This window comes from Dermochelys coriacea, chromosome 2 (genome assembly GCF_009764565.3).
Source record: "Dermochelys coriacea isolate rDerCor1 chromosome 2, rDerCor1.pri.v4, whole genome shotgun sequence".
NCBI classification, from domain to species: Eukaryota; Metazoa; Chordata; order Testudines; family Dermochelyidae; genus Dermochelys; species Dermochelys coriacea.
This window is the reverse complement of record NC_050069.1, coordinates 198,816,463-198,960,641: the sequence shown is the minus strand read 5'-3', so window position 1 is coordinate 198,960,641 and position 144,179 is coordinate 198,816,463. Positions and strand designations below refer to the sequence as shown.

The 144,179-nt window shown below is 42.3% G+C and overlaps 1 protein-coding gene and 1 long non-coding RNA gene across 8 annotated transcripts; both read left to right on the top strand.

Moving 5' to 3' along the window:
• The first annotated feature begins 43,140 nt into the window (after window positions 1–43,140).
• Window positions 43,141–70,321, top strand: LOC122458533. Its single transcript, XR_006278574.1, has 5 exons — window positions 43,141–43,291; window positions 44,095–44,101; window positions 60,619–60,625; window positions 67,742–67,747; window positions 70,309–70,321. It is a non-coding gene; the product is annotated as an uncharacterized LOC122458533 (long non-coding RNA).
• Window positions 70,322–74,419: 4,098 nt separating this feature from the next.
• On the top strand, window positions 74,420–136,331 carry LRRC3B (leucine rich repeat containing 3B). Of its 7 annotated transcripts, none has more exons than XM_043509012.1 (4): window positions 74,460–74,548; window positions 75,505–75,854; window positions 123,411–124,346; window positions 136,128–136,331. In XM_043509012.1, exons 3-4 carry the CDS (start codon window positions 123,573–123,575, stop codon window positions 136,137–136,139), a joined length of 786 nt encoding a protein of 261 aa, XP_043364947.1. In that variant the 5' UTR covers window positions 74,460–74,548; window positions 75,505–75,854; window positions 123,411–123,572; the 3' UTR covers window positions 136,140–136,331. The 7 variants fall into 7 exon arrangements, with proteins under 7 accessions (XP_038247057.1, XP_043364947.1, XP_043364948.1 ...); XM_043509013.1 differs by lacking the exon at window positions 74,460–74,548 and adding an exon at window positions 74,698–75,371; XM_038391117.2 differs by lacking the exon at window positions 74,460–74,548 and adding an exon at window positions 96,402–96,440 and having other exon boundaries at window positions 75,393–75,854.
• The last annotated feature ends 7,848 nt before the right edge of the window (window positions 136,332–144,179 follow it).

Genomic DNA, 144,179 nt, shown 5'->3' with positions numbered 1-144,179 from the left:
ACTGCTGTTTGAGGTCTCCTCTGCAGCACTGTCAGACTGGTTCTTCATCTAGGTCTTGGGGGCCAGCTCCAGTTCCTTCCCTGCCTGGAGCTGGATGGGCTGAAGAGATGTTGGCTGTCTGGGGGAATCTCCTCCTCATTGGGATCTGTGGTCGATTAGATGCTTTCCGGTGGTGTGGGCCAACTATCCTGCATATACGGGAATTCTGTGATAGCTTCCCTGCCAAAATCTAGGCCATTGCCTCATAGTAAGTGTATGTGTTGGGAGCATTACCAGAAGTTCTGTTTTTTGTCTCGTGTTCTTGCAATTCTGCCAGAACTCCTTGTCTTTGGCAAGGCACTGGGCCATCTTCTGGGAGTATCCCTTCTCCCGTGTTTGCTATGCTAGCTCCTTGTAAATCTTCACATTTCAGTGATGCCTGTTGAAATGGGACCGAACATGCTCTTCTCTCCAGAGAATATGGAAGTCCAGGACCTCCTGATGGGACTTCATGGAAGCCTGGGGCATTGCATCTATAATGGACTTGGGATGCGAACTTGCCAGGACCTGGAATCGCAAAGGCGAACACTTGAGTGTGTTGGGATTTAAACAGGGAGGAGACATCTGGTCAAGCAGCAAAGGGTGCAGAGGACCCAGATAGGCTCATCCAAAAGGGAAGCAATGCAGTGTGGGATATCAGTGGGAGGACTGCCTGCGAATTATAGTTACAGTAATTTGAAATAGGCTTGCATCCACACGAACCTTATAACTCTGTTCTAGAATGAATTCTACAGGTATGTCATTTCCAAAGGGGATTAATTAAAGTGTGATAAAATGCCAGATTTAAAACAAAACAAAACCCATCACTTTTGTGTGTGGACATAAGGCATTTTAAGCTGAAAAAACTAAAGTTATACTAAAAAACTTTCTTGTGTAGACAAGACCTAAGGACATATATAATTAGGACCAGGTCCTACTATATGCAAAAATCCCATTAAAGTAAACAGGAGTTCTCTTTGGGCTTGGGGCTTTTTAAAAAAGGATTTGTGCTGGTGGTGTAGTGGGGATGCGTGCTTATATAAAGTTTGTATTAATTGTAAATGTATCAGACAGGTAGTGGGATCATGAAAGAAGCATGAGGGTAGGTTATGTATTAAACAGTACAATTTTAAAATAAAACTAAGAGCTTGCTCCCATTCCTTTAGAGGTCAGTGGCAAAATTCCCATCAATTTTAATTGGAGCAAAATTGGATCTTAAGGAACAAGTGAAGTTTTAAATATCTTTTCTCTCTCTCTCTCTCTCTCTGTTGCTCTTAACTTTCTCTGGGCTAAAATTTCCATGCTTGTTCTCAAAGGAGAATTTTATTTTGTAAAGTTTGAGTAAATTTGGTTCAGCCATTTTTAAGTTATGTGAGGGTGGAGAGAGAAACACACTCCCCATATGTTCCAATATGCAAATTTGTACTTGTATAATTCAAAAATTGCTCAAGTGAGAAGTTTTAATTTTGGTTTGTTTGATGGTGTTCACTGAATCTTGAACAAGCCAAGTTTGAAGACAACTGGATCAATATTTTTAAAGGTATGAAACACTGAAGACACAATTTTTCTGCAGGCACAATAGTAGAACTCAAAAGGGATTTGGAAGGTAAGGCGGGTTGTTTTGGTGGTTTGGGTTTTTTGTTTTTTTTTTCAGTTTAAGGACACATTATAGATAACTCTGTCAAGGAGGCCTCAATTTAGGAGCCTTAAATTAAAGGCTGCTCTGTTAAGGCAGCTTTCATTAAGGACAACTGGTGCATTTGTTGGCTCCAAAAGCTAATAGGTCCATTTAGGTATTATGACAAAATGGGATTGTTTTTGAGGAATATTATATGTAGAACTAATTACTTTAATGGGAGCTTCAGAATGATAGGCGCTTACTTAGGTGCCTAAAATATGAATTTAGAAGTTTAAAATTAACAGCCAGAATTTTAAAAAATAGATGCTAAAGTTAAACTATCCCAAAGGTACATTTTCAATACCTGTTTGTGGCACTTCAACCACTTTTAACCCACTCTTTATTGTATTGCTATATATTAAAAGAAAAAACACCTACCTCATCTGGAAAAGCTCGGAGATGCTTGCAAACTCCAGATATCTTTCCTTTTCTTTGAAATATTAAACAGTTCATTATTTCAATGTTATAATAAAAGTAGTTTAAAGTAGCTGAAGGTCTCCAAACTACTGTTGAAAGGGCAGCTTGGCACTGTGGGGGAGAGACAGTTTAAAATTAGGGGCCAAGATTGAAAAAAAAAAAGCTAAAGTAAGCTTCATAAATCCATATCTAGGTACCTAAATAAGTGGTGTGATTTTCCAAGTGCCAAGAATTGCAGCAATTCCCAATGAAATTAATAACTTTAGCTACAGTGGTCCTCAAAAATAATCCCATTCTGTTACAATGGTCAAATTAATTAGTTTACCACATCTTTGCTGGTTCATTTTTTTGTCATTTGTATCCTTTTTCATGATGCCACCCAAGAAAACCAGAGCATTTAACAACTCTCCTCTGCATATGATGGGAATAGTGGGAAAACTCTCTACATTGTTTTATTCATTTCCTGGGCAGGAGTTGGGATTTAAAATACATCTAGTGGAGAGAATGTAGAATAAAGCTTCTCCAGATTCAAAACTACTGCACTTTCCCTGTGTACAGACTGCTTATCATACACTATTGTGAAATGTACCTTCTTTGAAACATTTTAAATTGCACTAAATTACGGGGCATACCTAGAAGCATGCCAATGCTGAATGAATGCAATCATACTTTATCAACAATACAATTTTGAAACCATATAATATTTTACACCTATCTATTTATCATATTCTGAATTAACCATGTCTCAGAAGATGAACAGTTAACATTACCTTGGAGCATTCTTCTACCTACAAGACTTATGTAGATCCTACTGAAATATTGTTGGTACTGTCCTATGTTGGATGACATTTTCTTTCTATACACATAATGCCATCCTATTCACAAATGCTGTCTTGAATTTATCATTCACGTTTTTACCAACATATTCTTTTTGGATTTCACAAGTGACAATATGACTGAGGTTTCTCTGGAATGAGAATGTGGTGTCTTACATAGGCTAGTTTATTGTCTTATGCAGCTGGTACTTTCTTTAAAAACACATTTTAAAGGACTGTCAAGATGTTAAAAAGAAACAAGCAGGAGCATCTGCCTTTTGCTACCACATCTGTCATCACTCAGTCTTTGATGATTTATACTCAGCCCCTTGGCTCCGGACTAGCCCCTTAATGAAAAATAGCCTACTGTTTGTTACATTAGGCTAAAAGTCATTGGTGAATTAAACTGAAAGCTGACCCATAGTGATGGCCAAACTAACTGCTGGTGGCTGTGATTTCCTTCCCATTGTTAAAACTTTCTTGCTAGGTTTCTTGCTCCTTTTAAATAGGGTCTGAAAGGACAGTGCTGATTAGACACCGATGTCCCCATTTTAACTGGTCCTTTGTAACCAGCTCCCATGTTAGGTATTAGAATCTTATAGTTTTATGCTTCCAGATGCAAAATATCCACTTTGGTAATTTAATTACAAACTGTGCACAAGTGAATATGTTGTTTGATGTCCTGCTGCATTAAGCTTTCTCTAAGCCTGGAAAATGGAAGTTCTTACGCTTTTTCCCTGCTGTTATGTCTTGCAGCCCTGAATTAAGCTGGCCCAAGTTCAAACTGCTGTTTATTAAATCATAACCACAATAATGATTCTCTTTAATAAGCGCAATGCAAATTAAAATAAGAATAGAGTTTCTTTGATGCAGCATTAAGCTGCAGCTATAGCAGGATTGATACAATACAATGAATAACACAGCAGTAAATTACCCCTCTGATGTTCAGCTGTCCAAATAGTCTGTATTTTGTATAAACAAAGCTGAAATAGAGCTGTAGTACTGTTAAAGTCTGTTGCTACAGAGTCCCCCCCTAAACCAGAGCTTGCTCTGCTGGTCACTGTACAAACAGATAAGAGACAGTTCCTGCCCTGAAGCGCTTACAGTCTAAGCAGAGAAAGGAAATACACTTATTCCCATTTTTGATGGGGAACTGAGGCACAGAGAGAGACACAGATGTGCACAAAGTCACACTGAGTCTGTGGCAGAGCGAAGAATTGAAGTCAGATCTCCAAAATCCTAGCACACTGTCTGATCCACAAGGCCGTCCCCTATTTTAAATGTAATTCTTCCAATCAGCAAACTATGCTATAACAATATTGGCCTGAGCACCAGCATCTTGGTAAGAGAATGTGCTTTAGAAAACTGTCTTATGAAAACCTGATGCACAAACAGAAGTTCCCAGTGAGCTGACCATGATGGACAGAGTAACCAACTCTTCTTTTAATTACAATAAAATGTAATGGGCCCCGTTCAGTGAGATTAATGTAATAAAATACAATCCTCCCCTGCTAAACTGGACAATCTAGGGATGTCACATTTGTCTGGGATAATACAATGTCTGACCTAGTACAATGGGCCCTCAAATACTATTTTGTTTTCAACACAGGTTGTTTAGCACATTTCTCTGTTTCTTTTCATTCAAATTTTCATAAACAAAAATTATAACAATACAACTGTTGTTCTCCCTCCATTGCAATGTGGTTGTTTCCTTTGTCATAAAGGCAAAGCACCGCTATGAAACATTTGCACGGCTATGCTGTTTGTCAGAAACATACAGCACAGGAAGTTTCAGATTTAACCCTTTAAAATGGATGTGCATGTTGTCACTATGGTATAGTTTGTTTCATTCAGGATGAGGAAGTTAAAATTGACCATGTGAGGATTCCTTCCTTCCTGCTCTTTGCAGTTGTTTGGTGGGAGGTAGGGAGGGGGGAAAAGGTGTCTGTAAGTGGATGGTCCCAGAAGACTGGCTGTTTTGATTTGTGGGAGTTGCTGTTCAGAATTTGGCTGCAGCTACTTGTGCTCTCCTCTTTGCAGGATGCTGATTCTCTCAGGGGAAAAGCATAGGGAACCTGCCCATTAGCAGTGTTGTCGTACAGCTGTAGAGCTGGATTAGATTACAGTGAAAACTAAATGGAGATAGATGTAACTAACAAAATGGAGGATTGGCCCTTTTCCCTAGTTGTTTCCTTACAAGGATCAGCAAGGCTTGGCATGGAAGAAAAGATTTGCAGGTTTGTCTGGGGTCCCTATTCTTTTGGTTAAACTAAACTTTGAGCTGTTGGTGAGGCATGGTATTAATACGAATTAGTACTGGGAAGCAAAAAACCATGATGTCACTAGTTAATTGCACCCATTCTTATTAGGAAATTGAAGCTAATATTTGGATTTGTCAATGTAAAACATAACAGTGAATCTGTCACTTCCCTGGTTAGTATCCCTTACTTCCTCCTGGCCAGAGATGACTAAGAGAGAATACTGCATTTGGAGGTTTTTCTATATAAAAATAAAAAAGGGTAAACACTGGAAAAGCAGAGAGGCTGGACTGTTGAATCCCAATGGAGGAGGAGCCAGAGACCCATAAAACTAGTCTTCACCTTCAAGGTAAATCAGTTCAGTTTAGCACTTTGTTGGGATTGGCACAGCTACACACTATCTTAATTTAGTTAATGAGCAAAATTTTCAAAATGCCTAAATGATTTAGGAGCCCACATCCCCTTTTCAAAGTGACTTATGTCTCAGATTTAGTCTGCAATGGGTCAGATTTTTAAAGGCATTTAGGTGCCTAAAGATGCAGATAGGCATCTGCAATGGGATTTTTACAAATGCTTAGGCACCTATGTGCTTTTGAAAATCCCAGGTAGGTTCATATCTGCATCTTTAGGACCTAAATACCTTTGAAAACCTAAGTGCCTAAGTCATTTTTGAAAATGGAGTAGAGCTGGGCAAAATTTTTCAGTTGAAACTTTTTTTGGCAAAAAAAATGCAGATTTGCTGACATCCAATCATATCACAGATTCATGTTGGTTTTTCAAAATTGTTCATTTAAAGGGGGGGAAAACACCCCAAATCCCCTCACCAAGTGCTATAGCATTTCACTGTAGACATTCACTACTCCAATGGGAAGGCCTGTCATGTTGCTGTAGTTAACCCACCTCTTTGAGAGCTGGTAGCCAGGTCAGTTAAAATTCTTCCGTCAGTCTAGCACTGTCTAGGGGTAGGTCGGCATAGTTACGTTTTTCAGAGGTATGGATTTTTCCTGAGAGATATAGCTATGCCGAGGTAAGTTTTCAGTGTAGATCAGCCCTTAGGCTTTGACATGGTTACCTCATAATAATGTGATTAATTAGACTAGATTACCTGGATAACAACTTGATTTGCATTTTGAGCTCATGCTTGGATATTTGGGGTTTTTCTTCCTCTGGGTGGCAGCTGCAATGGGATGGCAGCTTACTGCAAATCATAATTTTGTCATCAGAGATGGAACTTTAGTCTTGGAATTATTTTCTTTTTAGATATCTCCTCCTTGGAATTGTAGATTTCATATTGTGTTAACAAGGAGTTGAATCAGTTTACAGTATGCTCTACTCCCCACCCACATACATACACACACAAGCTGAGGACTGCAAAATACATTCAGTGTTTATATCAATGACTATAGAAAAATATGGAATATTCTCTCCATTTTTATTCTATGCTTTTTATCAGTTAACATTTTCACTATGGTAGCACCTATAGACCTCCACCCCCTGCAACCATGGAAGCTTTTTTTTTTTATTTGGTTAGTGAAAGCGCAGATTCTGGTGTAATCATGGGATTCTAGAAGCTGGGACTTTATGAAAAACACCAAATACTCACCAAATCATGAGAACGGGCAACACTGCAACCCTGCTAGGGCCCCATTGTGCTAGGCACTGTACAAAGATAGAGAAAGTGATAATCCTTGCCCCCAAAGAGTCTAGTCCAAAGTGTGCTTCTGTATCTGGTTAAGGTGGTTGATGTGTATACATGTGTGGGTATAAGAGTTTTGGACAAAGTTGGTACTCTGGTAGCATATAGCTCATCCCCTCTACTCTTTGAATACCCCACCTGGGTGGTGGGCACATTAAGTTGTTTGTTGTGTTGTTTTTTGCTAATGTTTTTACATGAAGCATTATTAGAAAACATTATAAAACATGGACACGACTTACTTTCCATGTTTACATAGAGTGCAGTGAACTGCATATTGGGGCATGTGTGTGTGTGGTGGTGGGTTGGTAGTTTGGTGGGGGCGGTTAGAAAAAGATCTGATATATTCCCCCCCCCATAGATCAAGCTGTCGTGAAGCCTAGAAAGCTCACTGAGGTGTGGCAGGTACTGCATATCATGCTAGTTGTATGATTCACATTTCCTAAACCTGCAACTTGTTAAGTGTGCTGGAATCTTGAGCCTAGCTGGTGTACCCAACATGAATTAATGTACTCTCAGTGAACCAGCCTTTGGTGTAATTAGATGCCATAGCTTGTATAAATCACTTCCATTGTACTTTCTATCTGTATAACCCAGTGCCTTCAAATTACATGGAAATTGTTTTATATAAATAAATAAATCTACAATAGAATGAAATATTTTTCATAAAAGCCTCTCAGTTCATTCAGTGGATTTTTTTTTATTAGAATGAACTACCTTTCAAAGGTGTTTGGGGGCCTTTTTGTAGCTAACTAATGTTAATTTGTTTCCCTTCCATAAGATCTGTACGTTGGCCCATATACCTTAATTTACAAATGTTAGATGACATTGAGATTTCTTCATGGTTGCCATGGCAATCACTTTAAACTAAGTTTACTTGTTTAATTATTTTTGTATGCTGGCCAAGAAAGTACCTAAAGAAACATATGATGCATATACCAAGCCATCAGAAAAATCCTAGCACTAGAAGGCAGTGGTGCTGGAATAATTTTTATAGTGGAGGATGCTGAAGGTGGAAACCTTGTATTTGGGTTGTTATTACTACTTGAAGCCAGGGGGTGCAGCAGCATTGCCAGCACCCCTAGTTCCGGCACCTATGCTCGAAGGTTATTTTATCTATCATTAAGTCAAAAAAAAATCCAACTCCCCAAATAAAGTAAATCAAACAAGTCAAGGTACCTGCTATTATATCCTTCCAGCTTACCTTAAATTCATGATACTTTTTCTATCATTTAACAATATCAGATGCACCCTTTTAATGAATGATCCTATTTTAAGATTATCATGATAATGAGCCTACATGAATCATTCGATTATTTCACTCCTTGTCATAATTGCATAGTTGTATGATTTTCTCAATGGAAGTAGGTTTTGTATAAAGTATTCAGGTCCAGATATAGATCATTAATACTTATTAATTATTTGTATTACTGCAGCACCTTATAGCCCTTTTCATGACCTGAGCACTTCCTGTGTCCATATGTTTGGGTCTTCATTCTCTGTTATGTCTGCATAATGTCAAAATGACAAGCCTTCTAAAGAGAGTTACTGTGTTATAAAAATATACGGAAAACTATTATACTGGGCTAAACACCACATCAGTTCCACTGACATACATTCCCTTTACACCTCCTCAAGTGATTTTATGGCTCCAGACCATGGGTTCCTTCCAACCGACCTCTGACAGTACTCAGCATTGGCTGAGCTAATGAACAGCCAAGTTTTCATTGAGCAAGAGCAGGAGGAAAGCAACCCCTGAAGCTGCCCAGACATGTCACTCATGCCTAAAAGTAAAGCATATCAGCCTTCACTTTTGAAAAGATCGCCCCTAACACATAGTGCTAAGTCTCTTGTCTCAGGGATCAGCAGATCCATTCTCAAAACCAGATCAGCCACACCAGGGCAATTTTCTCCCACATTGTATATTGTCATGGATTCCACTGATTCTAGGGGTGGTGGTATCATTTCTCTGGAGCTCCCTTCCTCCCCTACCAGGACTCCTTGATGCACCCACAGCCATGGATTGGCAGTGGGAGGGTGCTGGACTGTGGGGATCTCCAGCAGTTCTGGGTGGGTCCTGTTGCCTATTCCATGGTGGGCCTTGTGGCCAATTCATCTTCTCTCTTCTTTCCCCTAGATCAGGGATGGGCAAAATACGGCTTGCCAGTCTGGCCTGCCAGGCTTTTTGGCTGCCCCCTCGTGATCTCCGGGCTGCTAAAAGTCCCGCCGTGGCCCCATGCCAGTCCCAGAAGCAGCCAGCTGCTGCTGGCATGTCTCTGCATGCCCCTGGTGAGTGGAAAGGCAGCTCCACGCGCTGCCCCTGTCCCATGCACTGTCTTCACAGCTCCCATTGGTTGGAAACAGGCAAATGGGAGCTGTGGGGGCAGTGCTTGCAGGCATGGGCAGTGCACGGAGACCCGCTGCTCCTTTCCCTCCAAGAGGTGCACAGAGACATGCCAGCAGCAGCTGGCCACAGCCGCTTCCGGGAGTGGCATGGAGCCATGGCATGCAGGCAGCCTGCCTGAGCCCTGCTGTGCCACCAGCTGCAAGCCACCTGTGGTAAGCGCCTCCTGGCCAGAACCTGCACCTCACACCCCTCCTGCACCCCAACCCCATACCCCAGGTCAGAACCCCCTCCTGCACCCAAACTCCTTCCCAGACCCTGCACCGCAATCCCCTACCTCAGCCCGAAACCCCCTCCTGCACCCAAACTCCCTCCCAGACCCCACACCTCCTCCATTAATATAGTAGAAATGTGCAGCTTACAACTTACCAAAATTCATGGAGTGGCGCCCCGGTGAAAAATATTGCCCACTCCTGCCCTAGAGAGATCCTCACAAAGATTTCTTCCCTTGAAATCCCTCCTTTTCCCATGAAGTGGATGATTTAGGCCTATTGTTTTGCTGAAAAAGAAGTACCAACATGTAATAGCTGGGAGTTTACTCATAATGTTCTGAAACCTCTCAGACTTTCAGTCTCCCTCCCTGTCCTGATCAAACATGGAAAACAATTCTGCTCCCAAGCTTTTGTCTGAGATTTTTCATCTCCTTATATATTTATGGCAACAAAATGAAGGAGAGGAATGGTACTAAGGGGCAAGAGAGTCTGTGTGGATTGTGAATTATCACTTTCTACAGCCACTGTGTTTCTCAAAAGCTAAGATTAAAATCTGCCAGTCAGAGAGCATATTACAGCTTTCAAGTTGCTTGGTTTGTATGTTAACATTTTGCATATGCATATTTCTGGCCTAGAATCCAAAGTATTCGGGAAAGAAATGATAAAGTGGCATAATCTGAGCACTATCCCCATGGCAACCAATGGAAACTTACTTACATTTGGTGAAACAATACTGCTCTGGAGTCAATGGGCCAATTCCATCTCCGGTGTAACTCCAAGGGCATCAATGGGCTTGTGCCAGATAGAAATCTGATCAGTGGAAATGTCAAATATGTCTCGCTTCCCTTTACGAAAGTTGGTCTGATTCATCCCTGTGCTGATGCTGCTGGGGTCGGGGGGAGTTGTGCTTTGCCTATTCAGAGTCTGTTAGGGGCCAGTTTGGTCTCTAGCCCTGAGGCGGCCCTAATTTGTGCCCTGCTGAACTGGCCCTTATAGGCCACTGCAGCAGCAGTGCTCCCTCTCATGCCTCTGACATGTCCCCTGCCCTGGAATGCCTCCTACAAGGGTCAATATATCAACTGTGGCCAGCGAGGCTGTATCACTGTAATACACTTAATTTGGGAGTACTTCTGAAAAACCGCTCAAAGCTACTGCAGAACATAGCAGGGCTACGTGGGGCTGTTGGTGCCACCAATCATTTACACTGAATGCCCTTTAAGATTTTAATGTCATTATTTAAAGACCTTAATAACCTAAGACCCCTCTCCCCAAGGGACTGCTTGTTCTGTGTTCCCAGCATCAGCTGTCATTCGCTGGATTAGAACTGGTAACCCAGCTTCTGGCTGTGTGTTGAATGCTGAGTTGTCTAATCTAGTGTGGCACAGCAACGGCAGAGTGGATGTATCTTGTTTATTGCACCCTCCTTAAGGGGAAAGGAATAAGGTGCAGTGCCAGAGGAAATGATACAGCCCAATTTCATCTTAAATGCTGCCTGTCTCTCCCCTATGTCACAACCACAGTTGTGGCCAGTGGAGGCACCTGTGCTGAAGACCCATCAGAATAGGAAAGTAGGGGTGACTGGCAGGGCATTCTCTGTTAGGGGTCTGAGGACTTATGGGACTCACTTCATCTCCAGATTAGTAACTGCCCTGGTTTGGTAGCCTTCAGTGTGCTGCAAAGCATGCCTGTTGTCCCTTTGTCCATGTGGAGACAGGGTTACATGAAGCTGGGTTGCAGCACTGTGGACTTTTGGGTATTATGTGGGAGGTTAATGTAATTCCTATTATACTGATGTTGTCTCTGGTTATTTGATTTGACCCAGGGGAAATGATGTGTCTGTTTATTGTAATCTTAAAAGATTGTCAAGGACACTCGGAGCATTGCAAGGGCACCATTGTACTGCACTTAATCAAAATCCAAATAAATAAATAAAATGCAATGGGGTCAATGGAAGCCTAATTACATCAACTGCAGATCTGGCCCATTCCTTACCTTTTGTATAAAATTCACATAGAATTAATATATTTATAATTTATATTTATATATTTATAATTATAATAATAATATAATTATAAGACAACATTCCTGATTCTGAGGACAATAGTGACTGTGGCAGGATCAAATGTAGTGCATACAAGATGACAATTTCCAGGGACTTTGGGTCTGATGAGCCCAATACTTGTTTCTTATAACAAAGTTGGCACTTTGAAACTTGAACACTTTGTTCTTAATGCCTTGCATTATGATGTTATGCGGGAAGGTGTTAATGGATGCCATCAATTGTGTTTCAAGCTATAGCTAGTCACAGACCTGGCTAAAGCTGATGGGTGTACTAAGCACCCTTCTTTCAGGCTAAATGGAAGGAGAAATTAATGTCCTTTTATACAGTGCCAGCTGAAAACAAGAGGAAGCTACTGCCCAAGGCACTAGGCCACATGGTGAAGTCTGAGCAGGGCTAAACCATGTGGTCTGAGGGAGTTACCTGGGACTAGCTGGTAAAACAAGGGCTAAGGGATTGTTTGGCAAGTAGTTTCTGTGTTAGAAAAGAGAGAGCCAGCTGATGGTAAGAAAAGGAGTACTTGTGGCACCTTAGAGACTAACAAATTTATTAGAGCATAAGCTTTCGTGAGCTACAGCTCACTTCAGCTGTAGCTCACGAAAGCTTATGCTCTAATAAATTTGTTAGTCTCTAAGGTGCCACAAGTACTCCTTTTCTTTTTGCGAATACAGACTAACACGGCTGCTACTCTGAAACCTGATGGTAAGAGGAGCAGCCATGGGCATAGCCCTGATAGAGAGAGAGCACCGACTGAGCTTCTTGGGTACAGAACTCACTGGGGAGGCTGATGTGGGGATTTCCGAGCAAGGAAACTGTCTGCTGTTGTTTGTTTCTACTGTGGTCAGGGAAACAGGACTTTGTATGCATTCTTTGTAAATAAACAGTATTGCACCAAAGAATATATCCAAGTTGTATCATCAGTTTCTCCTCCTAATGAAAACAATCCTACATGGCCCTGACTCTTGTCTAACTGCTTGGGCCAAAGGGGCAACAATAACAAAAGCAAAAGTTGGACTCTTTTTTTTATAAAATTAATTCCTTTTTAAATAAACAGGGGCCTTTTCAGGGACGAAGTGAATAGCATGCTCATCAGAGAGCTGGCGATTGTTATTCCAGGGGAAGAGTTCAGCAATACGGTTCAACAAGAGTGATCTAGCTAAGGAGTGTAAATCATCCCCAAAAGTTAACCATTATAATTTTTATAAGAGGTAATTTTCAGATTTTTAACATTTTCTTTAATCCTTAGCACTTACATGGCACTTCATGCTAGGAAAGCACTGTACAAACATTGCCTAAGTAATGGTAATAAGCTATTAATATTTTAGTGACAGTATAGAGACCAAGAGTAAATCGATCCCAAGTGTATGATACCATAACTCCATGGAGTTCATTGTGGTTGTGCTCACATACGTTATGGCTGCATTCAGTAAGGAGAGGTTAAGGCAGGGGTCTCAAACACACTGCCCGCAGGCCACATGGGGGGCTATTTCCTGCGGCCTGCCAGCTCCCCGCATTTACCTAGAGCGGCTCCAGCCCAGTGTGCACCGGGGCCAGGGCAGGCTCCCTGCCTGCCTGCCCTGCCCCCGCGCCACTCCAGGAAGCAGCCGGGACCGGGGGGGGGGAAGGTGGGAGCAAGGGTCTGTGTGTTGCCCTGGCCGCTCCTCCAGGTACCTCCCCTGAAGCTCCCATTGGCCGCGGTTCCCTGTTCCCAGCCAATGGGAGCTGTGGGGGGGGGGTGCCTGAAGGCGCGGCCAGGGCAACACACAGACCCCTGTGCCCCGTCCCCCTCCCCCAGGTTCTGGCCGCTTCCCGGAGCAGCACGGGGACACGGTAGGCAGGCAGGAAGCCTGCCCTGTCCCCGGTGCATGCTGGGCCAGAGCCCAGCCCCCAAACCCCTCCTGCAGCTGAACCCCCTGCCGCACCCCAAACCCCTCCTGCACCCCAACCCCCTGCCCTGAGCCCCCTGCTGTACCCCAAACCCCACATGGGAATGGGGGCAGGGAAGGGGTGGGAAGAGGCGGGGCAGGGCATCATGGAAGGGGTGGAGTGGGGGCAGGGGCGGGGCAGCGGGGGACGGGGTGCCAGTGATGCAGCCCTCAAGCCAATGTACAATCCTCATGTGGCCCTCATGGTCATTTGAGTTTGAGACCCCTGGGTTAAGGGCTAGGTTGTGATATCTGCTACATGCTCATGCAATGAAGTAAGAATCCCCCTTACCCACCCTATTTTGGGTCCAAGCACTTAGGAAAAAGCAGGGCTACTTGCCTGTTTTCCTCCCCAGGGTGAGTGGGTAGGGGATTGATGAAGTCTTAGTTCAACACTCAACCACTTGCTGCCTAGAATAGTTAAGCCAGAGGACACTGGGGGATAATAAATTACTGCAGTATAGGCAAAGAGAAGCAGGGGAGGAATTGGCCTGTCTCTGACTCACAGTGCCTTCTGGAGTTACATCTGGATTAGAGCAGTTTAGGCATCACTGCTTAGCCAAGACTACAACATAAAAATCAGCCCTAAATGATTACCCTAAATGATACCTTTGGTCACAATGTAAATTAGCATAAGAGCATACTAGGGTCAGACCAATGGTCCATCTAACCTTGTATCCTGTCTTCCAAAAGTGGCCAGTGCCAGATGCTTCAAAGGGAGAAACAGTGCAATTTATAGAGTGATCCATCCCACATCGTCCAGCCCCAGCTTTTAGCAGTCAGAGCTTTAGGGACACCCAGATCATGGGGTCACATCCCTGACCATCTTGACTAATAGCCATTGATGGACCTATCCTTCATGAATTTATCCAATTCTTTTTTTAACTCAGTTGTACTTTTGGCCTTCACAGCATCCCCTGGCAACAGGTTCCACAGGTTGACTGTACTTTGCTTGAAGAAGTATTTCCTTATGTTTGTTTTAAACCTGGTGCCTATTTAATTTCATTGGCTGACTGCTGATTCATTTGTTATAAAAAGAGGTAAATGGCACTTTCCTATCACTTTCTCCACACCATTCATGATTTTACAGACCTGTATCATATGTCCCATCCATGGGCAGCCAGTCGCATAGGCTGGGGGAGGCTTTGCCTCCCCAAATACCCAGTCATGACCCCGTCCCCTGCTGTGACGCTTCCTGCATGTGGCTCCAGTCCTCTGGCTCCAGCTCCTAAGTACTCCACTGGGGCTGCCCGCCTTTCCACGCTGGCGGAGCTGAGGAGACTGGGGCCATGCGCCGCCTGCCTTCTCACCCTCCTGTGCTCCAGGGCTGGGGCTTCATGCTGATCGCCCTCCTGACATTTCTTTGGGGTTGGGGGGCTCACCGTGGGTCTGGGGGTGGGGGGGCAGAAGGGGCAGGGACTTGGGTGGAAGGGGCAGGGCTGGGGGCTAGCTTTCCCCAAGCCAGCAGTTCATGCGCTGCCCCTGGCCCCATCAGTCTCTTTTTCCAAGCAGAACAGTCCCTTCTCTCCTCATACGGAAGCTGTTCCATATTCCTAATCATTGTTGTTGCCCTTCTTTGAACCTTTCCCAAATCTAATATATGTTTTTTGAGATGGGGCGACCAGAGCAGTATTCAAGGTATGTGCAGACCATTAATTTACATAGTGGCATTATGAACTTTTCTGTCTTCTTATCTGTTCCTTTCCCAATGGCTCCTAACATTCTGTTAGCTTTTTTGACTACTGCTGCACATTGACCAGATGTTTTCAGAGAGCTATCCACAATGACGCCAAGATCTCTTTCTTGAGTGGTAACAGCTAATTTAGACCCCATCATTTTATATGTGTAGTTGGAATTATGTTTTCCAATGTGCATTTCATTGCATTTATCAACATTGAAGTTCATTTGCTATATTCTTGCCCAGTCACCCAGTTTTGTGAGATTCCTTTGTAGCTCTTTGCAGTCAGTTTTGGACTTAACTATCTTGATTCATTTTGTTTCATCTGCAAACTTTTCTACCTGACTGTTTATCCCTTTTTCCAGATCATTTATGAATATGTTGAACAGCACTGGTCCCAGTACAGATCCTTGAGGGACTCTGCTATTTACCTCTCTCCAGTATGTAAACTGTCCATTTATTCCCACCCTTTGTTTCCTATCTTTTAACCAGTGACTGACCCATGAGAAGACCTTCTCCTTTTTATCCCATGACTGCTTACATTGCTTAAGAGCCTTTGTTGAGGGGCATTGTCAAAGACTTTCTGAAAGTCTAAATATACTGAATCACCCTTGCCCACATGTTTGTTGACCTCCTGAAATAGATTGGTGAGGCATTATTTACCTTTACAAAAGCCATATAGACTGTTCCCCAACACATTATGCCATCTGTGTGTCTGATAATTCTGTTCTTTACTATGGGTTAAACCAGTTTACCTGGGACTAAAGTTATGCTTACTGGCCTGTGATTGCCAGGTTCACATCTGGAGCCCTTTTTTAAAAATGTGCATAAAATTAGCTATCTGCCAGTCATCTGGTAAAGAGACTGATTTAAGTGATAAGTTACATACCACCATTAGTAGTTCTGCAATTTCATATTTGAGTTCCTTCAGAACTTTTGGGTGAATACCATCTGGTCCTCGTGATGTATTACTGTTTAACTTATCAATTTGTTCCAAAACCACCTCTTTTGACATCTCAATCTAGGACAGTTCCTCAGATTTGTCACTTAAAAAGAATGCACATCATCCTCTGCAGTGAAGATCAATGCAAAGAATTAATTTAGCTTCTCTGCAACGGCCTTGACTTCTTTGAGTGCCCCTTTAGCACCTCGATTGTCCAGTGGCCCCACCTATTGTTTGTCTGGCTTCATGCTTCAGATGTCCTTTAACAAAATATTTTTTGCTGTTAGTTTTTGTGTCTTTTGCTAATTGCTCTTCAAATTCTTTTTTGGCCTGCCTAATTATACTTTTACATTTGACTTGCCAGAGTTTATTCTCCTTTTTATTTTCCTCAGTAGCATTTCTAAAGGATGCCTTTTTGACTCTAACCACCGCTTTTATTCTGTTTAGCCATGGTGGAAGTGCTTTGGTCCTCTTGCTGTTTTGTTTTTTTATTTAGAGTTTACATATAGTTTTAAATTCTGTTATGGGCTTTTTTAAAAGTTTCCATGCAGTTTGCAGGCATTTCACTCTTGTGACTGTTCTTTTTAATATCTGTTTAACTAGCTTCCTCATTTTTGTGTAATTCGCCTTTTTAAAGTTAAATGCTTCTGTGGTGGGTTTCTTTGGAAATCCCCCCCCACCCCGAAGGATGTTAAATTTAATTACATTATGGTTGCTATTACCGAGTGGTTCAACTATATTAACCTCTTGGATTAGATCTTGTGTGCCACTTAGGACTAATTCAAGAATTGCCTCTCTTCTTGTGGGTTCCAGGTCTAGCTGCTCCAAGAAGCAGTCATTGATGTTGCCTAGAAATTTTATCTCTGCATCCCATCATGAGACAACATTTCCCAGTCAATATGGGGATAGTTGAAATTCCCCATTATTATTGGGTTTTCTGTATTTGTAGCCTCTCTAATTTCCCTGAGAATTTCACAATCACTGTCACCAACTTGGTTAGGTGGTCAGTAGTATATTTCTATGATATACTCTTATTATTTAAGCATGGAATTTCTATCCCTTGAGATTCTATGTTACTGTGTGATTCATTTAAGAATTGAGCAGTGGAGTTGAGATTAAAACTCAGAACTCCTCATTTACACTCCTAAATTTAATCCATTAGAACACTGTATTCCCAAAGAAAGAAACCAAGTGCATAATATTTGGGGACCTAGTACATATATTAGTAAGCACAGGACAAATAGCTTTCATTTCAGTATTTCTCTACAAAGTATTTAATTTCCTTCCAAAATGATCAAATAGTATGTATATTAACTTATCTTTTCTATTCAGTAACCAGAGGTGTTAACCTCTAAGAATAAAAACAGAGCTTTGCATAACCTATACCAATATTATCTCCTTCATTCAATATGGCTCTGACAACACATCACAATCTGTTCAGCATGACAGTGTTTTCTTACATACCTGATTGTGCTGAATTTTATCAGGCATTCATTCTAGAACTAGCCACTTGGGGAGAGAAAAAAGGCATAGTATAAATACCTCAAGTGGTATGAGAATCAGTCTTTAATAATGGAAGGTAAATACCATTATAGTGGTAACTTTCTTGATCTAATTTACTCAACCATCATATTTAATAAATGGGGTACATAGTAACAGCACAAGTTTGTGACAGAGATCCTGTATTCACAGGGGGTTTTCTGCTCCAGCTTGCCTTGAGCTTTGTGATATACAATCATTTAACAAAGCTGTCCTTAGCTAATGATGCTAAAGCTGGAGGTTTTATCTGCACATGCTGGCTCATTCACAAATCTATACAGAAATACATAGGTAGGAGGACAATCTGATCACAATAGAGTGTTACACCAATCATATTTCGGAAATCAAATAAGAAAATAGACACACAGAAAAGTACTGTGGAAAAATACACTGTAGAAAAATATACCATAGGCTGTTCATTCTATTTCTAAGTTCACAATAAGCTATATTGCACTTCTATAAGGACCATGAATCAGAGTCAAATCTGAATGTTTCCCTTAAGGGTTATATAGGGCAATACAGAGTGTAGGAGGAGGCTCATACTTGCCCTAGCACAGTGCTAGTAGGCACTTTAGATGCTGTTCTAAGATGAATATAGAGTTGCACATGCCGGTAACTAATAAGGGTATAGGGGGAAATAATAATAACCTCATATACATTTTGTATATTTGCCAGGCCATTTTGTTATTGGTACTTTTCCCCAAGAAATGCCCAGGCAAAACGAACATACTGATTTCTAAGCTGCAGCTGGATTTCTTGTGTTCAGATTTTTTTTTCTAGGTACTGTATAGACCAGGGTGATTGATAAAATGATAAACAGCCTGTATCTCTAGGTCCTTGAGTGCCATTCAGCCCAGGTTATTTGTGACCAAAAGTGGCTTCCACGTGTTGGCTCTTTGGCCTGTGTGAAATGAGATAGTGATCTTAGTTCAGCCTCTAGTGGACATATGTCCTCCACACAAAAGGCACCATCACAGCTGGCACCAATCTGAAACTGTGATGAATCGGTTAAGCAGGAAACTGCTATTCCCATCAACCTCCACCCCACCAATCTATGACTCATCAGGGAGGGGGAAGAAACTCTAGGGAAAGACTCTGACCTAGGAAGGAACCTAGCACTTGGGGAAGTCCCAACAGCGTAGAAAGGCAGGAGCAGCTGGGCAGCTGAATGCAGCATGGGACCCGCCAGAGCGCTGTGTGCAGAGCAGGCTGCAGCAGGAGACAGGGAACTGCATGTGGAACAGGAGGTGATTGTCAGTGTTGCAACTGGGTGCAGGTCCATGTGGAACTGGTGGGGAAGCAGCAGAGACTGGGAGCCAATGCATAGGGGTCCCAATGAGACACACCACTAACTGATCCTGGCCTAGAAACCTGCAAGTTTTTATTAGTCTCTAGCAGAGGCTGGAATGGATAGGCACAAGCCCTGAGGAGCCTTTACTCAGTAGTGGTCTGCCCACCCCAAAAGCCCCGATAGGAACTGTTATTGTTTAACATTCAATTGAAATGCTTAACTTACTGTACCTAGGGTATTTGTAACCTTCCCCCTTTTGCCAACCCTAGTAAAATGCCCTTCCTTTACCATATGTCTGCATCGTAATTGGGACCCACCAGGGCTAGTGCCTAAAGGAGCTGGTATCTGAAGTGCCTCTAGAACTTGTCTCTGAGCTGTGATACATCTGGTGAGATACCTTAGAAATTTGGGGTACCTTGGCACTAGTGCCTGTAATAATGACAGGTTTCAGAGTAGCAGCCGTGTTAGTCTGTATTCGCAAAAAGAAAAGAAGTATTTGTGGCACCTTAGAGACTAACAAATTTATTTGAGCATAAGCTTTCGTGAGTTACATCTGATGAAGTGGGTTGTAGCCCACGAAAGCTTATGCTCAAATAAATTTGTTAGTCTCTAAGGTGCCACTTTTCTTTTTTGTAATAATTACATAACTCTGCTGATGGCCTTTACAAGAAGACGCAATTGAATGGACATAGGGACCTAAGCCTGGATATTTAAACTTATTGACGTGCTGAAAGATGCGGAGAGGCACCTACTGGGATTTTCAAAAGTGCCCAGATGCCTAACCCCCATTCATTTCAAATGGGAGTTCAAATGGGGTGGGGGGGCGATCTACATCTTTAGGTGCCTAAATATCTTTAAAAATCTGGTCCCTACACTCTTAACCCAAGGTATGGAGCCTCCACATCGGTGCCTAGAAGTGTCGGTTGGATGGTGTGGAGAAGTGTGCTGCGTCGTTACTGGTACTATACCTATTGCAGAGAGAGGTCTCCATGGTGTCCTGTGCTGTCAGTGTGACACTTTTCATGAGCACTAAATTCACTGAAATATGTGTCCTTTGGCCAAAAAAAAAAAGTAAACAAAATTGAGATTCTCCTTTGATTCTATATTGTGTTTCTCTGTGTATCACTGCAGGCTCTAGCAGTGAAGTGAGACATTTCAATGGAAACAAGTGAATCTACTGGAGGGTAAAATCTTTCTTCCCAAGTACAGAAATATGGAGACCTTTTTCAAAATAGCCCTAAAAGGGGAGACCTGGACACCACTCACCTTTTCAGGAACCACTGTTGCTGCTTACAACGTAGTATGTGTATTCTTTGTTTTTCAATTGAGAGCTCATTATTTGTTGATACATACTGTAGGGGGCAGAAGCTGGAGACTCAACATGCTGCACCTGGCTGTAAGCCACCCCTGTATTGTCTCAGGGCTGAGTCTACTGGATGCTGGGCTAGTCCCCAGTGCAAGACACTGTAATGATCTTGTTGGCTTATTACTGAGTGCTTTGTTGCCTCCCAGTTCAAGTTCCAGCCAGTCAAGAGCTTCATTATCCCCAGAGTACAGGAAAGGGAAGTACAATTTAGCTCACAGGCAACCAGGCAAAGCAGAGAGTCAGAGGCTGCATGTGTCTGGGATCAGCAGGCTGGACAGCAGCTTGGGAGCCAGCTGCAGAGGGGAAGCTGGGCCATGGGCAATCTAGGCCCTTGGAAGCAGGAGAGCTGGGCCAATCACATCTGCGTAGGGGGCTAGCAGTAGAGGCAGCAGGAGGATACAGAAATGCAGGATGCAGGGCAGAGGATGGTATGAAGGGGTTACGAGACTCTGTTAGCTTTATACCTCTGTAGTGGATTTCTCTGGGGGGCTGGGTTAGGAACTGTTGGGTTTGATCTTTTGTTGTAACTGGTACAGTCGCTGGGTGAAATCCTGGCTCCATTGAAGTCAGTGAGCTTTGCTCCTCATTCACTGGGGTGGATATTTCACCCATTGTGTCTAAGGTGTTTGCATGGTTTCGCTTCTGGCAATCATTGCATCGGAATTCTCTGTTACTGAAAATATGTGAGTGTTTATGATCACCCACCACAGGCAAGAGCCTGTGGAGCCAAGGGCTCAGAGTGCCCGCAGCCCTCAGCTCTGAGCGTGTGGTACTCCCTGCACGCTGCCAGATATCAAAAGAAGTCAGTGTACCACAAACCTCACAGCAACACCCTGCAGTCGGCTTGCTTAGAGCAGCCCTGAGGCTAATATATTCTATCTTACAACCAGCAACTGGTAGCTCCCGTTGGCTGCTCCCACAGGCAGGGGTTAGCTTGAGATTGCCATGCCCTGGCCACACACTCCTTCCCCAGGACCTTCCCCAAAGTAGAATGAGCTATGCCACCTGGGAATTTCCCACACCACATGAATCCAGGGTGGTGCAGTACAGCCTTAAGGGGGTCAGAAGCAGCTTTTTGAATGCAATCCTTTCCAGACTAAGATATGGCTTGAAGAGGCACATACATCTAGTCTCCTTCTATATGTCCACATACCCCCACACTGATGGCAATGGGGAGGTGGGTTCTATATATGTGCACGGAGAGCAAGGTGGGTCTTACAGTTTGGATCTCATGCTACTGAAGGGGATGAGGCCATACACTATCTCTGTTTCCCTTTCTAAGAAGATTAGAGTGGCCCATGAATTAGAAATCTATGTGGGGCGAGCAACCACTTGCTTTGCTGATGCTTGGCCAGAGGGAGAACAAGCCCCTTTCAACAAAACAGCTTCTTTGAATCCATGCATTATTTTCAAAAGGATAGTCCTTTTAACTGCAGTATTCAAAACACTCCCTGTTACAACATGTCCTAGTGGATGCATTTGAGCAGTGCAGTTACTTTGTAGTAGTGTTATTCTTTCAGTGTGAGCCTTAGAGGATCTATTCTTTCCTCAATGTGCGTGCATAAGTAGTGGGAGTTATGTATGTGCAGATTGAAGCACATCCTAGCTGCCTCCCGTTAAAGTACTGGCAAAATTCTGGTTGATCTGAGTGGGTAAAGGATGTGGCCTTGATGGAAAATGCACCCACTCCAACAGCCTAGAAGTCTGCAAGGCAAGATGTGCTTGTCACTATTCATACACTAAAATACTGCATATTGTTTTCAAAGTGTTTAATTGCAGTTGGCATTACTCACCCTACTGCTGGAGGCACCTACCTTGCTAGAAAAGGATGTCACTGGTGCTACTTGCAGTGTATAAATCTAAGGGGAGAGATTGTAAACCAGTTTCCATCATGCTATAACAAATGGGTTGATAATTGGAAGACAAACCTTGATTGCTATTGAAATGAGGCCAAATGAAAACTAGATTCCATCCCGGCTAAATGTGAGGACCAGTCTTCATAATGAGTGAGCACCTTCCAAGATGTGCTGAGTGCCCTCACCTGCCCAACAGGAGCTGAGGGCGCTCAACATTTCTTGGAACACAAACAGCCTCTCACAAGTTCAGTCCTTGGAGACTTTGGGGGGATGTAAGGTCAGAAGCCTTGCTATGAAGCCAATCCTGCAAGGTGCTGCGGGCCCTCAACTCTGATTGACATCACCTCACCTTATCAGGCCTCATGTAAGGAAGTTTGCACAGTTCTTGCCTACATGTGCTTGGCTCTAACCCATGCTATTAGCCCCCAACCCCACCTTGTTGTTTTTTTGAGATACATAGTCTAGTAAAAGTTTTGAAATGTCAATTTCCGCAGTGTAGAAATCCCATGTCAAATTTAAAATAAATTTAGACATTACAAAAATATTTCCTTGTTAGTCCTTTGACTCATAACCAGATGCAAAGCCGTGCAATAACTGCACTATGTTAATTGATGATAATTATGCATTTAGAGGACTATTAGCTGTTTTTTTCTAGCTAAGGAGAATAAGAGACAAATATAGTTTCATGATTCCATACAAAAGACACTGTTGGGGAGAGGTGCAATGATTGATGAACCTTTGGAGAAGCATACATAGTTTAGATAAAATAAACAATATGAGCTGCTTCTTGTTATGGGTTGAGTTAACACCCCATTGAGGTAGACAGGTGTGAACTCACCCATTAGTTAACATAACTGTAAGGAGGCCTCCTTCCCCCCACTTAAGACAACAGGTGTGCGTGAACCCGCCCAGGAACTTCTGACTGAGAATTGTTTTGAATGGAGGGGTGTATGTGGAAGGGCGGAAAAGAGATCACACAGAAACTAAGACCATGTCTATACATACAGCGCTGCTTCAGCACAGATGTACCAATACAGCTGTGCCTCTGAAGTGCATCTGGTAAAGATGCTCTATGCTGATGGGAGAGAGCTCTTCCATTGGCATGAAAAAACCACAACCGTGAGCAGCAGAAGCTTTGTCAGCGGGAGAAGCTCTCCTGCCAACATAGCACTGTATACATGAGTGTTTATGTCAGTGTAATTTATGTCGCTTGCTGGGGGGGGATATTCACCCTCCTGAACAACATAAGTTTTGCTGACATAGGCTGTGCCACTTGGGAAGGTAGTCTAAGAGACAAGAACAGAGAGAGGAAGAGTCAAGAAAGCCAAGCAGAAGCCTATAAGCACAGTGTGACCTGTTGCCATAACTGGGCCTACAAACTTACCCCATTTGTGAGCTCAACAGTAAGAAGTGAGTGTATGTTCATGAAGTGTCACAGTACCTTATAACAACGAATGTTGAGGGTACAATGAAAACAGTATGAATTAGTCCAAACAAAAAGGGCTATTGATATAACTCAAGGACTGTGTTAAGATCATGCCTGGTAAACAAGAAAAGTGTGGAACCAGAAATCAGTGAACTAAAATTGGTGTATCAGAAACTAGGCCTAACTTGTGGACAAATAATGAGGGGATGGGCTGGGGATGGGCTATTCCACTCATCATTCCTCTTTGTGCTTAAAGACTTGGAGAGACAAATAGACTGCTTCATCATCATGGCACTCCACCAGCTCCCGGACTTCTTCATGCTAATCTTGAAAGATGTACTGACCAGATTGGGACCCACAGGGGGTACCAGATGACGTTGCCATGTCCACTGGCTTCGGCTACATCCTGAACACCACCTTGTCATGTGAGACTTTGTCTCTTTCAGTACCTAGTGTGTCCTTTTCCTTCCCTACCGTATTTCTTCTCTTTCTTCTCTCTCTCCCCTTTTTATGTCTAATAAAAGTTTGCCAAGATGCATATTTTTGAACATTGCTGTAAGCCTGTGACCACAGAGACATATAAAATAATGCCCTAAACAGTTTGATGTTGTTAAAAGCACAAGGCGGCAAGTGACTTTTTCATTTTGGGAGGCTTTCGTGAGCACCGGAAATTCCCTAGAAGTGGGGGGCCACCAGTGCCCAGACCGTGGTTCCGCCCACCTGCTCCACCCCACCCTCGCTCCACTTCTTCCCACACTTGCTCTTCCTCTTCCCCCCTGGCCCCCGCCCTTGCTCCGTCTCTTCCCTCCCTCATTCCATCTCTTCCCCAGAGGCCCCTCCACCCGCCGCTTGCTCCTCTCTGCTTCTTATATGCGCCGCCCATAGGTAAGAGTTTGCCAGGTCTCAGGGTGGCTGCTAAGACCATGTGCCATGACTGTGTTTTTCCAGCTGAGAGGTTGCACGTGTGAGTCAATCCCAGAGACAGAAGGTCCATTTTCTATCTTTGCTGTTCTCTCCCCTTTTGTGTGTTTGTCTTGTTTTGTCTTCTTTGGAAATGAGATCAGGCTTTAATAATAACAGCTCTAGCTCATCTCACCTAACCTCTGCCCCCCCCACCCCAAAAGGAGAGTTATTAGCATCTTTGATACCATCTAAAATACTGTTTCAAACTAGAGGGTTTCTTTCTAATAACTGCCTCAAGCTAAAGGGAAAGGTGTGAAAATGAAAAACCTACTTAATACTTTACATTTCAAATGCTTTAACTGGTTTTTCCCTTCTTTTCTGTTTTTTAATAAAAAGTTTAAAGGTTTTTTTAATGATGTGTTTAACATGGTACTAACAGCCTCCATATATCAAACCTTGTTTAACACTGTTTAATGTTGGACAGTGCCAGGATCTGAACACTTTTCGTCCATATGTTCCATCTAAATTAACAACAGACCCTGGAATAAGCTAGCGAGAGAGATTTTTTGGGTCTGGTGTTGGCTAAAGAGGCTTGAGGGCTGTAAGCTAAGAAACTGCTCCTTTTGTTCTTGGCTCCTTCTGCATCCAGAGACACAGGACTTCTTACATTCCTTGTAAATAAACAAGATTGCGTCAAAGAAAATACAAGACTGCATCATCAATTTCTACTTCCAGCTGAAACATCTTCAGGGCCCTGAACTTTGACTAGCTGGTTGGCTCAAAAAGGGGACAACAGAGGTAAACAGCAGAGTTAGAAAAGTGCTATGAGTCACAGCCATGCTCGATTAGTGGTTGTAAAAGTGACACATGCTCTGTGCTTTCTTCTCCAGAACACCACAGAGAATACAACTGATATTAACAAGTGTGTCAAGCAAAAATGTTTAACCCAGTTTCTCTGCCTGGCTCAAGAGAATAGGTCTGTCTGTTTATTAAGAACCTACAGAGAACTCAAAGTGACAAATGAAGGAATATTTTGTGGCAGCAGGTTTTTCAGTTGTTCCTGAGAAAATTGCTGTATTTCAAATGGTGAGCGATCAGTAGTTTTCCAACTGAGGCCACTTGTGATGAATATGTGGGGCACTGGGTGAAATATTACAAATGCAAAGCCATCTTCTGACTGGCCAGCTGGTGATTGGGACTGGTGATGTAACACCCATCCACTGACTCCCAAGGGTACAGGGCTGGGACTTTAACCACTGAAAACATAAAAACAAAATCACTTGTTCTGACTTTTGGGTGGGTACCCCCCTGCAAAATGAACTAGGGTCCTTTTCTGTGCTCTACAAAGAAGCACTAACCAGTTAAATATCAATTCAGTACCTTCCAAAGTGGCATTGCAAATGACCCCTCCTTCTAATATATGTTTTATTTTTCTAGGAATTTTTGGGTTTGACATGATGAAATGAAAGTGTCAATTTGAGCTTCTTTGAAAAATGGAGAAACTTTTCCCCGAGCATTTTCAAAAAAAAATTGCCCACCTCACCTGTTAATGTTATTTACCGGCACTCCCTCCTTCTCCACTGTAATGGAATATTAAACTATTACAACGTTTACCCTCTAGGTGGTGTCATGTGTAACATACCTTTCCCAAGCTGCCAATAGCTACAGCCACAATGCATTTAAGGGTATGTCTACGCTGCAGTTAAACACTCACGACTGGCCTGTGTCAGCTGCCTTGGGCTCGCAGGCTCAGGCTTCAAGGCTGTTTAACTGAGCTGTAGACATTCAGGCTTGAGCTGAAGGCCAAACTCTGGGACCCTTCCCACTCACAGGGTCTCAGAGCCTGTGCTCCAGCCTGAGCCAAATGTCTACACTGCAATTTTACAGCCCCATAGCCCGGGCGAGCGGTGGGTGTTTAATTGTGGTGTAGACACACCCAAAGTGCTTTAAAGAGAACATATCCTCATATATGTCTTTGTGGTGGAAGCTCTGTAACCGGTACATATCTGGTACATGACATGGTGTCAGAAGTGAAGGCAGCATAACTAATGCAAGAGGAGAAAAGAAGTGGATGGAGAGTAGCAACACAGCCTTGCAAGCAGAAGAAGAAAAAATTAAGGTTGCAGGTTTGTTCTCATCAACATGCCACTCTACAACACCCCAGAGAATGTCAGCTTTGACAGACCTTCAGAATGGACTAACTAGAAAGCAGCATTTTGCAAAATTTCACATTGCAGCCAAACTCCACAAGGAAACTGGAGATATTCAGGTATGCTCTTTAATTTATGCTATTGGGAAGTAGGCAGAACATATCTATGTCTTTTACCTTTACTGAAGACAGCCACAAAGAGGACTATAAAAAGTTCTGGCTATGTTTGATGCATACTTTATACTTCAGAGAAATGTGGTTTATGAAAGGGCATGTTTTCACCAGATAATTCATTAACCAGGGTGCTCTGCTGAATTTATTTTTATCAGAGCTTTACTTGCATTGGCTGAAAAAAAATGATATTTTGGGGGGGCCTGTAAAACATGGAAATATGGCAGATATATTGATTATTAGTCTGACAGACAACAGTCTTTCATATCAGCTATAACTAAAAACAAATTTAACCCTACCCACAGCTATTCAAATAGAAAAGCAATCTGAACTTGTGAAACAGCAAAACAAACTTGCCGAACCAGAAACTATCTTAGAAGCTGTAAACAGACACAGCATGTGTCCTAAATGTCATTATCATAAACCCCCTGAGGCAAGGAGTGATAACTGCCAGAATAACTAAGAAGATGAAATTCAAAAGAGTGGAAAAATTCATAGCCCCAAAAGTGTATGTCCAGCCAAAGGAATAAGATTTAATGAATACACTAAATATGGACATTTTGCATCTGTTGCAGTACTAGGGCAGCCAGGGAGCAGACTCATGTTACAGACAGTCAAGCGCCATTGTTTCTGGGATCTATCAAATGTGATGAGACAGAGCCTGCCTGGAGAGTGAAACTGACTATTCATGGAAAGACTATTGAATTTAAAGTTGACTCAGGAGCAGATATGAGAGTCATATTAGCAGAGCCGTCCCATCCATAGGACAGACTGGGGCAACTGCTTCAGGACGCGGGGTCCAGGGTGGCCTGGGAGGTTATCGGGAGGCCTGGCACTGGCAGCAACGAGCAACCTGGCCCCAGCCTGCCCCGCTTTGCTCCGCTCTGCTCCACCCCGCCAGCTCCCAGCATTGCTCAGGGGAGGGGGCAGAAGCCGGAAAGAGGTGGGGCCATGATGGGGGATTCGGGAAAGGAGTGGAATGGGGGCAGGGAGTGAGCGGAGCAGGGCAGAAAGAGACGAGGCGAAGCTTGGGGGAAGGGGTGGAGTGGGGCTGGGGCCTCGGCCAAAGAGGGGATTTGTCCTGGGCCCCGCACTGCCCTAGGGATGGTCCAGCATATCAGAAGGGTCTTATAATCACCTTCATCCCCTCCCAGAGCTGAAATTACCTGACACAATCTTGACTAGCCCTGGAGGGATTCTGAACTGCCTGGGCCAGTTCACCATAGAAACAACTTACAAAAACAAAAGCTTTGCATTCAGAGTTTGTGATCAAAGGATCAAAGATCAACAACCTTCTCCACTGCAATGTAGCAGCCTAGTGAGAGGTGGTGATGTTGGACTTTTGAAAGGAGATCCAGTACAAATAACTTTGAGACAATGCTGAACTATATAGTGCAGTGGTTCCCAAAGTGGGGTCTGAGGATGCCATCTTGTTCCCAAAATGGCACCCTGTGAACTATGTGACCTCTCATGCACTTCTTGTGCACCATGCTTGCAAGGTCGTGCTGTGCAGAGGTCGTGACCTTGCATACACTGTGCTTGTGAAGTCACGCTGGCTGGGGCAGTCCCACACTGGTGGGGACATTCCAGTAGTACCAGACTACACTTGGTAAATTGCCAAAGGGGTCCTTGTGGGGAAAAACTTTGGAAACCGCTCATATAGTATACATACATCTCAGAGGATTCCTCTCACATTGCTTCACAAAGTGGAAACTGAGTTAAAGAGAATGGAACAGATTGGCATAATAAAAAAAAAATCTCTGAGCTAACAGCAGGGTGTGCCCCAATGGTAGCAGTTATAAAGAAATATGGAAAATATGAATCTGTGTGGATCTTAAAACTTAATGAAGCAGTTGAAAGAAAAATATATCCTCCCAACAAAGGACGACTTCCTCCCCAAAGTGGAAGGAGCTACAGTATTCTTCAAGCTGGATGCCTCAAGCAGAATCTGGCAAATTTATTTAGCCAAAGAGAGTGCTAGACTGACTACATTTATCAGACCCTTCAGAAGATTTTGCTTTTGAAGTTATCTCTTGGGATTACTAGTGCACCTGAATTTTTTTCCAAAGAACGATGGCAGAACTATTAATGAACACAAATGGAGTTGTAGTTTTCATGGGGAATATTTTGATATATGGATCTTTGATGAAAGAACACAACAAAACCCTCATCAAAGCTCTAAGCCTAGTCAGTTAGTGCAGACTGAAGCTAAACAAGGAAAAATGTGTCAAATCAAGTTTTTTGGGACAGACAATAAACTAAGGTTGAATCCATACTTGCCCTGAGAAAGTAAAAGCTATTTGAGAATTGAATGCACCAACAAATGTATCAGAACTGAGATGTGTACTGGAGACAGTAAATTACCTTGGTTGACCTTTCCATGGTGACAAAACCACTGAATGAACTATTAAATTCCAACACGTTGTGGTTATGGGGGCTAAATCAAGAAATTTCCTTCCAAAAGGTAAAAGAAATTATCTCAGCTGCTCCAGTTCTCTAGTACTATGATGTGAACAAACCCACAATATTCAGTACTAAGGCAAGCAGCTATGGCTAGGCTGTGAATTATTGCAACAACATGGCTCTGAGTGGAAGCCAATTGTGTTTTGCTCTCGCATACTCACAGAAGCAGAAAGATGATATGCACCGATCGAAAAGGAGTGCAAGGCAAGTGTATGGGCATGTGAGAACTTCTACAGAGATTTGTGTGGAATGGATTCTTTTACACTAATAACAAACATAAACAAAAACAAACTGCTTTTCATGATCATCTATGGAAAAGACCTGGATTGAGCACCACTGAGATGCCAAGGTCTATTGATAAGGTTAATGCAATTTAACCCAATTGCCAAATATGTTTCTGGGAAAAATCTGGTAATAGCAAACACTCTGTCACAGAACCCAGTGATGCACTCAACTTGAAGAGGACATAAAGGTGCATGGATACTGTGAAAGACAAAAGACTGAAAAGAAACTACACCAGTTACGACAAGTAATCTTGACAGTAATGCAACTTAAAGGAGTTCTAAATTACATTAGGGCTGGCTGGCCCAAGTATGCAAAGGATACCAATGAGTGACAAGAAACTACTCTGTGGTACGTGGACAATTAAGCAAGACAAATGGATTCATAATTAAAGGCAATTGCATTGTACTTCCAGATGAAATGAGAGGAGAAATCCTAAATCTCATCCATGAAGGACATATCAAAGACTAACTAAATGCTGTGAATGGGCCAACCAGTCAATGTGGTGACCAGGCATCTGCAAGGACATAAAGTATCTGCATGTGAATATTTCAGAATTAACATAACAACAAAATGCAAAAAACCTTTAATAACACATCTACCAGATGGTCCTGGGAAGAGACAACTACAGATTTATGTGAATTCAGGGAACATCATCACTGGTCACAGTGGACTATTTTTCCAGATATACAGAAATAATGCACTTCATGTCACAATGTTATTGAGCAACTGAAGTGCATTTTTGCTCATTTTCCTATTCCAGAACAACTAGTGATGGACAATGGACTACACAGTTCACCACAGTGGAATTTTAGTCATTCAAAAGAAAATATGATTTTGATCACATTACTAGCAGCCTACATTACCAACAAATGAATTCAGAGGTTGAGAGCCATACAGACAGATAAGAAAATCTTACAGGAGGAAAATGCATTCCTTGCTCTTCCAAGCTACTGATCAGCATCAATAATAGCTGTTGGATATAGTCCAGCACAACTCCTGATGGGAAGACATCTCAGAACTACTGTTTTGACCTAGGTTCTTTTCCAGTCTCCAGAGTGGCCAGATATGAAGAGAGTAGCCAAATCAGATAAAAAGGCAAAAAAAGTTTATGAACAATTTTATGACAGTCAGTTACAGAACAACTGGCTCTAAAATCTAGTGACTGTGTTTGAGTCAAACTTGATGGAGAAAAAAGGAGGGAGAACTCCAACTGTCATAAAGAAAAAACTCATTGTCTGGATCAGTTGTGTTCGAGACTAAGGTGATGTCTACACTACGAAATTAGGTTGAATTTGTAGAAGTCAGTTTTGTAGAAAGCATTTTTATACAGTGGATTGTGTGTGTCCCCACACAAATGCTCTAAGTGCATTTAGTCGGTGGAATGCGTCCATAGTACCGAGGCAATCGTCAACTTCCAGAGCGTTGCACTGTGGGTAGCTATCCCACAGTTCCCGCAGTGTCCGCCGCCCATTTGAATTCTCGATAGAAATCCCAATCCCTGATGGGGCAAAACATTGTCGAAGGTGGTTTTGGGTACATATCGTCAGGCCCCCCCTTCCCTCCCTCCCTCTGTGAAAGCAACAGCGGACAATCGTTTCACGCCTTTTTTCCTGGGTTATCCGTACAGATGCCATACCACGGCAAGCATGGAGCCCGTCACCATATGTCTCCTGCATGCTGGCAGTTGTGGTACTGCATTGCTACACAGCAGTAGTTCATTGCCTTTTGGCAGCAGACAGTGCAGTATGACTGGTAGCCATCATCACTGTACTCCAGGGTGCTCTTTTAGCTGACCTCGGTGAGGTCATCAGGGGTGCCTGGGAAAACATGGGAGTGATGTGGCGATTCAGTCTTCCTGGCAGTTGTACTGCACCATCTTCTAATGAGCATCCAGGAGATGAGGATGGCTAGCAGTCGTACTCCACCATCTGCTGCCAGCAAGATGTATAAAGATAGATGAAGTGGATCAATACAAGAAATAGACCAGATTTGTTTGTATTCATTTTCTCCCCCCTCCCTCTCTCCGTGAAATCAATGGCCTGCTAACCCCAGAGTTTTGAGTTCTATCCTTGAGGGGGCCATTCTATTTCTCCTTGATGCAAAGCCACCACCGTTCTTGATTTTAATTCCCTGTAGTCCAACCCTGTAAGCCATGTTGTCAGTTGCCCCTCTCTCCGTCAGAGCAACAGCAGACAATCGTTTCACGCCTTTTTTCAGCGCAGACACCATAGCACTGGAAAAATGGAGCCCACTCAGATCACCGCAGCAATTATGAGCACTATAAACACCACGCACATTATCCAGCAGGATATGCAGAACCATAACCTGCAAGAAAAGCAAAACAAGGCGAAGAGAAGGCGATTGCAGCGCAGTGATGAGAGTGATGAGGACATGGACATAGACTTCTCACAAACTATGGGCTCCTGCAAGGTGTACATCATGGTGTCAATTGGGCAGGTTCATGGCATGGAACGCTGATTCTGGGCCCAGGAAACAAGCACAGAGTGGTGGGACCGCATAATGTTGCAGGTCTGAGACGATTCCCAGTGGCTAGGAAACTTTTGCATGCATATGGGCACTTTCATGGAACTTTGTGACTTGCTTTCCTCTGTCCTGAAGCGCAAAAATACCAAGATGAGAGCAGCCGTCATAGCTGAGAAGCAAGTGGCGATAGCCCTGTGGAAGCTTGCAACGCCAGACAGCTACTGGTCAGTTGGGAATCAATTTGGAGTGGGCAAATCTACTGTGGGGGCTGCTGTGATGCAAGTAGCCAACGCTATCACTGAGGTGCTGATATCAAGGGTAGTGAGTCTGGGAAATGTGCAGGTCACAGTGGATGGCTTTGCTGCAATGGGATTCCCTAACTCTGGGGGGGGGCAATAGATGGAACCCATATCCGTATCTTGGCACTGGAGCACCAAGGCAGCGAGTGCATAAACCAAAAGGGGTACTTTTCAATGGTGCTGCAAGCACAGGTGGATCACAAGGGACGTTTCACCAACATCAACTAGGGATGGCCGGGAAAGGTACATGACGCTCGCATCTTCAGGAACTCTGGTCTGTTTCAACAGCTGCAGCAAAGGACTTACTCTTCAGACCAGAAAATAACTGTGGGGGATGTTGAAATGCCTATAGTTATCCTTGGGGACCCAGCCTTCCCCTTAATGCCATGGCTCATGAAGTCATACACAGGCACCCTGGACAGCAGTCAGGAGCTGTTAAACTATAGGCTGAGTAAGTACAGAATGGTAGTAGAATATGCATTTAGGCATTTAAAAGCATGCTGGCACAGTTTACTGAGTTGTTTAGACCTCAGTGAAACCAATATTCCCATTGTTATTACTGCTTGCTGTGCACTCTATAATATCTGTGAAAGTAAGGGGGAGATGTTTATGGCAGGGTGGGAGGTTGAGGCAAATCGCCTGGCTGCTGATTATGCACAGCTAGACACCAGGGCAGTTAGAAAAGTATAGGAGGGCACGGTGCGCATGAGAGAAGCTTTGAAAACCAGTTTCAGGAATGGCCGGTGTGAAAATTCTGTTTGTTTCTTCTTGATGGAACCCCCCCACCCCCGGTTCACTCTACTTTCCTGTAAGCTAAGCACCCTTTTCTCCCTCCTTCGATCACCACTTGCAGAGGCAATAAAGTCATTGTTGCTTCACATTCACACATTCTTTATTTAATCATCACACAAATAGGGGGATAACTGTCAAGGTAGCCCAGGAGGGGTGGTGGAGGAGAGAAGAACAAGGCCACACAGCACTTATTGAATGCCAACCTTCTGTTGCTTTGACAATCTTCAGGGGTTGAGTGGCTGAGTGGCCAGAAGCCCCCCGCCCCCCACTGTGTTCTTGGGTGTCTGGGTGAGGAGGCTATGGAACTTGGGGAGGAGGGTGGTTGGTTACACAGAGGCTGTAGTGGCAGTCTGTGCTTCTGCTGCCTTTCCTGAAGCTCAACCATACGCTGGAGCATATGAGTTTGATCCTCCAGCAGCCTGAGCATTGATTCCTGCCGTCTTTCAGCAAGCTGACGCCACCTATCATCTTCAACCTGCCATCTCTCCTCGCAATCATATTGTGTTTTCCTGCACTCTGAGATTGTCTGCCTCCACGTATTTTGCTGTGCTCTGTCAGTGTGGGAGGACAGCATGAGATCAGAGAGCATTTCATCATGAGTGCGTTTTTTTCACCTTCTAATCTTCGCTAGCCTCTTGGAAGGAGAAACATATGCAGCTGGTGGAGGGGGAAAAAGGGAGAGTGGTAGTTAAAAAGACACATTTTATAGAACAATGGGTACACTCTTTCACGGTAAACCTTGCTGTTAACATTACATAGCACATGTGCTTTCATTAAAAGATCGCATTTTGCCTCTTATTGAGGGTATGCCGGTTTGGTGTGAGAGATCACTCACGCAGGGCTGGGCAGCAGAATTCAGCTTGCAGGCAGCCATGGTAAGCTACAGTCTTTTGGCTTCTTTAACCTTCATAACATGTGGGAATCGTTTCAAACAGCAGAACCTTCATTTCCCATATGAAGTAGCTGTTGGGTTGGCCATTCAAAATGAGTTGGCAGTTTAACCCCCCCCCCCCCGCCCCAACCACACACCCAATTCTCTGGGATGATGGCTTCACCCCTCCTCCCACTGCGTGGCTAACAGAGGGGAACATTTCTGTTCAGCCGCAGGCAAGCAGCCCAGCGGGAATGGCCACCTCTGAATGTCCGCTTACTAAAAGCACCCTATTTCAGCCAGGCGACCATGAATGTTATCACTCTCCGGAGGGTAACACAGAGAGATAAAGAACGGATGTTGTTTGAATGCCAGCAAACACCAGGACCATACGCTGCAATGCTTTGTTCTGCAATGATTCCCAACTATGTGTTACTGGCCTGGCGTGGTAAAGTGTCCTACCATGGTGGACGGAATAAGGCTGCCCTCCCCAGAAACCTTTTGCAAAGGCTTTGGGAGTACATCCAGGAGAGCTTTATGGCAATGTCCTGGAGGATTTCCGCTCCATCCCCAGACATATTAACAGACCTTTCCAGTAGCTGTACTGGCCGCAAATGCCAGGGTAAATTAATCATCGAACATGCTTGTTTTTAAACCATATATAATATTTACACTCACCAGAGGTCCCTTCTCTGGCTTCAGGGTCCGGGAGCCCACCTTGGGTGGGTTCGGGGGGTACTGGGTCCAGTCCAGGGTGATAAACAGATCCTGGCTGTTGGGGAAACTGGTTTCTCCGCTTCGTTGCTGTGAGCTATCTACAACCTCCTCTTCATCATCATCTTCCTCACCCCCAAAACCTGCTTCCATGTTGTCTCCCACTCCTTGGACGGAGTCAAAGCACAGGGTTGGGGTACTGCCTAGAATGACATGCAGCTCATCATAGAAGCGGCATGTCTGGGGCTCTGATCCGGAGCGGCCGTTTGTCTCTCTGGTTTTTTGATAGGCTTGCCTGAGCTCCTTAATTTTCACATGGCACTGCTACAGGTCCCTGTTATAGCCTCTGTCCTTCATGCCATTGGAGATTTTTTTCAAGTATTTTGGCATTTCATCTTTTCGAACGGAGTTCTGCCAGCACAAATTCATCTCCCCATACAGCGATCAGAATGCGTACCTCCCGTTTGGTCCATGCTGGAGCTCTTCACGATTCTGGGACTGCATGGTCTCCTGTGATGATGAGCTCTGCATGGTGACCTGTGCAGGTGAACTCGCCACGCTGGCCAAACAGGAAATGAGATTCAAAAGTTCGTGGGCCTTTTCCTGTATTCCTGGCCAGTGCATCTGAGTTGAGAGTGCTGTCCAGAGCAGGCACAACTGAGCACTCTGGGATAGCTCCCAGAGGCCAACACCGTCGAATTGCGTCCACAATATCCCAAATTCAACCTGGTGAGGCTGATTTCAGCGCTAATCCCCTCATCGGGGGTGGAGTAAAGAAATCAATTTTAAGAGCTCTTTAAGTCGAAAAAAGGGCTTTGTCATGTGGACGGGTGCAGGGTTAAATTGAGATAACGCTGCTAAATTCGACCTAAACTCATAGTATAGACCAGGCCTAACAATGGAGAGTTCAACAAAAAAAGTAGACTTCTACACTTTGTGCCTCAGAAAGAACAATCAACAGAGCAAGCTCTATAGTTGGCAGATGCAGAACACGACACAAAGATTCCACACCAATCATTGCAACTAATAAACAGCCAGATGTAAAGTTGTTACATGTTTGTGTAATTAAAAAAACAGTAACATTCAGAGACATTTAACAGACTGAACTGTACTGAACTTTAAAGTATGATAGTGTAAACTTTGTATGTGATTGGAATGTAAAATTAAAGAGGGAGATGTAATGGAATGTTAAACTGTATCCTAATGTTTACACAGTAGGTGGTATCCTGTGTAACATACCTTACCTGAGATGGTAATAGCTAGAGTGAGCAGTGCATTAAAGTGTCTTAAAGAGAACACATCTTCATGTATCTCTGTGGGATGGAAGCTCTGTGACCAGTCCACATCTGGGACATGATATCCACTGTCATCAACACCAACTTTTCTTCCTTGGTCTCCTTTTCTATGCCCTTCACCTGCTTCAATGATTCCAACTTCTCTTGACCTCCCTTGTCCCCAATTTCACCTTCTTCCTCGCTCTCACGATCCAGGCATGCTCTAGTCTTTCCCATCCTTAAAAAGCCACCATTCCTAAACTACACCCTCACTCATCCAACTCCCACTCTCACCCCATTCCCCTTTTTCCCTCTATCACCAAACTTGCAGCTTGCAGCCATTGCCTCAAATTCCTCCTCTCCAGTTTTTGTCTTCAATCCCCTCCAACCTGGCTTCTGCCTGCTCCTCTCCACTTGCACTGCTGCTCACCAAGATCTTTGCTTGGACAGCTCTCAAAGTGGAATTGCAGTTTGGATTGATGTGGAGGAAGCAGAAAGAGCTGAACGGTTGTAGGCTGGGAAGGTGGAGAAGGGGACTTAGTGTGTTTAGCTTTTCAAAGACAGCTAAAGTAACTTAATATGATCCCCATAGATCACAACCCCAATCCCTTTGCTTATACTTTGTATCCCCTTCCTGCACTCCTCCTATGTCTTTATCTTTTTTAAATTATATGCTCTGCTACGCAGGGACTGTGCATCTTGTTCGGAAGGTGCCTTATCCTTTGGGCTCCTGCTACTGTACAAATAATGAATAATAACTCATGAGTTTCAGGATCCTGCAAGATTTGCAATATATAAGTCAACAAGACTGGACTGGCTTCCACTGGTGTGCTTCTGAGTCCAGAATGCTTCTGTAGGTAGCATATTGGTTTTGCATGTTAATGTGAAGATCTGTGAATATGCATTGCACAAATACTAGAACAAACTCTGTTGTGAAGCAAGTAAACCTTACAGGCAGTATGGATACTAGAGGTTTACACACTTGGTTGCGTCTGTAGGCCAAGCACATTGTACATCACAGGGACTATTGCATCTCTCTATTCTTCCCCACAAGTTTCCTGTGTGACACCCTCCCATATCCAACTATTTTATGGATTCACTGCAACCCCTTTACTACCTCCTTCATACTAGATGCTCTGTGTCCTCTATTGCAGGGCCCACCATTCTCTTCACCCATGCCAGGTCCCCCTTTCCCACCATATCAGGTGTTCTGTGTGCCCCAACCCTGCATACTAGTGTCTCCCATTCTCTGCACTCATGCCAGGTACTTTCTAAGCACCCCTCCCCGCCATGGCCTCTACTTCCTACCATGACAGGAGCTCTATATACTCCCCATTGCCTCCCCACACACTCATATCACGTGCTCTGTGTGCGCTCCAATTTCCTCCTTCCCCCTATGCCAGTGGTTCTCAAACTTTGTACTGGTGACCCCTTTCACATAGCAAGCCTCTGAGTACGACCCCCCCTTATAAATTAAAAACACATTTTTATATATTTAACACCATTATAAATGCTGGAGGAAATGCGGGGTTTAGGGTGGAGGCTGACAACTCGCGACCCCCCATGTAATAACCTCATGACCCCCTGAGGGGTCCCGACTCCAGTTTGAGAACCCCTGCCCTATGCCCTCCACTTCCCACCATGACAGGGGTTCTGTGCTCCCATACCCCTAATCCAGGGTCCCCCATTCTCCCTCCCCTCCAATGTCAGGGCTCTGTATAGCTCCCCTTCCCTGCATTCCCCTCTTCGTCCACCTTATCTCCTCTTTCTGTCTGGGAGATAGATCATTCAGCCCATCAACCTGTTCAACTCTATTGAGGGGACAGGAACAGATGAGAAGGGAATATTGTTATGCTAGAAGGTGTTAATGGATGTCATCAACCAGTTCTACAAGCAATTGCAGAGGTGCTTGAAGCTGTGACTTTGCTGAACTGATGGCAGAAGGGCCCTGTGTCTCCAAAATTCCCCCTTCAGGTTTTTCAATTTCCTCCCAAATCTGCCCATTGATACCTAGAACCTTTCCTGAAATTTTGGAATTGATTGACTGCAGTTTACAAAAATTATTGTGCTATCAACAGACAGGGAAATGCCATAAAATTGAGCATGGGGTCTCGCAAGCTCAGCCAAAATTCCCACTACTTGACTGCTTTTGTTTTAATGGCATCAATTTTCCCATTACAATTTGCTGTGCCTCCAACCTTCTGCTTTTACCAGGCCATCATTTCTTTACATCCAACTACGTGAGGACACTAAAACTGGACAAATAAACTAGGTCATTTTGTCTCTCACCTTTTAAAGTTGTACCTGGCATTGGGATAAAGTGCTTCCAGTTTTAACTCGTGGGTTCTCTCTGGTACAGTCAATGTGTCACATTCTTGCACTGTCATACCTTAAAATCGGATTTTCATTTAAATAATCTAGTTTGAAGATGAAAGCTTAACAGTTTTATTACAAAGTTTCTTCCAATTTGATTTAAAAAAATCAAATAAACCCAAACAACCCTGTGCTGCATTAGCCAGGAGTACGTATCAGGAAAGTTTCCTGTCATTGAGGTTTGTTAGTGGAAAGACTCCTGAGGGAAGTACTAAAACTCCACTGCTTGCCCTGTAAAAAGATTGCATAACCTACTAGAAAGCACACTCTAAGAAACAATCTGGTAGTAGTAGGGAAGCTGACCTGTTGGTTCTTTTCCACCTCTTATTTCTAGAATTCCATGAATTCTAGCGAAAACTCCTACTGACTACAGGTGGTTACATATTTTCTTATTTCCCCTGATGTGAAGGTTATATGTGCCTCTTCGTATCGTGATTCTCCAGCAGGCTCAGGTGCTTCAATGTTTGGCCTGCCACAAGTGCTATCTTGCTGCCTTTTGCTTGAATTTAGTGCACTTTCTCAGATCACTTGCTGCCTTTTAGTGCACTTTCTCAGCTCATGTCTAGCACGATACCATACTTAAGTCAAACACAAGAGGCAGCAGAGGGAAGTTAGGCCAATTCTGTTCCACCTCCTTCCACATCATAGAATCATGGATATGTAGAATGGGAAGGGACCTTGCTAGTTCATCTAATCCAGTCCCCAGCACTGAGGCAGAATTACCGGTAAGTATTTAACCTCCAATGATGGAGATTCCACAACCTTCCTAGCTAATTTGTTCCAGTGCTGAAATACCCTGACAGTTAGGAAGATTTCCTAATGTCTAACCTTAATCTCCCATGCAGCAATTTAAGCCAATTGCTTCTTGTCCAGTCCTCCATGTTCTCTTTATCCAATTTATCACATTCTGACCGCCTGTTCTTATTCTTCTGTGGAGTTGCCCCCTTCACCTAATCTAGCTGTGGATCAAAATTTTGTTAGGACTTCTTAGGACTTTCAGTCACAGATCAGTGGGTCTGTAGTTAATCTGTCAATGACTGCAGGAGTCTCAAAGGGTCTTCAAGTCCTGGCACCCCGTTGGAAATTTCCCTGTTGCCTCTAAACTTGGTGACATTCCATGGGAACACATATACTCAAGGTATAATTTGGCTGGCTATCATATGTCTAAATAAAAACTGGCCTGTGATCTATTGCTATGTCTGATCCTGCAGTCCTTTCACATGCAAAACTCCCATTTATTTGCTGGAAGAACTGCATGATCAGACCAAAAATTTATTACTATACATGATGCAGACACTTTACACAGAGGTTTTATAAAAGCAAGACAGCAGCAGCAAACTAAGTTGCTGAGCTCATCTTGAGTTATACTGTCACAGAGCTCAATTCAACAGGAACATACAACCATAAATTTTTGAAAACATAAATCACAGCAAAGGAAATAGGAGAGGCACAGAACTGATACACATGCAATTTCAGACCAGGAGAAATCTCTGGTGCCTTTGATTAAAAATAATGTAAGGATTATATTTGTTTTTCTCATTGCACAGGGATACCACATGTCCTGGCTGTTAAAACTATACCCAGGGGACTACTTTATATATTCAGAAATGGTGCACTAATATTTTAACAAAAATATTTACAGTACACAATGAATATTTACATGGGATGTTCCACGCACTCAGGCAATGCCTGTTACACAGTGTACTCCAAAGTGATTTTATTTGAAAGGTAAAATATTTTAAGGCTGGGTTCCTTCTGGACTCCTGTCCAAGCTGATTTCTCTACCATGGAAACAACCCAAAATAAAAAGAAATCTATTCCAACTAGGAAATCAAATCAGCAGCTGGAAAGAGGAAGGGGGAACTGGGGTTTCTTGAAAAGTCTTGCAGGTTTTTAAAGCATTATTATGTTCAAGTGACAATGGTTGCTGGTGAAAAACATGGCTCAAGGCACCAGTTTCATTTCTCTAGATACCAATAGGAGAAAAATGTAATCATGCACATATTTATTCAGCCAGTCATGAAAAAGTATATGCTATAAATATATTTCAAATGCCAAGACAAATCAGATGTATTCTGACAAACAGTCCTGTAAAGGTAGGTAATATGTCCCCAGTTTATTATATGTTATGCAATACTGGACTAGTAACTCACAGAATGTGCTTAGCTATTACTTTTAAATGTGAATACCTAGAACCTGTATGGTAGGTACTGTATTTGCAGGCTGGTACAGGTTTGTTTGTTTGTTTGTTTGTTTTAAGTATATAAATATAAATCCCCCTGTCTCTGTCTTAGGACCAAATCATGTAGTCCTCACTCACATGAAACTATCAAACTCTATCATAACTTTATTCTGAAAGCCCAGGGCCAGATTTACTATTTAAGTGTCTAAAAATACAGATAGGTGTCTAGTGGGATGAGTTAGTTGCCTAACTCCCATTGAAAGTCTTGAAGTCCCACTGAGACTCAACTGGAGCTAGGCATCTAACCTGCTTAGGCACACTTGAAAATCCAACTTGGTGCTATCTGAACCTTTCGGGGCCTAAATACCTCTGTAAATCTGGCCCTAAGTTTCAGGATTTACTATAAAAGTTAATGGGAATTTTGCCTGCATGAGGAATTTAGGATTTCACACTTGAATCGGCCAGGGAGTAAATCAGTGCAGCTCCATTGATTTAAAGTGTAGTTTTTAGGTACCCCCCTCTAAAAATAATAGCTAAGCATATTCTCTGAGCTATGGATCCAGTAAGTGTAAAATACAAAGTACTGTGGATATATTACCTACCTTTACAGGGCTATGGGTAAGAATAAATCTATTTTGTCTTAACTTCAAGTTAATGGACCTATGATTAGGGCCCTACCAAATTCATGGTCTATTTTGATCAATTTCACCGTCATAGGATTTTTAAAATTGTAAATTTCATGTTTCAGTTATTTAAATCTGAAATTTCATAGTGTTGTAATTGTAGGGGTCCTGACTGAAAAAGAAGTTGTGGGGGGGTCACAAGGTTATTCTAGGGGGGTTGTGATTCTACTACCCTTATTTCTGCATTGCTGATGGCGACGGCGCTACTTTCAGAACTGGATGGCCAGAGAGTGGCAGCTGCTGGCCGGGAGCCTAGCTCTGAAGGCAGAGCCGCTGCCAGCAGCAGCACAGAAGTGAGGATGGCATGGAATAGTATGATATTGCCACCCTTACTTCTGTGCTGCTGCCTACAGAGCTGGGCCCTCAGTCAGCAGCCACCCTTCTCCTGCTGCTCAGCTCTGAAGGCAGCAGTGTGGAAGTAAAGGTGACATTGTATGGTATTGCCACCCTTACTTCTGCGCTGCTGCTGGTGGTGGGGTACTGCTTTTAGAGCTGGCCAACAACCACTGCTCTTCAGCTGCCCAGATCTGAAGGCAGCGCAGAAGTAAGGCTGGCAATACTGCAACACCCTAAAATAAGCTTGTGACCCCCCCCTGCAATCTCCTTTTTGGTCAGGACCCCCAGTTTGAGGAATGCTGGTCTCCCCTCATGAAATCTGTATAGTAGAGGGTAAAAGCACACAAAAGACCAGATTTCACTGGAAGACCAGATTTCACGGTCTGTGATGCATTTTTCATGGCCGTGAATTTGGTAGGGCCCTACCAATGATGTTTTAAACCTTTAAGCTGAAGATCTAGCCCCAAAAATTCTTAAACTGGGACTAACTACTTAGGTCTTAAAAGAAAATACTCTCATTTCAATATTTGTTTTCTGGGGCTCACGATTCTAAGTTTAATGTAGAAATCCTTGTAGTAACATCCAGTTCCCAGGAAAGTGCCTTGGAAGGATTTTTTTTCCCTTAGTCAGAAAAGGACTTAGAAGTAAACCCAGCTAAACTGTGGTACAAATGTGGTCTAACTTGTCTTAAAGGGAAAAAGAACAGAGTCACTCATACTCTCCTCTGCCTGCCTGTTTGCAGAAGCATAAAACTCAAACCAAAACTTGATTACCAAGCTAAGTGAAGGAAGGGAGAGGAATGCAGTCACGATTAAAAATAAAAAAGAAACCCCTTGTCTGAAATGCTCTTACACTATATTTTGGGGGGAGGGGTAAAAAAAAGTTTCCCTCTCATTTAATTTTGTGAGTTTTTATTATTAATTTCCATGAAAGCAAGATCAGGCCCAAATGTCTACTGCATCATAAATAGCATAAACGGTACCAGGCAAGTAGCCTGTCTCTGTTTCAAAAAATGTGTGATAATGAAGACATCTTAATGTAACAGTCCTACATGCCATGCCTCCTTTCTATTCAGGACACGTACCCACCTGTTTACTGGATGCCTTTACAAACTGTCAATAAAAATCAGCAGGCCATCAGCAATCAGAAGGGATGGAAAATGTGAGCACTTCTAGTCATGCAAATGATGATAACAATTATACAAAGTGACTTTTAAAAATGTTAAAGAAAAGCCAAGGGGAAAGTGCAGAAGGATGGTGTAAAGGTAACCCACACGTTTTCTGGGTGTGGTGGTCTGTCCTGTTTAGTGGCACTGAGACCACTTAGAGAGAGAGAGAGAGAGAGAGAGATTAATGAGTCTGCTTTACAGCCTTAGCTAACAGCCAGTTAGCTTTTAGCTCATGCAGTAGAGAGACTCATGCACTAAGCTCCAGAAATCCCAGGTTTGATCCTACATGCCCGATGACCAGGGTCTGTCAGTGTTTGATAAGCAGGGTCTGAATGAACTCTCTGCTGACATCTAGTGATGAGCTGTGGAAGAGGACTTCAGGAGCTGATCTTGTTTCCTTGGCACACCCACTACTCCTGAGGGAATTCTGCGCCAAAAAATTAAAAATTATGCACACAATATTTCAAAATTCTGCAAATTTTATTTGTCAATAAATAAATGTAGCTCCAGCATGGCAGTAGGGAGTACAGGCCACAGGCTGCATTGAGGTGGAAGATCACCCTGAAGTCCCACTTACCCCAGTACAGAGGCTCAGTAGTGAGGCTGCACCTGACACTGACACAGTGCAAGGGCTGGGCCTGCTCCAGAAACAACCTGGGGTCCTGCCCCTCTGCGCCAGGTGCACCAAGTGTGGGTGGTCAGGCTCAGCCTAGCAGGATCCAAGTGTGGAGGGGCTTAACGTGGGGGGATCCAGGTGTAGGTGAGAGGTATCTGTGTGGGGCAATCTGGGTGCAGATGGCTCAGTGATCTGGATGCATAGGGGTTCATTGGGGGGTTCTGGGTGCAGAGGCAATGTGACTCTGCAGGGAATCCAGGTGAAGGTGGTCGGGGCTCAGTAGGGGGGATCTGGATGTGGAGAGATGGGGCTCAGTGGAGGGTTGTCTGGGCATGGGGAGCTCAGTGGAGGAAGGTCTCAGTGCTGGGACAGTGGGGCTTGATGGGTTGGGGGTCCAGGTGCAGCTGGTTGGAGATCAGTGGGGTGGGGTCTGGGGGTGGGGCGGCTCATCGGAGGTGTCCAGGTGTAGTGGGGTAGGGCTTGTTAGGGTGAGGGTTCGATCGGCCTGCTTAACAAGGGAGCCCCAGCTGCTGCCAAGAGGATGCCACATGCCAGATTCCCGCTTCCCCCCATGATTCCCCTAACCCCTTTTCTTCTCCATCCCTCTCCCCACATTCCCACATTCCCCTCCACTTGCCCTATTCCATCCCGAACCTTCCCCACTGCCTCTTCCTCCCACCACATCACCCCTCCCATTTCCCCTCCCTATCCGGCCCCACTGTGGGCACTCACTGTTTCACAGAAAACAGGAAGGCTCCCAGTACACAGAAGGGGAACATGACTGGCACTAGGACCCAGGAGGCGGCGTTTAGCTGCAGAGTCAGCAGAGCGGAGACCAGCCTTCTTCAGCTGGGCAGCTCTGTACTTGCAGAAATGAGGGAGGGGCCATGGCACATAACCCCATGTGCCCCCAAACTGCACTCATGGTCGCCCCCTGTGCGGCTTCCCTTTGCTTCCCTCCCATTTTCTGCAGGGAAGCACAGGAATTCTGTGGGGGAAAGAGGGCGGGCACGTTTTCTATAGGCAGGCAGTCACACAGAATCCCCCCAGGAGTAACCTGCCTAGGTGCTCAGCATGATGGGATTGCTTGCCCAAATGATCACTTTTGGCTGGTGTTGGATCCCCAGTCCCATTGTTATTGAGGCAGGAGTAGTAAAGTGTTTTATCTTTGTTGTGTAAATCAAGGGCAGCAGAACTGCATACCCTGACTGAGGGATTCACCCTCAACTAAATGGCACTCGCTAAGCAGGAGACATGGGTTCCAAAGCCCAGAGAGTTGAGAAGGGTGGGGGGGGGGGGGGGGGACAGGTGTTTGTATATGGTGGTGTGGGCCCCAAACACCATTTGACCCTTCTTCTCTCCCCGTGTAATAAAAGAGCTAATTTAGACTCAATTAAGAGTCTTGTTACACACCACGGAGCTGAAATCACTGATACCTAGTTGCCATGCCTTAGACTTGCTTGGGACAGTGTCTCTGATACAAGAGATTGCCCAGTGTGCACCAGCAATGAGGCTCCCCTGGCTCTAACAGCTGAAATTACTGAGAGCTGTGATAAGCGGTGAGACTTGAAGACCACCTGGTGGATCAATGGCTGGCAGGGTGGCTAGCAAAGTGGCCAGTGGAGAGGACCAGAGTGGAGCCTGGCAGAGAGGCGCAGCGATCAGCCAGCAGGACGGCTGGCAGAGAGACATGGTGATGGGCCCCGGCAGGGCAACTGGAGAAGAGGAGCGGAGCACCGATTAGCTGGCAGAGCGGCCGGTGGAGAGAAACAGTGAGCAAGTGCCTGGGCAGCGGAAAGAGTAAGATTCCTTCTTACCCCCCTCCACCCAGGGTGGAAGGTGAACTCTGCAGATGCACCTCTGAACTCTGGGTCTGCCCTAACCAAGGATAACAACTGTGAGTGGGGTGCAGACAAGGGACAGGCACATTAAAGGGACTTTTGGCTGCTGGACTTAAGAACCTGAGGGAAATGGACACTGCCCAACTTACTTGGGGGTGGGTTTTTTGCTCATGGTTTATGTTTAGAAACCCTGTTTGCACTGTCTTCCCAATTTAATGCTGGGTTACTTCCCTCCTTTTATTAAACATTTCTTTGCTACACTCAGACTCTGTGCTTGTGAGAGGGGAAGTATTGCCTCTTAGAGGCACCCAGAGGGTGGTGTGTAATTGTCCCAGGTCACTGGGTGGGGGCTCAAGCTGGTTTTGTGTTGTATTGTTGAAAAGGAACCCCTAGATACTGAACCTGGCCCTTGTTGCAGCCAACTCTGACTGGCAGAAGGGTTACAATGGCATCAGACAAGAATAGGTGATCCTACCTGTGACACAAAGGAATTGGTAGGTCCAACACCACACAAATAATATGTACACCTTAATTTGTTTCTAATCAAACCATGATGAAAAGCCCATCTAACAATTCATTAACCCAGTCAATTAGCAATATTATTCCAGCAAAAAGGATTTTGCTCTTTATGTTTTCAGTGTACATATTCTAAACATCACATAATCATCTGATGGCATTTAATAGGTCCACTTATAGCTGACATTTCTTCTTACAGATGTAAATCTGAATATTTAATTTCAAAAACAAACATCACTGACAATTAGCCAAGAACATCCAAACATCCGTGTCCACAGTCTGGTTCCTTTGATGAATGATTCTTTCAGACGTGGCAGTGAGATACAATTACTCTGGAAAAACAGCATGCTAATCAAAGAAGCCAAGACATTGCTAACCTAATTGCACTGGAAATTCTGAACTTGCAAAGAGACATAGAAATGCTGGTTTCTGTTGAAAGAATTCCTTTTAATATCTAATCTGCCATGACAGGAGACTTTTCTAGTGCTTTTCAGCTCCTGTTCATAGGGCATTCCTCTTACAGCATTTGTACTCCAGCAGGGACCATTGAAGTAGAGCCAGATCATGCCCTCCTATGTAAAAACATTCAGCAGGTTAGGTCAAAAACTCAGCAACTTTCCATTCACAGAGCCAAATTCAGAAGTGATATATAAGCCAGACACACTTGCACTCAGTTAGGTCTAAACTAAAGTGGTATAATTTATGAGATGACGTGCTGGAAGAAAGTGTAAGAATCTGTAAGCTGGAGACTCTTCACACCATGCTGGGCAGTGGATTCTCGCCATTGTGCTGTCAATATATTTAATCTCAACTAGAAAAAAAACTTTCAGAACATAGCTACGATGAAATAAATATAGCTACTACTCAACTATGTGACTAATGGTGTAATAAGGCAGTAATTTTAAGTCCTACTGTTGAAAGAAACCTTCTTTTCTTTGGCATTTTCCATTCAGGCACCCTGAGAAGTCAGATGCAATATCTAAATAAAAGTCTTGCTTTTTTCAGTCAATATTAATTAATATCTCACTTTTTCTCATTTGCTAAAAGATCATGACTTACCACAGGTAGCACAATAGAGACAATCATCCTTTTCCATGGTGACATTAAAAACATTTACTCTGATCATTTTCTGAATTAGGAGAGTTTTTCACAGGAGCATTAATTTAAAGTTCTGTTACCAGAATTCCTCAGGAGAGTTTAGAGGCTTAAAGTAATGATGTTTAGATTAATTGAAGAGAATGGTCTGTGAATTTTCCCAACTGAGTTAAGATCCAGGATTTTTTTTTAAAAAAAAAATGTTTCCAGCAACAGCAAACTTGAAAAATATTCAGACCTAAACCTAGACTATTGCAGAGCAGATTATATTAAGACTGCAATTAAAAATAACATAAAGGCAGCTGTTGGTTTATTTGCCAATTGTGTAGCTCCCCAGCTCATGTAAATCACCACAACTGAAGTTGTTGGAGCTCTGGTGATTTACAGTAGTTTAGGTTCTGACCCAGCATGTTTAGTAGTTAGAGGAGAAAATGTGGACATTAGGACACTTTGGTTCTGTTCCCAGCACTGCCATCAACTGACTGTGTGGCTGTATAGGTCATAGCACTAAAGAATATGCTTCGTGGAGTAAACGTAGCAGCCCTGATCTACTGTACATTTTGTAAGCAATTAGAGGACGGACTGTCTTTTTGTTCTGTGGTGATAAAGCAGCTAAGCCAGTGAGTTCCTGGTCCGGAATGGGGGCTCCTAGGCACTACGGTAATACAAATAATAACAGTTTTGCTGCCCAAAGATTGTGTGAAGCCATTTGGAGACACGGGGACCAAGCCAGCTCCCACTGATGTCAGTTGGATGGGTTACTGCAGGCTGTTTCTATAATCAATATTTCATCTACTTTGAAGTATTTACATGAAGCTGTCTGGAAATGTTTGTCTCAGAACTGCTAAGGAGATCAGTGCTAACTTAATTTCTCGCTCTGATTGGACAGGATGTCCTACGGGGGAAATGGACAAAGACTCATAAAGCCGGATAATCCACTGAGGTGTAGTCATTGTGTCGTATTGCCAGCTTGATCTGGCCCTAAAGCTTGTGTAACTCGCTCAGGGAGGATCACCCTAGTCAGTATAAGGGCAATCCTCTGTTAACATATATGCTAATGCCGCTGGTGTGGAGGGGTTGGTGGAGGGGTTGGCTAGTTAATTGTCCCAGAGGATCATTGTGCTTTATTCTGAAAATGCCATTCCCTGATTCCTTGGGGATAGCCATGTTGGACAGATTGACTGTTAGGCACAAGGTGCTTTTTCTACGTGTAATTAGTGGATAGTGAATGTGACACTGATTTTTTTTAAAAAGAGGCTTCAGAGCTGATCCTGGAAATTACAGGCCAGTAAGCTTAACTTCAGTCCCAGGCAAACTGATTAAAACTATAGTAAAGAACAGAATTATCAGACATGATACATTGGAGAGGAGTCAATATGGCTTTTGTAAAGGTAAATAATGCCTCACCAATCTACTAGAATTCTTTGAGGGGGTCAACAAACGTAGACAAGGGTGATCTAGTATATATAATGTATTTGGACTTTCAGAAAGGCTTTGACAAGGTCCCTCACCAAAGGCTTGTAAGCAAAGTAAGGAGCCAAGGGATAAAAACAAAGATCCTCTCATGGATCATCAACTGGTTAAAAGATAGGAAACAAAGGGTAGGAATAAATGGTCAGTTTTCACAGTGGACAGAGGTAAATAGCAGAGTCCCCCAAGGACCAGTGCTGTTCAACATATTCATAATTTATCTAGAAAAAGGGGTAAACAGTGAGGTGGCAAAGTTTGCAGATGACATAAAATCACTCAAAATAGTTAAGACCAAAGCAGACTGCAAAGAATTACAAAGGGATCTCACAAGATTGGTGACTGGGCAACAAAATGGCAGAAGAAATTCAATGTTGATAAATGTAAAGAAATGCACAGTGAAAACCATAATTTCACGTATACATACAAAATGATGGATTTTAATTTAGCTGTTACCACTTAAGAAAGAAATCTTGGAGTCATTATGGGTAGTTCTCTGAAAACATCTGTTCAATGTGTAGCAGCACTCAAAAAAGCTAACAGAATGTTAGGAGCCATTCGGAAAGAGATAGATAATAAGACACTATTTAAATCCATGGTACATCCACACCTTGAACACTGCATGCAATTCTGGTCACGCAATCTCAAAAAAGATATAATAGATCTGGAAAAAGTACAGAGCAAGGCAACAAAAATGATTAGGGATGTGGAACAGCTTTCATGTGAGGAGAGATCAAAAAGACTGGAACTGTTCAGCTTGGAAAAAGAGACAACTAAGGAGGCGTATGAGAGAGGTCTATAAAATCATGAATGTTGTGAAGAAAGTGAGTAAGTGTTGTTTACCCCTTCATATAACACACAAACCCGTGGTCACCTGATGAAATTAATAGGCAGCAGGTTTAAAGCAAACATAATGAAATACTTCTTCACAAGATGCACAGTCAACCTGTGGAATTCAAAGCCAGGGGATGTTGTGAAGGCTAAAAATATAAGTGGGTTAAAAAAAAGACTTAGATAAGTTCCTGGAGGATAGGTCTATCAATGACTGTTAGCCAAGATGGTCAGGGATGTGACCCCCTACTCTGGGTGTCCCTAAAGCTCTGACTGCTAACACCTCTGGACAACAGGAGCTGGATCACTCCATAAATTGCCCGGTTCTGTTGACTCCCTCTGAAGCATGTGGCACCAGCCACTGTTTAAAGATAGAATGTTGGGCTAGATGGATCATTGGTCTAACCCAGTGTGGGCATTTTTATATTCTTGTTTAAAGTGTCCTTGCCCATGCTGGATCTCGACCCAGAAGTATTTGATAAATTAGCAACTGTTCATTCTATAGATTATCTCAAAGAAGGAATCTACAAGTGACAAATCAACCTTCCTCATCTGATGTTATACCATGGTGATATACAGTCATGGAAAGCACCACACACAGCTTATTGCTCTCTGAAGGGCTACCGGTATGTGTGCCTGTCATAAAAATAAAGGGAAGGGTAAACACCTTTAAAATCCCTCCTGGCCAGAGGAAAAACCCTTTCATCTGTAAAGAGTTAAGAAGCTAGGATAACCATGCTGGCACAATGACCAATGAGGAGCCAAGATACTTTCAAAGCTGGAAGGAGGGAGAAACAAAGGGTCTGTCTGTCTGTGTGATGCTTTTGCCGGGGACAGAACAGGAATGGAGTCTTAGAATTTAGTAAGTAATCTAGCTAGATATGCATTAGATTATGATTTCTTTAAATGGCTGAGAAAATTAAGCTGTGCTGAATAGAATGGATATTCCTGTCTTTGTGTCTTTTTGTAACTTAAGGTTTTGCCTAGAGGGATTCTCTATGTTTTGATTCTAATTACCCTGTAAGGTATTTACCATCCTGATTTTACAGAGGTGATTCTTTTTACCTTTGCTTATATTAAAATTCTTCTTGTAAGAAATTGAATGTTTTTTTCATTGTTCTTAAAATCCAAGGGTTTGGGTCTGTGGTCACCTACGCAAATTGGTGAGGATTTTTATCAAGCCTTCCCCAGGCAGGGGGGTGCAAGGTTTTGGTGAGGATTTTGGGGGGAAAGATGTTTCCAAACAACGCTTTCTCAAAAATAAACCCGGTGAGACGTTTGGTGGTGGTAGCGGAAGTCCAGGGCAAAGGGCAAAATAGTTTGTACCTTGGGAAAGTTTTAACCTAAGCTGGTAAAAGTAAGCTTAGGAGGTTTTCATGCAGGTCCCCACATCTGTATCCTAGAGTTCAGAGTGGGGAAGGAACCTTGACATGGTTGCAGCAGTGGGATTTTAAAGGTGTTTACCCTTCCCTTTATTTTTATGACAGTGCCAGTGTAATTTTTTTTTATGTTGTTACTCCAGTGTGTGTTCACTCAAGTTTCAACCAGCTAAATGAGCCTGGTGAATCATAGAATCATAGAATCATAGAATATCAGGGTTGGAAGGGACCCCAGAAGGTCATCTAGTCCAACCCCCTGCTCAAAGCAGGACCAAGTCCCAGTTAAATCATCCCAGCCAGGGCTTTGTCAAGCCTGACCTTAAAAACCTCTAAGGAAGGAGATTCTACCACCTCCCTAGGTAACGCATTCCAGTGTTTCACCACCCTCTTAGTGAAAAAGTTTTTCCTAATATCCAATCTAAACCTCCCCCATTGCAACTTGAGACCATTACTCCTCGTTCTGTCATCTGCTACCATTGAGAACAGTCTAGAGCCATCCTCTTTGAAACCCCCTTTCAGGTAGTTGAAAGCAGCTATCAAATCCCCCCTCATTCTTCTCTTCTGCAGACTAAACAATCCCAGCTCCCTCAGCCTCTCCTCATAAGTCATGTGCTCTAGACCCCTAATCATTTTCGTTGCCCTTCGTTGTACTCTTTCCAATTTATCCACATCCTTCCTGTAGTGTGGGGCCCAAAACTGGACACAGTACTCCAGATGAGGCCTCACCAGTGTCGAATAGAGGGGAACGATCACGTCCCTCGATCTGCTCGCTATGCCCCTACTTATACATCCCAAAATGCCATTGGCCTTCTTGGCAACAAGGGCACACTGCTGACTCATATCCAGCTTCTCGTCCACTGTCACCCCTAGGTCCTTTTCCGCAGAACTGCTGCCGAGCCATTCGGTCCCTAGTCTGTAGCGGTGCATTGGATTCTTCCATCCTAAGTGCAGGACCCTGCACTTATCCTTATTGAACCTCATTAGATTTCTTTTGGCCCAATCCTCCAATTTGTCTAGGTCCTTCTGTATCCTATCCCTCCCCTCCAGCGTATCTACCACTCCTCCCAGTTTAGTATCATCCGCAAATTTGCTGAGAGTGCAATCCACACCATCCTCCAGATCATTTATGAAGATATTGAACAAAACGGGCCCCAGGACCGACCCCTGGGGCACTCCACTTGACACCGGCTGCCAACTAGACATGGAGCCATTGATCACTACCCGTTGAGCCCGACAATCTAGCCAGCTTTCTACCCACCTTATAGTGCATTCATCCAGCCCATACTTCCTTAACTTGCTGACAAGAATGCTGTGGGAGACCGTGTCAAAAGCTTCGCTAAAGTCAAGAAACAATACATCCACTGCTTTCCCTTCATCCACAGAACCAGTAATCTCATCATAAAAGGCGATTAGATTAGTCAGGCATGACCTTCCCTTGGTGAATCCATGCTGACTGTTCCTGATCACTTTCCTCTCCTCTAAGTGCTTCAGGATTGATTCTTTGAGGACCTGCTCCATGATTTTTCCAGGGACTGAGGTGAGGCTGACTGGCCTGTAGTTCCCAGGATCCTCCTTCTTCCCTTTTTTAAAGATGGGCACTACATTAGCCTTTTTCCAGTCATCCGGGACTTCCCCCGTTCGCCACGAGTTTTCAAAGATAATGGCCAAGGGCTCTGCAATCACAGCCGCCAATTCCTTCAGCACTCTTGGATGCAATTCGTCCGGCCCCATGGACTTGTGCATGTCCAGCTTTTCTAAATAGTCCCTAACCACCTCTATCTCTACAGAGGGCTGGCCATCTCTTCCCCATTTTGTGTTGCCCAGCACAGCAGTCTGGGAGCTGACCTTGTTAGTGAAAACAGAGGCAAAAAAAGCATTGAGTACATTAGCTTTTCCACATCCTCTGTCACTAGCTTGCCTCCCTCATTCAGTAAGGGGCCCACACTTTCCTTGGCTTTCTTCTTGTTGCCAACATACCTGAAGAAACCCTTCTTGTTACTCTTGACATCTCTTGCTAGCTGCAGCTCCAGGTGCGATTTGGCCCTCCTGATATCTTTCCTACATGCCCGAGCAATATTTTTATACTCTTCCCTGGTCATATGTCCAACCTTCCACTTCTTGTAAGCTTCTTTTTTATGTTTAAGATCCGCTAGGATTTCACCATTAAGCCAAGCTGGTCGCCTGCCATATTTACTATTCTTTCGACTCATCGGGATGGTTTGTCCCTGTAACCTCAACAGGGATTCCTTGAAATACAGCCAGCTCTCCTGGACTCCCTTCCCTTTCATGTTAGTCCCCCAGGGGATCCTGGCCATCTGTTCCCTGAGGGAGTCAAAGTCTGCTTTCCTGAAGTCCAGGGTCCGTATCCTGCTGCTTACCTTTCTTCCCTGCGTCAGGATCCTGAACTCAACCAACTCATGGTCACTGCCTCCCAGATTCCCATCCACTTTTGCTTCCCCCACTAATTCTACCCGGTTTGTGAGCAGCAGGTCAAGAAAAGCGCTCCCCCTAGTTGGCTCCCCTAGCACTTGCACCAGGAAATTGTCCCCTACGCTTTCCAAAAACTTCCTGGATTGTCTATGCACCGCTGTATTGCTCTCCCAGCAGATATCAGGAAAATTAAAGTCACCCATGAGAATCAGGGCATGCGATCTAGTAGCTTCCGTGAGTTGCCGGAAGAAAGCCTCATCCACCTCATCCCCCTGGTCCGGTGGTCTATAGCAGACTCCCACCATGACATCACTCTTGTTGCACACACTTCTAAACTTAATCCAGAGACACTCAGGTTTTTCCACAGTTTCGTACCGGAGCTCTGAACAGTCATACTGCTCCCTTACATACAGTGCTACTCCCCCACCTTTTCTGCCCTGCCTGTCCTTCCTGAACAGTTTATAACCATCCATGACTGTACTCCAGTCATGTGAGTTATCCCACCAAGTCTCTGTTATTCCAATCACGTCATAATTCCTTGACATCACCAGGACCTCCAGTTCTCCCTGCTTGTTTCCAAGGCTTTGTGCATTTGTATATAAGCACTTGAGATAACCTGTTGATCGCCCCTCATTCCCAGTATGAGGCAGGAGCCCTCCCCTCACAGACATTCCTGCCTGTGCTTCCTCCCGGTATCCCGCTTTCCCACTTACCTCAGGGTTAGTGAGTTAGCTGCTACTGTCTCGTGTCCTGTAAAGTTAACCAAATGGAGAATACCTGCTAAGAGGGTAACCTATAATATGAACAGTCAATCCTGTGTGGTTACTAAAAGAAAAATCCATACATATGGGGACTGTGTATGTAATGTCATTGTTTCAAACTTTTGTTTTACATGATAAAAAAACATAGTTTGATTGGACAAATAATAAGCACTCTCATTCCAGTTTTTAGGACATCTGTGATTAACAGCAAGCCAGGCTCTCAAGCTACCACTGAAGCTTTTGGTCCAGAGTTTGACATGCACATTCCCCTTCTAACATTATTGTTATTAATAAAGGCAATCAAGCTTTATTACTATTTCATTGCTACCAGCTAAGACCAAACCACTAATCCATTTTATGCTGGAAGGTAACATCGTACACAGATCACACAATGTAATGTTGTATCAGTCATAGCACACCTCATAACACACATAACGAGTCTGTATAAGGAATACAGTAGGTATCACTATGATAAGTGCCTTAGAAATACCAATAGATAGAATATTGTATTTAATTCCGTGGCACTTAGGAGTCTTAGTCATGGATCAGGACCCCCATGTGCTAGGTGCTATACAAACACAGAACAAAAAGAATTACCTAGTCAATCTCTTCCACCTATTGCTGCTCCCCTTAGTATTCAGAGGCAGTAGGCTGTCTCCTATCCCCAATCCCAAAATTTTTAGGCCAAAATTTTCAAAGCTGGCTGCTTAAAATTAGCCTCCTAAAATCATATGATTTTCAGAAGAACTGAGTACCCCCAAATTTCATTAAAGTTAATGCAAGTTGCAGGTGCTCTGAACCTTTGAAAACCAGGCCACTCATGTTTAGATACCTAGATATATTGATTTAGAAGCCTATGATTAGGCATCCAGGCCTGAAACTTTTGGCCTATAAGACTTAGTCCCTAATATTTAACCTCTTCATAAGTGAACTTTATATTTGCAACTTAAAGCATGGCAAACAGAGGAATGGGTTATGCAGTTACAGCAGTAAAATTCCTGTCTTTCCCAAGTAAAATAGCAGTATCGAGACACCACCTCTGCCCTGCTTTCGCCAACAAAAGGAATCTGAAATGCAGGTATATAAATGGAAGTCAGCATTTCTATTCATTTCCAATGGCCTCTGCTTCTGATAAAGTGGAATGCTAGCGTCTTTCATTCCCTAAAGAATTAAACTGAACATATGAATGGCCTTGTGGCTATTAAAATTCATGGAGATGCTCTTGTTCATTTATTTCAATGGCAGTAACTGTCGTCCCTTTTCTCTTTGATTTTCATATAATCAAATCAATTTGACAGAAAGAGAGAGAGTGAAACGTTGGACTTGTAGGCGCACTGTTGGATTGACAGAGTTTACCCCATTAAAACTCATTTAATCAAGATCCTAAATGCTTTGTAACAATGAAACAAATTTCCCAAATGAAACAAATTACAAACACCCCCCCCCACCCCGAGAAAAGTTGAGGAGCCACAGAAATATATATAAAAAGGATTCTTCCCTGATTATTTTGTTTTGTTTTCTACCTGTTTGTTACTTATCTTTTTATTATATATGCTATAACCAGAAAGAGAACAATGCAGAAACAAACTTGGAGTTTGACTGGGCTGCTGGGTTTGGCTGCTGACAATCCCTCAATGTTGAGCTGTAGTATTCTCAGTATAAGTGTGAAGTATGAATGCAAATACCTTGTAATATACATTTCAATGGCCAGGCAATTTTCTGGAAATCAGCTGAGATCTTGATTGAAATAGTTTTAATAGGCAGATTCTGTCAATCCTACAAGCCCAGTTTTTCCCCAGCTCGCTCTCAAGTCGATTTGGTAATAAGAAAATCAACGTGAAAGGATTCAGAGTAGAAGCCGTGTTAGTCTGTATTCGCAAAAAGAAAAGGAGTACTTGTGGAACCTTAGAGACTAACAAATTTATTTGAGCATAAGCTTTCGTGAGCTACAGCTCACTTCATCGGCTGCATTTGGTGGATCCGATGAAGTGAGCTGTAGCTCACGAAAGCTTATGCTCAAATAAATTTGTTAGTCTCTAAGGTGCCACAAGTACTCCTTTTCTTTTATCGTGAAAGGAGTTTTATTTATATAAACTGCAGCTGCTGCAAGATAGCCCCAGGCACAAATATTCCATCTAATTTTATTTCTGTGATTTTGCATCTCTAATTTAATAAGTGACATTTTAACATAGATGCCCACCTTTTTTTTTTCACTAGTCGTTATAATTCACTGGAACTATGACATATTTTTGTTGGTACTTCTGAGAGCCTTAACGACACTGTCAGAAGTCTGAGAAAGGAACATGCAAGACAGAGCCAGTGCATTTTTTCCTTGACATTTTAGCTCCAGCAGCAGCCAAATAGTATTTAAGAAAAAAACAGAAGAACCTACAGCTCTTCCCCACTGATCTATAGTATTCAAATAGATATTGTTTTATATGTAAAAACTCAGTGCAGCAGGGCTCCCCAGGAAGTTGTTATAATGAGAGTGAAGCATGGTGATCCCTGCTCCTGATGTTTGCAATCATTTCTAACCTTCATTCTGTGCAGTCATTCTCTGAGAGGGAGGAGAAAGTCTGAAGGAGAGTTGGCCCTGGGATCCTCTCCTGAGGAGGGGAGTTGGGCAAGAGGCCAGGAGAGACAAAGCAGCCACTGGGACTAAGTGGTGCAGGCAGCAGGATCCATGGCTCAGCCTTGATAAAAGGCAAGAACTAGACTTCCAGGAAGGGAGCCCTGGGAAGTGTTCAGTTAAGGAAAAAAGCAGGGGAAACAGAGTAGCTAAACGGTGTGAAAGGCCAAATTGGCGGGGGTGGGGTATGTTGGTTTGAATTTATACCTTTGATTTGGGTTTGTTAAGGGGAATCTAGGGGAGGGACCTGAGAGAAGGGTGAACCTAGAGAGGTTGTGGGGGAAAAGCCGAGGGAGCCAGTAGCAAGGAGTTAGATGGAACAGACTTTGGCTCCTGGTGATTGGGTCCCTTGTCTGGAACATGATGTAGTGGGAGGGCTTGTTCCCCAATAGCTAATGGAGAAGGTGCCATGAAGCCCCCCTGCTATAAGGGGATAAAGACATTGGAAAGCCCTGGGAGAAGTGTGAGAATGATGGGGCCTGGAATTAGTGCTAAAGACTTTTTGTGGGGACCTTTGTTACCGCAGAAAGGGTGGACTAAATCATGATCTGGTTGGGTCATGGGAAGAAGAAGACAACCGGAGGAACAAAGCAGCTGTCAGCGGGGGATGCCAGATGGGGAGAGAACAGCTATGCCACTCCCAGCCACAAGGAGGCACTCCATCCAATGAGTCCATCACACAAATTTGCAAGATTTTAAAGTCTCAAAACAAATCAAGTTTGAAGACTGTCAGTTCAGTAGTTTGAAGTTATGAGCAGGTGAAGGAAGCAAAAGTATCCTGAATTATGAGTAAGCCTTAACTCTGAATGAAAAAGTTTCAAGTAGCAAAATTCAAAAATTTTTGTATTAAGTTTTAAAACTATGGAATGTACTTTTTTTTCTTAAAAGCCAGCACAGATGTGCAACTCCATTCAGTAAATGGGCTGCAGTATTGTAACAAATACAGATAGAGCTTCTGACACTAGTGAGTAGTGTTAACTACTAATAGTTCTTGACTATTCTAAGAGTTATGATGTCAAGAAAATGGATCTCCTGAATTGTATAGCCCTTGGTTGCTCTTAACAGCCCACTCTTATGATTGGAAGATGATGAATTAGTATTCCAGGCATGATATTAGATTTTCATTTATTCCCAAATTGGTAACATAATAATTAATTAATAACAAATAGACATTGATTTGTTTCTCTTTTCAGACCAGTTAGATAAAGTTAGAACGCAACGGGATACTGTGACACTGAAACTGATGTTGAATAACAAAGGCTAAACTTTGTCCATTAAAGTTTCCAGGTGTTACTGCAAAATGGCAAAATCCTGTTACAGTCCAGCATACTATTAATAATAATGATCACTGTCCAACTATCTGTTTTGCAGTGGAGATCCACATTAGTGGATCTGACTGGGTTACAGGCCTGCTTTGATATGAGTAATTAGAGAAGGGTAAGGCCTCATTTCTTGGGAGACAGGATTAGGGAGGTAAGTGGATCAGTGGGTTGGAAATAGAATATCTGTGCTAACTAAGATAGGTAAATGGGTCAGTAAGTAAGACAGAATGTCTGTACTAGCTACGATAAGGGGGTACACCAAGAAAACCATTTACATTGGACGTGTAAGATGAGGTAAAGAGTAAGTTGTGCATGGCCAGAGGATTGGTACAGGGATTCGTTCAGGGAGAGGTACAGGGATTGGTTCCTACCTGGTAACCAAGCCAGTCTCAAAACATGTCATGCAATGTATAGTAATGCTATGTGTATGCATAAATGTATATAAAGGAAGAGGTTTTCTGTGTAACTTTGGATTTGTGATGTACCCTGTATCCACGCCCTGTGCTGGAGTCTGATCAACTTAGCGTAGCTTTGCTGTATGCCAAATAAAGATACCTGAGAGACAAAATCTTAAGTCAAACTGAGTTCTTGAGAAGTAGAGTAGAAAGAGTTTTCCCAGGGAATCCCAACAAGGGTTCCCACTTTTTTCTCCTGTTCCATATAATCAGTACTCCATCATACTTGCCCCAGATATGGGACAACAAGTTAAGGTTTGTGGTTTCATTTTGGCTGCTGTATACATTGCTTCTGGAGTCTTCCATTATTCCCCTGCCTAAACTTGCACAGAAGACCACATCCTAATTGGAACTAATAGTATATAAAGCCCTTTATTTGTTAGTGCAAAAGAACTGGTGTCACAATAGATCATTGTAAAAGTCACTCAACCAGGGGTTATAGTGGACATGTTTTTTCAAAAATTGCAAGTAGAAAAACAAAACTAAAGATCACACAACTCAACTAGCTAAGCTGTCCATGGAGTCATGTTGTTAACAGCCAAGGTGGGATCCACAAAGATCCCTCTTAGCTACTAACCCTGTAAGCTCCTAAAGTTGCTCACCAACTAAGTTTTTACAGTGAAACTTCCCTGGGCACCAAAGTTTCTATCTCAGAGCTTGAGAAACTAAATTTAAAATTGTCCAATTAAACCATTACTCCTGTACCTGTGATGGAGTGTGCCAAATAGTAGCCTGAAACAACTCTGCTTGGCTGTTAAAGCCTTGAGTTAATTGGTTTATAATAAAAGCAACAATTCAAACTTAACTGTAATGAGCATGGTTGTGCCTATACAACTCTCATAAAAGGATGTGTTATTACATTACAGTTCTCCTGTGGTAATCTGGGCCAAAATGTCAACTGGCTTCCTTAAAAGCACCTGCAATATTTGTGCATGCATCCACTTGTGTGTGCAAAACCCTGCATTTGTGCACACAAGTCTAGTGGAAGTTGCCCTACATCCACTTGCATGTGAAAATGCGGAGTTCTATATACAAAGGGCCACTACAAGGTCTCTGCATTAAGTCCTATCTTGAGGGCTTAAGTGGGATATAATGTAGCAAAGGCCTGTGCTGGCCATCTGCACAGAGGGAATGTCACCCTTACAGAGGACATGCACATCTTTGCAGGCACAACAGTGACACTTGGCTTTGAAAATTTATGTCTCTACATGTCTGACGTACATAATCTTACCCCTTGCCTCATTGATGATTGATATCAACTCCTCACTGGCTTTTCCTGCACTGCTCTCCGTATATAGTTCTATTTGTATTAATGTATTTCTTCCTACCCTAATTTTTTTCTTGCAGATTTTTTTTTCATTACATTCTTTCTAGGATCATGACCTTCTGGAGATTTGTGTGTGTGAGCTCATCACCCTAAAATCCTCAAACTCTCAAATCTCTCCTAGTCATGAATGAGACCTATGTCTTTTCATAGTGCCTTGGTTTTAGTTAGCATGAATTAATTATAACACTTTTACCAAAATGGAAAATTTCAATGCAATTGACTCTGTAATTTCATTTACCTGCTTTTCTTGACCTCTGAAATAGAGATGCCACAGCTTTCAGACAAATAACACTATTTCAGAAAAGTCTCATTAGTATGACAATACCATAGTTTGTTTTTCTTCTAACACTATATTGTCCATATATATGATCTATTGTTACTGTGCTCATGTTGAGCTACTGTAGGCACATATAGTGCATCATCACTGGACCATTATTTTGCCAGATCAAGGCTGCTACCTTGCCCTCTGAGAGCAGTCTGTAAGCAGATAACACTTCTGAAGTAGACAGAGGGATTTACAATGAACCTCATTTTAATTATCATGCATAACTCTAGGGATCTTTTCAAAATGTTCCTTCATTAAGTAATTTTAATACATTGTCTTATCAGATGAAAGATTTAAAGTCAAATAGGTCCAGAGGCAGAAAAATTTTTATTACTATGTTTTAAATATTTGTATAAAACCCCAGTTGTACTACTTCATTTGTATTCATTTTATTAATCAGACCTGGTTTTAATGCATTCCTTTTTTGTTCTCGCTTCTTCCCCCTATCCTCCAAATCTCTCCTTGACTGTTTCTCTGGTACCATTTTAAAATTTAACTTAGCTATCTTAGGCCCAGAGCCTCAAAAGTAGTTAGGCACCTAAGCTCCATTGATTTCAATGGCTCTTTGAGGCTCTGGGCCTCAAATATAGTTAATGTGAGAATCACGATAGTACTGTAGTCCCTTTGGGTGCAGGCTCCAGCTGGGAGTGTGGGCTTTGGGGTAGGGTCAGGGATGAGGAGTTTGGAGTGCAGGTGGGGGCTCAGGGCTGGAGTAGGGAGGGTTGGTGTGGAAGGGGATGTGAAGTGCGGGCTCTGGGAGGGAGTTTGGGTGCAGGAGGAGGTTCTGCCCTAGAATAGGGGGTTAGGGTGCAGGGGAGGGGTGTTCAGGGTGTGGGCTCCAGCCGGGCAGTGCTTACCTCAGGAGGCTCCTGATCAGTGGTGTAGTAGGGCTAAGGCAGGCTCCCTGTCTGCCCTGGCTCCGTGCTGCTCCCAGAAGCAGCTGGCATGTCCAGCCCCTAGGCGGATGCGCAGCTAGGCGGCTCTGAGAGATGCACATTGCCTGTGCCCACAGGCACCGTCCCTGTAGCTTCCATTGGCTGCAGTTCCCTGCCAATGGGAGCTGTGGAGTGGGGACCTAGGACAGCACACGGAGCTTTCCTGATCGCCCCGGCGCAGGCTGCTTCTTGGGAGCTGCATAGAGCCAGGGCAGGCAGGGAGCCTGCCTTAGCCCTGCTTAGCCACCTACTGGACTTTTAACGGGCATTCCAGTCGATAACTGTATGCCTGGGAATTCTCTCTGAAACAAGTCAAGTAAATGTTTGCTGTGATATTATTATAAAACATGTAACTGTCACAGGGTGACTGGCCTCTTTATGGGGAGATGGGCCCAAACCTACCTGTAACTGATCAGCTGCCTCCTTCCTGTAACTGTGCACCTAGGAGTCAGGGGATAGTCTGGAGGGCACTTGGTCCTCCAAGAAGAGCTCAGCTGAGTGGCAGGCAGGATTCTGTAGTAGGCCCTTGGAACAGGGGAAAGAAGCCAGCTATTAGGTGACTCCCAGGCAGATTGCCTAAAGACTGAGGACTGAAAGCCATAAACAGGCTACTGCAGGAGTCCCTAGGTCAGGGTAAGGACCTGGGGGCTGGGGGACTGAGAGAGGTGAGGGAAAGCCTCTAGGAGCTATACCCCACCCAAGCTGGATAGAGGAACTACTTTATTTTGGTATTTTGACTAAGTTTTCTGTTTAACTCATAAATTGTGCCCTGAGGTGTAGCATCAGTCCTTCCTGGGCTAGTGAGTTAGCTTGCAGGATTAGAGTACACAAAGTTCTGTTTCCCTGAACACAGGAGCAACAAACAGAAGGCAGTTTCCTGAAACTCTCTCCTGCAAGCTCTGTGTCCTCACGGCCCTGTCCCTCTCTTTGTCTTAGGGTTCCCTTCACAACTGCTTCTCTAGGCCTTTTTGTGGCTTTCTGCCTCCAACATACAGACTTCAAAATCAACATCCTAGCCACTGTGTTAGTCATCAGCAAAACACCTCAACCCACATGGCTTAGATCTGTTTAACCTGCCATCTGCCTTGGCCCTCCACTGATTTTAGCCATCTCTAGTTCACAAAAAGGCTTTCCATTGTGTCTGAAAAACTGGTTGCCGAATGCATTGATTTTAACTAGGTCTATGATTGTCTTTGATCGAAGATGCACCTGATGACCACCGTTGGTACCTTTCAAGCAGTTGAACAATTTTTCTAATTAAAATTCACATGAATGAATGGGAATCAACAAGAAATCTCAGTCGAATTGTAAAATCTCAATGAATCTTACTGGGAGGAAGAAGATTGATGTAAAAGAAGATGGTAAATTCCTATACAGCAGGTATCACTTAATAGCAGTGCAGATATTAACAAATTCTGGTTAATAGGAGCATTTTGTTGGTAACCAATCCCTCCCATTGATCTTCATATTAATGGGATTTGGAAACCGGCAATGGCATGCCATTTATTAACGTTGTTTTGGAAGAAAGGCCTCTGCTGGCAAGTTTGAGAGGCTGCAGCCAGAAAAGGAAGTACAGGGGCTGCCACACGGATGCTGAAGCTGCATGGCGTCTCTCTCTGCACTTTCTAGGCTGCATCCTGTTGGGGGCTGCACTCGGGGAAGGAAGTTCTGGAACATGCCGAGCCCTGAGCATAGGGAGAGGTACCATGCAGCCCTGCCTGCAGGCAGGTTTGTGGGAGTGCAGACAGAGAAGGTGTACATTACTGCACTTCCTTCCCTGGCTGTAGCCCCACAAACCTGCCCTGCTGCTTATTGGCAATTGCAACATTTTGCTGGCAACCAAAGGGTTGCTAATAAGCAGAATCTACTGTATTTCTCTGGTCCTCAACTTTCTTCTTTTCTTTTAGTTCATGGTCAGTTCTCATGGATCACAGTGAATGTAGCAAAAGCATCAGTATTCCAGCCTCAGAAATCTGGCCTCAATCAGCCCCTCCTATGGAAATACACAGGAGAGGGTCTCCCTCACCAAGAATCCTCTCATTGGGTTTTTCTTAGGTTATTCCATTCAGGCAGCCACACTTGTCCCCATCCACAAAAGGGGCTGCAGTTCTGTTCCCAAATGTCATGGATAACGAGGGTTTACGGGAGATGAGGGCCCACCTCATGAAGACTCTGTCTCTGCACCAATTTTCAGGGGCCCCATGGCTCTACCTGACTCCCTGATAGTGTGGCTTCATTGGAATTGCACTGCTAGAGTTTAATACAACAGGTGTTGCCTCTGGGACACCCCTTTGAGGAGGTTTCCCCAGCATGGAGGGTGCTGCAGAAGAATGAATGCAATTCCAAATTGACACTTTTCTGCAGGGCTTGGGAGGAGTGAGGAAAAACGTATGTTTCCTTCCAGCAACAACCCTGGCTCCCCAAGGGTGAAGAACAAGACTGCCATGGTGATGATTGACAGCCTCTTGTATGTGGAAAGGAGGCAATCTGCATAGATGGGACTCCCAGTAAGGGTCATACTGGTCAGATGATATGTCCCTGTAGCGGGGCAAGCACCCAGGTCTGGTTAGGAAAGGGTTAAAAGCAGCCAGGGGAGGCTGGTTGGGTAAACAGTCCAGTCCCACACCCAATTAGGGTCCAGCTGACCCTGATAAAAGGGCAGGCTCAGGGAGTGAGAGAAGACTCTTGCTCCAGTTGAAAAGCAGAAAGGACCAGTTTGTCTGGGAAGCAAGTAGGGTACCTGAGGCAGAGCAGGGCTGAGGAAAGACAGGCAGAGCTGCGGAGCTCTGGCCTTGTGAGTCCCCAGGCTGAGACCTTGCTCAAGACCAGGGGAGGTACTAGGGCTGCAGGGAGGCAGCTGGGACTGGAAAGGCAGCAGGTCTAAACCCCCTTGCCAATGATGAGTGGCCACTTCAGACTGCAGTTTTCCCCTGAGGGAAGGGGCTAAATGAGGACTGGCAGTGGGCCACTGATGTGAGGTGGGCTTAGGGGATTGGGGTTTCCTGGGAGGGGAGACCCAGAGTGTGGGGGCACTGCTGTGGGGAAGCACCCCACAGGGTAAGGGGCACCAGGGTCTGGGAGGGACGTGGCACCTGAAGTGCTATAAGTAGTGAAGATCAGGAGGAAGCAGGCACCAGTAGAAAGACACCAGCCAGCAGGAGGCGCTCCAAGGCTGGATCTACACTAATTCCCAGATGACCAGCAGGAGGTGCTGCGGCAGTGAGTGCCCGCTGTGCTACAGTCCTATAGTAATTACCAAGCCAGAACAGATATTCATCTAGCCCAGTATCCTGCCTTCTCAGGTGGGAACTAATCCCTGATGATTCGGAGGAAGGTGGAAGTGCCCCATAATTCACCACACTCTGGTGAGGGAAGTTCCTTTCTGAGCCCAGCTAACAGTGATCATCTTGTAATAGTAATAATATAATAGTACTCTTTGTCCATAGGTCTCAAGGTACTTCATGCAGAGGGGTAAGTAGTATCATTTCCCACATTTTATATGGGAGAGGCTGAACATGAGGATTGAGTCTTTGTAATTTTTGCCCTTCTAGCATCTGTTGATACCCTCTCATTACTAAAACGTCAATCCTGCAAAGATTTGTGCATGCGGTTAACTCTATGAATTCTAAGTTGTTCTATTGAAGTCAATGGCAATATTCCCAGGCCCATGTGCTCAAAGATATGTAGGTACCTAACTATGGGCAGTAGGCACCTAAATACCTTTTAGGATCTGGGCCTCAGTGTATGATTTAGAAAACTTTACCTATGAGGTAAGTTTAAAAAACAAACAAACAAAAACCTGGGTATGTTTAGTCTTGAGAAAAGAAAGCTTAGGGGATGGGGACCTGAAACAGTCTTCAAATATGTTAAGGGCTGTTAGAAAGAGGATGGTGATCAAGTGTTCTACATGCTCAGTGAAGGCAGTACACATAACCTGCAACAAGGGAGCTCTAGGTTAGACATTAGGGAAAATCTCTATAAGGATGGTTAAGCACTGGAATAGGCTTCCAATAGATGTTGCGAAATCCTTGTTTTAAGAACAGGTTAGACAAGCATCTCCTAAGGATAGTTTAGGTATACTTGGTCCTGCCTCATCCCGGGACAGTGGATTAGATGACTTTCCCAAGTCCCTTCCAGCCTTTCTATGATTCTATAAAGTTAAGCACACAAGTCTTTTCAGGATCAGGCCCTTAAGTTGTAAACTCTAGCAGGTCAGGGACATCTCTCACTGTGTGTAATGTGCTATGTAAAGGTATAGCAATATAGACCTCTTTAATAAATAAGAACAATTATGTAATGTGGTTGGCTAATAGTTCTCTGAGTAATATTAAACTCTGGGGGAAAAAATGTTATAGCACCAACTCGATTGATGTGGGAAGACAGACAAAAACAGACCATGGGTACCATATGAGTTCTGCCTGCTCAATCGTAGGTTTTTCTAGTTCTCTTGATATTACACACAAAGTAAGAAATCTTCAGTTTCCCCTAAACAATGTCTCAGATGTACAGGTCTAGAATCAATAACTTTTTGTTAACTGGTTTGGGCCATCACTTTTTTAAAGCCTTTTTTTTTTCTCTTTCAGAAACATACTAAATCTATCAATTTCTCATTTATCACCCAGATGCCCTGCACAATAATTCTGGGACACAGTTGGTTGCTTCCTACAGCTCATATCATAAGCAATGGCTCTTTAATCAAATATTTTGTGAGCTGGGTGACAACAGATTGCATGGAAAAGGACTGCAGATGCAAGATGAACCGTATTTGCAAAGTTATTCATATAGTCACTCAAGCTGCAGAAGGCAGTTCAGGTCTACTCGATGTACAATACAGAAAGCATCCTGATTATGGCACTGATTCAGGAACACATTTAAGCATGCTAACTTTAAGTATGACTTTAGTGGGATTTAAACATATGCTTAAGTGCTTTTCTTAAGGTTTCTTTCCTGAATTGGGGTCTATTTCTGGTACTTCCTAGAGATCCATTGAAATGAGGTATAGTATTGTTGATATATAAATAGCAATAACTATGTGTGGTTATTGCCTGAAGAACCAGGTGGAATATAGCATTCCAGGTACCCCCATTTCAGGGTCTGAAATTCTGACTGCCCTAAAAATAATCCTCTTTTAAGACCATGGTGATCCTACACTGATTTACCAGGAAAAGTGACTGGATTTGTCTTTTCTGCCAATCTAGTTCCATGAACTATATCTGGTACACAATTTAACTTCATGAATACTGCAGCTCCTTAGTTACCTTTCAGATGGTATCATTAATGTTATAGCAGGACAGTGCATTCTCTATATCCTCCAAGGAACTTTACAAGGGACTTTTTATTAAAAATACATAGCATTTCCTGGGTCACTCAAAGTGATCATGTAGTTGTTGGCTAAGGTAGACTTTTACAGTTTGCCTTAGAGAGGCCTAAATCCTGCCCCTGTGGTGGTTATTGAAAACCCAGCTGCCATTGTCATTAGGAAAATCCTCCTGCCATAAATATAAAGGGAAGGGTAAACACCTTTAAATCCTTCCTGGCCAGAGGAAAAACCCTTTCACCTGTAAAGGGTTAAGAAGCTAAGATAACCTTGCTGGCACCTGACCAAAATGACCAATGAGGAGACAAGATACTTTCAAAGCTGGAGCAGGGGGAACAAAGGGTCCTCTCTGTCTGTGTGATGCTTTTGCCGGGACCAGAGCAGGAATGCAGGTCAGAACTCCTGTAAAGAGTTAGTAAGCAATCTAGTTAGATTCTGTTTTGTTTAAATGGCTGATAAAATAAGTTGTGCTGAATGGGATGTATATTCCTGTTTTTGTGTCTTTTTGTAACTTAAGGTTTTTGCCTAGAGGGATTCTCTGTTTTGAATCTGATTGTCCTGTAGGGTATTTACCATCCTGATTTTACAGAGGTGGTTCTCTTACTTTTTTCTTTAATTAAAATTCTTCTTTTAAGAACCTGATTGCTTTTTTCTTTGTTCTTAAGATCCAAGGGTTTGGGTCTGTGTTCACCTATGCAAATTGGTGAAGATTTTTATCAAGCCTTCTCCAGGAAAGGGGGTGTAGTGCTGGGGGGGGGGGATATTTTTTGGGGGGGGGAGACGTTTCCAAGTGGGCACTTCCCCTGTTCTTTGTGTAACACTTTGCTGGCAGCTTTTAACCTAAGCTGGTAAGAATAAGCTTAGGGGGTCTTTCATGCAGGTCCCCACATCTGTACCCTAGAGTTCAGAGTGGGGAAGGAACCTTGACACCTCCATATACCTCTGTTTTGTCTTTAGTTTTAAAACAACCTAGATCTACTGAATACCATCATGTGAAAGAATGTATAAATTGAAGGGGGGAAAAAAAAGTTGAGGTAATAAGTGCCTAATAATGGCCTGGGTCATGCTGACTGCTGACAAGGCAGCAAAATGAAGTGGGTTCACTTTTAAAATAAACATAATGTTCTCACCTCAGATTGAGTGAAGGCTGATTTATGCCTGACTTCTACCTGCCTGTTTCTACTCTGAAAGCAAGATACTGATTGAGTTTTGTGGTGTTGAGCTTTATCAAATTGTACATACCCTGCACTTTCTTTTCCAAGAAGAAAACCTTTTTCAGGCTTGCATACTATTTGTGTTTATTTCATATATTTGCTTATTTACGGTGTCTTAATGTGTTGAATGACCAATACAATTCTGCAATGTTTACGCATATCTATTATTCAGAAGTAACGAGTCATGTAGATCAGTGGTTTTCAAACTTTTTTTTTCTGGTGACCCAGTTGAAGAAAATTGTTGATGCCCGTGACCCAATGGAGCTGGGGAAGAGGGGTTTGGGGTGTGGGAGAGGCTCAAGGCTGGGGCAGACAGCTGGGGTGCAGGGGTGAGAGCTGCAGGGTGGGGCCAGGAATGAGGGATTTAGGATGTGGAAGGGGGCTCTGTGTTGGGGTATAGGAGGTGGGCAGGGGGTGCAGGCTCTGGGTGGGGTCAGGATGAAGGGTTTGGGGTGGGGACTCAGGGCTGGGGCAGGAGCTTACCTGGGGCAGCTCCTGGCTAGCAGTGCAGCGGGGGTGCTAAGGCAGCCCAGCAGCAGGTCCGATTCCTAGGCAGAGGTATGTAAGCATGTGGCTCTCACCCACAGGTACTGGCCTCCTGCAGCTCCCATTGTCTGGGAACCGGCCAATGGGAGTGTGGAGCTGGCGCTTGGGGTGGGGGCAGTGTGTGGAACCCTGTGGCCCCCCTGCCTAGGAGCCGGAGCTGCTGCTGGCTACTTTCGGGGTGCAGCACGGTGTCAGAACAGGTAGAGACTAGGCTACCTTAGCTGGGTAGCACTGCCAACGGGAATTTTAACTGCCTGGTTAGCAGTTCTGACCAGAGCCATCGCGATTCAGTGCCTTATGTTCCGCAACCTATTACTGGCTCACGACCTGCAGTTTGAAAACCACTCATGTAGATGACCCACTGTATTTATAGCTGTTTGTATCAGTTCACAAATCAGAACTGTTTTTTCCCTTCTCTAATCCTATAGATAAGCTTTTAGAAATAGCATTCACTAACTGTATGAATACAGGGACAGAGTTTACTTATTACATTGTAATTCTATTGGGGCTGCCATTTACTTGTAGATTGCAGCCACAGCAAAACACACAAGCCTCTATTCAAATGCCTTCCCCAAAAGGGTGTAAGTAATCTCATCGAGAGATGCTGAACTCCTGAGCACGCTCAGCTGTCATTGACTGTAATGAAGACACCCAGAATCTCACAGCAGGCACTTAATAGCGCATAGTATCGGGCCCTGAATCCTTCATGGTTTTAATTTTACTATTTAAAGTTATAAATAATATAGGACCAATCTGCTGGAGGGAACTCCTTTCACCTTGTGTCCCATCACTACAGCTGAGTTCAGTGGGAGACTTTAGAAATGGGAGGTAAGGCAAACAATTCTGGAATATTCTTCCCTTTCAAATAAGCCCAAAGTCATGTGGCCAGACCTTGGTGCTTTTTTGTTTCCTTTATTCCTGTGTAAGAAGTTTCATTATTTGAGTGTCCCTGTGGTTTTGTTTCTCCCTTTTTGGTAGATCTGTAGGTTATTTGGGCTTGTGACTCACTTTGTCTATGACCGCCTGATGGTACTCCCAGTGGCATTTGAAAATTAGGCACCATTATTATTATCCTTTGCACAAGCTTCACATTTTTATGCCTCGTGAAGATGTAGAGCCCTCATCTCATAAGTGGAAGAATCCCTGAAAGGCAGCCCAAAACACTGATTTCAAGTAATTTTAAAGCACATAGCTGAAAAAGGTACTTCACTGATGAAGTGGGCTGTAGCCCACGAAAGCTTATGCTCAGATAAATTTGTTAGACTCTAAGGTGCCACAAGTACTCCTGTTCTTTTCACTGATCTAAGTTTTTCTTAAATCTGAGATGGGTGGCGTCTAAGAAATAGCACTTATTTACAGTATCTTTGTTTTTCCATGAGTTAACTAATTATAGAAAATCTCAGGATTTTCTCATATATAAAACAGAAATACTATTCCATAATGCCATGGACCCTGCACAAAAATGTGCTGATTTTTCTGGTTTTTAGGTGAAATCCTCATTGTACAGATAAGGGGTATTTGGGAAAACAGCAAAATCTTTCAAAATGGTAGAGCTTATCAAATGTGCTCATTAGAGAGCAAAAATTGAAGCAAATGGTACATTGGAAAGAAACATTATTTAGGGCCCCATCCTATAACCCCTTATATGAGTAGCCCAGTCTTTAGTAAGTCAGAGTTGAATCCAGCCATGTCAAAAGCCCAGCACAAGGTGTAAGTGAGACTTAAGTGGTGTAGATGATTTGTGCTGACCTTCTGCAAGGGTGGATATTCAAAATTAGTCTTACTGGGGCAGAGACTCGGTGTTAATTTATCGTAGCTCCATTAGGATTTACACCATCTGAGGACTGGCCCCTGCTAACATCAATAGGATTAATCTGATTCACTTGAGTACAGCTGGTTAGAAAATGGACAATATTACAAGGGAATTTTTATTGCTCCTTTATGGGAAAAACTTCAATTGGATGAACATTTCCTGACTGTCTCCACATGAGAGAAACGGTTTTGAAAGTTAGTGCCCAATGGTTTGGTCCTGAGAAGTGCAGAGCACTTGTAGCTCCCAGGGAAACGAATGCTCAGTTACCACGATTATGGTTGTGAGTTAAGAGCAGCTCTCAGGAGCAGACACCCAAATCATTTTATTTGGGGAAATGGCTACAATGCAGGCACCATAACTACTTGTCATTAAAAGTGTTAGGAGTTTTAGCATTCCAGTATGACAACGTTCTGCGATTCTTGCTCTAATGGCTCTGCATGGAGCAGATGGAGTCTGTTGTTGTTGTAGGCCAGGGCCCTAGGAAATGAAGCAGCACCTGGGGATATTGGGTGGGATCCATTAAAGGACTTAGCAATTACAATGCTGAGTGTCATGGCACTTAGACAATCACAGGTACAACACTGTGATCCACAAAGCCTGGTTAGGCTCCAAATACAGTGAATGGGGAAAGATGGGTGCCTTAGAATAGGATCCACAAAAACCAGCATGCTAGCCATGGAGCCACTAAGCTAGCCAATGAGAGATGCTGATGACAGAGGTGTGTGCTAAGCCCCCCTCTCATGGAGATAGGTGCGCAAGTCCAGGCTGCAGGGAGGCATCTATGTCTGTGTGTGATCCACGAATGGGAACCTGCTATCTGGAGAACTGGCAGGAATTCTGACAGGCATTCTTCCAAGAATGACTTGGGTGCCTGCCTTGCTCTACACAAAATGACTGTATGAGTAAGAGGAGGTGGTGCCACCGTTCACATTATTAGACCCATGGTTAGATCTCTTGCCTGGGATGTGAGACACCAAGGTTCAATTCCACCCTCTCTGTGAGAATGGTAGAAGGAACTTATTAAAAGGCTAAAAGTTATCTTGGCAGCATCAGCTCCTCCTTTGGACAGATTTTGACTGGGGCCTGATCAGGTATGCCTACCAGCTTGGCCCTACAAATGACTTAGGCAGCTGAATGCCTATCTTTTCCCAGTTGGTGGATCAATTTGGGGCTTAGGCAGGAAATAGGAGTCTGGACATTTAGAGTGAGGCAGCACTGCCTGTGCCCCAGGGCCTAAAAACTTAGGCCCCTAGGGAACTGTTACAATGGAATGTTAGGTGCTGAGTGAGTTTAGGCACCTACAGGGTTAGGCGGAAGTCAAGTGGCAATTTAATAAATTGCAGTGGCACCACACCTGGTGATTTAGGCACCTAATGCTGGAGTGTAGGATCAAACCCTTCTGTGCCCATCTTAGCAAAATCGCTGTGGTGCCCCCTCCTGGAACACTATGGCTTTGCACTGCCACCTGTACAGGATTGTGGCATAAGAGCCCCAATCTTGGCCTTAAGCAGAAGAGGTATTACTACTAAGTACTTGAGAACGTGTTCCTAGAGCCAGTTGGAAGATTCAGTTCATTAGTGCATCAGCTAGAATATGAATTTTATACCATTGTTTGAAGTGAAAGGATTAATCCTCTATTAAAAATGAATATAAATTAATGAATAAAGAGTCATTTGGCTTCTCTTAGCACAGGAAGAAGCTGTATTATTTGCTGACTTCTGCACACATAGCTATGAATATTTGGGAGGCTAACAGAAATAGATTGTACTAGATGGCTCCTTAATTGACCCTGTGAAATTTTGGTTAATATTTATAAATTTTGAAGGACCAATCCAGCAGTCCCATATTCACATGAAAAATCCTTAATCCCATGTAGTCCTGTTGATGCTCAAGTATTTACATGAGCAAAATTTACTCATCAGAGTAAGGGTCTGCAGGACTGGACCCTTGAATATTTATAAACATCAATAAAAATTATTTTATGAGGCAAGTTAAAGAACCATCTGGTACCATCTATTTTATACTCTCTAATTTTCATAGTTATGTGCAGAAGTTAGCATGTATTACAGCTTCTTCCTGTGCTGAGAGAAGCCAACTGACCTTCTCCTTATCCATTAAACCTCTATTCTTTTTAATAGAGGATTAATCTTTTCATCTCTGACAATGGCATAAAATTAACATACTAGCTGATGGGCTAATGAACTAAATCTCCCAAAAGGCTCAATTTGAGGATCATGTTCTTAAAATTAAGTATTTTCTTCTGCCTAAAAGAACAGCACATTCCATCTACTCCATATGGAGCCAGAGGGATCATGACCTGGGCCATATTTAACCACTAAAAATCCATGATATTTTTAGTAGCAGCTAGCTCTGGTGCTTACTCTGTAGTAATTTCCCTAAATTACGTGTGTTTTTTTCCCCCTCTAGAGGTGCTGAATGCTCATCAACTTCAACTCAAGTTACAATGCTCAGCTCCTCTCAGGAGCAAGTCCTGGAGTGCAATCCTGAGAAATCTTACTCATGTAGAGCTAGTCAGAACATTTTCACTGAATTGAAATTTCAACAACAGAAGCAGAATTAATTAATTTATTTTTGACCATTTTGACTCCTGTGAAAAGTCCTTACTCGTGCAAATAAAACCCATTCAAGTGAGTGGATTAATTGTATGAGTGAGTGCTAATCTTGTGAGTCAAATTTTGCAGGATCAGGCGTCATCACTTAACTTTTTTTTTCCAAACCATAAAAGTCAATTAGATTGCAGTGGACTGGCAGGATTTCAGTTTTAAAGGGACACTGCCACATTGGTAAGTTATGTTTTTACTATTCAAAGAAACATTATTTCTTTTCAGCCAGCGAAGAACAAGTATTTGTTTCTTTACAATGAAGGGCTTCTGCTTAAAATGTTCAACAGTAAGTAGGCTTAGAAGAATTAGATTTTTACTGGGGGCCTTGTGAAGCTAAATTGCTCAGGCTTTGGCTTCAGCCTTGGGTGGCAGGGCTTGGAACTCCAGGCTTCAGCCCCATGTGGAAGGGTTTTAGCTTTCTGCCTTGGGCCACAGCCATTCTAATGCTGGCCCGGCTTGGTGGACCACCTGAAACCTGCTCAGGCCCTCCCAGTGGACCCCAGACCCTTGGTTGGGTCTATGATATGAATAGACTATGAACTAGTGTATGATATGAATACCAGGGATGTGAGTATGAACAGGCATTCCTGTTGAATACATAAATAATGGGTGTTTTGCACATTTGTCCTGGTGCCCATATCCTGGAGACTGAAAACATAACCACAAGCTAGATTTTGGTGCAATTGTCCCAGTATGCAAGCTCTTGGTTGGTTTGTTCTCAATTTTGATTGTCTTAAAACTAATCCAAAATCAATGAGCCTCAGTCTAAATGACTGAAAGTTGCCACATCTGACAATCATTTAATATTTAGTCACCTAAACTTTTTTTGTGTGCAATCAAATGATCACTTTTGGGCACTACCTGCCTAGAACAAAGCTTGAAGAGGTGACTAGAAGGTTGAAAGTATCCATAGCCCTCTGAATAGGCAAGGAAATCCATTCCCCAAGCATTTTAGTTTTAATGATAGCAAAGCACATCAGGTAGACAAAATCTAACAGTTCTAAATGAGAATGCATATTCTAGTATTTTTATACTGGGCAAGTTTTTAAGGATAAATGAAGGCACAGAGTGCGAAGATGTAAGAATGTATTGCTTATTTCTCATGCAAGCTGAAAAGTTATATCAATGCCCCTCTTATTTATGATTTACTTTTAGTGTACATAAAAGCTGACCCATGGGCAATTTGGACTTAACTAGGACTCTTCATAAGAGTAAAGTTTTGTCCCATAGTTCTTTTTTTTTTTTTTTTGACGGAAGGAATTTACAATCTAAAGCCCTGATCCTGCAAAGCCTTGCTCAGCTTCTCGTGTGAGTAGTCCCTCTGAGTTATCTAACTTGGGTAAAAAAATTTGGCAGTAGCGAGCTCTAAACTGTAAAATAACCAGATGAGAGAAGAGCCAGTTTGTACGGTCTAACACCTGGGATATCTTGTCCTAGTCAGCAGGAACATAGGAATTGGCATAGCAATGGTGTATCTACTCCAGCATCCTGCCTCTCACCAGTGGCTTACATACATTTAATGCTATTATATATTTAGACTAGAGGCAAGGAAATGTAAGTATCCAAACCAATATTTTTTTTCCATCTACTTTATTTAACATTCTGTGAAGAGCACACTTAAAAACACAAACAAAACAAGCATCTTCCTCAGTCTTTTCTAGGCAGATCCAATAAACCAGCCCCAGACAACAAACTTCCCCAGCAGGCTGGGACAAACATGGCAAAGAGGAGATTTATATTGCACAGGCCAGAGTAATAATTTGCAGGGAGAAATAAAGTGCTTGGGGGGGGGGGGGGGTAGCGCACAAGAGCCTAAAATGCCCAGGGCTCTGGCAAGGCAGGCCGTGTGACGGGCCATGGTGCGCTTCAGGAGCTAGGGCCGCCAATCAGCCCAGGCGGGAAGGGGGCTGAATAACGCGGCTCGGATTCACTTGCGCCGCTTTTACACGAGTGCCGTGGGGGGAGTTACTCCGCATTTGCGCGGCTGGGAGAGGATAGCGGGGAACCCCTTCCCCGGGGGGAACACGGGGGAGGTGATTCCCGGCGCTCCTGAGCCGGAGGCTGGCGCGGCCCTGGGGGAGCCGCAGGGGGCGCTCCTGGCACCCCGCTCACCTGCGGAGCCGGGCACAGCAGCCCCCCCCCCCGCCCCCCCGAAAGCCAGGCGGGGACAGGCAGCGCGTGCCGCCCGCAGCCTGTGAGGAAGGCTCCTCGCCGCCGCCGCCGGGCTCTGCAGCAGCGCGCGCTCGCTCGCTCCAAGATGCCAGGCTCGTCGGCCGGCTGAGGGAGGCGCGGGGGCCAGTCCGCGCGCGGCCCTTGCGGCCCGGCTCCCCGCCGCTCCGATGGAGCCGCGGCTGGGCAGGCCGCGGAGGCGTCAGGCGAGGTAAGGCGCCGCCGCCGCCTGTTGCACGGCCCCGCCTGGCCGGCTGCCCGCCGGGCCCCGAGAGTCCCTTTGCCCTGCCCCGGGCACGCGGCGCGCAGCTCTCGGCCGGCGCATTGCAACTCCGGGAACTTTTGCAGGCAGGCTCGGCTCGCTGCGCCTGCTGGCCCCGGGGTGTCGCTTCCCCCCCCCCCCCCCTTCTGCTGCTGGTTTATTTCTTAATTGGATGTAGCCCGGGCCCTGCCCCAACTTCGGGGGAGGCGGAGGCGAACCCGGGGCTGGCGCGATCGGTCCTCCCCAGAAGCAGCCAGGCGAGCCCGGGGAGGCTGCACCCTCTGTGCCTGGGCTGCTCCCGTGTGAGCTGGGGAGGATGCTGGGGGCTGCGTCGGGGGCAACAGCAGGGCTCTGTGACTCTCCAGCGGGGGGGTGGGGCTAAGGGGGGAGGAGGCTGTGGGGGCGCGGAGAGCAACTCCGGGAGTTGGGCTGGAGGGGAGAGGAGCGAAGCCCGGGGCTGTGGGAGTGGGTGGGCGGCAGCCCCCTCCCCCCCAGCTCTAGCAGCGGCGGGGGGAGGGGCACGGGAGCGTGTCCTGCGGGGGGGGGTGTTCAGGGCACATCTCCCCCCCCCCCCCGGACTGAAAGGCTCTGGGGCGCGGAGCAGGTGGAGTCAGACACCCGCTGGCCGACTCCTGCAGCCTGCCGCGCTTCTCCAGCGGGCACCCCGGCCGTCCCTGCCGCAGCCGGGCCGGAGCCCTCCTCAGCGGAGCCTGCTGCTTCCCGGAGCCAGCTGGGGCTGCGGCTGGAAACTCCCCGGAAGGGCCCGAAGGCGGTAGGTGGGCTGAAAGGGTGGGGTGGGGCTGCATAAAGGAGCGGAGGCTGCAGGAACTAGGACTACCCGCCCCCGGCTAGAGCTAGAGCAAAGGGAGCGTCTTCAAGGCGTGTCTTGTTTCATTTTTTGCAAGCTGGTGGCACGCACGGGTTGCAGAGTGTCAAGCTGATCAGCATTCAAGTGGCGATGAGTGAGCAAAGTGAAGTGAGAGAGGCGCGTGCAACGGGCAGTGGAAGCTGAGGATGGTGCATGGGGGGAGAGAGAGAGAGAGAGAGAGAGATGGGAAGAAGCTGTTTGTGTTGCCTTGGGATTTTTCCACTTTGAAACCTTTCCAGGACCAGTTGCTACGAAGCATGAAGCAGGCGGTGATGGTTATGATGATTAGGAAAGGCTGTTTCTAAATGACTGGGCTGCAGCTCCCTCAGAATACAAGCAACAAATGGCAGCGGGCTGTGGCTGGGTTGCAGCTGCTGTAACTCCCAGGTGAGCTGCAAAGGCTCTAGGCTGCAAGTTGCAGCTTTCCATGCATGCGTCTCGCATTCTGCTCCTGATTCACCCCCAGCCCCTAAGGCACTTGAGCTGGGAGCCCTTTTCCTAACCTATGGGGTTAGTCTGGGCTACTAGTGAGTGACCAAGGGATTTGTGGGTGGTGATTCTTTTGCTTTTTGCACTGTACCCCCTTGTACAGGAAAGCCAAGGGAAGAGGCGGGAGTTTTTGCTGATGTGTACCCTGGTCTCTAAGATGCAGTAAAATAGGGCAATGCAATACCCTGAGCAGGACACTGTCATGACCTTAAAGCTTAATGTTTAGATAGAAATTTCATGGCTACTTGTAGTAAGCAGGTAAAGAGAGCGTCAGTATGTGGAAAATTTTGTGTGTACGTTTAAAATTTGGTAGCACCATTCTGTATGTTGTTGCTTTGATGACAGTGTATGAATCTAAAAACTGTCTCTTTAAAATTTGGAACTCAATACTATGCTAAATGCAATAGTATTTTTTTCTTTCCTTTTTTTGGCATCTTTCCATAAAAAATAAAACATTTTTAGAATTATCTCTCAAAAATATCCCTGCAGTTCACACTCCAAGTTATCAGTCAAATGGCCCCTTTTACTAGACAGAAGATATGGCGTGATTACAAAATAAAGAATAGCGGGCACAAATACATCAATTTACCAAATATTTACACAACTGAATTGAAAATGGTCAAATAGTATATGAGGCCGGTATGAAGGAATTAAGCATACAGCAATTTATACATCTGTAAAAATGACAAATAGGTTATTGCTTTTAAAAAAATGTTGTTTTTTAAAGTAATAGCCTTGGAAAAGTGCTCCAGAAGAGAAAACAATATCTTTGAGTATAAAACTTTGGATGGGACAAATCTCATCCTAATACTGAAAAATGATTGGCTGCAATAATTTCTTGGTGTTAAATCATTTAATGATTTATAAATTCAGATTGCAAGATGCCCATTATGCCTTGTTGGGAGTGGTTCCTGAAACCTTTGATATAGAGTACAAGAGTGTTCACATAGTTTACATTTTGATATTTTAAATAATGTCACCAAAGAAACTCATTTTGCATGTTTCTTTATAGTTTGATTTGGAGACAGAGAGGCTGGAATAATGAACTATGGTATAAACTAACTCACAAAAACCTTCACCGTGCTCAAAGTAACTCAGTTTCTTAATTTTCTTTTGTAGGATCTAATTTAGTAGTAATCTTATTCAGAGTATCAGTAATATTGAAGGAATATTGGACCAACTCTGTAACCCTTATTCACATAGGTAGTCCTGCGTTTCAGTCGGATTACTCACATGAGTAAGGGTTACTCACTTGACTAAGGATTGGGCCTGTTGTCAACTAGCTGTGATATGGTGTTAAATAGGGACCTGATTTTGTTGAAACTATTGAGAAATCTCTCATTTGACTTAAGTAGAAGCAAGTAGACTGAGTCCTTACCTTCTCTTATTTGTCCATATATTGCTGACAGAGAATTGAGACCCAGTCCTGCTCCCAATGAGGTCGTCTGCAAAAATTTCATTGACTTTAATGTGAGCAGGATGTGATCCTTAGGGTTCTAATTTCCATTGATTGTTTAGTGGCATTGAGGCTGTTTAGCACCTTGCAGGAGATGTTCAGAACCTTATAAGATTGAGTCTTTGGTGAGCTTTTGTTTACTAGCAGAAATATCCTGTCTGTAGCTTTCTTGACAGTGATATTTACTCTTAAGCTACATTATTTGCCTCAAATGGGAGACTAATGGAAAAACAAGACATTTCATTAGCAAGAAATAAGAATGTATTCATAGGGAGGGCCCTGTACTAAACCACAGAAGTCAATAAGAGGTTTGCCATTGATATTAATGGGAGAAAGATCAAGGCTTGTATATACTTGCTTGGTCATTTAATTTAGAAACCAAAAAGGAAACACAGCATTAGACTTCGAGCTATTCCAACTGTACTGTTCTGTGCTCCCATTGAAGTTATAGTAGATCGCCAGTGACTTCAGGGGCAATCAGGAGCAAGCTCAAATAGCTTGTCAATTCAAGAAACAACCTCAAAACTGTTGAATTGAAATTTAGAGATTAAAGATGACTGTGGTCAGAGTCAACATTGATGTTTGAACCAAGAGAAATGTAATATAAAATGGTCTTACTGGATTTAAGTAATCAAGGCACCAAATTATGTAGTAGGTCCCATTGACTTAAGTGGAATCACTTGTGTAAACAAAGCTTGCAGGATTTAGCTCACTATCGGTAAATTCGGAAAGATTCTAAACCTTCTAATTGAGAATGAAAGGAAGATGCAAAATGTTTGTAAACATTAGTTATTACTAACTGCTCCATGTAGTGAGAGGAACAACAGTTAGTGGTATTTCTTTTTAGAATCGGTTAAAGGTGTATACATGATTCTAAATATGATAATTTATCGGTTTATTATGGGCTGATCTGTAGCCCATTGAAGTCAGCTTCATTGACTTTAATGGACTTTGGATCAGTTCCCGTTTGAGAAAGAAACTTCATTTGTGTTCCACTGTTGATACACATGTATAATTTATATGTTTTGTTTTTCCCAGTATAATCAGTTAGTACATGTAAAGCAAATGTCTTGCAGTGCAATTCATATTTGTCTGTAGCTATAAAACTTGTAAAACAAAATGTCAAAAGGAAGAAAGGAATCTGATTTTTAAAATGATAGTATGATTCTCAAACACCATGATTAAATATTTTGCTTTGAACCAAGAATGAATTAATAGAGTTCAGGGTGTTTGTTGTCACTTACTCTGGCCTCCTTGAACAGTTTTACCAAACAAGCTGATAATTTAAAAAAAATTACTTGTGGAACATACAGCTTTGGTATGACATTTGTGCTCTTGTGTGAATCAAAAGTCAGCATGTCCACAGATACTACATGCAAGAAATTAAAGAATCCCACTAACTAATTTAATAAACGTTTTTTAAAAATGATGGCTAACTTGTAAACACATACATGAATGTTTGTGTGGTAGTATTTAAACATAATACTGTATGTCATAGGTAGAACACTAATGAATTTGGAGGTCTTTTTTCTGGTGATTCTGAATCTCTATTTTGTTGGCTTTAGTCCAGTGTATTTGATAAAGTAAATTATTTCTTCTTCCTTCATTTTTGTGGGCACTTTGTGAAGGTTGTTCTGGACGTGCAGCACATACATGAACTCATCCAAAACAAAACATATGTTCAATCAGATGCAATATCAGTTTTCCTGCAACACTTTTTCAGCTCTTCATTACACAAGTAGTAATTGCCAAACCCAGCACAGGGGAGGCTCTCCTTTATTAACAATGATTAAGGTGCATATTGTTGATTCATGAGGATTTGTGAATGTAATAGTTGTCTGTAAGTATAGTTGGTGGTTGCATTGTAGACTTCTGTACTGTATCGATTGACTTGGACCACAAGCATATTTTATGTGGGGACTTAGGTTGAACTTGAAATGCACAGCATTTGCTGCTAGTTCACATACAAAATTCCAGGCTCTATCAGCTTTTTTCTTTTCTATTCTTGTCTCCCTGATATTTAAATGGTCTTTTGAGTATTTACATCAAGTAGAGATTATAGCTTGGTTTATTTTCACACTTATTTCAAAAGTGGACATGGGAGAATTCTTTCACCATAAGGGTGGGCACAACTTCAAAGTTCTGTATTCTGTTGCCAAGGAAAAGGCCATAGCCAAAGTAAAATGGCTATTCTGTCTCTGGAAGGGAAGGGACACGGCAATAGAAGATGAAGGAAAGGGGAGAGTGAGAGAAATCACAGGGGTTGTCTAGTTTGGGAAAAGAGGTTATGACCTTATTACACTATATCTAATCCTTAGAGAAGAACGATGGTCTAGTGGTTAGGGTACAAGCCAGGAGTTCTGGCTACAGTTTCCTGCCCCACCACAGACTTCTTTTATGACTTTGGGCAAGTTAGTTCATCTTTTAAAAAGAACAGGAGTACTTGTAAAAAGAAAAGGAGGACTTGTGGCACCTTAGAGACTAACAAATTTATTAGAGCATAAGCTTTTGTGGGCTACAGCCTACTTCATCGGATGCATAGAATGGAACATATCGTAAGATATATACATACAGATAAGTTGGAAGTTAGCATACAAACTGAGACGCTATTTAGTTAAGATGAGCTATTATCAGCAGGAGAAAAAAAAACTTTTGTAGTGATAATCAAGATGGCCCATTTAGACAGTTGACAAGAAGGTGTGAGGATATTTAACTTAAGGAAATAGATTCAATATGTGTAATGACTCAGCCACTCCCAGTCCCTATTCAAACCAAAGTTAATGGTATCTAGTTTGCATATTAATTGAAGCTCAGCAGTTTCTCCTTCGAGTCTGTTTTTAAAACTTTTCTGTTGCAAAATTGCCACCCTCAAATCTTTTACCGAGTGGCCAGAGAGGTTGAAGTGTTCTCCTACCGGTTTTTGAATGTTATGATTCCTGATGTCAGATTTGTGTCCATTTATTCTTTTGTGTAGTGACTGTCCGGTTTGGACAATATGCATCATGCTAGCACGTGATGGCATATATCACATTGGTAGATGTGCCGGTGAACGAGCTCCTGATGGCGTGGCTAATGTGATTAGGTCCTATGATGGTGTCACTTGAATAAATATATGGACAGAGTTGGCATCGGGCTTTGTTGCAAGGATAGGTTCCTGGGTTAGTGTTTTTGGTGTGTGGTTGCTGGTGAGTATTTGCTTCAGGTTCGGGGGCTGTCTAAGCGAGGACTGGCCTGTCACCCAAGTTCTGTGAGAATGAGGGATCATTTTTCAGGATAGGTTGTAAATCTTTGATGATGCGCTGGAGCGGTTTTAGTTGGGGGCTGAAGGTGACAGCTAGTGGCTTTCTGTTATTTTCTTTGTTGGGCCTGTCCTGTAGTAGGTGACTTCTGGGTACTCTTCTGGCTCTGTCAATCTGTTTTTTCACTTCAGCAGGTGGGTATTGTAGTTTTAAGAATGCTTGATAGAGATCTTGTAGGTGTTTGTCTCTGTCTGAGGAGTTGGAGCAAATGCGGTTGTATCTTGGAGCTTGGCTGTAGACAGTGGATCGTGTGGTGTGTCCTGGATGGAAGCTGGAGGCATGCAGCTAAGTATAGTGGTCAGTAGGTTTCCAGTGTAGGGTGGTGGTTATGTGACCATCACTTATTAGCACAGTAGTGTCCAGGAAATGGACCGCTTGTGTGGATTGGTCTAGGCTGAGGTTGATGGTGGGATGGAAATTGTTGAAATCATGGTGGAATTCCACAAGGGCTTCTTTTCCATGGGTCCAGATGATGAAGATGTCATCAACATAGCACAAGTAGAGTAGGTGTGTTAGGGGACAAGAGCTAAGGAAGCATTGTTCTAAGTCAGCCATAAAAAGTTAGCATATTGTGGGGCCATGCGGGTACCCATAGCAGTGCCGCTGACTTAATCTGGAGAATGTTACCTTATTTACTCGTATTGCAGTGCTTCCATAGTTCATCTTTGTATGCCTCAGATCTCTGTCTGTAAAATGGAGATAATAGTACTTCCTACCTCACAGTGGTGTTGTGAGGCTAAAATACATTAAAGATTGCAATGTGCTGAGGTGCTACTGTAATTGGGGGCCATATAAGTTCCAGAGATACAGATATAGCATGTCCTTTCCTTAGTATAGGTTTGTGTTAACTGAGGTAAAAACTGTTACCTGGCCGAGGTCCACTTTAGGCTCCTACTTAAGGTTCACTTCAATTACATAAACATGTAGACAGAGCAAGTTGTATTTTAAACAAGAGTTTTTAAAAAGTGTGTTAATTAACATTAAACAAACAAAATACACCATTTATGTTAGTCTAGACAAGGCCCTAGGAGAAATGTAGAGTACACCTCAGCCAGCTAAATTGAAATGAAAGATGTAGCTATAAGGGATAAGGTTATGGCTGAGTCAGGGAGAAGTGGAGCAAGGAGACAGGAGGAAATAGGCAGAAAGGTGATAGAGACAACAGAGGAAAGTGAGAGACAACCATGAAAATGGGATGCTATTGTGGCCTGAAAATAGCTAAGAAAACAAAGTATTAATTAAGGAAGGATAAACAAAGAAACAGAATGAAAGAGCCTCAACAGAAGAGACCAGAGATAAAGTTGAAAGAAAAAAGTAGTAGAAAGAACTGCGTGGAAAAAGATGGGTGGAAGGAGGAAAAAGAAAAGATGCATAGAGGTTTTAATCTGGAGAATGTTATCTTATTTACTCATATTGCAGTACTTCCACAGTAACAGATGGCCCACATTTCAGTCATGTTGTGGAAGGCTGACAGAATGTTCTGCTGTCGGGGGTCGAGTCACATTTCTGCTTATAGTTACTGTTGGTCACATAATTCAGTTAGTGGGATATGTATTTTTAGAAGTGACATGCCCTAGTAGCAGGACATCTTAAAGGTATATTTTTGTGGATATTGTTAAAACTATCTTCATCAGCACTTGCAGTGAACATGCGCAAAAAGAAAAGGAGCACTTGTGGCACCTTAGAGACGAACAAATTTATTTGAGGATAAGCTTTCGTGAGCTACAAATCACTTCATTGGATTCATGCAGTGGAAAACTGCAATACCTCCTATATTTTCCACTGTATGGAACTGATGAAGTGAGCTGTAGCTCACAAAAGCTTATGCTCAAATAAATTTGTTCGTCTCTAAGGTGCCACAAGTACTCCTTTTCTTTTTGCGAATACAGACTAACACGGCTGCTACTCTGAAACCAATGAATATACTGTAAAACAGTTTTCAATACTGGTACGTCAAGGATGCAGTGAAGTTGCATTCAAGTATTTCCATTGTCTTCAGTGGAAATACTTTAATCAAAAAGGATTTGGTCCAACTTGAGTAAATTTGTGAAAGTGACTGAAAGTGGTTTTGTGTGTAAAGATAGTTGAGAGCATTCAGTGCTTCACAGCTGTGCTTGTGGGATTGAGCTATTAATGTGTTTTTTATTGGGGGCTAATGGGACACACGAAAGAGTCTTAATTGTTTAAACTGGAGAGTACATATATGCAGATTGCTTAGGCCTATTGCAGCCTTTCCTCCTCAAAATCATTTTAATTAAGTTTTATGCATAAATTGAAAAGAATTACTTAAAGGCCAAGTATGGCATTTAGCAAAGAGTAAAGATATTTGACGTTCAAATTAATGTATATGGTTGAGCTTGATAGGGGACATTATGTTAAAAAGAAACAGAATCATCATTGCTTTTATGAATTATCCTATACTTGGATTCTTTAGGAAGGGTACAGACTCGTTATCATATATTGGAAAGAGAACTCTAACATAAGATTTTTTTGAATCATTTAGGTTACTTTGAAATTAGAAATCATATATGATGTAAGTATACACATGATCTTAGCCAAAAGGCTGAGAAGCGATTAATAAAAGATAAAATTGAAATGCAGTCTACAGGTCACTTTTTTTTTTGTTTCCCTTTTTTTTTTTTTTTTTTCCTCTGTTGGGACAATGAAAATCAGCACAGTCAGTTTCACTTTTGTTTATAATCGGTTTCAAATTCTTAATGCTGTAATATTTGGGTATCAAATACTCCAGAGAAGTATATTTAAAACATAATTTTAATGGGATTTTTAAAAACAAATTGTGGAAACTTTTCTGTTGGCCTGTTGATTTTAATGGGATTACTCACAGTAGTAAAATTAAGCGTGTGCATAAATGTCTGCAGAATTGGAGCCCTAGAGTCTGCTCTTCACCTTACTTCCTGTGTGAAGTCACTTAACTCTTCTGCACCTTCGTTTCCCCATTTAAAATGGGAATATTGGTAACACCTTTCTTTTAAAAGCATTTCAAGATGTATAGCTGAAGATTGCTGTTGATATTATTATTATTATTATTCATTAATAAACACCTCTTTTTGTGAAAGGAGCTATATATTCTTTCTGAAGTGGAATGCATGCTAGATATTAATTTAAAATGCAAAAATGATAGTCATGTGAAAGAGCTAATACAGCTTTCAGCAGCATACTGATTTCAGTTTGTCTGTTTTTGTTCTTTCCTGTTTGGAGCCTTTTGTTGCTGGCTTGTTATGATAATACAATTTGTGGGATGACAGTGAGACTTCTCAGTCTCAGTGGTTCAGCATTTCATTTCCATGTACCCATTTTCTGGGATACTCCACAGTTTCCCTGTCTTTGCCATCACACTATCAAGAGGTAACACACACTTGATGTAATCAATGATGCTGGGTTTACTTGATTTAAAAAACAAAAACAAAGCCTCAGTCAATATTAGTAAACTTGGGTTGACTACTGCATTTCAGTGGTTAATGAAGTGAATCAAAAGGTGTCTACACTGCAGTGAAAGCCTGGGCTCAGGCTTGAGCCTGAACCCTCCTTCTGTCTACACACACATCTCTCAGGATGAGACCTGGGGTCCTAGGACCCTTCGGGGTGGAGGATCTGCGGCCAACTCAAGCTGGAACCCAGGGTTCCAGCTCTATTGCTTTGCAGTTTAGTCGCAGCACAGCTTGACTTGGGTCCTGGGAATCCTCCAAAAGTATCCCCAAATCCAAAAGGCCAACTTCCTTTGTCCTCTTATCCCAAGAATCTCCAATCAATTCAAATGAAAATGGAGGCAACTCCCCTTTGTGTGCAGCAGCAGCTCAGGGAGTCAGCGTTAACCCTTCCATTCTCTTCTAACCACCTATCTGCAAGTGCACCATTGAAAAGTCTTCTGTGTTTGCAATGGAGACTGACCAGAACAAGCCTTTTGCACAACACGCTGCTTTTTTGTCACAGGAGAACAACCAGATTTGGGTGAATTTCTCATTGTCATTGGTCCATTTGGGCATGTCAAAGATTGCGAAGACCACAGCAAGCCACAATAATGAGGACAGCATTGATGACGCTGGCATCCAAACAGGTCTGTAAACATCTCCAGCAGGATTTCAGTCTTCAAAAACCACATTCAGTAGTCATTCTACACCTGCTGAGAGTGTAATTACCCTATCTTTTACCAGGGCTTCTGAAATCAGGGTATGGTTTCATAAACCAAAACAAAGGGTATATACAGGTCCCCCAGAATAATGGTAGGGGACAGTAACAGATTATGACAATGTTATCTGATGGGAATAGTGTCCCAGTCTGTCCATGAATGTAGACTTCCGATCGGCAGAAAACTCAGGCATCATGAACTTTCACAGTGCAGCCCTCTTTGACATTCATACATTGATCTCTGTGGTCCACAAGGCCTGCATAACAATGGAGTAGCACCCTTTGCAGACTATGTACTCATGCTCCTTGAGGAGAGCAAACTATGGGCAAGTGAGTCCCAGCAATGGCCCCAACACTGTTTGGAAACCCCATTCTCTCAAAGCCAGTAGTTACCTCAGAAATATCTTTTATGCCTACCACCTTAAGGTAAACCACATGCCTGGTTGCCTTAGAAACCTCTGCCATCACTGTACCCACAGTCAGCTTTCCAACACCACGCTGGTTGTCAATGGATCTGTAGCAGTCTGGGCTAGCCAGCTTCCACACAGCTATAGCAATCCACTCCTGGACCAGCAAGAGTGCCTTTTATGAGTCTTTATGCTGAAGGGTCAGGGCAAGTTACTTGCAAAGCTCCAGAAATCTTGTTTTTCACGCAAGAGTGCTGAACGCACTGCTGGTTATCCCAGGTCTGTGTGACAATGTGATCCCACCAGTCTGTGCTTGTGGTCCTGCACCAGAAGTGTCAGTCTATGTAGGGGGCATCAGCAGCTATACATAATGTAGTGAGCTGCATCTGTCAGAGAGAGTCCGCCTTGCCTGGGGGGTGGTGGTGGTACTCTGCCTCCTGCTCCATCTGAAACTCTGTTAGGTGCCTTTGGCAGGTCAGAAAGTGTTGCTGAAATGTCCACCAGTGCCTCACGGAAACTCTACCCGTTTCCTGACAGGAATGAAAGTGCAAGCAAGAGAACTTCTTGAAAAGGGGCTTTCTCCATGTGGCTCAGCAGGATGTGTTGGCAGGCTGTTCAAAATTGCTGTAATGTGCAGGGTGGACTGTAAAGTTTTCCCACAGTGCACGCAGGTCAAAGGGCTAGAGCAGCCACATTTTGGGAGGGAGCTAGGAAGTCTTGAGTATGGTTGATTTGACTTGGGTTTTAGTGCTGCAGTGTGGCATCAGGAGTCCCAGGTTCTAGCCTTGGTTAAAAAATTCTTAATGTAGAGTTAAGAATCAGCGTAGAGGCTTGAGGCCCAGGTTCTCTAGCACCAACAGGCTGACTTGAGAGGTAGTGTGAGAATCAATAGTAATATAGCCATGGTTGCAGTGGTAAGACTTAGGCATGCTGAATACGTACCTACTGGTTTCAGGTGGGTTTGTACTTGGCATCAAGGGAGATTAATTGGGAACTATATTTGTGCAACTTATGAATTCTGATTGATATTGTGAAGCTGTAATATGAAAATCTGCTGTGTCGTGTATGATGGTCTTTGCTTGTGGGAAGTCTTGCCTAATAGTCAGGGCTTAGGCCATTTGACATGGAGTGTGAGGGCCCAGGCTCCCCTACATTGGGCTCCAGCCCACTGCTCTGTGAGGGAGACACAAGGGTCTGACACCCAGGAGCACTTAATGCTGCCCTTCCTGGGCCACTTCCTACCACCCCACTATTGTCCAAAGAACTCAGTCTATCACAGGAGGCTGTCACTACTGGGTGCCTTTTCACAGCTGCGAGTGGCATGGCATCTCTCTCTCTCGGGGCAGCAACTGCCTCCTCTCGTGCTTTGGCCCTTCAGCCAGGTCAGTTCCAAATCTCCCCCCTTCGGGGGTTGTCCATAAACAACACACAGGGAATTAACACAAACTGCACTAGCAGGTGAGGGGGGAAATACCTCCCTCTCCAGGTATAACAGAAGCAGGTCTTTCCTTCTCTCAGGGAGAGACCGTCAGGTGGTTGTTGAGGGAGAGATCCCGCCTTCCTTCAGCCCTTTTCTCAGGAGCTAAAAAGTAGAGGTCCTTTCTCTTCCCTGGTCTGCCCACAAGTGAGCTGTTCTGCTCTCTTTTAACTCCTCCTACACCTTGTGCATTTCTTGCACAGTGTGGTGGGGCAGGGCTGGCTGAGTCCAGAACAGCTTCTTAACCCCTAGTAGCCTAGGGGGGAGTTTGTATACTCCATCTCAGAGTGGCTATATGTTTGTGGACCCAACCATTGCTGACTAAGCCACATATACACCAGAAAGATGCACTGGATTGATGCTTAGGACTCATGACCCTATTTAGGTGCGAACATCTAACAACGGATAAACTGCATCCTCAGTTTTAGCTGAACTTTTCTGAAGGGAGTGGGAAGGCAGGAACAGTGGAAAGTTACGCAAAAGAGCGGAGGAAGCCGAGTGGATTTGAATAGCGAGTCACACTGGGGCAGGAGGAAACCGACTAGAAGAGGAAGTATTATGTAGGGTCAGAGCAAGGTTAGAGAAGCTGGGAAGAGGCTTGCTGAGGGAGAGATACCAGCTACCATGCAACAGCCTGCTGAGGCGAGGACACCTTGCCTGCCCCCCTCCCTGGTAAGGGCAAAAGAGGCAATTTTCCCTGGGCCTTTCCCATTTGAGAGGGCCCCCCAAACCTGTGGAATTTGAGTGAGTGGTACTGTGACCTAGCACACAGGGTCGCAACACCCCTCAAATTTGGCCCGCCTAGGCCATACCCGAGTGGCCATCGCACCCCCTTGCGCTAGGTTGCAATGGCCAGAGTGGAGAGCCAGGTCCAACCCTGTAGGACAGAAGCCGCCGCTGTGGACGACTGGTGGGCAGGCTCAATTTCCAAGCTACCTTTCTCCACCCTGTTGAGACCCATTTGGTCTCCATCAGTGTTCCCTCTAATTTTTTATATCATATGTGGAATTAATTTTATTATGTGCATCAATAGGGAGGTGATGTGTAACATATCACCTTCATATTGGTGCACATAACAAAATTCATGTGGTGGGGATAGGGCCGAGGGGTTCAGGGTGCGGGCTCTAGGCTGGGGCTGGGAATGAGGGGTGGGGGAGGGAGCTCAGCGTTGGGACAGAGGGTTGGATTGCACGAGGGTGAGGGCTTTGGCTCGGGCTGGGGGCTCTGGGGTGGGGCCAGGGATGAGGGGTTTGGGGTGTAGGCTGCCCTGGAGCTGCGGTGGGGAGAGAGGACTCCCCCCAGCCCTCTCGCTGCAGCAGCTCGGGGAGGCGCTTCTCCGCAGCCACGGCAGCTTTGGTGGGGCTGGGCTGGGCCAAGGGAGGTCCATGCTGGGGGAGAGGCATCTCTCCTCATTGCAGCCCTGAGCCCCTGCACAGGGCTTAATAGGCAGCTGCGCATCTTAGAGAGAACTTAGGTCTCCGTGATGGTTTTTTTTTTTTTTTTTTTTTTTTTTAAGGATGGAGGGATTCTGTTTCAGGTTTTGCCAGAGGCCCCCCAGAACCTCTGTGGTTCCCAAAGACTCTCAAGCAAAGAGTGTGATAGAAAGTGAGGAGAATTGCAGTTTCCGATGTTTTTGTATGACCTGTGCTTTACATGATTAAGTATAAGAAAATATAAAGGTATTAGTTTGTGCAAAGAGGGTATGTTTGTGCTGACTGCTTCACAACTGCTACATGCCCCTGACAGAGTTAAACTGTAATGAGATGCTTTACATCTTTGAGGTGGAGTTCTGGGAGAGGGGTGTTTTATGTAACTGAGGTATTTTTGTGGTCAGTGCTGGTCCTGGAGACCTGTGGCAAGTCGGTTGAGGAGCCCCATTTTGGAGAGGGGTAGCTGACTGAGAACCAGTGCCTAGGAAATGTGCCAGAAAGGTCAAGAGAGGAACCAGTACACTGCAGCCAGCTGGCAGTCTAGAGGCTTAACATACTCCAGAGGATGCAAACCACAGACACATGGATTCCCTTCACAGCAGTCCCAGAGGGTGGCTGTGAAGGCGCATGTACTAGGTTACATGATAATAGATGGTTTGAAAGTGGTACTTAGTATAGAATGTATGTCTGTGTGACCCTTTTCATGTCATACATGGCACAGTGTGATATAAAACAATGTTCAACCTTATACAGATAGTATGTGCTTATCTACATGGCAAGTTATTGGACAGCAAGCCAGGGTATGAATCTGTTATGCATCAGCTTGCCATACAGTAACGTCCAATGTGACCAGAGTGGATTTGATTGAAACCAAATTGATTTAAATCACTAGTCAGGAAGACTTGATTTAATCATGGATTTCTACAAAAAAGTGCACTCATGTTGGTTGTTATAACCTTAATACATATTCTTCACAACTCAGAGATAGATGTAGGTTTCATTTTTAGAAGGCACACTATACATTTTTAAAGTGATTTATTTTGAAAACTTTTCAGATTTAGTTTTACAGCTATATCAGAAAATGATTGATTGGTTATTTCATTTACCAAAGGTAATTGAAGCAGATATTTATGAAGTCATTGGAAGGTGAACTATCTCCAATTCAACAGGTTAATCGTTAATATTTGGAGGATTGTCTTGCCATGCTGTATTAGGAGGAGAACATCACCAGACAGATATTTAAATTGTTTACAACATTCCATATTCTGGATTTTTTTCTTCAACAGCAAACATTATATTTTAACAAAACAAGCATATGAATTTTTGAATGTATTTAAACATTCGAGTTTTTTAAAATCAGGTTTGTTTCTGTTAAAATTGTTTTTAACTAAAATAGTTAAATGAATATTTAAAAAAAAAAACCAAAAAACCAAAAATTAAATCGACTGTCAGCAGGTCAACATGAGAAACTTAAAATATTGGCTTCTGCAGCTAACTCCAGTTAGACATAAACCTTCTGGAGCTGTGCATAGTACGCAAAACCTGTAATGGTTCCTACCACTTATTTGGACTTTGATTTTTGCAGTCATGTTGGACAACATGAAAACAATTAATTGTATCAACAAAGGAGGGGGGGCAAGATCCACCCCTCTTTGCATCAAAGTTGTCAATCTCCGGAACTGGTGCATTTGTCAGCAGATCACTCTCTTACAGTGCACCTTCCAAGGATTAGTAGACAGCCTCAATAGACACTTCTCCAGGTCTTGGATCCACAGAGCATCTTTCACTAGTGCGGAATCCCATCTTGAGACCTCTTTGTTCCTAAAGAGTTCAAGAAATTTGCAGCGTACTGCTCCCGAGCAGCTCAAGGCCACAACTCCAGAAGGGATGCATTACTTGTCCTGACCTCTGAACTGGAGACTTAAACATTTGTGCCCATTCCTCTGTTCTGAGGAAGATTGAACAAAACGGAGGGTTGGTGATCGTGATTGTTCCTAGGTGGCCCAGGCAGTTCTGGTTCTTGAGCATTCTCCACATGTCCTCGTGTTTGTGCATCAATATTCAGCTCTTACAGACCTAATGACTCAGATCAGACATTTCAGTCCAGCATTTTCCATTTAACAGTTTGGTATTTGAATAGATGGTTTGAATTTGACATCGAAGAGTCATGCTCAGAGCTACTATAATCCATCATTAGCAATAGTAGGAAAGATTCCTCGAGGAAATGCAAAATGGAAAGTATTTTCTACCTTGTGCCAGCATTGTTGGATAAACCGAGAGGGGTGCCATTGATCCCTACTGTCAGGGCTACCTCCTCTTTCTAAAAACAATCAGCTCCTTGTGTGTGCACTTGGCAGCTATTGGCGCCTTTTCCCCCTATGCTGGACAGGCACTTAATCTTTGCCCATCCTATTGCAGTATGGATTCTGAAGGGACTTGTCAGAACCTTTTTTGTGATACTAAAAGCTTCCCCAATTTGGGACCTAAAGCTAGTGCTTTTGGTATTAATGAAGGCCCCTTTTGAACACTTAATCTCATGTTCTTTTGCCCACACTTGCGTTTCTTGGTGCTATCTTCTCAGCCAGAAGAGTAGGAGAGCTGGAGGCCCTTATTGCTGAGCCACCTGATACTGTCTTCCATAAGGACAAAGTTTCCCTGAGCTTATACCCCAAATTCATCTCCAAAGTAATTTTAGAATTTAATCTGAGCCAGGTCATCCACTTCCCTGTTTTCCATTCAGAGCTGCACACCATCAAAAAAGCACAAGAAACTCTCTGGATGTCCATCAAGCCTACAGAGGACAAAACCTTTCAGGGAATCTCCTAAATTGTCTCCTTAGCAGAACATACAAGAGGGGAAGTGATCTCCTCACAGAGACTTTCCAAATGGATTTTGGGCTGCATCCTGCATTTCTTATGAGTTAATGGTGACACCGTCCCCCCCCCCGAAGATGTGAGGGCCCACTTGACCAGAAACCAGGCTGCATTGATAGCATTGCTTCTAGATGTCCCTCTTTTGGAGATATATAGAGCAGCAGTATTGGGCTCTGTTTCCACTTTTGCAAAATATTATGCCCTGGTCCAAGCTTCTACAGCAGATACAATCTTTGGCAGTCCTGCAGTAGGTGATACAGCAGGATTCCTTGCACCATCCCCCTCAATTAATACAACTTTGTCACCTCAAGTGGAGTACACATAGGGACCATTACTCAAAGAAGAAAGAATTCAAGATGTGTGGTCCTTATCTGTATTCTACTACCCACCCTCCTTCCCCTCTGCTGCAGAGCCTTATCCTCGGGCTGTTTGTGATAGAAAGGCAACTGGGGAAGGGGGCAGTTCACACGGTCTCTTATGCACTCGGTTTGGAGCCCAAGGAGGAGAGGTGCACAGGTGTGGACCAAAAGAAACTGCTAGGAAAAAAATATGGTCTCGGGCTCATGGAGTGCATGCGCACCCCCTCGAGTGAAATACAGATAGGGATCACACATCTTGACAAACTCCAGTTACTGTATAGGTAAATAACCTTTTATTTGTGAAGATTAAATAGTTAACATTTGTAAAGTGCTACATAAATCCTAAAATTCCCCTGAAATGTACTGAACCATTCAGTGGTTGAAGCACATATAGCCCTATGACTTCCATTTATTTGGACAGCTATTCCATAGAAAATTTTGTAGAGCGCTTGCAACAACACTGGGATCCCAACAAAGGAAATCGGACTCCACTTCTCTAGCCGGAGACCAGGTCAGATGTAAAGATCATCTGTATATACACATTTTAGATAAAGTGTGCCATTTAAGTTTTCTTCATCTACCTAAGCAGTTTGGGTGTGCTCAGCAGTATTTGTGCAACTCAATTTGAGGTGTGTCATAAAGAACCATCTCAATGCTCTGCCTCCAAATTCTTAGGCCAGCCATGCGCATAGGGGAATGAGCATTGGTGTACATTAGATCAATGGCAGAAATGAGAGGACGGAGGAGATCCACTAGACATACTCAGAAAAGATAGGGAAGAAACTGAGATGAGTGGGAAAGATTGAAAGGAAGAAGGATTGAAATGCCAAGTAAAAGGAGGAAATAACTGGCCATAAGAAGGATATGATGGATGAAGAGAAATCCTTAAAATCCAAAGGAATTGAGGAGAGAAGGATAAGAAGTTTTAAGGAGGAGATTATATTTTTTAATTGCATCCAACAAGAAACTCGAACAAATCCTTTCTCCTACAATTTAGAAATCCCTCCTTTGAAAGAGCTTATAGGTAAGTGGGTGGGATATCTTTCTTTAAAATGACATAAACTATACCCTGGCAGCTGAAAAACTTTTTACCATGTGATCCTGAAAATTTTAAATCCATATATAGAAAAGGAAATATTAGAATAGAGGTAAATCAAACTTAAGGTCTTAATGACAGGAATATCATCAAATTAATACATTGTCTATTTGAATTTCAGTTGGTCATTAATAATCTTTGTTCCAGGGGATATGTGACATCTTGTTCCAAATGAAGTGGCTGAAGAAGCAGGCAAAATACAAAGCAAAAAAGAGATGATGTCAAACAGGAGAGTATGCAGAGGAAATAATTGACAGTACCCTCTAGACTGTAAAAAATTACCTGCAGCCTGTCCTAGGTTTCAAGCTCTTTTGATAACACTGTGCATTTGTAGGTGGCTCAATCTGTCTTTCATTTTCTCTCTATGTCAAGGGAATAGGTTTACTGAGAGTTGTAAAACTAATCATATCACTTTACATAGCACTGATTTCCAAGAGAACAGGAATATAAATCAACATTGTTGTATTATTGTGTGGTTGGTGGTAGATCAGTCATTAACTCACAAGAAGGTATACAAGAGGGTATTATTGATCTACTGATCGTAATTTTGATATGCTCTACTTTTGCACTTTGAGATTTTTTTTTTGTTACATAATACAGATACTGTGAAAAGAAAATTTACAGCTAATATCCGGGTGCACTGATTTAAATCACCAATTTGAATCACAATATGAATCAGGAAGCAGGTAACTTAAATCAAGGTGATCTATTTTAATACCATTTTCTATTTGTACTTTTTAGTTTATTTTCCTAAAGAAAGGTTGCGTCTCATTGGTTACCAACTCTTAAAACATGTTAATTTGCAACTAAATACAGCCTTTTTACTAAATTTGAAACTTCTTTTTGCTTACCAAGAAGATGCACTGTATGTATGCACATTTATTTAAGTTTAACATACTTATTCCGATTCTTAATTTTTACATTTTTATTATGTTAGAAAATGGTGAATTTCAAATTTCTTATTACTAAATGCCTAATTTTTTTACTCATAATTTGTGTCAAGCTGCATTTGGATGTAAATTGAAATTCAATTAAAATGCACAAAAATAGCACTTTCAAAACGTTTTATTTAACTTATAAACAATCTTAAACGTGCTGGTTACATAAGGAAAAAACCCTAAGTCTATCAAAACATGTTATGCATTTAAAACTAAATGATTTTTTTTAAACAAAGGAAGTACTGTCCATAGTTAATGAATTGAACTGATTGTTTCTGGTCACCGTATCCTTCAAGATTTATGAACTAGTAGAGCTCATCCTTTTAGCCTTGTTTTTATTAATAGATTGGAAGAGGGAAAACAAGCTGTCCTGTTTCTTAACTTTAAATGAACTAGTCATTAAACTGATCTAATTGAATAAACTGAAATGAAGAAATATTCTCTTGGCACCTGAAGAAGCGGCTACTGCTGTCAAAAGCAGTTTAGCACTTTTTGCAAATTCTGACTGTGTGCTTAGTCAGTGACTTCTACCAGTTGTGTGGTTTGACTTTCTTTAAAACTTCAGCAGCAAAAATGTACTGCTAGAATATTTTTAAAAAAATAATTTAAATGAGCTTAATAGATTATACCTAGATGTGGGTTGTCATAATTTCAAATTTTGATTTTAAATAAATTTATGAAAGAAAAATGTATTTAAAGAAAAAAATCCAAATTTTTATTTTTTTTTAAATCATTGATTTTTATCCACCCTGGTTAATATGCTTTGTGATCCTAGATATCTGTACTGTTCTATTCTATTGTAGAATTTGAAATGTCCTTACAAGGCAATTTATACAAGTATGTAAGTGGTCACAAGGGCTGGACAATTAGTAATTGTTGTTAACTGTTGTGAAAACTTATCAAATCAGCATACTAATAATATTACTCTATGATCTGGAAGCAGCTGTATTAAATGAAGCAGACATCAGAAATCTGGAGTCATTAGAGATGAGAATTCTTTGAAAGAAAACAGGTGTAAAGTGAAATTAATATAAGACCAATGAAGTTAGAAGGAGAGTAGGAAATGAAATCAGGGAACGGGGTTGGCTACAATCAAAAAGATGACTGTGGGGAGGATGCTACCGAAAACAGACAAATGATGGCATGCTAGAGAGGATAATGCAAAGATAACGTCAGTCCGACCAAGAGGCCAGGCGTTGTTCACAAGACCGTGACCAGGCTGGGCTTAATGGAGGAGCAAGCCATGGACAGGAATGAATGGTAATCCTGTACTGCTCCCCATGTCTTTAAAGATGCTTTAGTATACAAAGAAGAAAGAAGTTTACTATTGCAGGTGCTTCACTTCTGATATAGTGAACTGTAGGTATTCTGAAATGCCAAGTTAAAGCCTGCCATGTGCTCTGCATTGAAGATGGTTAGTAGTAGTTTGGTAGAATTTAACTGTGTGTGGGGGGGCAGGGATGCTATAGATCTGTGTATGATAAATGTGCCATGATCATAATTTAGCAGAAAACCAGGGCATGGATCTAGTGTTCCATATTTCTCTGGTAATGCTCTCAGAGTATTATAAAAGGGTGTGAACAAGGAGAAATGTGCTATACTGGTGTGAATAATGTGGGAGATATCTGTATTAATATTCTGAAGGGTCTCTGTCTCTGGGGTTTGGTTGTTGTGTTGTTGGCTGACAAGCAACGAAGATCTAAACCAGTCTTCATTAGGTCTCGTCTGCAGGACATCCAGTCTAAAAGGGGATTCTACCCTGAGAAAATTACAGGTGTGGACCTGGCACTTGGAAAGGGTGCCCACGGAGAGAGAGAGTGAGCGGGTTGACGGTACAGCTAATCTTGGAATTGTAACAAACTGGTAAAGTCAAATGAGTTATTTCTTCATCGAAAAAGTAAGAGGTCAGAGGAAAGGTGTGGCATTTGTGGGTAAAGCAAAGGATTTTGGTATGGGTGGTGTGGTTTGTTACATGTTGAAAGGACAGACAAATTTGTTGTGGCAGTGAGGAGTCTGAATGCATTTGGGTAGTGTGAGGTTTGCATATTTAGGGAATGTATTGATGGTGTTCTGTTGATTTATTTAGTAATTGTGCTTGTGGGATTTGCATTTTAAGCAGCTTTACTCCTAAGCAAATTAATAAAGATTCATGCTTTTGGGGAGGAGACATAAATTCTAAATAGGTGGGAAACAGGCATGCACTGTCTTTTCTGAAATTGTCCATTCTACTCCTCCATGCGCCATTGAAATGTTGAGCTGAATTATCTAAATCTACCAACAGTGATCAAAATAAAAATCTGTTGTTGGTCTAAGTTTTGCACAGTTACATTGATAAATCTGGAATAATAAACTGAAATAATGGAATTACTCAATATTTAGACCACTGAAATTGAAAGCAGAAATTGAGCCTTTTTTTGTCAGTGTGGTTAGTCAGAAATATTCTGGTGTCATTAGTTACCATAATAGATTCTGTTATTACTTTCAATCAAAGAACAAAACAGTAATTTTTTTCTTGACTCCAGAATTAGAGAAGATACTTGTGGTGTTTTTCCTTTTTTCAGTTTTTCTCTTTTGTGGAAAGGTTGTACAGATATTAATAGGGATGAAATTTATAGAATTCAATAGAAATTACTTACTAAATTGAATACAGACTGATGCATTCTTTCTATAGAATTTGTAAACCAGCCTATAGCAGGTAATAGAGAATTATATTCCTGCTATAGAATTCTATTGGCTTGTTTAAGAAAGGTTATCCTCTTATTTCGTAGGGTTTTTCAGTAAGTGCCTCTCCCTCCCCCACCCCGGATTCCCTTTAAACTGCTTAATTCTAGGCTAGATAGGTATGTTTATCATTTACCTTCCTAGACTCTTTCTCAGAGGTATAATTTTATTAACTGGGTTTTCATTCATTATTATGCTTACCTTTGTCTGAATTTACAATGTGGCCTATTATTCAATTTACAGACTGATGACTCATTCTTTTGCTTCACTGGATTGTTACAGGTAATTCTGTCTCTACCTTACCGAAGCTTTAATATGTAGCTAATAAGAAATGTTTACAGCATTCAATGTAGTTCTTGTAATCCCACAAAGAGGTTTGTCATGCTTTTTAAAAATTGTATTATTGAAACAAAATAATATATAGAATTTTGGTCTACTTTAATCTCTTCTACTGTACCTATACTTGGACTTCAGTGTATGGGAAGGAGCTTCAGGGGCAGATGTTCCCCTTCGCTTGCTATATGCGGTATCTGTGGAACTGGAGTGGGGAACTCAGAAGAAGATAGACCTAGATGCAGTGCAGTCCAAAGCATGCTACCCCATAACTTGTGCAAGTCCCTCTGAAGGGAAGACCTCTTGGTTCAGTATCCATCCACAGTTTGGGAGGGGTGGAAACGAAGGAGCTGCTTCTCTTTGTGACATTTCCAACAGGAGTTATTGCCCGTTTTCAATACATCTTCTTCCCTCATTAGAAGTAAGGGGTAAACTGACAAGGTGTGAGTGGAGAGCTTACACTGCACGGCGGTTCATGGAGGTGTGCTCCTGGCAGGAAGGATAAGGTTAAGAAACACCAGAGAGGGCTTTGCTCCCTGCATCATTTTCCTGGGATTTAGCTTGTTTCCCTGTGGCTTCTGGGACGCTGCAGAATTTTCAGGCTGCATCTCCTCCTGGCCCTGCACCAGGGCAAAATCCCTCCATTCTCAATTGAGAAGCCATTTGCTGCAACCACTCAGCACATCTGCTGGTGCTTTGGTCACACTCCCTCACAAACCACTGACATCCATTTCTGGAGCTGTGATAGCCCTGTGTACCCTCTCCCTTCAGCATACAGAAGATTACAGGTGGCTTGTATTGCCACAGCCCTCCACTGAGGAAACTTTTTGTCATCTTGAGTCCTGTCTCGTGTATAGAAGCTGGAGAAATCCTGGTCTGAATCTATCTCCATATCTACTGTAGATTTAAAAAGGAATTATATTATAATCCTGTAAACCAAAATAAAAATGCTTTTTCAAATCACATATTTATATGTTATGTTTTCGCTACCAATATGTCTCTCTCTGTGCTACTTATTAGTCAGGCTTTTAGTTAGGTTTTGTAACCATGAAGTTATTGGATTATTGTATAGGTATGAAAAAGTTTTGTTGACCTATGGTGCCTGACATAGAAGCCGTGTGGACTAATTCTGTTTTACAGTTTGTGCATACTGTATATGGGAGTGTAAAGAAAGAAATTGTCAATATTGAATTTCAAAAGGAATCCGTGTAGGAAAAATGTTTAGAATATTTGGAAAGGAAAAAACATGGAAAGTGCACAAATTGAACATGAGGCATAAAGTTCAAGTTTCTGTATGAGTGAATGAGAAGCATCCAAGTGTTCTTTGGAAAACTGAAATAGTATAATCTGAATATACAAAATAGTAGTGTTGTACCATGCTGCAAGTTGCAGAGCTAACTATTACAAAACCTCCAGCATGTTTAATCTTACCACTGAAATTTGATTGTACTAGTTGCATACAATGAATGAATATTCTGATAAAACAGACACAAATGTGTTGTCTGATTCTACTCATTCTCTTGCAGTTGATGTATTTTAAAATATTAGTTACAAACAATGTGAATAAGAAAGCAAAATGCAGTCCTGTTGTCTGAATGAAAGTTTCTCATGGAGTGACCGTTCTGCTTTAGTGCTTTAATATTAAATAAAAATCTTTAGAAAGACAAAGTGGGGGGGAAAATGTCTTCAAAGACAGTAAACTGCTTAACAAATAGAATAGACCTTCTACTTGTCATTCTAAAGGGAAATGATTTTGCACTTCATTACTTTTCTTTACCAAAAACTGAATCTCATTTACTTTATAAAGTCATGCATGAATAAACCAGGTTAAGTAATGTTTTTACTATTGCTAGGTAAACTCTTGAATTTTTTATGCATGGACTTGTAGGCTAAAAATGCCTCCTGTGGAAATGTTTTGGCTGGAATTTAATTGAAGGGTCAAAATAATTCATAATACTTGTTCCATTTTTGTTAATTATATTTCCTTTGCTTGACATGCATTCCCTCTCCATTTTTTATTTTTTACTAGTATAAACATTTTTTTCTGTAATATTGTTAGTAACCAGTTTTTTAAATTGTTTAAGTGAAATAAAGAAATATTTATATGACACGAAAGGTAAGCATATGGGTTAAGTGAAAGACACTAAGAGAAATAGAATAGAGTCAATTAAAGAAACAAATACATTACATCCAGAAAAACAGTCTGTGAACAGACTCAATTCGGTTAGTTTGGTTAAGAAGACTGACTTCAGAAATGAATCATTATAATGTCAATTTCTAAACAGTAGTGATAAGTAGTATTCCACAGTGCTGGAAGGGAACCATGCATGACTTACCACAGCTCCCATTGGCCGGGAATGGCGAACTGCAGCCACTGGGAGCTGCAAGCGGCCATACCTGCAGACGCTCAGGTAAACAAAGCATCTTGTGGCCCGCCTGGGGCTTACCCTGAACAAGCCGCGAACCAAGTTTGGGAACCCTTGGTCTAAACGAATACAGTTTAATACAGGGGTGTGGCAGGGCACTACTAGGAAAGCCCCAATCTGCTCCTGCTACCCCAGCCCCCAATCAGGGGGAATGGATTGTAGCTGGGTAAATAGCCAGTGCTTGCCTGGGAACTGCCCACACCTGTCAGCCTCATTCGCAGGAGCTAAAAGGCTGGGAGAAAGTGGAAGAAGGGGGGCAGAGACCAGGAGGGAAAGGTCAGGCTCAGAGGGAGGAAGGATCCTACTAGTCTATTGCTGGTCAGACCTGCGTGAGGCCAAGCCATGTAAATAGCCTGTAAATAGCGGTAAACTGGTGGTGGGAAACTGAAACAAAATAAAGAGCATGGGTATTGCACCAGCTGGGAGTGTCCCTGAGTCTTTAAGGAGTGGGGCCAAATCCAACAGGGCACGGCGTACACCCTGTTACAAGGGGGAACTGGGTAAAATTAAGTGGTCTGTATTATACAGGTGATCAGTCTAGATAATCTGTTGCCCCCCCCGCCTTAAAATCTAGTAATCTGTGAAGCACTGTTAGCACAAAGTGACATTAAAGCCATCTTGTCTGGCCACTAGTAGATTCTCGCTTCATTGGGAGAGCCTCGGGTGAAATAGAGCAACGGCACTACTGCAGCTTTATCCTTCATCTTGGCCACCTGTGCAGAAAGCAGGGCTAGGGAAAGGGGAACATGGTCTGTGCTCCTGTGATCTTCATCTTGGAGCCATAGGCAGCTGCAGTTTTAGAGCAGCCTTCAGAGCTAGCAGTGAGTGTGCAGTCAGATTGCGCATCTTTCCATTTCTAACCCTGCAAGGCTATCAACTTTAAAGCCATGACATATTTAGATATAGAAAAAACTGCTACTGGCCCAGGACGGAATCTTGCCTACCCTAGCACTCTGAGATAATTTCAGAGGAAAAAGAATCATTTATTTAGCATGCTGATTTTAAAGAAGTAGCAGTTATGTGAAGCTGCTCAGGAGTTTGAATATTAAAGTAAGTCCATGGGAGATGATGTGATCAGAGGTATATGACATTGTACAGATGTGTGATACCTTTTCTTATCAGAAGTGTGTGGAAATGGGGGTGGGGTGACAGAGAGAGGATGGATACTTTCTTTGTTTTCTTAACTGCTTATTCCTTGACGGTGGAAGTAACTTCAGAACAGTTAACTGCGAAACATTCAGCAATACCAATCTGCTCAAGTTCACTTGGCACAGTATCTTCTAAGATTTTCACTTAACACACTCTGTTGTCTTTTTATTTTGGAAGGTCATTAGAACATCTTAAAATTGCTGAGTTGCTTATTGATCTCATAATTATTCTGTGCTCATGGTTACTTTTTTTTAATCCACATTATTTTAAAAAATGGAAATTTGAGGGCTCTGATTATCAGAAACCAAGCCTTTAAGTTAATTTTAGGGATATCATTTTGGAAATGTTTTAATTCTCCAATTTAATTTCTTGCTATTGTTTACTGGCTGATTTTAGTCTGATCTGCCTTTTTGATTCTTTGAGATCCTCATTATACAGCTAACATAGCCCTTGGTGTAGGGCTGTGTTGCTGCCTGCTAAGTGCTGCCCCCTTTTATACTTGTAGAATTGGCAACCACTTCTCTGTTTCATATTTCTTCAGATGAGCAGAAAATCATTCACAGGGACTGCCAAGGGAATTTATTCATTTTACTATTCGGTTTATGGCCTGATCTTCTTCCTTGGTGCTTGTTTAGTTACAGCCTCTGCTCTCCTGGTTTCTTTCCTTCTAGATTCTCTTATTTAACAAATTGTCATTATATACCTTGAGTTTGTTTTTCTGTACTTTAGCCTTCTTTTAATTAACATCATGATATAACTATGATATAGGACCAGATCAGAAGGGGGAAAGTGCAAAGATGGCTTTAAGCCACCTTTTTGGCCCTTCCTCTCCACCCAAATCTGGGGGGGGGGGGGCTGGTCCTGAGGTGCAATTGGTGTAGAGGGTATGTCAACTCTGCATATGGGAGTGAGCCACCCAGCCCGAGGAGAAAGACTTGCGTTAGTGTGCTCAAAATAGCAGTGTGGATGTGCTGTGGCAGAGACTAGCCACCACAGTTCAGACTTACGGGATTAGGTGGGCTTGAGAGTCTGAGCTGCAGTGTCTGTACTGCTAATTTTAGCGCACTAACTGGAGCTTATCTATGGGTGCTGGGAGACTCACTCCCAGCAGCAGTGTAGACATACTCTGTTGTACTAATATAGATGGAATATATGGGCTAAAGATGTTAACATAACCCAATCACTGTCCAACATTAAATAATATTAAACAAAGTCCTGTGGTTGGTATGCAGAAACCTCAGCCTGATAAGCACCATGGCAAACACACCATTAAAAATCCTTTTAACTTTTTATTAAAGACACAGAAAAGAAGAAAAAAGAGTTAAAGCATTTGAAACGTAAAGTATTAAGTAAGTCTTTCATTTTATCAACATTTCTTGTTCCCTTTCCCTTTATCTGTACACAGTGTTTAAAAGGAAAAACACTCTTGTTTAACAGTGTCTTCGATGGTATCAGAAATTATCATAGCTGTCATCCCAAGTGGTGCTTAGAATTCAACTGGAGCTGGTAGGGATGGTGGTGTCACTTAGGTCCTCCCTGTCTCTGGCCCATTCTGGTCAGGACACTTCACAGGATCAGGCTGATGAAGGCCCAGGTTCTCATGAAATGGGTGACAGACGTCTTGATGAAGCTCCATTTGTAGCTTCCTTTTGTTCTTATATATTTTCTCTGTAAAATCTATTTTCTTTTAAGGACCCAAACAAGGAGTGATGGGCGGAGTAGCCCATCCCCTCATTATTTTGATTACCAATTAGGCCTAATATCTGACATACTAATTTTGGCTCATTAGCTTCTGGCGTCACATTTTAACAAGCATAATTTAACAAGCAGTTATTTAAAGGATCAACTTGGCCTTTTTTGTTTAGACTAATTCAGTTATTCTGCCTCCCTTTTGTTCTTTTTCCCATCAATATTGGTAGTTATGGTTTATTGTAGCATCATATGAGTTTTAACATTCCTTTTACAGCTGATTTCACAACTGGGGTAAATTTGTAGGCCCAATTATCACAACAACCCTTATTTGCTTTCAGTTGCACTGACTGATATCAGTCCCCATCATGATGGCCACGGATTGGGTAGATGTTGCAGCTCTTGACCGTGCTTCCTATGCCCCCAAGTCACACTTTCTATAGTGGGGTCTATTACACGGGGCCTATGCCAATTCCCCCACGCTTGGAAATCTTGAGGTAGCAGATTGAACAATCTTTCTGGAAGCTTTGTTATGAAATAGTCAGTTTTATATAGTCACTACTGTGTTCCTTGCTGAATATTCCCGTCAGGTTGGTGGGCTGATGGCTACCTCACTGACTTTATCAGCACAGCTTCCCCAGCCTAATTATAATAATGCTTTTTCTGATTTTCTTCTCCTGTGTCAGTGAAATAACTGATTTGCGCTGTTCATTGCTTTTTTCAAATAGTCCCACTTCATAAATATTCTGCTAACTAGGCTAGCAAGTGCCTAAACATAGACTGTACCTCATTACTCTTCCTAGCTCATTTTACTTGTATATGTTTTATCTTGTTTTCTGCCTTTTCCACTGTGAATGATGTCTGAGGAAGCTTGGGTGTAGTGGCTGCATGATGATCTGGGAAATGACCATTCAAGAGAAGAGGCCAGGCATGCTTGGGTGAAATTTTATCAATAGCATATTTAAATGCATTCTTAAAAGATGGTTACAACTAAGTCCCCTAGTTTAACCATACATGGAACTGTACAAGTCTTTACTGTAGCCTCTTCACTGTCTAATAAGATTCTGCAGCATTTGGAGGGGGCTTGGGTAGGCCTGAACACGGGAGGATGAAGAAGAGAATAAGTGCCTTGAAAAATGAGAGCGCTCTCTAGACAATCTCGTTCTCATCCCTCTTCAGAGGGAAATATACTTACATATGTTATAAATATACTTACATCCGTTTGGGACAATGCCTTTCTCACCACATATTTTAGAAGATGAGTTAGATTCATAGATACTAAGGTCAGAAGGGACCATTCTGATCATCTAGTCTGACCTCCTGCACAGCGCAGGTCACAGAATCTCACCCACCCACTCCTATGAAAAACCTCACCCATGTCTGAGCTATGGAAATCCTTAAATCATGGTTTAAAGACTTCAAGGAGCAGAGAAGCCTCCCTCAAGTCAACCATGCCCCATGCTACAGAGGAAGGCGAAAAACCTCCAGGGCCTCTCCAATCTGCCCTGGAGGAAAATTCCTTCCCGACCCCAAATATGGCAATCAGCTAAACCCTGAGCATATGGGCAAGATTCACCAGCCAGATACTACAGAAAATTCTTTCCTGGGTAACTCAGATCCCATCCATCTAATATCCCATCTCAGGGGATTAGGCCTATTTACCCTGAATATTTAAAGATCAATTACTTACCAAAATCCCATTATCCCATCATACCATCTCCTCCATAAACTTATCGAGTAGAATCTTAAAACCAGATAGATCTTTTGCCCCCACTGCTTCCCTTGGAAGGCTATTCCAAAACTTCACTCCTCTGATGGTTAAAAACCTTCGTCTGATTTCAAGTCTAAACTTCCTGGTGGCCAGTTTATACCCATTTGTTCTTGTGTCCACATTGGTGCTGAGCTGAAATAATTCCTCTCCCTCTCCTGTATTTATCCCTCTGATATATTTATAGAGAGCAATCATATCTCCCCTCAACCTTCTTTTAGTTAGGCTAAACAAGCCAAGCTCCTTAAGTCTCCTTTCATAAGACAAGTTTTCCATTCCTCGGATCATCCTAGTAGCCCTTCTCTGTACCTGCTCCAGTTTGAATTCATCCTTTTTAAACATGGGAGACCAGAACTGCACACAGTATTCTAGGTGAGGTCTCACCAGTGCCTTGTATAACGGTACTAAAACCTCCTTATCCCTACTGGAAATGCCTCTCCTGATGCATCCCAAAACCGCATTAGCTTTTTTCACAGCCATATCACATTGGCAGCTCATAGTCATCCTATGATCAACCAATACTCCAAGGTCCTTCTCCTCTTCCGTTACTTCTAATTGATGCATCCCCAATTTATAACTAAAATTCTTGTTATTAATCCCTAAATATAACCTTACACTTCTCACTATTAAATTTCATCCTATTACTATTACTCCAGTTTACAAGGTCATCCAGATCCTCCTGTATAATATCCCGATCCTTCTCCAAATTGGCAATACCTCCCAGCTTTGTATCATCTGCAAACTTTATTAGCACACTCCCACTTTTTGTGCCAAGGTCAGTAATAAAAAAATTAAATAAGATTGGTCCCAAAACCGATCCCTGAGGAACTCCACTGGTAACCTCCCTCCAACCTGACAGTTCGCCTTTCAGTAGGACCCGTTGCAGTCTCCCCTTTAACCAATTCCTTATCCACCTGTTGATGTTCATATTGATCCCCATCTTCTCCAATTTAACTAATAATTCCCTATGTGGCACGGTATCAAATGCCTTACTGAAATCTAGGTAAATTAGATCCACTGCATTTCCTTTATCTAAAAAATCTGTTACCTTTTCAAAACAGGAGATTAGGTTGGTTTGGCACGATCTACCTTTTGTAAAACCATGTTGTATTTTGTCCCATTTACCATTGACTTCAATGTCCTTAACTAATTTCTCCTTCAACATTTTTTTCAGGACCTTGCATACTACAGATGTCAAACTAACTGGCCTGTAGTTACCTGGATCACTTTTTTTTTTCCTTTCTTAAAAATAGGAACTATATTAGCAATTCTCCAATCATTCGGTACTACTCCTCAGTTTACAGATTCATTTAAAAATTCTTGCTAATGGGCTTTCAATTTCAGGTGCCAATTCCTTTAATATTCTTGGATGAAGATTATCTGGACCCCCCGATTTAATCCCATTAAGCTGTTTCAGTTTCGCTTCTACCTCAGATATGGTAATATCTACCTCTATATCCTCATTCCCATTTGTCATGCTACCATTATCCCTAAGATCCTCTTTATCCTTATTAAAGACTGAGGCAAAACATTTGTTTAGATATTGGGCCATGCCTAGATTATCTTTAACCTCCACTCCATCCTCAATGTTAAGCGGCCCCACTTCTTCTTTCTTAGTTTTCTTCTTATTTATATGGCTATAGAACCTTTTACTATGGGTTTTAATTCCCTTTGCAAGGTCCAACTCTACTCGACTTTTAGCCCGTCTCACTTTATCCCTCCATGTTCTGACCTCAATTAGGTAGCTTTCCTTGCTGATCCCTCCCATCTTCCACTCCCTGTATGCTTTCTGCTTCTTCTTAATCACTTCTCTAAGATGCTTGGTCTACAACTCCTTCCTATGAATTTTTTCCCCTTTCTTGGGATACAGGCTTCAGATAGCTTCTGCAGCTTTGATTTAAAGTAATCCCAGGCCACCTCTACCTTTAGATCCATAAATTCTTCAGTCCAATCCACTTCCCTAACTAATTTCCTTTATTTTTGAAAGTCAGCCCTTTTGAAATCAAAAACCCTAGTTGCAGATTTATTTTTGTTAATCCTTCCATTTAGTTTGAACTGAATTAGCTCATGATCACTTGAGCCAAGATTGTCCCCTACAACCATTTCTTCTATGAGGTCCTCGCTACTCACCAAAATTAAATCTAAAATGGCATCCCCTCTAGTCGGTTCAGTTCAACTTGATGAAGGAATCCATCAGCTATCGCATCTAGGAAAATCTGAGCCCTATTATTATTACTAGCACTGGTCCTCCAGTCTATATCTGGGAAGTTAGTCTCCCATGATCATGCAGTTTCTATTAGTATTTACTTTATTAAAGACATTAAAAAGGGTTCTATCCATATCTAAATTAGATCCCGGAGGTCTATAGCACACCCCAAGCACTATCGTAGGAGAGGCTTTACTACTTATCTTCCCCAATGTAATTTTTGCCCACACGGACTGTCTTATCCATTGCATCGCTTCTTATTTCTTTACATTCTACCTCATCATTGATATACAATGCTACTCCACCACCTTTACCTTTGTTTCTGTCTTTCCTAAAGAGCACATACCCTTCAATACCTGTAGTCCAGTCATGACTACTATTCCACCATGTTTCTGTTATCCCTATAATATCTGGTTTCACTTCCTGCACTAGTAGCTCTAGTTCCTCCATTTTGTTACCTAGACTCCTCGCACTGGTGTACAAACATCTTAATTTTTGCTGTTTGGCCTCGCTCACATTTTGTACCCTATTAGGCACAGTCATTCTACAGCCAGTATAACCTATTAGACTAGTATCCACACCGCCCTCGCTCCTTATATACATTCTCCTACCCACGGCTGTATCCTTTCTTACTTCGTCTTCTTCCCTCTCAATGCTAAAATCTGGTGTGGAGATTTCCTGGACATCTCCCATCCATCTCCCCCTAATTCCTAGTTTAAAGCTCTCTTTATCAGTTGTGCCAGCCTCCATCCTAGAAGTCTATTTCCTTCCCTACTCAGATGAAGTCCATCCCGAGAGAACTGTCCTCTGTCTGTGAATGCCTCCCAGTGGCCATACATCCCAAAGCCCTCCTTATAGCACCACTGCCTAAGCCATCTGTTGACAATCATAATCTTGTCACACCTTTGTTGCCTTTCTCTAGGAACAGGAAGGATCCCGCTAAAGATCACCTGAGCTTCGATTTCCTTAAGCGTCTTCCCCAGCCTAGCATAGTCTCCCTTAATACTTTCCAGCGAGAATCTAGCTGTATCATTTGTTCCCACATGAAGGATAATTTAGGGGATTCTTTCCCGCTCCCTTTAGAATCCTTTTCAACCTCAGGTCTACATCCTACAAATATGTGAAGTTGGCCTTTTGTGTCTAAAATGTTTTATCGATCTTTCTGAAACCTGCTTCAGTGGCTAGCTATCACAGATACTTCCAGCTCAGAACCAGTTTTGAGAGTAGAACTGGTATTTGGGTCCACCTACCTTAGAAAAAAAATTTTAGGAGTTTCATTTTTCTAGGGTAGATGGACCTAAAGAATGCTGCTGAAAAGTGTTTAATTGCTGGGACAGAATCTTTTTCCACATTGTTACAGAAAATGTGATTGAGATTGTGACGTTGCACTCCATATGTTTTATGGAAATATGTTTCATAAGGGTGAATATGATGCAACTGGAATATGCTTCATGCAAAAGGTCTCTTGTAAGGTATCATTACAAAGCTTATCTACTGAGTGTGTTCATCCTATTTGTATGACTGTATCTAAAACTACAAATATGAAATATTACTCTGAGGTACTATTGTAATTATGCAAAGTGTGGGCCACTAATGGTGGCTTAGGATCTTGATGGCTCCCATTAACTAGAACAATTGGTTGTAAATGGCTCTGTTTACTTGTAAGCCTTCCTGTGAGTCAGGCCAGAAAGAATGGAGGCTTGGGGTCTCACAGGACATGTGACCATGTCACCTGGTACTGGAATCCATCTTAAACCTGTGCTTTTCCTTTTAGAAGCAGGGGTGGGGTCCCAGAGACACAAAAGATTCCCGCCTTGTGCCAAAGCTACAAAAGGGGGTGGAACAAAACAAAGGGGGCTGCAGTATGAGAACCCCTAGTTGTCACCTGAGCTGGAACTAACAAGAACTGTACTGGGGAAAGGATTGTGCTCAGACTAAGAAGGAGTCTAGTCTCTGAAAGAAGCTTATTGGAACATCTCTGAGGGTGAGATTTGCCTGTATTCATTTAATAAATGTATTAGGCTTAGACTTGCGTGTTTGTTTTATTTTGCTTGTTAACTTACTTTGTTCTGTCTGTCGTTACTTGAAACCACTTAAATCCTACTTTTTATACTTAATAAAATCACTTGTTTATTAGTAAACCCAGAGTAAGTGTTTAATACCTGGGGGAACAAACAGCTGTACATGTCTATCGGTGTTAGAGGCTGGGCAATTTGAGTTTACCCTGTATAATGACTATACAGAGTAAAACGGATTTATTTGGGGTTTGGATCCCATTAGGAGCTGGGTGTCTGAGTGCTCGAGATAGGTGACTTGCTGAGTGATTTTTTTTCAGTTAAAGCTGGCACCTTTTGAGGGCGGACCAGACCTGGGTCTGTGTTGGAGAAGATTGGCGTGTCTGGCTCAACAAGGCAGGGTTCTGGAGTCCCAATCTGGCAGTGGAAAACTGGCTCAGAGGTAATTCCAGCACATCAGGTGACAGCCTCAAGGGGGTCTCTGTGACCGAACCTGTCACAGAGACCTCATGGAACATAGTCTTGAGTTCTGTAGCGGTACTAAAAATGTTAGTCTCATCTACACAACAGCAATGAAACTGTCCTCCAAAGCAGATGGGTTGGGAACAGAAAACTTGCTTATAATCATTGTTAATAATGGGTCATTTCTCTTCGTCACCTGAAAGAACCCTACTGATGTGACTGAACACTAGTGAAAACCTGTTTTTAGTGTCTGTTTCATGAGTAATTGCTGAGGTGTCTGAAAATTTATCCTGGTAATTAACTAGGTTTTACAAGTATAACTGTTTATTTAGTGATCAAGTTCAATTTGTATTAAAAGTTCACTTTGCATAATATTTCTGTTCTTATGTCAAACTGCATATGAAATCTTGCTTATTTTTATTTATCTGTTGACTGTGTTGCTCGTGGGAGATAAAAGAGAGATGATTAGCCTATTATGGTCCACCTAAACCATAAGAAAGGGATACAGGAGAGAATCAGGAAAAGGTAGATAATGCTGAATAGTTTACAATCAAATAAAGCCCTTTTTGATCTTTGTCAGGACTCAAAGATCCCTAACAGCAACCCTGGGCAGCAGTTTTGGTTGGCTGGTTGGGTTTTGGGGTGTTGGGTTTTTTGTTTTTTTTTTTTTTTTTAATGGTGCTTCTCCTATGAAAACCAATTCTCATTCTGATCTGTGTTTTCTACAAAACACTTCCAAAATTAGAAGCAACATACAAAGCCTGGAAGAAAGAGGTAATTGCTTTTTCCCCCATACTGAGTTTTTCTTGTATTTGCTTCACACAATTATTTGTCAGTTCAGAGTTATAAAATTAATTTCTGACTTCAAGAGGAAAAAGAAGAAAAGTGAAATACATTTTTAACATGAACCCAACCCATCAGTCTAAAAGTGCTCATTCACTTGCCCACACGGTATGATTAAGCTGTTAATCTGTTCAGGAGCAATACATTCAGTGATCTCGCTATCAGAAAGTAATTATAGCTTAAAATGTTCATGCAGGCTCTCCTTAACTATTTTATTACTCCATAATTATTAAGAAATAGTATTCATACCCTTTGATCTATTAACGGTTTCCTATAACACAACATTTTTATGGCTGACTTAGAACGCTTCCTCAGCTCTCATCCCCTAATGCCCCTACTCTACTTGTGCTACATTGATGACGACTTCTTCATCTGGACCCATGGAAAAGAAGCCCTTGAAGAATTCCACCATGATTTCAAAAATTTCCATCCCACCATCAACCTCAGCCCGGACCAGTCCACACAAGAGTTCCACTTCCTGGACACTACGGTGCTAATAAGCAATGGTCACATAAACGCCACCCTATACCGGAAACCTACTGATCACTATTCCTATCTACATGCCTCCAGCTTTCACCCAGATCACACCACACGATCCATTGTTGACAGCCAAGCTCTATGATACAACCGCATTTGCTCCAACCCCTCAGACAGAGACAAACACCTACAAGATCTCTATCATGCATTCCTGCAACTACAATACCCACCTGCTGAAGTGAAGAAACAGATTGCCAGAGCCAGAAGAGTACCCAGAAGTCACCTACTACAGGACAGGCCCAACAAAGAAAACAACAGAACGCCACTAGTCATCACCTTCAGCCCCCAACTAAAACCTCTCCAACGCATCATCAAGGATCTACAACCTATCCTGAAGGACGATCCATCACTCTCACAATCTTGGGAGACTGGCCAGTCCTTGCTTACAGACAGTCCCCCAACCTGAAGCAAATACTCACCAGCAACCACATAATAGAACCACTAACCCAGGAACCTATCCTTGCAACAAAGCCCGATGCTAACTCTGTCCACATATCTATTCGGGGACACCATCATAGGGCTTAATCACATCAGCCTATCAGAGGCTCGTTCACCTGCGCATCTACCAATGTGATATATGCCATCATGTGCCAGCAATGCTCCTCTGTCATGTACATTGGTCAAACTGGACAGTCTCTACGTAAAAGAATAAATGGACACAAATCAGACGTCAAGAATTATAACATTCAAATACCAGTCGGAGAACACTTCAATCTCTCTGGTCACTTGATTACATACCTGAGAGTGGCTGCTATTCAAAAAAAAAAAAACCCCTCAAAAACAGACTCCAAGGAGAGACTGCTGAATTGGAATTAATTTGCAAACTGGATACAATTAATTTAGGCTTGAATAAAGACTGTGAGCGGATGGGTCATTACACAAAGTAAAACTTTTTCCCCATGTTGTTTTTCCACCCCCCCACTGTTCCTCAGATGTTCTTGTCAACTGCTTGAAATGGCCCACCTTGATTATCACCACAAAAGGTTTTCTTCCTTCCCCCCCACCCTCCCTACCTGCTGGTAATAGCACATCTTAAGTGATCACTCTCCTTACAGGTGTGTATGGTAATACCCGTTGTTTCATGTTCTCTGTGTGTGTATATAAATCTCCCCACTGTATTTTCCACTGAATGCATCTGATGAAGTGAGCTGTAGCTCACGAAAGCTATGCTCAAATAAATTTGTTAGTCTATAAGGTGCCACAAGTACTCTTTTTTTTTTTTTCTTTTTGCGAATACAGACTAACACGGCTGCTACTCTGAAATCTGTAAAAATGTTTAGTGAACAGGTATGTGGTGTTAAAAAAGATGTTTATAATGGAAGTCTTGAAGAGCTGAGAATGTCCATTGACACTTCAAGTCCTGTATTAAGAGAATATTATGGCGTGGGTACATTATCTAACGATATACCTAATGAATCTGTTATGTAATTTAAGTTCAGGCTCACACTGATTGATCATGACATTTCCATTATTCATTGAATCAGTGATCTCTCCTACCTCATTTGCTGTTAGCTTTTATTCATATTTTTATAACTGCATAAGGGCTCAGTCCTGCAAGCTGCTGAAAATACTCCACTGTCCTAGACTTTCATTTGGGAGCTTAGAGCACTTAGTATCTTTTAAGCATCTCTTGGCATTTCTCTCAAGATTGCCCTATGTAGTACTATTGATTACCTGCCTCCACAAGCCATGCACTTGTGCCATCAGCTAGGTAGGGTGGAGATTGTCCATGACTGTCTTCTCTCTTCTTCGCTGTTGATGCTCCTCTAGAAGCAGCCCGTGATGCCAGACTCCATTGCCCATTTGCTAAATTTTCAAACTAGTACTTTTGTGCTTTCTCCCATGCTGCCCCTCAACTTTGGGAGATGCTCCCTGCAAACATCTGCAAAATGACCTAATTATTCACCTTCAGATCCTTCCTTAAATCTCTCCTTTGCCTTAATGCCTACCAAGTCTTAACGGTGAGGCTGCTGGTGTGCTGAGATCACTGGCTATTATGTTGATTCCTTGTACTCCCCTGTCCATCTGTATCCATCTATTGCTTCTTGTCTTACATTTAGATTGTAAGCTCCTGAGGGCAGGGACCGTCACTTTGTTCTGTTAGTACAGTGCATGGCACAAGGGGAATCTGGTACATGACAAGGGCTTGTAGACAATATGGTAGCATAAATAAATATGCTGTCTAGTGAACCCACCACCAGGGAAAGCTGCACCAAAAGCTAAGGTTGCCAGTACTCTCCATGCAGACTGAAGACCACATTCTAATTTCTTACGCTGTGTTCTTGCTTCAGAAATCTATCCCGAATGTGTTACCCAGGCACTTTTAAGAATCATATTGTACAGCTCAGATAGTAAACTTTTTTTTTTTCTCCGAAGTGAATGTATTGTTTGTGAAAGAAGCCAGATTGGTACCTATGAAGACTGCTGTCTGCTAGGCACAACTGGTAAAGCACAAATATGCAGTGATGCAAACTTTTCTCTAATATCCTGCCAGTAATTTTCAACTCCATTTTGCAGGCATCATCCCTAACCGTAGAGGAAGTGCAGTCTCCATACCATCTCAGTCTTTTGCCTCTTCTAAGACTGTCAAAACATACTGACAGGTTTTGTGATAAGCACCTCTGTCTGCAAGGAACTGCACTGAAATCATTAACTTATTTCATGTACACTAACCTCTGAACAGTCATTAGTCGGTAATGATGTTTGGACACTACTAGCCTGGACTAGAATTGGACCTGTACTTGGAGGCTCAATATCTCCTCACCAATATTTTTAAACATCTGTGGACGGTTTCTGGCTGTTCCTAAGTAGAGTGGGGAGAAAGTTCATGGAAATGTTCCCTCTCCATGTGCACAGGCTCAGGGGGCAGCTAGAATCCAGATGTTTGTGCCCTTAAACCTAGAGTATAGGAGAGTTACAGGGCAACACAAAGCGCCACCCACACTGGAGGAATTGTGGCTGGACAGGGACATGGCTAGGGCCTTGGTCCTGTGTACCAGCTTGTGATCTGAGTCTGGTGAAGGATGGAGTGTAAGCTACACCCTTTGGTAGTAGAGTCCCTCCACAGACATTCTGCCTGTCTTGGCTCTTCATAAGCACGTCTATGGTCACTACCACTGTTGCAATAAAATTTGTACTGCTCCCACCAATATACCTGAGGGTCTAAAAGCCACAATCTAGTGTTTAAGAAGGATAAATTCCCCTTTCGCTTTGTCCTATTTTCCTTACTTTTTTTTGTAAAGTAAATTTCTCACTTTGTGGGGGAAGGTGAACTGTTTGCTCTTCCCTATTGCATTCAGGTTCTGAGTTTTAGCTATATGTGGTGGTTCTCTCACCAGTATTACTTAAAAGATACTATCATATCTCTATAAATACAATGTATAGTTTGTAAGAATAGTAATGACATAAAAATGAAGCCACAAAATCTGTCTTTTGGATATGGATAATATGGGTATGCGCAGTGATAAGATGCCAAAATCTTAACAACTGGTTCCCTCCTCACCTCACAAGGGGGTCGTGGCCCGCCCCCCGGGACTCCTGCCCCATCCGCTCCCCCCCCCCGATGCCTGCAGAACCGGGCAGAAGGGTCTCATGGGCCACCGTAGTGGGTGCCTACCCCGCCCATAAGAGCCAGAGGGACATGCCGGGGGGGCTAGGTGGGGAGTCCCGGAGGTGCTTACCTGGGGCAGCTCCCACGAAGCATCCGGCAGGTCTCTTTGGCTCCTAGGGGCAGGGCAGCGTAGCTGGGGGGGAGCAGCCACTCCCCCTACTGATCACATCAGAAGTGGCGTCTTAGGCACCAACTCTGTGGGTGCTCCGGGGCTGGAGCCCCCACGGGCGGTGCAGAGCCCCCACTGGCAGCTCCCCGCCCAGCCCCAGCTCATCTCCGCTCTGCTTCTGCCCCCCCCCCGTTTCCCACAAATCAGCTGTTTGCACAGGAAGCCTGGGAGGGCTGAGAAGCAAGCGGCAGCTTTCTGCTTAGGCCCAGGGAGGCAGAGGTGAGCTGGGGAGGGGAGCAGTTCTCCTGCACCCCCCCTCTGGGGTTGCCGGCTGCGGCGCGGGCGGCCCTCTTCGCGCCCCCCCGCCCCAGCTCACCTCTGCCTGCTTCTCAGTCTGTCGTCCCCCCCCCCCCCCGGCTTCCCGCGCGAACAGCTGATTTGCAGGAAGCCGGGGGGGGGGGGGAGGGGGGCGGAGAAGCAGAGCGGGGCGGTGCGTTCAGGGGAGGAGGTGGAGGTGAGGTGAGCTGGGGCCGGGCGAGGAGCTGCCATCAAATTTTCCCCGTCGGTGCTCCAGCCCTGGAGCACCCACGGAGGTGGCGCCTAAGGCACCACTTTTGTCCGGCTGTTAAATTTAGAAGCCCTTTTAGAACCAGTTGTCCCTTGCGGGACAGCCGGTTCCAAAAGGGCTTCTAAATTTTAACAACCGGTTCCAGCGAATCAGTGCGAACCGGCTCCGGCTCACCACTGGGTATGCGGTGTGTTTGCTATAAAATACCCACATCATGAGGCTGGAGCTGTGTTCAATAAAACTTTTTTTTCCATTGAGCTAACTTTAAAAAATTCAATATGGCAATTTTAGAACAATGGGAAATATCCATTTTTGTCAGTGAGGAAAATAGGCCAGATTAATTAATGAGCATATCTTTTCTATCTACAAGTATATGTAATTTTCTGCCTTTTTCTTGGAAACTCATGATGTATCTTGTAAAATTGGAAGAGCATTTCAGTTATCACTTGGAAATCCGGTAAAACAATAAGCTTATTAACTATGCTACCTTCTTAAGCGGTTCTCTCAGCCATTTTTTTTGTTTTATTTTAAATTCTATTCTGCTCTGTAAAAATCGCATTGTGCGATACTTTGTTTTTGTGCAGCATTAATTTACAAGTAAAAGGATAGTTTTCAGAGTAGCAGCCATGTTAGTCTGTAATCACAAAAATAAAAGGAGTACTTGTGGCACCTTAGAGACTAACACATTTATTTGAGCATAAGCTTTCGTGAGCTACAGCTCATTTCGTCGGATGCATTCAGTGGAAAATGCACTGAATGCATCCGATGGAGAGTGGTAGCTCATGAAAGCTTATGCTCATATAAATGTGTTAGTCTCTAAGGTGCCACAAGTACTCCTTTCCTTTTTAAGTAAAAGGATAGTTTCTCTAAATGTCAGCTGCAGACTCAGACTGGACTAAAAAGTCAAGCTGGGTCCTTTAGGTTGTACTGAAGGCTAGTGGGGTGCACAGCTGTAACTGAGCATCTATTTTGAAGACAGTAGAGTTGTCCATGCAAAACTGAAGGTATAATTTAGCCTTCAACATCTCTGTTACTGGTGGTGGTAATGTGTGAAGAGGAAAGAACCTGGCTTGACATTTGGAGCACAAGGCTGTCCTTTCAGGGCTATCAGTTATAGGAGGAAACTTTTTTAAAAAACAAACAAATGAGCCATAATAAACAAGGAACTCCATAGTATTGTGTTTGGTTTTTTTAGCATTGTTTGTTTTTGTCTAAAATTGGCAATAGCAAAGCATCTGGTGGTTTTTCAAGTTTTTTAAAAGTATGTTTAGAATCAAATGCCACTAATTCAGTGATTAAACCAATTCTTTCCAAATCATCGGAGTTAGTCCGTGGGGCATTGTGAATTTCATGAAGATTTTATGGAAACTAAGGTATTGTCAGTTATCATATTTTTTTTCCCCTGGATAAGAGTGGCAGAATACACAGGTTAAACTGGATCATAGCTCAGCTGTAGGCTATCCCTTTCAGTTGATGGATTGGCTCCTTTTCACCACATTTCTTTCTTTCCTGCTCACTTGAGCATATAAGCTTCAGCAATAAGAAATTCCACTCTGATCTTAGTAACAATCTCTACATCAGTAAGAACAAATAAAAGCTGTGGGCCACTTTGAAGTCAGTGGAGCGATACCAGTTTACGCCAGCTTAGGATACAGCTCTTCAGTAGAAATGGGGGGAAGGGTAGGGGAGTATTCTAGTCATTTACGTTACTGAAAAGAAGAAAAAGAACAGAATCAATACGAGGATCATGGGACTTCTCTCCATAAGTATGATCCATACAAGTTATATGTCTATCACAAGTGTAATAACAAGTATCCTTTGCATGTGGCATGTCTTAAGTACAATACATCTTAGACTTAGTGCTTTGTGTTTCGCATTTTCATCTCTAATAACCTTGTGGGTATCTTTCTAGTTTTGGGTGAAAGGGCCCTGAATAAGTTTATAATCTGAACTGTCTCACCTTGGATATGACTATGTTCATGCTTTTCACCTGCGTGCAACATCTGCTGAAAAGTTTGAGATTGAAATGGATGCTGCCATCTTCCATTTCCTTGGAGAGAGCAATGGGGGCAGAATTAGAAGATACACTAGCTTTTCCTGTGACCTCATTCAACTTGTTCCTTTAGGTAGAAAGTGTTTTGGTTTATTGGGGGGGGGGGGGAAAGAGCCCAAATTTTCATAATTACGACTGCTCCAAAGGCCAAACTCTGCACTCACTGAGGTCAGTGGCGGGTAATTTGCATTTCATGGGTAAAACAAAGGCAAAATCTGACCCAGGGGGCTAGGTTTGTCCCAGAGCACCAGCACAGCACCTGGCTCAGTTCCTTGCTGGTAGAAGACCCATCAGGAGATGAGATGAGATGTGAAAGCAGTCAAAACATCCATTGTATCCTGGCAGACAGTGAAATGGGTTAGCCATGAAGGGAATGTGGTTAGGGAATGCACTTGGTTTGGCACCTCGTGTTAGGATATAGATATTCAGGCCTGTCTGTAAAGGCCTATACCCTAAGAATTTAGGTGTATTCTTATCACTTGGCTAGTTATAGAAGTATAAAAAGAATCGAAATCACTGTCTGCCGGTGTCAGGGCCTTCTCTTACTGTGACAGTCTGAGGCCCTGTGCTTAGGCTAAGATCTTTGGCTAAGCAGCAGAGGCAGCCATAAGCTGGGAAGCGACCGGTCACATCCTCGCATTCCAAACTAGTCACATTGAAATAAGCTGCTATTGGGCTGTTAGGAATACAGTCCTGTCCTGATAATGCCTATCACCTCCAGAGAAAGTGAAGTGCCTAGAAGATGTAAAAGGAAACTTAGTTTGACAGCATCCTGTCTGGCAAGAACTCACTTCTCAATAGCTGGGATGTGAAATCCTCATTTCTGTGTTCGTTCTGTCACTGTAGTTCCCATTTCCCCATTGTTTGTCTGCATAATCTGTCTGGTTCTGTGATTGTTCCTGTCTGCTGTATAACTAATTTTGCTGGGTGTAAACTAATTAAGGTGGTGGGATATAATTGGTTAAATAATCATGTTATAATATGTTAGGATTGGTCAGTTACATTTCAGTAAAATGATAGGTTAAGGTATAGTTAAGCAGAACTCAAGTTTTACTATGTAGTCTGCAGTCAGTGAGGAAGTAGGGGGGGGGGGGAAGGGAAGGGAAGAGGGAATGGGGTGGGAATTGGAATCATGTTTTGCTAAGGGCGGGGAATGGGAACAGGGACACAGGTAAAGGTCTGTGGTGTCAGAGCTGGGAGGGGGGACACTAAGGAAGGAAACTGGAATCATGCTTGCTGGAAGTTCACCCCAATAAACATTGAATTGTTTGCACCTTTGGACGTCAGGTATTGTTGCTCTCTGTTCATGCGAGGAGGACCACGGAAGTAAGTGGGTGAAGGAATAAGCCCCCTAACACCTCCCAACTGTGCCTTTTACCTTCAGAGCTTCTCTGGAAATCCAGTAGAAGATAAAGCTGCTTCTCCAGGCCCAACCCATCAGAAGGATGTATTTTACTCCTCTCTTTTAATTAATTTTAATTAACCTGGCCCCAGCAATTTAGGTGCTCATCACCTAGGGAACTAGCAAGTATGAGACAAGACCAAAATGAGTGTTTCAGTGCACTCCTGATTCTAGACTGCCTATAACGTATGCTGTGAGTTTTCATTTGAGATTGTTTTAGTTTATCAGTTGTTAGATTTAACTGTTTACTTTGTAGAGGGATCTCAACAGACATGAGATGATCGTTGGTAATTTTTGAAATCACAGCTGTGTTACCAGCTCACATTGTAGTTTTGGCCTTCACAACATCCCCTGGCAACAAGTTTCACAGGTTGACTGTGCATTGTGTGAGAAGTACTTCCTTTTGTTTGTTTTTAAACCTGCTGCCTATTAATATCATAGAGTGACCTCTAGTTCTTGTGTTATATGCAGAGGTCACTTTCTTATTCACTTTCAGTTTTGCCATACCATTCATGACTATAGATCTCTCTCATATTCCCTCTTGGTTGTCTGTTTTCTAAATTGAACAGTCCCAGTCTTTTTAATCTCTCCTCAAATGAAAGCTGTTTCATTGCCCTTCTGTCTTTTTTCCAATTTTAATGTTTTTTTCTGAGATGGGGAGACCAGAACTGCATGCAGTGTTCAAGGTGGGCGTACAATGGATGTATATGGAGGCATTATTATGATTTCTGTTTTATTATCTATCCCTTTCCTAATGGTTCTTAACATTGTTACCTTTTTTGACTGTCACTGCACATTAAGCAAATGTTTTCAGAGAACTATCCAAAATGACTCCAAGATCTTTCCTGAGAGGTAACGGCTAATTTAGATCCCATCAATTTGTATGTATGGCTGGGATTATTCTTTTCAGTGTGCATTGCTTTGCACTTATCAAGATTGACTTTAATCTGCCATTTTGTTTTCCAGGCACCCAGTTTTGTGAGACCTCTTTGTAACATTTTGCAGTCAGCTTTGGACTGAACTATCTTGAATAATTTTGTATCGTCTGGAAATTTTGCCACTTCACTGTTCACCCCCTTTTCCAGGTCATTTATGAATATGTTGGACAGCACAGGTCCTAGTACAGATCCTTGGGGGACCCTGGTATTGACCTCTTTCCATTGTGAAAACTGATCATTTATTCCTATCCTTTGTTTCCTGTCTTTTAACCAGTTATTGGTCCATGAGAGGACCTTCTCTCTCATCCCAGGAGTGTTTACTTTACTTAAAAGATTTCAATAAGGGACCTAGTCAAAGGCTTTCTGAAAGTCTAAGTACACTTTATTGACTGGATCACACTTGTCCACATACTTGTTGACTACTTCAAAGAACTCTATTAGATTAGCGAGCCATTGTTTCCTTTTACAAAAGCTATGTTATCTGTTCCCCAACTTATCGTGTTCATCTATGTGTCTGATAATTTTCTTCTTTACTATAGTTTCAACCAATTTGCTTGGTACTGAAGTTAGGCTTACTGGTATATAATTGCCCGGATCACTTCTAGAGCCTCTTCTTTTTTTTTTTTTCTTTTTAAAATCTGTGTTATATTAGTTACCCTCCAGTTGTATGCTACAGATGCTGATTTAAGCGATTAGGTTACATACCACCGTTATTAGTTCTGCAATTTCATATTAGTTTATTCAGAACTCTTGGGTAATACCATCATCTGGTCCTGGTGACTTATTACTGTTTAATTTATCATTTTGTTCCAAAGTGTCCTCTATTGACACCTCAATCTAGGACAGTTCCTCAGATTCATCACCTAAAAAGAATGGCTCAGGTGTGGGAATCTCCCTCACTTCCTCTGCAGTGAAGACTGATTAACATAATCCATTTAGCTTTTCTGCAATGGCCTGGTCTTCTTTGAGTGCTCTTTTAGCACCTCAAATGTCTAGTGGCCCCACTGATTATTTGGCAGGCTTCTTGCTTCTGAAGTACTTCAACAATTTTTTGCTGCTAGTTTTTGTGTCCGTAGCTAGTTGCTCTTTAAATTATTTCTTGGCCTGCCTTATACTTATTATACTTGAGTTTATATTCCTGTCTATTTTTCTCACTAGGATTTGAATTCCAGCTGTTAAAGGATGCCTTTTTGCCTCTAATTGCCCCTTTTATTCTTTATGTTAGCCATGGTGGCATTTTTTTGATCCTTGTACTATTTTTCTTTTTTATTTCGGGTATTCATTTTGTTTGAGCCTTTATTATGGTGTTTTTAAATGGACTCCATGCAGTTTGCAGGCATTTCACCCTTATGACAGTTAAATAGAAATTAAAAGGAACAATCTTCCTCATTTTTGTTTAGTTCCCCTTTTAGAAATTAAATGGTGTTAAGGTGGGTTTCTTTTGGCATTTTTCCCCCAACAAGGATGTTAAATTTAATTACTTTATGGTTGCTATTCCTGAGTGGTTCAGCTATGTTCACCTCTTGGACTACATTCAGTGTGCTCCACTTAGGACTAAATCAAGAATTGTGTCTCCCCTTGGGGTTCCACGACTAGTTGCTCCAAGAAGCAGTCATTAATGGTAGATAGAAATTTTATCTATGCATCCCTTCCTGAGGTGACATGTTCCCAGTTAATATGGGGCTAGCTGAAATCCTCCATTATTGTGTTTTCTGCCTTTGTAGCCTCTATAATGTCCCTGAACATTTAACAGTCACTGTCACCATCCTGGTCAGGTGGTCAAAAGTATATTCTTACAGCTATATTCTTATTGTTTAAGCATGGAATTTCTATCCATAGAAATTCCGTGGTACAGTTTTGATTCATTTAAGATTTTTACTTTATTTGACTCTGCTTTCTTTCACGTATAGTGCCACTCCCTCAGGAATGTGACCTATTCTGTCATTCCTATATATTTTGTACCCTGGTATTACTGGTCCCATTGATTATCCTCATACCACCAAGTTTCTATGATGGACCTCTTATGTCAACGTCCTCATTTGATGCCAGGCAGTCTAGTTAACCCATCTTAGTATTTAGATTTATGCTAACAATCAGTTTATGCTTTGTTTTCTCACCAGGATATATTGAATACTCATTTCAATACAGGCTAATAAATGCATTGCCTGAGCCTCAGGCCCTGGTGAGGAGAACAATGATAATACTTGCGTTCCTGTGAGATCAGCAACCAAGATGCCTGCAGGCCACTTGAAACAGCTTGACGGGGGGAGTCTTACTGCTCTAGGGAATTTCTATAGGAAGGATTCCGGTATTACTTATTAGTAAAAAGTTGCAGTGTGTGATCAGTAGGTAGCAATATCATGCTTATCACCTTTGTGATGCTAAGCCTGGTCAGTGACCTAATGTCAGTACCAGCAACCTTGTTTATGGTACATGGTATGCCGCACAGGAAAGAGTGGCGAAACAGACATTTTAATTATTAAGAAATACTTTGCAGCAAGGAGCAAGTTCACGGTGAAAAGGATATATATTGCATGGTGGGGCCTGAGTCTTTCCACTTCTAGGCCATGGTTACAGATGCTTTGTGGTCAGGATTTTCCCTGACTGTGTGTGGGTTAGTGTCCTGCTGCTTATGGGGCTCTCTTTCTTTGGCATCCTCCTGTTTCTGTGAGGGGTGAGATTCTTTGTGAAGAGTGGGGTGTAATCTAAGAATCAGCTCCTGTTTCCTATTTTTGGAGAAGGTTCTTGCACTTTTTAATTTAATCTGAGCCCAGACACTGCTCTGATGGGAATTTTCTGTATAGGTTTTAATTCAACAAATGGTTAGACTGAAAAATGAAGGAACATAAATATGTTATATGGTGGGGAAAAGGGTCTGCCCTGACTTATGGGTGGCAGGGAAGGTCAGGGCAGCCAGTTTTCCCTTAGTAGTGTGCAGGGCCTGTGTCAACTCTTCTTCATGCTCCAAGCTGGGGCTGGGCAAGCAGGCTCTGGTGGGGAAAGAAGGGCTGCAGTTATTCAGTGCAGTAGCAGCTTGTCCACCTTCTCGTATGCTGCTGGAGTAGCTGGCAGGGACCATGCGTTTGTTAACTAACCTAGTGGAGAAGAGTTCCTCTTGCAGCAGCTCCCACCACCACAGGTATGGTGGCAGACCCATGGACCCATGTGGAGCTGCCAAAGTTAGCCAGCTGCCTGTTCGATCTTAGCCTCAGAAAGGGCTCAACATTGTAACCAGCACTAAGCTCTTCTGGGCAGGTTAATAAAACACATTTTTTTGCAGCCCATAAGTGTTTTCTGCCCTCCATGATCACAGCACTGTGCACAGGATTGATCTAAGGCTTTTAGGGAGGTTTAGCAAGATGATTCTTAAGGATACATCCCAAACGCAATGGATTTATTTTACATAGGAAGTGTGTGTGTGCGTGGAAATTTAGGTTCTGCCTAGCCTCACTTTGAAGACTGAGAACCCAGCTGCTGCTTTCTTCAACCTTAGTGTTGTTTTTTATTTTGTTTTTTTTGGGGGGGGGGGTTACATTTTGTTTTCCTTCATTTTACATTTTCAAGCCTAGCATAGCCAGAAAAAGGGGTAGAAACTTTTTTTTTCTTTTAATGAAAACTGAGAACCCTGTATATGGAGCCCAAATGCCAGCTCTGTTAACAAGCAGCTTGTGCAAGCCCCCTCCTAGCTCACCAGTGCAAAAGTGAATGTGTTTAGTTCTTGCAGATATACTCTGCAGGAGGCTGCTGTGGGATTCTTTAGAAGTTCTGACATTCTACTGAAGGAGCCACGGAATACTCGCATGTAATGTACCTGATACACAAAGCAATACCGGGAGGCATGTTTTGTCCTGATGTAACTGCACTGTAACAGCAGCAAAGTGCTTCACCAAAACTCCTGTAGTTGGGTTAAAAATATTCAGTAATGTAGAGAGTTAATGCTGTGGTGAGCTCCCGGAAAGTGTGGTTAGTTTGTGGATTCTACAGGATGCACCACTGCAGGTAGAAATGATTGCAATATAGATATCCTCTGTTCCCCATGGACTCTCACAAATCCCTCCCTATAGGGATTTCAGTTTTCATTGGACTCCACTGTATGTCAAAAATCATGTTTTTCTACATATAATTCAGAAGGCTTGAAAATGTCTGAGCTGCTAAAAGACTAGAAAGTGTGTGAATAAAAACAAATGGGCCTGGAATGGTTAGCAATTCATGGTTTAGCATAATGGGAGGGAAAAAATGAGGTTGTCTGTGAATCCTTATAGGTCAACATATCATAGCCCGCATTTGTGTTTCTGTTAAAGGAATATGCTTCTGCCTGTTTGCATCTTTTTCCCTCTGAAGATGGCTTAAGATATATTAATCATTTTCTTATCTTCCATTGGGATATAGTATACCTCGAGTGAGTTTTTGTTCGTTGCACAGACATGGTACTGTGTGTTTGTATTTCTGTTTTCTGTATGTCACTTATATACAATAAATCTTTTTCGACAGAAAATGGAAGATGAAATTTATTTCTTTTAGAACTCTCCAGAAATATCTAGCAACATTCCATGAACTAGAAGATGCAAAACATTCAGAAGCAAAAAGGAATTGAGGGGGGAAATACACACGGAATATGGATTTGTGCTGTGCCTTCCAGCAATATTTGCCTCAGTTGTTTTTATAATGAGTGCATTCAGTCAGAAAAATGTTTCCTCAATGTAATTCTCTAATTTGGACTTAAAATAGGAAGTATTTCGTTTTGAGGTCATTAACCACAAAATATTGTCACTGTTGCTGGTATTCAACTGTAAATCCTATTAATGTGCCTTCTATTATAACTTAGAAAATGTAATTACATTTTATAGCTGTTGTTTTAGTAAGTCTGTGATAAAAACAAACTACTGTTGTAATAATTGTCTGATATTAAACCCAAACCTCTGCAGTTCAGAACTATTGTGGCCTATCTTTTTAAAGATGTGCTGCAATTTTAGTACTAAACTCAGATTAATGCTAATAGGAGTTAAATGAGTAAATCCCCTGTGCACTGATGGGATAATAGACCATTGTGCAATACCTTTCGGTGAGATTACATTTATTTCCCTTAAAATGAACTAATCTGGATTGTATCGTACGATCTAAGGAACCTTTTTTTCTCTCCTTAGGTGTATTTTTAAGAAGAACACTGACCATGAGGAGGTCCACCTGTTAGTCCATTTTTGCTAATTCTGCTGAAGAAAATGAAGCTACGCTTTGGCTGTACAGAATCCTTTACACCACTGTTGGGTAAATGAGAAATGGTTGTGTGATTATGCTGACATTCCAGCATGCATTTGGTAGACCTGTGGTTAACTCGTTCCCTCTCCATGTGTCTACTCTTACAAAGTTTTGTCCTCATGATACTGTGCTTTCATTCTGCCAGTATGTGCCCAAAAGGCTGCCTTTGTTCTCATTCTGGAGGTTTAAATGTCAGTTGTAGCAATGCAAATCTCAAGGAAATACCCAGAGATCTTCCTCCTGAAACAGTCTTACTTTATTTGGACTCCAATCAGATAACGTCAATCCCAAATGAAATTTTTAAGGACTTGCATCAACTGAGAGTTCTCAATTTATCCAAAAATGGTATTGAATTTATAGATGAACATGCCTTTAAAGGAGTGGCAGAAACCTTGCAGACTTTGGACTTGTCTGACAACCGGATTCAAAGTGTGCACAAAAATGCTTTCAATAACTTAAAGGCCAGAGCCAGAATTGCAAACAATCCTTGGCACTGTGACTGTACTCTGCAGCAGGTCCTGAGGAGCATGGCATCCAACCATGAAACAGCCAACAACGTCATCTGTAAGACTTCTGTGTTAGATGAACATGCTGGGAGACCGTTCCTCAATGCTGCCAATGATGCAGATCTTTGTAACCTTCCTAAAAAGACTACTGATTATGCCATGCTAGTCACCATGTTTGGCTGGTTCACCATGGTGATATCCTATGTTGTTTATTATGTGAGGCAAAATCAAGAGGATGCAAGAAGACACCTTGAGTACTTGAAATCCCTGCCAAGCAGGCAAAAGAAACCAGAAGAAGCTGATGACATTAGCACTGTGGTATAGTATCCTGAATATAACTGACTTTGAGATGGCAGTTAGATTTGGATGGCACTAAAACCAGAGGTTTACTTCTAACATTCATTGTAAACATTTAAGACTTTTTTTTTTTTCAGTTTAACTGAATTATGCCACTGTTGATCTTTCTAACAAAGGTTTTTGTTTGGGTGGTATAGCTTAATTGCTTCTCTGGTGGTATTCTAAAGCAAGTAAACTAATATGTAAACATTAGTTAGACCCATTTAATAACAAAGTTTATTTTTTTAATTTAAAACTGAATAAAAGCTTAACTTTGAACCATGTTAAACAGTAATTTATTGATCAGAAATCTGTCTAGTGACTAAACGTGTTTGGTTTGTCGATATTAATAAGATTAAAAATAGAAGTAATACTGTGGGTCATAACACTCTCATAAAATCTCAGGAACTCCAGTTCACAGCCAGGGGCTGCTCTTGATTTACTCGGAGGAAATCAAATGAAGAGCTGATGAATAGGAGCCCTTTTGTTGTTTGCCTTTCAAAAGGAAAGGGGAATGGAGGTGGGGAGAGCAGGTAGGCAGTAAATTCCCGTGGGCTTAAGAAACGGAAGATATGATGGAGCTCTGAATAGCACTTCAACTGAGTTAAGGAGCAGCAGCCGTGAGGAAGCCTGAACTTCAGGATGCCACAGCCAATTCGACAAATATGTAAGTATCAATGAGAAATGGGAATACTACTGTCAAACCAAACCTTAAGGATTGATCAAATGAATTTAAATGTAAGCAGGAATACAGTCTGAAAAACCATGTGCTTATAAATCTGTGACCACTGCAGTCTGATTTTCATACTCCTTATTGAGCATGTGCACGGTTTCCACAGGTATTCTAGTTGCTTTGTCAAGTGAAAAAGACAAGATGTGGTTCTTGTCTTGAAAAGCCTGCAGATAAAGGACTCAGTTATGGTTTTGTCATAAACCCTGAGCAAGGGGCGGCAGCAGCAACAGATCAGGAGCCAGATCGTTACTTTGAGAAGCCCCCTGTTCCCTTTGATAAGCTACCTGCATTTCATGAAGGTGCAAAGGGGTGAGCAGCCTCTGAGGGCTACTACTCTGTTTTCTGTGCATTCGGGCAGATCAGGATACAGTATAGACAAAGACTTTGCTCTGCTCCACTCAACACTCCAGCCAGAAAATCTAAGCCAGTGTGCCTGGGGAAGTGATCCAAATCTTACACCCACTTACTAACTTGTACAGGTCTGCAGACTTTCTGACTAATAGTTGGGGAAAAAAATAGTTCATTTACCAGCTACAACCACCCAAAATACAGTATGCAGTTTGTACACAATTGTAATAATATGCAGGACGTACCATATTTTAATTAGGGCTGTCGATTAATCGCAGTTAACTCACGCGATTAACTCAAAAAAATTAATCGCGATTAATCGCACTGTTAAAAAATAGAATACCAATTGAAATTTATTAAATATTTTTGAATTTTTTCTACATTTTCAAATATATCTATTTCAGTTACAACACATCATACAAAGTGTACAGTGCTCACTTATATTTTTGATTACAAGTATTTGCCTGTAAAAAATAAAAAATAGTATTTTTCAATTCACCTCATACAAGTACTGTAGAGCAATCACTTTATCACGAAGGTGCTATTTACAAATGTAGTTTTTTTTGTTGCATAACTGCACTCAAAAATAAAACAATGTAAAACTTTAGAGCCTACAAGTCCACTCAGTCCTACTTCTTGTTCAGCCAATCACTAAGAGAAACAAGTTTGTTTACTTTTATGGAGATAATGCTGCCCACTTCTTAATTACGATGTCACCTGAAAGTGAGAACAGGTGTTTGCATGACACTGTTGTAGCCTGCGTCACAAGATATTTACATGTCAGATCCGCTAAAGATTCATAAGCCTCTTCATGCTTCAGCCAGCATTCCAGAGGACATGCTTCAATGCTGATGATGCTATTTTTAAAAAAAAAATGCATTAATTAAATTTGTGATTGAACTCCTTAGGGGGGGAATTGTATGTCTCCAGCTCTGTTTTATCCACATTCTGCCATATATTTTATGTTATAGCAGTCTTGGATGATAACCCAGCACATATTGTTCGTTTTAAGAACACTTTCACCGCAAATTTGACAAAATGCAAATAAGATACTAATGTGAAATTTCTAAAGAAGGCTACAGCACTCAACCCAAGATTTAAGAATCTGAAGTGACTTCCAAAATCTGAGAGGGATGAGGTGTGGAGCATGCTTTCAGAAATATTAAAAGAACAACACTCTGATATGAAAATACAGAACGCAAACCACCAAAAAAAGGAAAATCAAGCTTTTGTTGGTGGTATCTGACTCATGATGATGAAAATGAACATATATTGGTCTGCACTGCCTGGATAGTTATCGAGCAGAACTCATCATGAGCATGGACACATGTCCTCTGGAATGGTGGTTGAAGCATCAAGGGACGTGACTCTTTAGCACATCTGGCATGTAAATATCTTGCAGCGCCGGCTATAATAGTGCCATGCAAATGCCTGTTCTCACTTTCAGGTGACACTATAAACAAGAAGCAGGCCACACTATCTCCTGTAAATGTAAACAAAACTTGTTTGTCTGAGCGATTGGCAGAACAAGACATAGGACTGAGTGGACTTGTAGGCTCTAAAGTTTTACATTGTTTGGTTTTTTTTGAATGAAGGTTTTTTGTATGTATTTCTACATTTGTAAATTCAACTTTCACGATAAAGAAATTTCACTACAGTACTTGTATTAGGTGAATTGAAAACTACTATTTTGTTTATTACAATGCAAATATTTATAATAAAAATAAATATAAAGTGAGCACTGTACACTTTGTATTCTGTTGTAATTGAAATAATATATTTGAAAATGTAGAAAACATCCAAAAATATTGTTTAACAGTGCAATTAATCATTATTTTTAATCGCTTGACAACCCTAATTTTAATATAATACGGAAGCAGAGATCCTGTGATAATTCCAAATACAATACTGATTTTTCTCTCTAATTTACAGCACGGTACCAATAAAATTCAGTGCCATGGATAAAAATTGATTTTAAAAAATTCAGATTTTTAATGTAATTGGATTTTTAATTTAAATTAAATGTTTTTCTTTTAAAAAGTAGCCCATTAAAAATTATATTTGAAACTATAACCACCTATATTAAGTTCTAAACTTACTATTATATATTAATATATACATTCAATAAAAACATTCAAGCAATACGTGTCTGCTGCCAGTTTTAAGGATAGTCAAACCACTGAGCTGGTAGAAGTCACTGGATAAGCACCTGAAGCCAGAGTTTGCTTAAGTGCTGAACCAGATTTGACAGCAATAGACTCCTCTGCAGGTACAGAGAATATTATCTTCATTTTAGTTTATTGAACTAGATCAGTTCAATGACTAGTTCATTCAAAGTTGAGAAACACATTGGGATTTGAAAAAGCCGGAAACCTTGTTTTACTCTTCCAACCTATGAATAAAATAGTCTGAGAGTCTGAGATATACTAGTTCTAAAATCATGAAGGACATGATGACCAGAAATCATCAGTTCACTTCACTAACTACAGATAATACTTTTGTTTAATAAATCAGTTAGTTTTAGACACATCATTATTTGGATAGATTGATTTTTTCTTATGTATTTTAGCTAGTTTTTATTTAACAAATAAACAATTTTAAAATACTATTTTTGTGCATTTTAATTGAATTCCAATTTTCATCCAAATGCAGCTTGATACAAATCATGAGTAAAAAAATTACTCGTAGTTAATGAGATGCATAATTCTTCATTCAATGATATGATAAAAATGTAAAAATTTCAAATCTGAATAAATGTATGTTAAGGCATATAACTTATAACTTAAAATATCCTTCTGGTTAGCAACAAAGTAGTACCATAGTTAATATAAAGACTATCTTTAGTTGAAGATCAACATGTTTTAACAGTTAGTCATTCAACCAGCCAAAGAGAATCAATATTTCTTTAGGAAAATAACTAAAAACTATAAATGCAAAAGAAGATTAAAATTGATTATTTATATCAAAGATTCCTGCTTGCTCATTTAAATTACCTTGATCTAAATCAATCCATCCTGACAGAAATGGCAAACGTTTTCAGGCACGAGTATGTAAAGTTTGGCTCCTAAAGCTATATTTAGTACCTTAAATAAAAATGGCCTGTTTTTTTGCAATGTAAATGTCACTGAATTCACCCAAAGATTGAAAATTTTGGCCATGGTGTTTAAAGGACATGCAATATAAGTGAATGTGTGGATAGCGCATGTCCTACTACATATCTGACTGATGGGGGTGTTTTAGGTGGCTTTACTGATAAATGTTTATGAAAAATAAGACCGTCATATAGATTGTCTCAGCCTTTAATATTGTATAAATTAAATATTTTAAGGGCCATAACCTTTAAAAACAGGATGTTTTTATCTTTTCAAATTGAACAAATGAACCGGAATGCATTTCTGCTGTCGTCATAATAAAGCAATATTTGTCTAAGAATCCATATAGGTTCACTTTTACTGAGCATGGAATGTTTTGTGGCCTTTGGGACTAAGTATTTACAAACAGATGCTTTAGAAAAGCAAGAGTTAAAGGACAAAAATGAATGAAAAAAAAAACAAAATAGTAACCTCCCTTAGAATTATGAGGACATCAGTTATTTCTGTTAAAGCACATGTATAGTGTGTTAAAATCTATGGAATGTTTAAGCTTGTTTTACACCTTTTGTGTGGGTTGATTAACTCTCTCTTTATCTGGGTTGCTATACAAAAGAAAGTAATCTATAAAATAAACTGAAGTTGGAAATAGGTAATTGCATTCCAAATGAAGAAAAGAACTTCTAGTTCTCTTTAATGTGTTCAGAAAGTGGGTAAGAATGGCTTTTTGTGTGATCTTCATGGGCCAAACACTGTGTACCTGCTACTCTGGTGAACTCGGCAAGTCCCAGTATTTTGGCCTATTAAATTTTAGGTACTCTTTAATGGAACAGTTTTAGAAAGTTAAAAAAATTTTTTATATGCAGTATAGTTGTAGCCATGTTGGTCCCAGAATATTAGTGAGACAAGGTGAGTGAGGTAAAATCTTTTATTGGACCAATTGCTGTTGATGAGAGATGCTTTCAAGCTCACAAAGAAAAGGAGTACTTGTGGCACCTTAGAGACTAACAAATTTATTAGAGCATAAGCTTTCGTGAGCTACAGCTCACTTCATCGGATGCATTTGGTGGAAAAAAAAAAAAAAAATTCTTTCCAAGACCTGAAGGAACTCAGAGTGTCACAGCTAAATGGACTGAACAGACACACTAGATTTATAGTTTTTTACAACAATATATAACCCACTAACCCCCTCTCTTTGTCGTGTGACTGCTGAGGTGTTGACAGGCCTCACTACCTTGAATGGTCTCTTACAATATGTGCTAAGTAATTATGCTAAACAATCTTTGCATTTTGCTTTGATGCCGAGAGTTCCTTTCACAGACCTGAATAAGAACCCTGTATGGCTTGGAAGCTTATCTCTCTCACAAGTTGGTCCAATAAAATATCAACTCATCCACCTGGTTGGCTAGAGAATTGTTAGGTATTCTAAATTTTGCTCTTTGGCCAAAAGATTAATCTGCTATTTGTTGAGCTAATGAAATTGACTCTTCAATGAATTTTCAAATAAAAAGGCTTTTAGGGAGTGGGATAGTGTTAATTTGCACAAATTCTGTTGGGTTTAGATGTTACTGGTTTCTTTGGGCTGGTCTTCACTACGGGAGGTGGGATCGATCTAAGTTACACAACTTCAGCTACATTATTAATGTAGCTGAAGTCAACATACTAAGATCTACTTACTGCAGTGAGTCGACGGGAGACGCTCTCCCATCAATTCCCCTTGTGCTTTTCGTTGAGGTGGAGTACTGGAGTTGACGCTAGAGCGATCGGCAGTCGATTTATTGTGTCTATACTAGACACAATAAATCGACCCCCCGCTGGATCGATCGCTGCCCATCAATCCGGCCAGTAGTGTAGACAAGCCCTTTCTTCAGAAAATGTTTTGCACAAACTCTAGACTATTCAAAGGTTCCACTCTCGCCCCCAACATTGTTAACTCTCTGCATAGACTGCAGAAACAGCCTCCAATGAGAGGAGGAAATTCAAATAAAGAATCTGAAGAGAACAGATAAAATTATATACTGTAGCAGCAAAATACAAAAACACATTGAAATAGGACATGTCTTTCATAAGATTCACCATCTGTATTCCTTTTATATATGCTGGACCAAATTCAGCCCTGGTGTAATTCTGTTGACTTCAGTGGAGTTACTCTAGGAACCAATTTTCTGCCATATTTCTATTACTGTGTTGCCAAGCAGAATATTGAATCCTAAAACATATATTATCCGTTTTTGGAGAGAAAAACGGACTGCCGACACAGAATTGATGTATTATTCAGCTCTACTGTTTATAAATATGTACTACACAATGTAGACAGACTATGACTAGATATGATTTTAATAGCAGAAAGCCTCCTTGGCAATTGTCAAGTGTCTCAATTCTTGCACTCTGGAATCGTACACTTTTTTTATCTTTGCGCCCCCCCCCCCCCAAATAAATGAATAAACAAATCTTCAGGTTTTTCCCAGTATGTACAGCTCAAGCTCCATGTGATAGAGCCTGGAGCTACAATGATTTTTATACCAGCTGAGGATCTCACTCGTTGTAAAACCCCACCCAAACCTATGAAAATTAAGTTAAACTGTGCTTTGAAAAGAGATTTTTGTACATATAATCTCGTATTGATATGCCTTCAATTGATTCTGTATTTAATTTAGTTTTGTTACAAATGAAAGGGTGATTTCTTTTAACTTCCAGCACAGCAATCTCTGCTTAAAATCTAAAAATAAAGCAGGACTTTCTGCCTCACACACGAAAATATTGCAATTACAATTTAGCTGGCAAGGAAAAGTATCCAGGTCACTCTTCGGTAGCCATATAGGCCAGGTGCTGCCAATCTTGCTAAAAATTTGAGTCACAACTGTTGTTTTATTGAAAAGAAATACAAAAGGAAGGAGCAGATCTGTGCAGTAAAGAAAATACTGTTTTTACATAATCACTTTTTTGACTAAAAGTGTCTTGTAAAGGAAAACTCATGGGGTGAAATCCTGGCCCCATTGAAGTCACTGGCAAAACTCCCATGGACTTCCATGAGATAGGATTTTACCCCCGTTTTTTTTAAGTCATAAATTCCATCTTGTTCACAAAATTACTAAATTGGCATTTCTAACAGTATTTAACACAAAGTAAAAAACTGACTAAAGAAACTAGAAGTTGCCATTTGTACAGGAAGAGACCCATCAAGACATTACTTCAGTGAGTGAGGAAAGTGGGAGGCTTTGAAGCTTAATTTAACATGAGAATTAAGGAAACAGTGTTGCTCAGTTGTTTAAAAATGTGGCTTATTTGGAGCTTCAGGACGGTTGTTATTGGAGAGGGGAGGGGTTATTCGGAGTCTTAGTGTGGAAGATGTATTTGAGGTCTTGTCTTCACTGGGAGAAATGGTAGGGGGCATTTTTTTTTAACATGTTAACACAAACATGCTAAAATCCTACTGTACACAAGGCAATTGTAGTTTTAACATGTGGGAGCTGGTCAAGGTGAACCTGAGGGTCTCCCACAGGTTTTACCTCAACCAGCTAACGTGTTAAACTACAGCTGCTTTGTCTATGCAAGGATTTCAACACATGTTAAAAATGTAGCTTTTTTCCTTAGAGGCCACAGAGTCCTCCAAGGTGAAAAACAGGATGTAAACTTGTAATAGGGAAAAAAAGCAACCAGCAGGGAAAAATTTTAAATGGGGAAAAAAAACTCCAGATGTTTCAGGCATTCTACCTATGTAACCCTTCTGTCAGGTGGAGCCAGCAGCAAGTAGGGCTAGGTTCAATATCTAGGGTTTCCTTTCCATCAATAAAACCCCAAATCAGTTTGAGCCCCCACCCAGTAACCTGGGAAAATGACACACCACCTCTGGGTGCCTCTGAGAGGCAATACTTCCCCACTCACAAGCACAGAGTCTGAGTGTAGAAAAGAAACTTTTAATAAAAGGAGGGAAGTAACTTGGTGTTTAATTTGGAAAAACACTGCAACCAGGGTTCATAAAAACGTAAACCATGAGCAAGTAATTTGGGCAGTGTCCTTTTTCTCCTCAAGTTCACTAACCCAAAAGTCCCTTTCACGTGCCTGACTCTTCTCTGCATCCCACTCACAGTTGCTGTCGTTGGGCAGTGCAGACCCCAAGTTCACCTCCCACCCTGGGTGGAGAGTGGGGAGGTAAAGCACCTTACTTCCTCCACTGCTCAAGCGCTCACTTGCCAACCCTCTCTACGGGGTTCTTCTCTGGCCCTCTCTGCTAGCCACTCCACTGGCCTCTCCCCCAGCCACCCTGCTGGCTGTATGCTGTGCCTCACCAGACACTCGTTTGCCAGTTGACTGTCAGTCACCTTTTGCTGCCACCTGCCTCTCTGCTGTAACCTCTGCACATCAGTCTCTTAGTAATTTTCAGCTCTTTGTAGGCTGGGCAGATACAGCCCCATCTCAAATGATTTCAGCTCTTAGTGATTTTTAAGCTCTTAGCAGGCAGGGTTGAAACACAGTCCTACCATAACATGTTCCAGCTCTGATTGAGCATTTAAAATAATAAACAGGATCCTAATGAAGCCTATTTAAACAGTGGGGAGGAACAGGTTTAACTAGTCCAGGAAGAACCCTTGGAGAGGATTTGCAGTCTCCTGGCTAGGACACCTGGCCTCCTCCCTCTTATTTTCTTAGGCATCTGGCATTCGAGCCCCTGACTTAACGAGGCTCTTTCAAATGAGGGTGACCCCCTTATTTGGGACAGGTTAAGCACAATCATGCTTTCCTGTATTCCTACAATAAATAAACACTTGTAACCATATTTCACTACCCCTGCATTCAGTACTACAGTGATTTGTAACCCAACACCAGCCAAAGTTGATTACTTTGACACCGCTCTATCTGCTGAATATCTAAGCAGGGCAGGAGCAAACTGTATTTACATAAACACACCCAAAGTCTCCCCTCCCCACCCTCCGGCTAGCTGTCAGGGAAGCATTCATTCAGATCCGGCTTGCACATACATCACAAACAAAATGGCCATTTTTGCTGGTCACCTTTTGAGGCTGAGCTTTTATGCATTTCTTGACTTACGAGTGCTTTAATTCTCATCTTAAAGTTACTTTCTTTTTTACTAAGGGCTCTTATGAATGTAGTTCTATGCAGCATTTACTTGTACCAGTAGAAGAGAATTAATTTATTCTGGATTTAGTCAAAGTGACTGAAATGGATAGATGAAATGAAACTATGAAGCCAACAAATGAGCTCTCTTTTGCTGGTATTATTTCTATACTGTATATTGTTAAGTAATAGATATATTGAAGAGGGAAAGTATTTGTTTTTTGAATTATAAGCATTCTAAAGTTTTAGACTCTCACAGCAAGATTGTGGGGATTGGCCATGCTGTACCTGGTGCTGCTCTGGGATTCGGGGGCAGGCAAGGGAGAGGAGGTATCTTTGCGCTGCCCTGATCTTAGAGGTGCTGGTCTGGTCAGTCCATGAAAGAAACAGTCTGCCTTGTTATAGCTTATGTTCAGCTGCCTCTTGGCTCCATGGGCCATTTTGACCTCAGGTATTGGGTGGCGATTGCAGGTCCCTGGCTATGTTCTCTAGATCCGGGAGTGCACAGGGGATGGCATGGAGCCAGCTATGACATCTAGGGCTTTCCCCATGACTAAGAATCTAGTTAAGCCAATGTTAAGGCTGTTTTGCATTGTCAAAATGATACAGAGCAATCTTGGGGAACGAGAAGCTGGCTCTCAGCTAGTCTAAATGAACACACTAAATGAACCAGTTAAGGTTGTTTGTCAGCTATACCTTGAAGAATTTTAGGGGGGGGGGGGTTTCCCGCCCCTTCACCCCCACTAATTTCCAGCTGCATTATAACCTTAATCTGTTTTTGGTGTTTAGTATTGTCTGGATGACTTAAGTTGCATAACCTTTTAATTTAACTTTCTTAGCTGTCCACATGTTTAATCTTCGACTAGCTGTCTCTCATTTGTTAAAACCACTTTTCTCTTGTTGCTGTTGATGGACTTTATTGGGAAATGTGTAAATGGATGAAGATATAGTTGATGCCTACTTCTTTTCTGAGGTTTTTGTATGTCCCTTAAATCCGATGATACATTTAAATTCTATAAATAAATTGAAGTATATACACTGAAACTTTTTCAAGCAGAATGCTCTCTGAATAAAAACAGCAGGGTGCAATTTACTGTATTTTTAATTTAAGGTTCTGCATATGAAAATAAACTTTACCTACTTAAAAATAAATGCATGTTTCAGTGAACTTCTGGGTTATTACCGTTGGCAATCTTGAAACTCCAGCAGACAGCACCTCATTTTAAGGCCTCTTTTGTGAAACTGCACAATCAGATTCTTAAAGAAAAAAATGCTCAGTTCTGCTTTAATCACAGTGCTGTTGCCCAATGTACCAGGTACACTGCTCATAATGTACCTTGTAACAAAAAGTACCTGGGGGTGAAATTCTCACGCCTCTACAGTCAATGGGAGTTTTGCCATTGCCTCAGTGGGGTCAGGATTTCACCACAGCATGTATTCAGTATTCAGAGAGCTTGTGGTGACATGCTGGAATTAAGAGGTTAATAGCGGGTTAACTCTTAGAAAACTGTATGCCTGCTGGAAAAAGGCTGTTTGAGACATGCCCTCTTGGAAAACTAGACTAGGAGTTGGCGATTTACTTCTCAATGTTCTAATAGATAACCATAATAGCACTTTATTTGTGTACAGTTTAAACAGTGCATTAATAATAAGGGACAAATTCTGCTCTTTTGGTATGTAGGTACTCACTGACTTTACAGTTACACATGTAAGCAGTTCTTATAAAGAGCTTTCTTCCCATTGTAAAACCTGTAGGATGAAGGCTAGAGCCTATTTAGTAAATTTTTCAGTAAATTGTGGCAGCCAGCAGGAGACTAGGAAAAACAGCCATTATTGTTTAAATACTTGAAGTCTCCAGTATTTTTCACAGTCACTGCTGCTGAGCAGCAGGGGATTGGTTTTGGTTTGGTTTTGTTTGTTTTTTTGTGAACATACTGCTGGAGTGAGCTAAATCAGCATCGTTTGCCTTTTGAAGGAATGTGCTCTGCTATTTTCAAGCTTTCCTCTGAAAGAGAGGAAGTTGTATGGAGACAACCCTTCACCATAACCTCCGCATTTTAGTTAAAATTAATTAGCAAAGATGAGGTAAAATTAAATATGCAGAAGGACTGAACTGCAAACCTGAAGATAGCTGGTACCCATCTACTACTTCCTCAGCTAAACTACATTCATTGCATTAATAAATCATATGTGCACATGAACACTGAACACATCACTTTGGCTTCGAAGAGTGAGTCCTTCCATACCAGATTGATGATTTGGGGGAGAGCCTGCAATGATTTAAAAAATGCTTTATATTTATAAAATCCTCAGGGTAAATCCTGAATCCATACTGACCTGCTTCTTTCTTACACCATTAGATTTGTTTTGACACAACAACATTGGAATGATTGCAGGCATGAACAGCAGTCAGTTTTTAGCTGGTAGAAGTGTAAGGGTTATGACTATTCAGATGCTTTTTATATAAAATTTGAGTACAATAGTAGGGGCCTGACACACATGCTCTTTCTGCTGTAGGTGTTGGATTGAAACCCAAAAAAGTGGACCCAGCATGCAGCACAAACAGAAGTCTGTGAAAGGACATATGCAACCTAGCCTGAGGATTTGGAGAAGCGTTTCCTACTAGCTGATGGAGCTGCTCCTAGCAAACATTTGACAGCGGTTCCTAACTTTTTTTTTTTAATTGCACTGGTTTACCAGACTAAGCCCTCAGCTCTTCTATCCTCTCATTCAATTGTGTGTGCTCTAACAATGCAACTTGTCTTATGATCATGAGATTGGGAACCAGGCAGCCTCAAACGTGGTATGTGTACAAATGAAGAGGAGGTGAGTGGCAGTAACATAGTGGGATCCAGGATAGAGGTTTGTCAGGAAGGGAAAGCTGGGTATGCTAATTACAAAAGCCTGAAACTCCTGTGGTGGTTTAAGCTGTTCTAGATATTCCAATCTAAATCTGTTTTTCATGCTCTTTAATTAATGTTGCAATGCTGAAATGTGTTCTGTAGGTGGAAGTGATGGCACCAAAATTAAGCCATTACTAACGTTCCTGGAACACACAGGTACTTGGTTGCTAAGTTAAGTTTTGCATGTCTTTCCTCTGCTTCAGCCTGCCAAACTATTCCACTCGCAGTATGTAATAGCTTCATCTACCAAAAGGCAAGCAGATTTGCCGTGATTGCCTGTTCTACATAGGGGTAATCTGTTTCTAAAACCAAACCCATTTTCATATCATGGGGACTAAATCGTCCTGCTTTAGATCACTGGCGGATTTGTTTCCTTCATGGCACAGGGTCCTTCGCAATCACTCAAATTTAAATCTGTTAAATTTTGTGCAGCTCCATGTACAACATTTCCCATCGGTGGGAAATAGTCACTTCTTTTTCCCTCACCATGCTCCTAAGCAGTTAGACTGGGTGGGGCTAGCAGAAGTCTGTAACTCATACCTCACTACGGGCACTGGAGGGCTGGGCAGAAGGAGGGGAAGCTTATGGGAGTCAGGGTTGACTGGAGAAGTCAGTGAGGATTAAGATATTGGAGGGAATCTAGGCAGCCCATAGGGGAGGTAACCTAGGAGCTTTATGGGTAGAGAGAGAGGAGAAGGGGCAGGCAAGCCTGAGGACATAACCAGTGTCATTGGCTAGTTTGAGCAAGGCCAGGAGTAATCTCTGCCTCCCCATCCATCCCCTTTCAACACCCCCCTTCTCCTTCTCACCCCTGATAAAGAGCATTGAGACTAGAGGAGACCCTGCACGAGTATATCCTAGAAAGGCTTTGCTGGTGCAGTTATACCAGCAACATCCCATACTGTAGACGGTGTATATGGGAAAAAGAAGTTCTTTTGCTGGTATAGTTAACATTGTATGACATCAGCTGTACTGCCAAAAGAACTCTCTTGCTAGGATAAGCTGTGCCTATATGGGATGTTGGGGGTGGGCGGTGGTGGTGGTGAGAGAGAGAGAGAGAGAACAGGGTTTCCTACATAACTATGTCATTTAGGGGCATGGTTTTCATACTCCTAACTTGACATAGCTATGCTGGCAAAACTTTGTCATGTATGCATGGTCACAGTCTTCCCACGAGAGTTCAGATATCCAGCAACCCAATGCAGTGGCTGGGAGGAGCAATTACAAAGAAGTCCTTGCAGTATGTGTGAGGTTACAGCACTGGTGCGGGAATGCAGGAGGAGAACATCATAACCAATGCATAACACGTGAATGAAAAACAATTTGACCTACCACAAGCCCTAAGCCACCTGACAGTTTACTTAACTCAATTCCTAGACTATCCCAATGTCTTGACTTGAAGTTAGAGCCTTGTTTTCTCCATTAGCTAAGGCACCTCAGGAGAGCTGCTCAGCTGGCAGGGAGACTTTCAACATGGCTAACAAGACAGACCCACAAGCTCATTGGCCTCTATATACCTCAGGGAGTGTTCAACCTACAAGCCCTTCCCCCCCATCCATGTACATAGGGGATTTGTGCCTTTCTTTCAGCAGATCAGTTCTATCCCCTAGCACTGAGGCTGTGCTGATGTCTCTGAACAGCTTCACGCAGGTGGTGATTATGCCAGGACTCCATTGACCAGCATGGCAACTCTGAGGCCTCTTCAAGCCTGAAGGTTGACGCTCCAGCAAATGACACGTCAGCTGCTGCTCTCTTTCCCACCCAACTGTGAGGCTAGTTCTCTGAGGAGCAAGATGATGAATCCAAGGCCTCTGCACTTCAAGGCCAGTAATACAGTAAATGCCTCAGCAGCTCTCTTGCCTCAGACTTGGCAGGGAAGGTAAAGCACTCGCTGAGTGCTCAGACAAAGCAGCAGTTACTCCAAAGGCCACAGCTAATCAGCTGCCTCTGGTCACTGCTTCTGCAGCAGTCTCTTCCCTCACTGACACTAGGAGAAGTGATATTTTTCTGCATTGTTTTAAAAGCTCTGGATGAGAAAAATAATGTTCACGCTCCAGTGTTCCAGCAGCAGAGTGTTTAAACTGGCTGCCTGTGTTTTTAGAAACATGGGGTAGATGTATAGGGAAGGGGGTCTGAGCTGTGTGAATGAAGACATCATTTCCTGATTCTCTCTTTGCTTTCCCACCTCTTAAATGTCCATCTGCAATGAGACCAAGCTGCTCATTCTGTACTGCCCTCCAGGATATGTTCCAGAAGTATAAAGGGCCAGACTGTCAAATAGTGTAGATCCAACAGAACTATACCAATTTACAGCAGCTGAGGATCTGACCCAGGTTTGATTTTTAGCTTGATTGCATGTCCTAAAGATGGTACGGTTACTATACTGCATCCAGATAGAAGTCTCTAGCACCCTATGACCGAGTTCTACAAGCAAAAAATGACTGGAGCTCAATAAAAATTCATCAAAGCATAGAAACATGCATTCCCCTAGCATCTCGTCTTTCCCTTTCAAGAAAGTAAAGCTCTCTGAATCTTGACCTAAAGGTTCAGAAGACAAGGCACATGACAAGTAGTTTTTCTCCTGAACAGATTCTGAGACAATGTATGAATATCCCCACATTGAACTTTCCATTTCAGGAAGAGCAGAAAAGCAAGGCTATAAAACCACAAGTGTCCACAAAATAACTAGAAATAGATAGGTATATATGTGACCTGCTGCACCGACACGTGTTTTAATTTCATGTAACTGCATTGACTTCAGTGGAGTTACTCTTGATTTACGTTGGTGTGAGTGATATGATAGGAGAAACCCATGACTACTAGAACAAAAAAGGCACTATTCACTTCATGCATGATTCAACTAGTCTTCTCTAACTCTTATCCCTGGAAGCTTGGAGCCCATCTCAGGAATCAGCCTGCCTCGCTATGTGCTTGCTGCACCACTTAAGAAAAGGAAGGAAGACATTAGAAGAAGAATGTGGAAGCTTGAGATCTGTCCCACTGGCCTTGGGGATCTTGGATAAGGAGGAGGCTTGGTCACTCTGTTTTAGCCATCCACACCACCTTGGTTTTTTGAGGCTTGGATCAAGGTCCCAGTCCAGTTCACTTCCTCTGAGTCTCAACCTGGGATTACTGTCACCCATGTTTGCCAGTCCTATGACATTTTAGTGCTTCTCCTCATTCCTTTAATATTTCTGCCTTGGCCAAGGAGGACTGGTGAGCTACAACTTGGCATTGCTCAGAAGAGGCATCAGGTAAACTATAATATTCCTGGGGAATTTGGAAAATTCACACCTAGGGCCTTAAGATCTGACTCTTGGGTAAGGGTAAGTACACAACTCTGATTAGTCAGTGAGAGTTGTGGGAGCTCGGCACATACCAGCATTAGGCCCTCTGTACTGTTTAGTGAATCCATGTTTTCTTGTCCTCTCACCGAGAGCAAGTGCTTCTCTCATCTCATGCATAGTCTCTGGGTGCTTGCCTTCACTAGACTCTTGTACCTAGAGTTAATTGACTGCCAGCTGACTTGAGGTAGCTAACGTACGTCTTTTCCCTAGGGAAAAGATCAGCCTTGGTAACTGGATCAAGCTTGTGGGGAATGTCCATACTAGCTTTACAAACGTGTTAGCTACCTCAAGTTAGCTGGCAATCAGTTAACGCTAGATGCAACAGTCTACTGAAGACATACCCTCATTGTAAGTCGTTGCAGTTCTTAGGGTGTCAGGCTTAGCAAGATTTCATCATAGCCTCTTCTATGGGTTCTCTCAGGCTTTGTCTTCTCTGTCCAAAAAAAAGGTGCATGTTTAGCTGGTTTTAACCATAGGCTATCTAACACACCATTAGCTATCCTGCTGCAAACTCCCAGTGGAGACAAGGCACATGTAGTTTTTACTGTGAGGTAGCTAGGCAAGGTCAATACTGCCCATGGTTGATCTTGTCTAGTTCTCTGATAGTAAAAGTACAGGCCCAGATCCTAAGAGGGAGTTAGACAGCTAACTCCCATTGATTTCACCCCTTTTTTTGCAATGATGACATAGCCTGTGTCAGATATATGGGCTAGCCATACTTGAGATGCTTATTGTCAAGAAGATAAATGTCTCTCTCAAGTGGTTGTTACAGGAGTCCCGGAAAATACAATGGCAAACAGAGCAGAAATAATTATAAATCAGTCTCTTCCAGAACCTGTCTCTCTTGAACTTAAATATCATGGATGTGAAGGCTTGTTGCTACCATATATAACATCAACAATGAATGTGAAATTCCTGGTAAAATGAGGGACAAAGCACATTCAAAAAATTGCTTACCTTTTAAATAAATATACTTTGATAAAGGTCATCTGCAAAGAAAAATAAACTAGGTTAATGCCTGCCTTCTCCCCACCCTTTTTTTTTTCCTTTCTCTTTGATCTATAAAGGATGCCTGGAAAAGTGTTTGAAAAAAGTTTTGTTTTGTGTTTTCCTGTTTTTTTTTTTTCACACTAGAAATTCAGATCCCGTCTAGGCTGCAGGATTCTATGATGGCAGGAGAAGTAGTGAAATAATGTAAGCCATGTAAGTGAATGTTCAGCAATTATGGGGGAAAAGGGATTTTTAGTCCAGACTGTTTTATACTTTGGGGTTTGTTTTTAGCATCTATTTTCCTTCAATGACTAATTGACATATTTGATAAAGGAGTCCTATGTTAAAGATTCAACACCCTTTCTCCTTCAGTTAAAAACTCAAAATAAACATCCCAGTGCCCTCCCAGTGTTTCTTCAGCAAACCAGGGAAGACTAAAGTCTCTCTGATAGTTCTAAATGTAAATAACCATCAGGAATTTTTTTAAAAAATATCACTCACTTTGTATGTCATAAAAGAGGGGAAAGGACACAATTCCCACTTATAAAGAAATTATTTGCAGGTCAGCTTTAAGGGAAGGCATGTTTTGTGTAGAAGGTTTTTCTATTGAACATATGTTTGCTTGAAGTCCCAAGCATTTCAAGCTGATCTGAATTGCAGCTCTAAGTCTCTGTATTAGGACCAGATTTACAGTACCTCAATCAAACTTTGATTGAAGTATTGTAAATCTGGTCCTAATACAGAGACGTATAGATAGATAAGATTACTCAAATCAGCTTGAAACTGATGGGAATTAAAAACCTGGGTTAGAGAACTTCAGATTTTCTAAATTAAGTCTTTGAAAATGAATACATAAATGCAGATGTGCAGTAATCAAAAGATTTAAATTAAAAAGAAACATTTCAGTTTTCACACTGCATCATGTTTTAGGTATTTCCAATTATTTTAGAAACAATGAAGAAAACCTGAAGACTTCTAACCCTAGTTTTTGAGATTCATTATATATTACAAGGAAAAAAGTAGTCCCTTGTCAATGTAACATTTGCACTGGGAAGTGAAGCCACTTAAAATGTGGTATACTTTTTTACGGCTATCTATGTTTTAAAAATATTAAGTCTGATAGGGAAAGTGGGGCTTGCCCAAGAAGCCTTCTCCACCGTTTGCAATGTGCTGGCAAAGCTTGATCACAATCACAGTCTCTGCTTTTATGGGCACATGAGGGCTGCTCCTTACCTGCACTGATGGAAGCTCGTATCACACTAAAGCAGGCAGGGAGATAGCAAAGCCCCAGTTCTGTTTCCCCTCTTCATCAGTTCAGTGCAACCAGAAGAGTAGAGCCTACCAGTGTAAGAGTATGGGTGGGGTTACCGCATTCTAAACAATGTACACATGTTAATGGTGCCAGTTGGTTGCCACATTTGGGAGCAGCTGAACCAGTACCTTGTGCAACGCTTTCTCCTCACAGAAAGCCGCAGGTGTGGGCAGGCTGTAGGACCCAGAAGCTATGACAATTTGGCCACTTATTTAACTACCTAAATATGGCTTTTGATGTCTTATATGGGGTAGTAAGGTTTGAAAATGAGAGTCTCATACATATTCTAAAGGAAGGTACATTAGATGTTTTGAGAGAAACAAGGTGGGTGAGGCAATATCTTGTTTTGGACCAACTTCTGCTGGTGAGAGAGAGAAACTTCGGAGTTCCACAGAGCTCTCCAGGTCTCTGCCAACAACAAAGCATACCTTAGATGCCTGACAGACAAATCAAGTAGTATCACACTAGAGATGGCTAACATTTTTTAAAAGATTTCAGTTGTGCCCTTTGAATCCAGCAGGAAGTTTCACTGCCGTATTTGCAAACTTTGCACATCTCACAAGCCTGCAAACATATACAGAATTACTTGGTGCCATCTCACAGAGAAACAAACTTGTAAAGGGTGTTTGCAGCCTCTAAGTGGAGCAGGTGAGATGCCACCCATACCATCTCCTCTTCTCCATTCCATGCAGTCAACTGTGGGGGAAATAGGGGTAGGGGGGAAATCAAGGAGCGAGGTTAGAAAGCACATTCAACAGCAGGTCACAGGTAGAAATGTATTGTTTCTGACTGTACTCTGCTGTAGCAGTAAAGTAATCATTTCAGTGGAATGGCCAGCCCCCTGGACTGTATGCAATCACCTGAGCACTGCCAGTCTGGGAATGTATGTTGTGGGTGCACTAGGCCATTCCAATACTGGTAATTAGAGCATCGTTACCTAGTGTGGATTCAGTAGCCTACATAAAAAAGGATACAGTCAGTGTACATGGAATGAGTGCTGTTCTGAATAGGTTCTAAAGATATTTTACCATAGAAAGCTGGAAGCTCATTCTAGTTTTTTATTAATGTGTTTAGGATTTTATTTTTATCTGGGGTTTTTTAAATACATTAACACCTCCTCTCCTCTTTTATTTATTTATTTTTAGTTAAAAATTGATTTCCTAACATCCTGCTATGCATAACAAGTCTAAAACAAATGCAAGGAATTAGACTCATCAAGGCCAGAAGGGCCCATTATGATCACCTAGTCCAGTGGTTCTCAAACCTTTGTACTAGTGACCCCTTTCACACAGCAAGCCTCTGACTCCCTTTATACATAAACACTTTTTTTATATATTTGAAACTGTTATAAATGGTGGAGGTGAAGCAAGGTTTGGGGTGGAGCTTGACAGTTTGCAACCCCCCACATAACCTTGTGACACCCTGAAGGGTCGTGACCCCCAGTTTGGGAACCCCATATCTAGTCTGACCTCCTGCACAGTGCAAGCCACAGAACCTCACCCACCCACTCCTGTGATAAACCCCTAACCTCTGGCTAATAAATCATGAGTTGAAGACTTCAGTAAAGAACTTAACGTTACAGAAAAGCCACCATTTAAACCTGAAAGTGACCTGTGCCCCGTGCTGCAGAAAATGACTGAAAACCCCAGGGTTTTTGCCAGTCTGACCTGGGGGGAATGCCTTCAACCCCAAATATGGCAACCAGCTAGATTCTGAGCATGTGGGCAAAACCTACCAGCCAGAATTAAATATTTCCTACTCATGGGTGTTGTTTGTAATGCTTCCAGTACATCGATACCTGTACAAGAGAACATCCTAGCCATCAATCAAATCTCCTGTTTTCAGAAACCACCCCGAAACATACTGAGTACAATTCTACTCCATGTTTATTAATCCACCTTTGTTAGGCAACCTATTTGTGTCAGTCCCTTGTGAACAGTTAAGACCAGATTTACTGTCAAATGAAGGAAGCACAGCCTGGTGATTATTAAATACTATTGTGATTCAAGAGATGCAG

Excerpts from the sequence above, each read along its gene's own strand:
- LRRC3B (XM_038391129.2), top strand. The coding sequence starts at position 123,573 with ATGCATTTGGTAGACCTGTGGTTAACTCGTTCCCTCTCCATGTGTCTA.